This window comes from Eubalaena glacialis, chromosome X, assembly GCF_028564815.1.
Source record: "Eubalaena glacialis isolate mEubGla1 chromosome X, mEubGla1.1.hap2.+ XY, whole genome shotgun sequence".
NCBI lineage: Eukaryota > Metazoa > Chordata > Mammalia > Artiodactyla > Balaenidae > Eubalaena > Eubalaena glacialis.
Genome location: NC_083736.1, coordinates 109397741 through 109541465, shown reverse-complemented (window position 1 = coordinate 109541465; position 143725 = coordinate 109397741). Strand labels below are relative to the sequence as shown.

Below are 143725 nucleotides of genomic sequence, written 5' to 3'. Positions count from 1 at the left end.
ATATTTGCAAATGATGCTACTGACAAGGGATTAATTTCCAAAATATACTAACAACTCATACAGCTCAATATAAAAAAAAAAAAACCCAATTAAAAAATGGGCAGAAGACCTAAATAGACATTTCTCCAAAGAAGACATACAGATGGCCAAGAAGCACATGAAAAGATGCTCAACATCACTAATTATTAGAGAAACGCAAATCAAAACTACAGTGAGGTATCACCTCACACCAGTCAGAATGGCCATTATTAAAAAGTCTACAGGGGGGCTTCCCTGGTGGCGCAGTGGTTAAGAATCTGCCTGCCAATGCAAGGGACACAGGTTCGAGCCCTGGCCGGGGAAGATCCCACATGCCGCGGAGCAACTAAGCCCGTGCTCCACAACAACTGAGCCTGCACTCTAGAGTCCGCAAGCCACAACTACTGAGCCCACATGCCACAGCTACTGAAGCCCGCATGCCTAGAGCCTGTGCTCCGCAACAAGAGAAGCCACGACAGTGAGAAGCCTGCACACTGCAACGAAGAGTAGCCCCTGCTCACCGCAACTAGAGAAAGCCCACGCACAGCAACAAGGACCCAACACAGCCAAAAATCAATAAATAAATTTATTTTAAAAAAAAAGTCTACAGGGGCTTCCCTGGTGGTGCAGTGGTTAAGAATCCACCTGCCAATGCCGGGGACACGTGTTTGAGCCCTGGTCCGGGAAGATCCCACATGCCGCGGAGCAACTAAGCCCATGCGCCACAACTACTGAGCCTGCGCTCTAGAGCCCGCGAGCCACAACTACTGAAGCCTGTGCGCCTAGAGCCTGTGCTCCGCAACAAGAGAAGCCACCACAATGAGAAGCCCGTGCACCGCAATGAAGAGCAGCTCTGCTCGCCACAACTAGAGAAAGCCCGCGCACAGCAACGAAGACCCAACACAGTCAAAAATAAATAAATAAATTTATTTTAAAAAAGGAAACTAAAAATAGAGCTACCATATGATCCTGCAATCCCACTCCTGGGCATATATCTGGAGAAAACTCTAATTCGAAAAGATACATGCACCCCAATGTTCATTGCAGCACTATTTACAATAGCCAAGACATGGAAGCAACCTAAATGTCCATTAACAGAGGAATGGATAAAGAAGATGTGGTACATATATACAATGGAATATTAGCCATAAAAAGGAACGAAATAATGCCATTTGCATCAACATGGATGGACCTAGAGATTATCATATTAAGTGAAGTATGTCAGACAAAGACAAGTATCATATGATAACACTTATATGTGGAATCTAAAAAAAGATACAAATGAACTTATTTACAAAACAGAAATAGACTCACAGACATAGAAAACAACCAAAGAGGATGGGGGAGGGGAGAGAAATTAAGAGCTTGGGATTAACACATACACAACAATTATATATAAAATAGATAACAAGGACCTACTGTATAGCACAGGGTATTGGATATTACATTGGATATTGTAATATATTGGATATTACAAGATATCCAATATCTTGTAATCACCTATAATGGAAAAGAATCTGAAAAAGAATATATGTATCTGAATTACTTTGCTGTATACCTGAAACTAACACGACATTGTAAATTAACTATACTTCAATTTTTTAAAATGATTTTTTTTTTGGCCGTGCCCCGCTGCATGCAGGATCTTAGTTCCCCAATCAGGGATTGAACCCATGCCCCCTGCAGTGGAAGCGCAGAGTCTTAACCACTTGGACCGCCCGGGAAGTCCCAATAAAAAAATTATTTAAAAAAAAGAAATTTCCTACCCTTTAGCTATCACCCCCCCACCCCCATCCCCCATCCTCTTCAGCCCTAAGCAACCATTAATCTCCTTTCTGTCTCTTATGGATTTGCCTATTCTGGACATTTCATATAAATGGAATCATATAATATGTGGTCTTTTGTGACTGGCTTATTTCACTTAGCACATGTTTTCAAGGATCATCCATGTTGTATCATGAATCAGTACTTCATTCCTTTTCATGGCTGGATAAGATTCCATTGTATGGCTACATCACATTTTGTTTATCTATTCCTCTGTTGATAGACAATGGGGTTGTTTCCATCTTTTGGTTATTATGAGTAACACTGCTATGAACATTCACATATAAGCTTATGTTTTCATTTCTCTTGGGTAAATACCTAGATACCTTAGGAGTGGAATGGCTCAGTCATATGGTAAATAGGTTCTGGTACCAATTCCAGTGGGGGGAAGTTCCCTCACACTGACAAGGAGCGATTTTCCAACACCAGCTGAGTGGCCTACAATTCAACTCAATTCTGACACTACACGGAGACAGCATCAGATTCCAAAGGTTCAGGGTTCAGTCCCACAAGACTGTCCCTCGCCCCCTCCCCCTTCAGATGCTTGTCGCAAGCCCAGGCTGTCACCTGTGCTTCTGACTGATGGGCTACAGATCGGAGGTTCCAACTACCACACCCCCCGGGTTTCACATGCCAGTTGCAAGTCCAGGTTGTTACCTGTACTTCTGACCGACTGGCTGTAAATCAGAGGATCCTAAGACCCCCTCCTTGGGTTCAATTCATTTGCTAGAGTGGCTCACAGAACTCAGAGAAACATCCTACGTACTAGATCACCAGTTTATTATAAAATGATGTAATCCAGGAAGAGCCAGATGGAAGAGATGCATAGGGCAAGGTATGAAGAAAGGGTTAAGAGCTTCCATGCCCTCTCTGAAGGTGCCACACTCCCCAAATCTCCATGTGTTTACCAACCTGGAAGCTCTGAACCCTGAGCCCTGTCCTTTGGGTTTTGATGGAAGCTTCATTACATAGGCATGACTGATTAAAACACTGGCCAATGACTGATTCAACCTCCAGCCCCTCTCTCCTCGCAGAGGGTGGAGGGGGGGTATACTGAAAGTTCCACCCCTCTCCTCTCACCTTTGGTTCCCCTGGCAACCAGTTCCTAACCTTAGGTTACCTAAGGGCTTTCCCCAAAGTCACCTTATTAACATACAAGAGACACCTTTATCACTCTTATCATAGGAAATTCCAAGGGCTTTAGGAGCTCTGTGCCAGGAATGGGGTTGAAGACCAAATATATGTTTTTTATTATAAATCACAATATTACGTATGGTAACTCTGTGTTTAACTTTTGAGGAACTGCCAGACTAGTTTCCAAAGTGACTGTATCATTTTACATTCCTACCAGCAGAATATGAGTGTTCCAATTTCTCTATATCCTCACCAATGCTTGTTATCATCTGACTTTTTGATGATAGTCATCCTAGTGGGTGTGAAGTGGTATCTCATTCTGGATTTGACTCGCATTTCCCTAACAGCTCATGGTGTTGAGCACCTTTTCCTGTGCTTGTTGGCTATTTGCATATCTTCTGAGAAGTGTCTATTCAAGTCCTTTGCTTGTTTTTAAATCAGGTTTTTTATACTTTTGCTGTTGAGTTGTAGGAGTTCTTTATATATTCTGGATACTAGACCCTTATGAGATATATGTTTGCAAATATTTTCTCCCATTTTGTGGGTTGTCTTTTTACTTTTTTACTAGTTTCCTTTCAGGCCCCAAAGTTTTTAATTTTGATGAAGTCCAATTTATCTATTTCTTCTTTTGTTTCTTGTGCTTTTGAGGTCAAATCTGTGATTCCATTGCCAATTTACTGAGCGCCTTCCATCTACCAGGAACTAGGGATAACGTGGTGAATAAGACAGACTTGGTTCCTGCCCTCATGGAATTTACGTCTAGTGGGGCAGGGGAGATATTAATCTAATAACTGCATGAATAACTTCTCAAGTGTGATAAGGATTAGAAAAGGTGCAGTTCTAACCTAGCCTGAGGGTCAGAGAAGACTTCCCCAAGGAGGTGACATTTAAACTGACATTTGAAGGATGAGTGGGAGTAGGCCAGGTGAAAGGGGGCAAGGAATAGAGGGAAGAGTGTTTCTGGACAGGGAACAGCATGTAGGAATCCCAGAGTTCAGGAGAACAAGGCTCTTTTGAGGAACAGCAAGGACTGTGTGGCTGGAGCAGAGTTGGGGGCGGGAGTGAGTGGGGAAGGGACGAAATGACTTAGGGAGAGAATGTAGAGTGAACTTTCCAGGACTTCAACCTGGTAAGTGCCAGCAACTAAAGCCAGAGGAGGTCATGGAAGACTAGAGAAGAGAGTTTCAAGGAGGAGGAAGTAGCCCACATTGGCCAGTGCTGCCAAGAAGTGAACAAAGGTAAGGACTTGCATTTGGCAGACAGGAGGTCATCATGGGAGACCTTTGTGGAAGCAATTGTGCTGGGATGATAGAGGCAGAAACCAGAATGCATAGGAGTGATTAAGAGCTGAGGAAATGGAGATGTTAAGGGAGGAGACCTCCCTGTGGAAAAGCTTGGCTGGGAAGTGTTTGTCACCCAAAGAGCCTGGCTCCTAGTAGGTGCTCAACAAACGTTTATTGCACTGAACTAAACTGAGGGTGAGCTCCAAGATACAGGAGAGGGACAACTGATGGAATTAGGCTGTGGGAGGAGGTGGGCTTGAGAGCATGAGTTACATCTTGAAAGGAGACAGGCATGCTCCTTCCCTTCACTAAAATGAACGGGAAAGAGGGAAAACAGGGAGGCTGGGTGTGGAATGCAGGGTATGTTGGCTGGGATGGGAGGGGGCATTTCTATAGATAACAGGGTCAAGAGACGAGTCGACTTGTGTGCTTTTATTCTCTTCAGAGGATTTCAGGTTTAGCCCTGACTCCAGTTTATGACTTTATCTGGAAATAATATCTAACCTATTTAATAGTTGGTGGGCAATTACTTACTAAGTTACTGCTTTTACTTCTTCTGTGGGCTGAGAACAAGGTAAGTTGGCTTGTTTCGATTTTGTCTAAAGTAAAAGTTTGTAGGTTGTGAAGAACATCAGCAGAGGAACCAATATCTCCTTTGAGGAGCAGCCACTCATCTGGTACAGAGGGAAAATAATTTGCAATCAATGTGGACACATTTTAGAGGTGGGATAATTCAGGTAACCACAAGATCCCTCCTGGACTACCCTAGCAGATAAAGTAGTTTCACCACAAGAGCCTGCTGAGTACCTTTCAATTTTTCCAAAGAATTTATTTTTTAATAAATTTGTTTATAAATACATTCTCTGTTATTTTCTATTTCCTATGTGTCCTGCAGCGTTGCTAGGCGTTGCATATGTATTTTCTCGAATCATCAGAACAACCTTGCAAGGGAGCTTGTGTTGTTCCCATTTTACTGATGAGGAAACTGCAGCTCAGAGAGGTGAGTGATTTGCTCAAGGTCACTAATCAGTAGCAGGTTTTGGAACCCAGGTTAGGCTGAGCACTTTTCACCACGCCAGCAGTTTTGGCAATTTTGCTCCCGGGGCCACTGTGCGACCCCCGCCGGCCTGTCTAAGACAGGGGCACGGGATGGGGAGGAGAGGTCCCAACCCAGCTTCACCTGAGCGGCTCCGCACTTTGTTTTACACCTGGGGCTCTGAGGTAAGCTCCATTTGAGCAAAAGAGAGAAGAAAAAAACAAGTTTGAAGGCCACTGCCTTCCACAGGGGTCTTTGAACTTCCCAGCAGAAGCACGGCTTTCCTTGAAGCGTTTCTCCTGAAATGCTTTGCTTGTATGATGCATTTTCCCCCACTTGGCTCTATCCTCCACGTGACTGGAAGAGTGATTTTTCTAAAATCTCATCATGTTACTCCCCTGCTTAGAAACCTTCTATGGCTCCCAGCTACCTCTAGGTTAAAATCTGTATTCCTCTTTTAGCATGACCTATGAGACCCTTAGTGATCTGGACCCCCATCCACTTCTCCAGAGTTGCCGTTAATTACTCCCCAGCTCCCACCTTCCTTCCAAACCGGCTGACTCACATCTCCTGGTACTTGCTATGTGCATCCGTGCATACTCCAGTGGCCCTGCCAGGAGGCTGCTCCCCCGTCTCCACTGAGCGACTCCCACTCACCCCTCCAGCCTCAGATCAGGTGTACTCTTCCTCCCTGGAAAGCCTTTCCTGCACCTTTGGCCTGGGTTAGGCCCCGCCCTCTTTGCAGCACCCCCTACTCCAACCCCCATGCTTACCTGTCACAGCCCTGCTTCTGCCTCCTTTTCTTGTCTGCCTGTCCCACTAGAATGCAGATTTGCATCATCTGCTTAACTCTGTTTTGCTCCCCTGAAAAGAAGTTTCTCAGGGAATTTGTTCTTTCTCTTGGGGTGAGCATACCAGTCTTGCCTCGAAAAGCATACCAGAAATGCCAATGGCTTGATGTTAGGCACGGAGAGTTTTCAGCATGGGGGTTTGTCCCCTGCAGCCAAACCTCAATTTTACATGGAGGAGGTAGGCTAGGCAATATCACATGATGAGAAAAATCTGTGGGGAAGAATAGCTGACTACAGGAAAAACTCCAGAAAGCCGCTTTCAAATCTTCCAGCTGACTTGGTTTTCATTTTGGAAAGAGCAGGGCAGATGCTTGTCTTAGGTCCCCAAATCTGCTAATAGTTAAGATGCTTAGGTTCAAACTTTTCCTATGAAGAGGGGACTACTGTTAAAAGTGTCCTTTGAATGTTGGGCGAAGGCACATGCCAATCTTCCCTCCAAGCCAGGAGTCCGCAGACTCAGCCATGTGGCAGGAAGGCCCTGCCCTGACGCCTTCACCAAGCCCAACCCACCTTGGCAGCTGTCAAGGGAGAGGTTGTGGAGCAGAAACCGCAGTCCTGCATCAGTTAGCCAATTTGCATCTATAAAATGGGCATGGGGGTGGAGGAGGGTTATGCTAGATGCGCATGCCAAATGCCACAAGCCAGGAGCTGCTCACCCTCACACTGCAAACATCAAAGAAGTTCATTTTTGTTTCTTTTCTTTTTTTGGCTCTGCCGCGCGGCTTGTGGGATCTTAGTTCCCAACCAGGGATTGAACTCAGGACCCTGCAGTGAAAGCGCCGAGTCCTAACCACTGGATGGCGGGGGAATTCCCAAAGAAGTTCATTTAGAAGAAGAAAAAGGAAATGCTACATTACACTGTGTAAATATGTTTAAGGTATAGTTCCTAGAGACACGGGACAGGCTGAGAATCAATAGGAAAGATCTGGATCATTTCATGGATGGGAAGAATCTAATGGGTTATTAAGGGCAGGTGGGAACGTTTTGAGCACAGAAGGGGCAAACAGGCCCGCCAGGCAGAGATGGAAACCTGGACGGATGGGCTCAGGGTGGTGTCTCTGGGCTGTGTTTTGTTGTGACTCAGTTCCTCCCTGGCCTTAGAGGACTGGGATGGGAGGGCTGGGGACACAGCAGTCCATTGCAAGGGCTACCCAACCCTCCAGGGATACAGTGCTATTTTGAAAATATGCTGTTCTCAAAAGCAGCATGGATTTCCAGCCACCAACTGCTTCTCCCTCGTTTCAGCTCAAATCAACCCACCTGTATTCTACTCAATTCATACTATTTCTGAATGGGAGCAGTTTTCCAAAGTACAACTTATATATTAAATGTAATTAAAAGAAACCCACAATGCTGACGATTAAAGCCCTATCTTGGAAAAAAGTGCCAGGGGGTGTGTCTCATTGGAGGGCAGAAGTCAAGGTAAATTACGTGACTCACCAGGAAATATTAGAAATACATATTTGGAGGCTTTTTCCTTTTACCTCCCCTCTGCTCCCTGCAGACAACTCCTCTGGGATGAGACTTGTGCAAGAGGCCAGACCTAGATGCTAAAGAGCCCAGGAGACAGGTAAACTGTGTGTCTCTACTCAGAGCCAAGGGGAAAGTAGCTCCTTTGGTGCACATCTTGGCCACTTGCTCTGAAAATGAGATCCAGAGACTGTTCTGGATCACTAGCTCGCAGCCGTGGGTTGGTGACCTCTTCCCTGCAAACACAGGGAAGAGGTGGTTAATGAAAAAAAAAAAAAAGTCATTCAAAGGACAGCTTTGTAATGCAAAAGGAAAACATATGCCACTTTAATATGCTTAAGAAGTCAATCGTGATACATTAGAAACCAAACCGTATGCGTAAGGCCTGGTTGTCTCAGGAGCAGGTTGACAGGGGCTGAGCCCGCCCTCACAAAGTGACCCGTTAACAGCCGAGTCAGGCCTGCAGTTAGGCGCTTCCTCTGCATCAGTGGTTTACAATCTTAACTCATTCTTCTAGCAAATGTTTCCTAATAAACCCAGAGCTTCCACCTGCCCAGAAATGGCTACTGGAAGCTAACTTTCCCTCTCCCAAGCAGGACCACGCTTCTGCTCCTAACTGCTTAATCCTGTAGTTTGGGGATTCGGCGCCAGGAAGGCTTGGTCTTTGCTCTCCCTCGGTTAGGCGTGCCCTGGTCCCCGCGTCTCCTGGCCGGTGTCTGTACTCCTGAGACAGGTGCCTGAGACGGACCCCGAGGTGGTCTGTTCCCTGCAGGACCAGCGCCCACGGCTGCGGCCCGAGCTGCGTCCGAGGCGCCGCCCCTTCGGTGGGACCCGGGACCGCCAGGGACCACCCGGGACCGAGGCCTCGCCGCAGCGTCTTGGTCCCTCCACGCTCTCCAGTCTCCGTCTCCTTCAACGGTCCTGGAAGAAGGGGAACATATGGCGGAAAAGGCCTTGAATTTGCGCCACCCGTCTGCCCACGGAGTCCTTCCCCTTGGCGGGCGCCGCCGCCGCTCTGGCCGTTGTCTCCACGACCGGCGCGCCCACTGCGCTGGGGGCGCGTCTCGGCGTACACGCGGCGCCGCCGCCGCTGCTGTTATTGTTGGCGTTGTTACGCTCGCTGCCGCCCGCCGTCTCCCAGTCCTCGGCCCCCGACAGCTCCCGCAAGCTCCAGGGCGCGTCGGGCCGCAGGTAGTGACAGGCCCGGTGGCCGCTGTGGTCGCGGCGCGTGGGGTCTGCCCCCAAGGCGCCCACCAGCACCTTGACGACCATATCGTGGCCCTGCAGGGCCGCCAGGTGGAGGGGCGTGAGGCCGCCGCTACCCGGGGCGCTCACGTCGAGCGGCAGCCCCCTGCGCTGGGCGAAGTCGTGCACCAGGATGAGTTCCTCGTGGCGCCCGTGCTTGGCCAGCCAGTGTAGCACCGTGTAGCCCGTGATCGGGTCGCCCCGCAGGAGCAGCCCCGGCTCGACCTCCAGCAGCTCCTGCAGCACCTCAAAGCGGCCCTCAGCTGCCGCCAGTATCCACGCGTGCTCCCGGGGCTCCAGGCATAGCCCGCTACCGCTCGGTCCGTTCGGCCCGCCCGGGGACTGCTCCACGGGGCGCTCCTCCGACAGCCACCCGGCGGGAGCCGCCCCCTGCAGCCCCAGCAGCTCCCGCAGCGCTCCCCGCCGGCGCCCCGAGCCTGTTCCCGAGGGCATCAACGAGCCGTGGAAGGGGGGCTCCCGGGAGGCGGTGGCGTTGCCCCGGTACCTGCCCAGGCTGACGGTGTCCACTCTCAAGGGGCGGGGCTGCGGGGCGCTCCGCAGGCTCAGCTCGGTCAGTGCGAAGGAGGCCTTGGGTGCCGGCTTCGCGGCCCCTCGGGGCTCGGCCATGGTCCTGCCGCCGCGGCGGTTCCAGTGTCTAGCGTTCGCTGCCCTTCCCGGGCCCCACCAAGAGAGGAACTGGCGCTGGCGTTGGGGAAGGAAGCGGCTTGAGCAATTGGGCTCGGAGGGAGGGAGCAAAGGAGGGGAGAAGAGGGAGGGAGAGCGCGAGCGAGCCGAGGGAGGGCCCCGGCACGGGCGGTGGGGGGGCGTGGAGGGGTGGGAGCTCCGGCCATGCCCCCGCAGCGAGCCCCTTTCCTGCACCCCGGGTACCGCCGCCACCTCCGCTCCCCCGGGTCGCGGGCGGCCCCGCCCCAAACGGCCAGGTGAGCTGGGCGGCCCCGCCTCCCGCACGGCGTGGGCAACTGTGGGGCGGACGCGGGGGCGGGCTGCGCGCTGGCCCCGAGCGCCGCCGGGAGCAGCCCAGCTGCCCCAGCAGCCGGGTTCTCAGCATCCCCGCAGTTGCTGGGTGAAGAGGCTCTAGAGAGTCCCCTCCGCGGCGGGCTGAGTTCGGCTTCCAGCCAAGGCCTCCGGGAGCGCAGTCCTTAGAGCTACGGGGCGCTCGCTCTCCGCCCCTTCCTTCGCCCTTCCCTCTTATCTCCTCAGGAGTCTCCCTGCACTTTGTCCCCGAGCCGCCTTTGTCCCGCGCCTTGCATTCACGGAGGCGGCTTGGCTGCCCCATGTGACTCGGGTTCGCTTGCACTGCCCTTTGTGTGGCCTTGACCCTTCCCGCAGCGCCGGAGCTGCCCGGGATTCCTACAGAGAAATTCGAGAAAGTGTCTAGGCGGAAGCCCTTCCAGGGAACTGAGAAGGGCTATTCCCCTGCTTCCCCGAGGCTCCCTACTCCTCTCTCCGCCCTCTTCTCTTTAACCTTTCCCAGCTTGGCTTGAAGAAGCAGGTACTGGTGAATCTGAGTCATCGGCCACGAACGCCTTACCCTCTTCAGAGATGCAGCCCGCTCTCTCCCTGAGGGACCTGCTGATTTCCGCGAATTCAGAGTTTCAGGGCTTTTAAAAGAGGAGGATATTTTACCTTTTTAGTCCTAACATTAGCATCCTCTTTGCTCTTTTCTACTCTCAATAAATGGTAGTTCTTGCCTCCCCCCTCCCCTGCCATGTTAGGGAGTTCAGTCATGAGCAGTGGGGAGCCACAGAAGGTTCTTGAGCCAGAGAGGGATACAGCCATGATTAAGGTGGTCTTTAGGAAGATGATTATGGGAGAGGCAGAGGCAGAAAGCCAGGAGACTGTTCCAACAGTCTAGGCTGGAGGGAATGAGGACTCAGGCCAAGCCAGCCCACTCTACTGGGTCCCACAGTGATGGAAGTTATCAGAGGCTTTTCCACCTTTGCCCTCAAATATTTGGGATCAGCCCTAAAGACCTGGAGCTTTCCTTCATGGCAGCCTATGCATTTGTAATCCATTTTTTGAATATTTTTTATGTGCCACTCTGCTAAATGCTTTGTATATGTTCATTCTATCACCCTCCCAAGGATCTCAAGAGCTAAGTATTGTTACTATCCTCACTTTGCAAAGAGATTAGGCCATTTGCCCAAGGTCACCCCGAAGGAAGTAACAGAGCAAGTCTGTGTGACACCATGGCCTTTGTTCTGGCACAGAGGATCTGGCATTCAAACCAAGCTTATCAACAGCAAGTCACTCACACAAATCCCAAATTCCAGCCAAACGGATGGACTTGTCCTAACCTGAGCATATCTCGAACTTGTCCTCCTCTACCTAGAATGTCCTCCCTCGTAGCTTCTATTTGGTGAAGTTCTTCCCCCTGTCCTTCAAGGTTGGCCTCAGTTGCCACCTTCTCCAGTAAGCCTCCTCCGATTACCCCAGCCCAGAGTGATCCCTCTCGCTCCCCCAACCATCTGTTTGTATTACTCCTTCGGCATCCAGAACAGACAGCCTTGTGTTGTATTTCTCTCCCTTTACTCTGACATGCCAATTAAACTAAACTCTTTGATGACTAGTCATACTGCCCTTGTGTACCTAGTAGGTGTGTGAGAAATATGTTACCTCGTTCTGGTTTGGCAGCCTGGGGAAATGTAACTGTGTGTGTACGTGTTGGGGGAGGTGTCTTCGGCCAGAATCTCGATGCCCACTCCCACATCCCTGCCTCAGACTGAATCTGCAGGACACCAAAAGCAGCTCATAGACTTGGTCAATTCGTAAAAGAAAAAGGCAAAAGGTGATCAAGTGGTTGCTTCACTGAGCTGACTAACCAAACCCACCTCCTGGCCTTCGCCGGCTCCTCAGAGACCAGGCCCAGGCCCAGAGTGGGCCCCAAGCTTTCAGGCTTTCATTTTCGAAATGAACCCTGACTGACAAGCAGCTACTTCCGTTGCTCTGGAAACTCCCCTCCGCAACCCCAAATCTGTAAACACTAAACCGCACACATGCACACACACTTCTACAATATGCAAACAGCTGCAGCAGTATTTCTTTTCATCAAAATGCCAGCATGGAGAATGCAGGATGGGAGAACGCTTGGACTATTAATTTTCCTCGCCACTAAGCAGGCAGTTCCCTTCGCTATCAGCACTAATAATATCTCTGGTTCCGGTTCAAAGACTGCAAGGGCAGTCGCCTGACCAGCATCACAGACCCAGGGTGCACGTGCCCTTGCTTAACTGTTGCCAGAGACCAAAGCCAAGGTGCTTCCCTAGCAACTCTTTACTTACCAAGTGCTTTGTCTAGGTCACCAGTTGCATACATGGTTCCCCGGGACCACAGCACCCATCTCCATTTCAGGAGAGAGGGTCTGTGGACAAAGAGTATCACCTGCCGTTCCAGTAAACAAAGAATGCTGCCTGCTAGTCCAGTGAACAATGAATGTCAACTGCCATCAAGCCACGAGCCGCTGCAGCCACCGTCCCCCACCGCCCCACAGTGCGCCCTGAGGGGAACTCAGGATGGAGAAAAACAGGATACTGGCCCTAGATAGTTAAGATGCTTATCTAAGGAATAATTTCAATGAGCCCAGACTCTTGCATCTTGCCATACGGAGAAAAGGGCTAGGGAATTCCCTGGTGGTCCAGTGGTTAGGACTCTATGCTCTCACTGCTGAGGGCTCTGGGTTCAATCCCTGATCGGGGAACTAAGATCCCACAAGCTGCATGGCATGGCCAAAAAAAAAGGGGGGGGGCTAAAATCACTACTTTGAGATGTCTGCTTTCTGTGATTAGCTGTAGTCTTTGATGTTTGAACGCGTTTTTATTTTTTCTTGCAAAAACTCCCGTATATCTTGGCTCCTCCTTTACTTCTTTGGCACAGTTCCTTAGAGCTCTCTGAGAGGCTGCCTCCTAGGCTATAGTCCTCAGTAAGTCCGCTGAATAAAACGTAACTTGCAACTTTTGGGTTGTGTGTTTCTCTTCAGTCAACGGGTCTCTGGAATCTGATACCTGGGAGTGGGGTGAAGAGAGCAGAAAGCAGAAGGGGTAGTAAAGATCCTCCTAAACTGAAAATGTCCATCCCCTGAGGCAGCTGCTCCCCCTCCAAGGGAGTGGGGCAAAACCCCTCAAGCCCTTGGAAATAGCCTCTCCAAAAGTTGGCTGTAGGGCGAGGGTTTGCATTTTGAATGGTGGTACCTGGTGTCTTTTCCAAATGGCAGCCTCTCTAGTGTATTTTTTATAGGTCCTGGACTATTCGAACCAGGTCCTGGACTATTCGAGAGTTCTTAATGTTTCCTTGGTCAGGTTCTTCATTTTCCAGATGAGGTTTAACTGTCGGGGAGGATGGCAAGAGGCAGAGAAACTTCAAGCTGAAATGTTGAAAATCAATCTTGAGGAGGAGAGAGCGCAGCTCAAAAGTCTCATTGGAAACCGGTGGGGAATCATAACTGACCTGCAAAAATTTAATTTGCCCGCAACTTTTCAGGAACATGCTCCTGGGGTGAAGCCAAAAGCACATGTATCTTTGGCTCACAGTGGAGTTTGCCAATGGGGCTCATGGATTCAGAAAAATCCATGGATGCAGAGCAGGCATGAGGGGAATGTGTGGAATATGGGAAGTAAAGTCCCTCAGGCTTCTATAATGGTAGCTGATGGAGGGAGCAGGGAACATTCTTTTTTTTTTTTTTGCCATGCCGCGTGGCATGTGGGATCTTACTTCCCCGACCAGGGACTGAACCCACGCCCCCTGCCATGGAAGTGCGCAGTCTTAACCACTGGACCGCCAGGGAAGTCCCTGCAGGGAACATTCTTGAGGTTCCAGATATAAAATATAAGTTTTCTTTCCTCCAAAGACCTGAGCTGATATCATCACATGATTCTCAGTGAGAGAGAAAGCCACGAGAGAGAAAGCTCCCTGAGCAGAAGAGCGTGTGACTGTGAGAGTGTGTAAACATGTGTTCGTGTGTGCACGCACGCACGCACGCACTGCCAGACATCACTGTCTCTGATTGTCATTTACCCCTTCCCAAGTGTCAGGGCTTTCCATGAGGAGACCCCTGTGAAAGGTTTAACATTCTCGATACCTTCTCCTTAGACTATAGAACAAATCATATTTAGTAAACACTTAAAACATCCTTTTCTATTATTTTGGATTTACTTTTTTCCCTTTTTAGAAAAACGTATGATCTTACTTTGGGAGCTGGGTAACCTTGGAATAATAGAAGGTGGTAAGACCAAGTTGACATCTGTGAACGGTGAGACCAGGGTTTTTCAAAATGACTGAGGAGAAAGGTGTGGGCAGGGAGCAGGAAGAAATCTTTAGGCCTGAGTGCAAGAAGGAAACCTGCCTAAGACTCGGGCTGCAATGGCTTAACTGGAGTCCAAATGTCAAGCATGGGCCATGAAGTGTGACGAGAAAAAAATTTCCATTACACCTTTTACTGATGCTGCGATGAAAAAGTCACCTCTCAGGAAAGACCTCAGGTATTACCACGTGGAGACACACGAGGGCGCTCTAACCAGCTAGCTATTGAGAAAACCAGAAACGTCGCACAGATTTCTACCTGGGAATAAGAGACACTGCAGGCCTTTTCTTGATGTGAATTCAGGTTTTTACCCAGGATCAGGCTGCTCACCCTTGGCCCTTAAGTAGATGCAAGGAAGGAGGTACTAGCATCAGGGGCTGTGGTGAGAAGGCCAGGGTGTCATGTTGAAGAGAATGTGAACATTCTGGAGAGAGAGGGAGAATGGTGAGCAGAACAAAGAGCTTCCTTACTCTATTCGAGAGCTGTTAGTTTCTGTAATATGTAAGGTTTGGAATAATAATGCTTTATGGTTTTCAAAGTGCTTTCATATTTTTAACTTATCTCTTTGACCCAAGCAGCAAGCCTGTGAGGTATGTAGGGAAGACTATTTATATCCAACTTACACACAAGGTTGAGAGATTAAGTGACTTGCCCGGCATCACACAGCTCAAAAGTGGTGGAGCTGGGTCTGTGCTCATGCCTCTGTGCCACACTGCCTTACTCATTTGGGTGGGGCGGGCAGGGACAGCTCTCAGTGACATTGTGCAGTAAGTGAATGCTGGCCTTGGTGACTTCCACCTACCCTTTTTGACATCCAGGCACCCTGGGTCCCAAATCGCCCAATGTAGCACCCCCTAATAATGAGAGCAGCCACCTACTGGTATTGAGCACTTAGGTGCCTGGCAGGCCCCGTGCTGAGCATTAAACATGCCTCATCATGCACGAGTATTCAGAGCAGCACTATTCACAGTAGCCAAAAGGTAGAAACAGCCCCAATGTCCATCAGCTGATGAGTGGATAAACAAAATGTGGTATATCCATGCAATGGAATATTATCCAGTAATAAAAAGGAATTAAGTAATGATGCTTTACTAAGACACCCCATGCCTTATTGAATCATGCCTTGTTTATTTTAAATTTTTTGACAGTTGATCGAGCAGGTAACACAGCTTTTGAACGTCTAATGGCCACTTCCACAGCTCAAGGAGCTTCGGCACAGGTGCTGTGGAAGGACCCTCTGACAAATATATGGAATGGACCTGATCCAGTTTTAATCTGGGGTCGAGATCATGTTTTTCCTAGAAGTGCTGACTCCCCTCGGTGGCTTCCTGAACGTCTTGTTAAACAGATAGATGGCAAGAAAGACCCCGCAGCTGATTCGGAGGATGCGGCGCCTCTCGCTGAATGTGAAGACTGCCCCAGGGATGGATCCCAAGAGAAGAGGTCGGAAAAGGAGGCGTCCAGCACGAAGGACTCGACAAAGTGATCCTCCGACTTGGGGTCAATTGAAGAAATTGGTGGCTCAAGCTCAGGAATTAGTGGCTGCTCAAAGGACTCCTTTTACCCCTATGACAATGTTTTTGGCTATGTTGGCTGTTCTTTCTACTTCTTCTGTTCAAGCTGATGATTTATACTGGGCTTATGTTCCTGACCCCCCTTTGCTACAACCTGTTTCCTGGATTAATGCTGAATTCCCTGTATTTTATAATGATACTGTTTTTGGAGATTTTATTGGAAATATTAAGATGGCAAATATGTCTGTGAATCATTCCAATTGGTTTAATTATTTTCCTGTATGTTTAAGTCCGCTAAATTTGGAATCAGGCTGTATTAAAGCTATAGCTTTTGAACATACTGTGCTATATACTGGAAAGGTAGAATCACAATATGCAACTAATAATAGAGTTATATATCGCTTTACTGGTTCTTCTCTTACTTTATATTGTAGGCAGATAGTAAAACGAGAAGATTTATCTACATTTGTGCATTGGTATAAAGATCATCAATTAATTAACATTCAGGAACGTATTACCCAAGTTAACCCTAAAGATCCTTTTAATCATTCTATACTTATTAAGAATTTACAACCTTCTGATTCTGGACATTATCTGTGTGTAGAAAGTTCTACAGGAGGGCAAGGCACCTTATTGGTGGGCCATCAAGTGACTGTGGTTTCCTGGCATTTGGCGGGTCGTTTGCCTTCTTTTATTCCTACTGCTTTTCCTCAGTCAAGTTTTAAGGTTTGTAATTCTACTTGGACTAATTCTCAAATACGGTGTATGTTAAGTTTTGAGGGTGGCTCTATACTTGTTTCTTCTATACCTGTCCTCAATAATAGTTTGGTGTTTCATAAGAACTGGGAAGTATGGAAATTAGCTTTATCTTATTCTTATCAACCAGTTATTACGTGTGTAGGTCCACCCTATGCTTTGTTAATGGGAAACATATATATAGTACCCCTTCTTACTGGAGGTTATAATATTACTTGTCATAATTGTATTTTTAGTAGCGGTATGTTGCCCTCTCATGGCTCTTATTCTGTTATGGTTATGAAACAACCTACGTATATTATGCTTCCAGTCAAACTGCGTGAGCCTTGGTATCAGAACACTGGAATACAAGCTTGGCTTGAATTGTCTAAAGCCCTAAAGCGTACTAAGAGATTTTGGGGATTGCTTATTTGTAGTATTTTAGCTTTGGCTGCTTTATCTGCTATTGCAGCCACGGCCGGCATTGCTCTATCCAAAAGCGTGAATGAAGCCCATTTTGTCAACCAGTTATCTAAAAATACCAGTGTGGCTTTGGCTCTTCAAAGTCATATGGATTCCCAATTGAAAACTGAACTTGATGAATTAAAAGATGTGGTCTTAAGTCTGGGAGATCAAATGAATGCTCTAAAGATTAAAATGAAATTGAAATGTCATGCTAAATATTCTTGGATCTGTGTAACGGCGCATAAGTACAATGAATCTGACTGGGATTGGGAAAGAATCAAAATGCATTTTCTTAGTGTATGGTCTGATAGCAAAATTAGTTTAGATATACGTAAATTAAATGCAGAAATTCAAGCTATACAAGAATCGCACCTAGATGAAAATGACCCAACAGAAATTATAAAAGGGTTGCTTAGTCAACTACGTTGGCTCAATCCCCAAAACTGGATTCAGGGTGGCTTGTCTCTAGCCATTATGTGTTTTCTTATGTTGGCAATTATCCCATGCTTTGTAAAATTTGTTCTGCAAAGATATGTTCGTCTCAGTACTGAGCTCCATGGTTTGCGTGTACAACAACATGTTTTAAAAAAGAAAAAAGGGGGATCAGTCCCTGTTCGGGCGCCACTTGCGACGGTCCAGCCACAGCAGGGGGTCTTCCAGGTCCCGATGGAGAGGGGTAAGGGACTGAATAGCACCGTGAGTATGGGGTCAGAAGGACCAAGACAACTGATGGTTGCAAGGTACTTTATTTAGAATTTACTGAATCTTATATAGACAGAAGAGGAACTCATTATTAGACAATAAACCCATAGAATTGCTTATCGTCTCAGTTCAGTCACTACCGTGGACGTCAACAAGTTTACAACAACTATCCTTGAACATTATCTTCCCTTAAGCAGGCTCACACACAGCCCCCAGCCATAAGGAACAACCAGGACTCTCAGTTCCCTGAGGTCTCCTGGCTTGAGATAGCTTTGCTAATCTCTTTTACATTCCTCAGGCCTGGGACAAAGAGTGCATTCCAAGTCAAGGGCAAGGGCTTTGCTTTTTGTGAGAGACATACTGTCTCCTCCAGGAGTTACCTCCGGCTAAGACTGCATGCTTCCCACAATGCTTGCTACATATAACATGGAGGAACCCTGAAAGCATTGTGCTAAGTGAAAGAAGCCAGACACAAAAGACTACATATAGTCTGATTCCATTTATATGAAATGTCCAGAAGAGGCAAGTCCACAGAGATAGAAAGTAGGTTAGTGGTTGCCTAGGCTAGGTGGGGGGCGTAGGGGAGGGGAAAGGAGCAAGGAGAGTGACTGCTAATGGGCACAGGTGTCTTTTGGGGGTAATGAAAGTGTCCTGGATTAGATATTGGCAGTGGTTGTACAACCTTGTGAACATACTAAAACCCACTGAATGGTACACTTTAAAATGGTGACGTTTATGGTGTGTGAATTATAGCTCAATGAAGCTGTTACCAAAAGAGTGCATTATCTCTCTTAATCTTTATAACAACTCTAAGAGATGGGGACTAATGAGAAATTGAGGCCCAGCGAAGTTCTTTTTTTTTTTTTTTTTAAGGAAGTGGGAAGGAGAAAGGATTTTTTAATTAATTTATTTATTTATTTGTTTTTGGCTGCATTGGGTCTTTGTTGCTGCACGCAGGCTTTCTCTGGTTGCGGTGCGTGTGCGTCTCATTTCGGTGGCTTCTCTTGTTGCGGAGCACCGGCTCTAGGCGCACGGGCTTCAGTAGTTGTGGCACGCGGGTTCAGTAGTTGTGGCTCGCGGGCTCTAGAGCACAGGCTTAGTAGTTGTGGCGCACGGGCTTAGTTGCTCCGAGGCATGTGGGATCTTCCCAGACCAGGGCTCGAACCCGTGTCCCCTGCATTGGCAGGCAGATTCTTAACCACTGCGCCACCAGGGAAGTCCTGCGAAGTTCATTGATCACATTGTCTCAGCTAGTAAGTGGCAGGGGAACGCATCCAACTTTGCCTGACTGCAAGGCTCTTGCTTTTCAGCATCATTTCACACTGCCTCTAATGCATCACTCATATAGAGGATATCATAAGAGCCAAAGAGCCAATACTCACTGAGGACTTATTATGTGCCGAGCACATTGCATTCATGACCTGGTTGATGCCCTAAAACAAGGTAGGCACTATTCAAGCAGTGGTCTCCCAACTTTTTTTTTTAATTTATTATTTTTGGCTGCGTTGGGTCTTCGTTGCTGCGTGCAGGCTTTCTCTAGTTGCAGTGAGCAGGGGCTACTCATCGTTGCAGTGCCCGGGCTTCTCATTGCAGTGGCTTCTCTTGTTGCGGAGCACAGGCTCTAGGCGTGCGGGCTTCAGTAGTTGTGGCATGTGGGCTCAGTAGTTGTGGCTCGCAGCCTCAGTAGTTGTGGCTCGCGAGCTCTAGAGTGCAGGCTCAGTAGTTGTGGTGCACGGGCTTAGCTGCTCCGCGGCATGTGGGATCTTCCCAGACCAGGGATCGAACCCGTGTCCCCTGCATTGGCAGGCGGATTCTTAACCACTGCACCACCAGGGAAGTCCTCCCAACTTTTTTGATTGCACACCCTTCTGCTAAAAATATTTTGAGAAGTATTCTCAATACTTGAGTGTTTTATAAAATGATGTACATGTGTTACTCTACTAATACATTATGTATGTTCTAAAGCATACACAAAAAGGACATTTTAAAAGGATGAGACAAGGATGAAATAAACAGTATTTTCAAACAGTTCAAAGTTTTTATAATATTTGTAGTACAAAAAACTATTTTGACTCTTACTAAAATGTTATGAGGGCTTCCCTGGTGGCGCAGTGGTTAGGAGTCCGCCTGCCAATGCAGGGGACACGGGTTCGAGCCCTGGTCAGGGAGGATCCCGTGGGCTACGGAGCGGCTAAGCCCCTGAACCACAGCTGCTGAGCCTGCGCTCTGGAGCCCGTGAGTCACAACTGCTGAAGCCTGTGCACCTACAGCCTGAACTCCACAACAGGAGAAGCCGCCGCAATGAGAAGCCTGTGCACTGCAATGAAGAGCAGCTCCCGCTTGCTGCAACTAGGCCCGCACGCAGCAACAAAGACCCAATGCAGCCAAAAATAAATAAATATAATGTTATGAATACATTTTTTCCCACAGAGAATGTGATCGCATATGCTTCATTAAAAAAAACTTGGGTTAATATAGTAATACGGTAATACAGTAATACAGCTATAATTATATGCTATAATACAGCTATGTAAAGGTGTGGTTCTAAGTTTAGTTTATTTCAGCACTTGGTTTCAGCGGCTGTCATAGATGAGGAACATGTCTGAAAGAGATACACAGCTCTCAATGGAAGACGGATTCCATGGGCTGAGTTTACCACATCGTCATGATTCTCCTTTTCCTATTCCACCCACCAATTATGCAGTGGCTTTTGATGAAATTCAGCTGGTAAACAATCACCTTTCCTGATGCCAATCATTTGTTCTTGCCAACCAATCAGCACTTGTTGCACTTTTGTGTTTTTAACAAATGTGTTCAAAATCCATCAAAACTCTACATTTGAAAGACATTTTCAGGGTAGATATTTTCAGTCCCAGGTTTTAAGTGTGTAGATATGGGAGGTTTTCTAGGTATGCAACTTACATCATTTTTGGCAATAAAATTACATAACAATGAAAACACAAATATCTGTTCTCCAAATGTTCTCTCCATGAACTGAGTTTCCATCCAAAGCAGTTATTTTCTCACTCATTGTTAAAATATCAACTTAACCTTGAAGAGCTATATTGAGTGTGTTTATTATAATGGTTTTAAAAAAACAGCCACTGACTGTTAAAGGACACCACAGAAAATGTCGGTATATTTGAAACATGTACCTTTGTGTGAAAGGAAACTATCTTTTAGTTTGAAAACTCTTTTAAGGACTTTGTCAGAAAATAACCAGCTAACCTCTGTGTGGTAGGAAAGTGACAAAGGGAGTGTCACTCCCTACCTTGTTACAAAGTAGAGTACTATGAACATTTCAAAAGTCTAGTTTCTGTAGGATATTGGTGAATCCTATAGCAGTTTGTACATTTCAGGCTTCAATATCTTTGCTGTGAAAGGTTGCCAACTTTTTCAGTAAACTTACCTTGAAATTCACCCCCACCTTTTGAAAAAAATTCCTGTCAAAACAGCACTTCATTAGATTAAAAAACTGCATTTCCAGTTTTTTTGTAAGGCATTTAAAAAAGATTAAATCATCTCAATACTCTGTAATGACCTATATGGAAATAGAATCTATAAAAAGAGTGGGTACATGTATATGTATAACTGATTCACTTTGCTGTACAGCAGAAACTAACACAACATTGTAAATCAACTATACTCCAATAGAAATTTTAAAAAATTAAACCAATCATTTTTTGTTCATACTATATCTTGTTCTTTATATCTTTCCTTTAGTAGCCCACAAAAAAGTAGTTCTTTGTGGATTTCATTACTGAAACAGAATCTAGCAAATACAAAGCTGAAAATGTTAGAAAGATTTTATCCAGCTGTACAGCAAACCTCCCAAACTCTATCATTTATTCTAATACTGTTTGTCCAAATATTCAGCAGTGTTTTCCAGATGCCTTCCAACAGTATTTGCTGACAAAAGACTGGAGTTTAGTTTGTCATCATGTTGTTTCACATGGATTTATTTTGCCCATTTTTACCACGATGGGAAAAACAAGTGTTTCCCTAAAGGGATCTGTGAACTTTCTTTTTTACTTTATTTAGTATGAAACTTCAAACAAAGCTTCTAAGCATGTATCTTTACGTTTAGTGAGATTTAATAAAGTACTATATTGAAAATCACTTGATGTTAAACATTGATAAAAAAATAGTAGAGATTTATTTTTATGTCCTGGATGCCCAGTTTTTTCATGTAAACTTAAAGAAACTATGACATACATATAGAAAAGTGCACAAATCACAAGTGTACAGCTTGACAAATTTTTACAAACTGAACACACTTGTATAACCAGCAGCCAGGTCAAGAAATAGAATATCGGGAATTCCCGGGCGGTTCAGTGGTTAAGACTCGGCCTTTTCACTGCCGTGGCCCAGGTTCAATCTCTGGTCGGGGAACTAAGATCCTGCAAGACGGGTGGCGCGGCCAAAAAAAAAAAAAAGAATATCATAGCACTCAGAAGTCTCCTTTGTGCCCCCTCCCTTTCATTACCCCTTTAGTTCTTATTGCTGTGTAATGAATCACCCCAAAATGTAGGTGGTAGTGAAAAATGACCATTTTTTATGCTCATGGATTCTGTAGGTCAAGAATTCAGACAGGGCACATGGGGACGGCTTGTCTCTGCTCCATGACCTCTGGGGATTGTCTGGGAAGACATGATGGCTGGGGGTGTCTGGACACCTGGAGGCTGAAATCTTCTGGAGACGTCTTTCCTCATGTCCATCATTTTATGATGGCTGTTGGCTGGAACTTCAGCTGGAGCTGCTGGCCAGAACACGTATAGATGGCCTCTCTATGTGGTCTATGATCTAGCATCACTTCCACCATACTATGTTGGTCACTCAGATTCAAGTGAAGGAAACACAGACCCCTCCCCTCAAAAGGAGAATTTCCAGACATGTTTCAAAACTGCCACAAAAAGTAATCACCATCTTAATGTCTACCGCCATTGATCAGTTAAATGGATGCTTAGTTTTTTTTAAAATTATTATTTGTTTATTTATTTTTGGCTGCATTGGGTCTTTGTTGCTGTGCACGGCTTTCTCTAGTTGCAGCGAGCGGGGCTACTCTTCGTTGCGGTGCGCGGGCTCTAGGCATGCGGGCTTCAGTAGTTGTGGCACACGGGCTCAGTAGTTGTGGCTCGCAGGCTCTAGAGCTCAGGCTCAGTAGTTGTGGCACACAGGTTCAGTAGTTGTGGCACACGGGCTTAGTTGCTCCGTGGCATGTGGGATCTTCCCGGACCAGGGCTCAAACCCGTGTCTCCTGCATTGGCAGGCGGATTTTTAACCACTGCGCCACCAGGGAAGCCCAGATGCTTAGATTTTAAAGATCTTGCTAATCGTTATAGCTTCACATCATTATTAACTAATATATCAAGGCAAATTACACACTTAAAGTGAGTTTATTAACAAAGTGGACGTGAACCATACTTTAATTAGCTTTCTATTTTTTCAAGTTGAACTTCTTTTTTGCTTTTCATTCCTTTTTTTTTTTTTTTTTTAATTTTTTTTTGGCTGTGCCGCACAGCTTGCAGGATCTCAGTTCCCCGACCAGGGATTGAACCTGGCCCCGGCAGTGAAAGCACCGAGTCCTAACCACTGGACCGTCAGGGAATTCCCTAAGTAGCTTTCTTGATGTTTTCTTTTTCTTTCTTTCTTTCTTTTTTTTTTTGGCTGATTTCTTATCAGAACCAATTTGTTCATTGTTTTTATTTTGGAATGGGCTGATGGAAAACTTATACTAGGAATGGGAGATGAATCAGTTCTGCCATTTTCCTGTTGCCCACTTGTACTTGTATTCTTCATAGTATCTTCATTCAGGCTGTGGTTTATTTGTCGGAATCTTTTCAAGCCACTTTTCCATTTGGAGAGGACTGGTTTAGTTAAAACCAGATGATATAATCTGCAAATTCACAACCCAACACAGACATTGCAAAACTTTTCAATAGGCTGAAAAATAAAACGAAAGAGTGTGGACACCACCATCAAACACTTCTGTGTTGTGAAATTCCCATTCCTCCTTCAGGATACCCATCAGCAGCCATGTTACAAATAGACCAAATGAGGGTGCCAGTGTCACCGCATGTCTTGGGTACATTACAGTTTAATTTCTTTTATCCTTTTTTTTTTAAAATTAGTTAATTTATTTATTTTTGGCTGTGTTGGGTCTTCGTTTCTGTGAGGGCTTTCTCTAGTTACGGCAAGCGGGGGCCACTCTTCATCGCGGTGCGCGGGCCTCTCACTATCGCGGCCTCTCTTGTTGCGGTGCACAGGCTCCAGACGCGCAGGCTCAGTAATTGTGGCTCACGGGCCCAGTTGCTCTGCGGCATGTGGGATCTTCCCAGACCAGGGTTCGAACCCGTGTCCCCTGCATTAGCAGGCAGATTCTCAACCACTGCGCCACCAGGGAAGCCCTTTTATCCTTTTGTTACAAAATAACTTTAAATAAAAGTTGTAATATTTTCTTCCCACACCTCAATGAATCATCTTGTACACCTCACTGTAGAGACAACTGGTTTATTGCATTTGTTGCATTTTACAAATGAGACAACCGAGGTCCCAACAGGTGAAGAAACTAATTCAAGGATACACAGCTGATACGTGATGGAGCCAGTATTCAAACAGGTCTGTTTGGCTCCAGTGCCCACGCTCCCTCTATTACAACCAAAAGATTCTGGCTGGTTCAGTGACACATAGTTTCTGGTTTCTGACACCAGAAGGAGGGAAGACTGCTGACCTTATTCTCCCAGCTAGGGGCACGTTTCCCTCTGCGCGGTCTACGGCAGAGTAGGGGTCAGGCTTAGAAGGAGGATACTGGCAAAACTGGAATCTAACCACCAGTCATCGGGCACTTACTGTGTGCAAGACCCAGAGCCGAGCACTGAATCCTCCTCCCGGCCCTGTGAGGGAGCTCCAAGTGGCGTGTCCATTTTTCAGGTGACAAAATGGAGTAGATGGCCGTGCTGGCACTCCAAGCCAAAAATGGAATGACTCCCAAACCTGGGCTCTTAACCAATACACAGCGTAGCCTCTAGTCCAACAGCCTCATAGACAGTATTGTTTCAGTAAGTGAGTGAGCAGCGTGCCAGGCACTGTGCCAACTGCTTTCCATGTATTATATCTCATTTAACTCTCTCAACAGCCTCATGAGAAAGGTACTGTTAGACATTATCTTCATTTTACAGATGCAGAAACTAAGGCTCAGAGAGGTTAGGTAACTTGTCCAAGGTCACCGGGGGCTGCTAGCAAGTGGCAGATCTTCTACCAGTCTGGCCTCCCTTCCGTCATTGCTTTGGTCAGGGACTGGGCAGGATCTCCCGGAGCCAGCCTTTCTTGGGGAGTCCACATCCATCTGCCAGCATCTCCTCATTGAGCAGACGCAGTCCAGAGAGGCCGAGAATGGTGTGGTCTGTGGACAGATGCCAGTCCAACAAGATAAGAAAGGACATTGAGAGCTTGGAAACGTTTACGCAACTTTGATACTGCTGCAGCATCCAAGTGCATGATTCATTTTTTAATAACTTTTACAATAGTATCTGTTCATGACAGATTGGAAATTAAAAAACCAAATAACCTATCTTTCGCCACAGATAGTTTGAGAAGCACTGGTATAGACAAATCCTGTCCACTATCCATGCCCATGATCTGTCCCTGTGAGAGCAAGAGTGGTCAGTTCCGAGCCAGAGGAGGGGGTGAGTTGCCTGCAAATGGTTCCCAAAGGATTGTGGGAAAGACTTGGTTCACCCCAAGTTGAACCTGATGCTGAGGGTTTGTGAAAGACAGTAAAGGCCTGATCTTGTTCCTTTTGGGAAGCCTCCAAGAAGAATGAGGCTGTCGGCTTTAAATGATAATGATGCTGGCTTGGAAGATTCAGACTCATTTTTATTTCAAGGGATCCCTCAGTAGTTCTCCAATGACTATCCATCAACAAAGGGCATCACTGTGACATCCTCCGATCCAGAGATGCCACTGCTGTCCTCAGTTTCAGTAGGCATTGCCATCTCTCCAGATATAGGACATGACCCAGTTAACTGCTGTGGGACAGGACAGGCAGTGAGGCACTGGGAACCAGAACAAGATTGTAAAGTGAGCTTTAGGGGCCTAAGCTAAAGGTCTAGGCAGGTGACCAGACTTGTTTTTCCCTTCCACCTTCTGCCAGCACAGATGCTACCTATCACAGCTCTGCTTCCTCCAGGCAGCTCTAATCCTAATCACTTCCCTCTTCACAGCATCCTTGTTGCCTGTCACACCCAACATTTCATCATATAGTATCCTGAGTGGTTCTCATATGACTTACATCTCAATTTCTCATCTAGGTTAAAGGTCCCCAAAGCAATCACAGGGGAAAAGACAAGGATTTAGCAACCAGAACTGAGGCATGATGGGATGTGGGGCTGGGCCTCAGGAGTAAGGGGGCTGCCCAGTTGTCAGAACTGAGGTCTGAAGTCAGGGCTGGTCCAGTAGTAAGGATGACCCCAGGCAGAATCCCAGAATGCTGGGCTGGAACTGCTGACATCCTTCTGAGCTAGAGCCTGGGGCTGGGCTGAGTCTGTAGCTAGAGGGTTGGTTGATCCTCAGAAAGTGGCTCCAGTCATGGAGGGGGAGGAGGAGAGTCTGGGAACCAGGCAGGACCTGAGCCTGCATTGTTCCTTGGCCTCCCATTCAAAGCCCTTTACAATGTGACCCCATCATAATGATAACAGTTAACATCTGGTGAGCACTTCCTATGTGCCAGCCACTGCTCCAAGTTTACATGTATTAGCTCATTGAATCCTCAAACTAACCTTGTGAGCAGGTTCCATTATCACCCCCATTTTACAGATGAGGAAGCTAAGGCACAGAGAAGTTAAGAGGTTAAGTGACTTGCCCAAGTTTGCACAGCTAGCATATGGTGGAGCTGGGATTCAAACCCAGGCAGTCTGGCTCAAGGGGCAGATGTTCAGCCAAAAGCCTATGCTCTGAAATATTTGCCTCGTGATAGGGGGCTTCAATGCCTTAACCTGAAGGATTGGCTCTAATGGTGGAGATCTCAGACATGCAGGAGCCTGATAGGGGAGAAAACTCTGATCTTGGAGACTTTAAATTAGAGGCACACTCAACTCTGCCATCTGAACCCTAAGTTTCATGGCGGCTCCTCTGTGAGACCGTATCTGTCTCTTACATGAGATAAATGAGGGAAGAGAATCCCCTGCCTGGGTTTGTGGTATCTTTCTTTTCTTTTTTTTTTTTTTTTGGCCACGCCACGCTGCGTGCGGGATCGTAGTTCCCCAACCAGGGATCAAACCCATGCCCCCTGCAGTGGAAACGCGGAGTCCTAACCACTGGACTGTCGGGGAAGTCCCTGTGGCATCTTTCTAAATGACCCAAGGCCTCCAAGCCATGGCCTTAATGTTTCAATGGCCCTTGTACGGGCTGAGGCTGAGTTCACCTGAACATTGTTTCCACTCAGATGGGCAGAGCCTGGTGAGATCTCAACTTGAAGCATTTTTGGTAGTATTTTGTATTGTGCCTCTTTGTCATTCATTCTATTTCTGGAGATCAAGAAATAGGGCCTGTGCCTTTACTGGCACTGAGTCTGTCATCATCTGTGTATTCTGTGGCTTTGGGGAAACCATACTCTGTTTTCTTTCTTTCTTTTTTTTAAATTGAGGTATAGTTGATGTATAATATTATATAAGTTTCAGGTTTACAACCTAGCGATTCACAGTTTTTAAAGGTTATACTCCAAAGATAGTTACTATAAAAGATATTGGCTATATTCCCTGTGCTGTACAATATATCCTTGTAGCTTATTTATTTTATACATAGTAGTTTGTACCTATTAATCCACTACCCCTATCTTGTCCCTCTCCCCTCCGTCTCCCCACTGATAACCACTAGTTTGTTCTCTATATCTGTGAGTCTGTTTCTTTTTGTTAAATTCACTAGTCTGTTGTATTTTTTAGATTCCACATATAAGTGAGATCATACAGTATCTGTCTTTCTCTGTCTGACTTATTTCACTAAGCATGATACCCTCTCTGTCTACTTTCACCTATCGTTAGGGCAGGTGTGAGCAGTCCCTCACGACTGGTCTGCTTAGAGCATGATCCCTTTGTTCGATGTGCTGGGGGTCTGGTCAAGGTTGGTAGAGGGGCAAGGAGGACCTCAAGCTGGGCACAGGCTTTCAAGAGAAGACACTGTCCCTGGGTCAGCTCTTCCAGTGGGTGGCTAGGGAAGAGCAGGGAAAGGGAGAAGGAGAGAGCATCGCGGCTGGTCGCAGTGCCACTGATAATGGATTTGCGTGCCATCTTTGGCATGCATGCCACAGGTTGCCAATCCCTGGAAGAAAAACAACCCTGCCTGGCCCTGCCAGGACAGTTGAGGGATCGAGGTCAACTGCCTTTTGGGTGCACTAAGACCCTGGAGCCGCCAGTTCCGTAATACCTATCCCGGGGTGGTTCCCATTCTTTTGGAAGTTTAGCTGCTCCGTGAAGGCACAAGGAAGAACCCGCCCCAGTTTGGCCACCCTTTCCAGTTGGCCAGCTGGCATCATCAGGAGTTCTGTTCCTAGGGTCCCCTGGCAGCCAGTTTGGCAAGAGCGGGCTGGGAAGAATAGTCAGTTGATTTGCTTCCTGTCTACCAGACGCTCAGAGCTGCTGGAAATCCAGGCGGATGCAATAACCCGACATGGTTTCATTCATCAAGATCCAGAGGGAGGACACGCTCCTTCCGAAGACAGTTAGGGTCCACATGCCTAATCTAGCAAGTCAGGTAGGGTTCACATTTCTCCACACATTTCAAATTATAATTAAATGTCAGGGCTGCCTCATGCACCTCCTTCTGTGCTCATAGAACACTTGTTTCTCAGGGATCCTGGGGACAGAAGATTTTGTAAAGGAACAAAACAGACCAAAAACACATATACAAGTTATTCATATTTATGAGTGAAAAACGAGTAAGACAACAGATTGATGAGGCTTCTTTTCCAAGGCAGGAATTGGATTCCAGGCTGCAGGAGTGGCAGGACAGCGCCCAGAGCAAAGCGGGTGGGGACACAAGAAGAATATTGTGCTCAGTTTTTGGAACCCATCTACAGGGGTGACCAGGAGTGAAGGGACTTCAGGTGAGAAGTGATCGAAAGTTGGGAATGTTTAGCTGTTGGAGGAGAAGGCTCACAGGGGACGTGACAGCTGCCTTTAAAAAACCAGAGGGCTGGCCTGTGGGAGAGAGGGAGGGGACTTAAGGCAGAGTGGAGGAGTGGAAAGTGTGGGCTATGGATTCAGGAACCCTCAGCTGAGTTCATTGCTCTGCAATTTACTAGGCCTGCTCTCTTTGGTCACTTAATCGCCTTGAGCCTCAGTTTTTTCATCGGTGCAGTGGCTTGGAAGATAATACCTTCCTCCCTGTGCTGTAAGGATCCAGTGAGAGGGGGTCTAGAAAAGAGTGCTTGAAATCTGCAAAATGCTTAGCAGTTGATATTACTGTCAGTCTCTGTGGTCCTGGAGCACAGAGCCTGGTCCAGTGGGTGAAACTGACAGAGAGGCAGACTGTGGTACAGTACAGTTATGAAGAGGTACCTAACCACTATAAGGGTCATAAATGAAAATAACTGCTTTGGGTAGTAGTCAGTTCATCATCACTGGAGATGTTCAAGCAAAGGCTGGACCAGCATTTTCTGGGAGGCTGTGTGGGGGAATTACTGCATATGGAAGAAAGTTGGAGTAATCACCTCTAAGGGCTTTTCCAACCCTTAGGGTTGAAGATTCTCTACTGAGTTTCTGCCAAGACCTGTTGGCACTCGATGCCATTCCCTCTCACTTACCTCAGGACCTTGCTCCAGCAGTTGCCCTCTCTCTCCTGTGTCATTTTTTCCCTCTCTACTGGATCTTTTCTATCACCACACAAATATGCTGTTTAAGCTCCAATCGAAGAAAAAGAAAAATGGTTTCCTCTAGCTATTGCCCCATTTCTCTCCTTCCCCTTTTCTAACGCTTTCAAAATCATGATCTGCATTTGCTTCCGCCCACCCAGTCTTTGTCCTTCAACTCTCTCTTTTACATACTCTCTAAACTGGCTTTTGTCCCCTCCACTCCACCAAAGTTGTTAAGATCACTGTGAGGTAATAGAGAATATATATATTGCTCTCTGTCCTGGTTCCTGGCACAGAGCTCCTAAAAACCTCACAATTTCCTAAGTGATAAGAATACTAGGAGCATCTCTTGTTCTAACATCTGTCTTTGACCCCATCCCTGACACAGGGCTCTTAAAACCGTTATAAATTCCTAAGTGATAAGAGCAACGAGGAACATCTTTTGTTCTACTGAGGTGATTCTGGGTGGGCTCTTGGATGGCTCCTGGATGGGGGCTGATCACCAGAAAGACCAAGCCATGATTAAAATCTTGGGATTTTCAGCTCCTCCCACATTCTCCAGAGAGGAGAGAGGGCCTGGAAATGGAGTTAATCATGGATCATGCCCATAAAATTTATGAAAGCCTCCATGAAATCCCAGTAGTAGGGGGTTCGGGGAGCTTCCAGATTGGTGAACACATCCATACAGGGAGGATGACGCATCCCAGCTCCACAGGGACAGAAGCTCCTGCACTTGGCATACTCCCAGACCTCAGCCTATGTATCTCTTCATCTGGCTGTTCTGTAGCCTTTATCATATCCTTTGATAGACTGGTAAATGTGTTTCCCTGAGTTCTGTGAGCCGCTCTAGAAAATTAATCAAACCAGAGAAGGGGGTCATTGGAACCTCTGATCTATAGCTGGTTGGTCAGAAGCACAGGTGATAACCTTGGCTTGTGACTGGCATCTGAAGTTGGGTGTGTGTGTGGCAGTCTTGTGGAACTGAGCCCTTAACCTGTGGAATCTAATGCTATCTCCGGGTAAATAGTGTCAGAATTGAGTTGAATTGGACACCCCACTGGTGTCCGAGAATTGCTTGTTGGTGTGGGGAACACCTCCCAACACACACACATTTGGTGATCAGAAGTGTCAGAAGTGAAATGTTCTCTTTGTAGGTAAAGGAGACATACAGGGAAGAGACATACAGGGAAGAAACACACAGTGGGGAAGAACTGGGTTTTTCCCTACATATGAAGGAAAAAGACTGAGGTTTTCCCTATATGATCATCAACAGCTTACATGCTGTCAAATCCAAGGATCAGTTTTCTCCATCTTCCTGTGACTGGTCCCATCTGCATAACTGACGAAGTTGACCTCTCCTTCTTCCTCCTCCTCCAGGACACCACACTCTCTGGCTTTTCTCCTGCCTCCCCAGTTCTCAGACTCCTTGGCAGTTTCCTCCTCATCCCCTGACTTGTAAATCGTGGAGTGCCCCAGGGCTGTGTCTTCAGATCTCTGTTCTTTCTTAGTGTTTCCTAGTGGTCTCATCTAGACCATGGCTTTAAATATGTACTGGCTATGGTTCTTGCCTCTGTATACTGGACAACTCCCACAGTCATAGTTCCAGCAGGGACCTCTATCTTTTTTTTTTTTAATTATTTTATTGGAGTATAGTTGATTTACAATGTTGTGTTAATTTCCCCTGTACTTCAAAGAGATTCAGTTATACATATATATACATTGTTTTTCATATTCTTTTCCATTATGGTTTATCACAGGATATTGACTATAGTTCCCTGTGCTATACAGTAGGGCCTTTTTAAAAAAATTTATTTTATTTTTATTTATTTTTGGCTGTGTTGGGTCATCGTTACTGCGCGCAGGCTTTCTCTAGTTGTGGCGAGCGAGGGCTACTCTTCGTTGCTGCGTGCGGGCTTCTCACTGCGGTGGCTTCTCTTGTTGCAGAGCACGGGATCTAGGTGCCCAGGCTTCAGTAGTTGTGGCTCACGGGCTTAGTTGCTCCGCGGCATGTGGGATCTTCCCAGACCAGGGATCAAACCCGTGTCCCCTGCATTGGCAGGCGGATTCTCAACCACTGCGCCACCAGGGAAGCCCTACAGTAGGACCTTGTTGTTTATCCATTCCGTATGTAATAGTTTGCTAATCCCAAGCTCCCAATCCATTCCTGCCCCACACCCCTCTCCCTTGGCAACTACAAGTCTGATCTTCATGTCTGCGAGTCTGTTTCTGTTTCATAGGTAAGTTCATTTGTGAGGGGCCTCTATCTTGAACTCCACACCTGTGTAATCAAAGGCCTCCTTGGCATCGCCGCCTGCATGTCTTGTTGCCACATCACATTTAGCAGGCTTAGCACCACATCCTCGATGCCTCCCCCCAGACCTGCTCCTCCCACAATCTTCTTCATTTCCAAAATGGAGACTCCATGCTTTCAATCACTCAGACCAAAAACCTTGGGGTCATGACGGGGTTCAGGGCAGGCCACCCCCAAATATACCACTTTGGCATATTAATTATTTTGAATTAAAGTTATCTGAGAAACAGCCAGTGCAGAAAGGACACTATGACCCTCCTCTCTGTCCTCCGGAAAACAGGAAATACATCTCCCACAGGAAAGGTCCTCTCCCTGCACCAGGAGGTAGAGAGACATCCTTATTGCCAGAGATAAGGAGGTTTCTTCAGCTCTTAGAACAGTGCCTGGCACAGGGTAAGTGTTATGTAAGCAAACTCTGCTTAGTTTCTTCACCAATTAGTACCCAAGCCTAAGTTTCTTTGTCTTGTTAGTTCTTCACACATTTATTGTTTCTTTGTCTAAAAGGTATAAAATCTGCCTGCTTTGGTCATTTCTTTGAGTCTCATATTTCTATGAATTTCTGTAAGTACCAAATTAAAATTTGATTTTCTCCTGTTAATCTGTCTCACTTCAATTTAATGACTAGACCAGCCAGAAGAACCTAGAAGGATAGAGGAAAGTTTTTTCCTCCCCAACAGTCATTACGCATCCCACAACCAATTCCTCAGCAAATCCCGTCAGCTCTATCTGCAACGGGTACCCAGAACCCAGCCACTTCTCACTTCTCGGTAAGACATAAATCAGATCACATAACTTCTCTGCTCAGAACTGCCCAATGGCTACATCTTACTCCAAAGCCAAAGCCAAAGTCCTCATCTCCAACTGTTCTCCCCATCACTCACCCTGCTCTGGGAATCACTTGACCTTTCTGTTATTCATTTAACATGCCAGCCAAGCTCCTGGCCTGGAATGCTCTTTCCCCAGATGTCTGGTTGGCCTGCTCACTCATCTCCTGCAGATCTTCTTGGTGAGGCCTTCCCTGACCATTCTGTTTAAAATTGCAGCCCCTCCTGCCATCCCCTCTCTTTTACTTTCCCTTCTCTGCTTCCCTGCTTTACTTTTCTCCTCAGGACTCATTATCACCTAGCGTACTATATGTTTTACTCACTTATTTTATTCGCCCCCTTAGAATGTAAGCTCCATGAGGGCAGGGATTTTTGTGTTGTACACTGAAGTCTCTCCAGCTCTTGGAACAGTGCCTGGCACAGGGTAAGTGCTCAATAGATGTTTGTTAATCTCCCAGACGGACTGGTAAGTGACAAATGCAAGTTGCAGAACAACAAGAATCAGTGTGATCTAATTTATGTAAAAGAATACCCACAAAGCACCACTCTGTACCTGTGTATATTCATGCATATGGATGTCAATGCATGGAATAGGCTCTGGAAGGATCACACCAAAGCACTAACAGTGGTTATAACTAGGGCTCTTCTCAATGGGCCCGGGAATGGGAGAGGGGTATCCAAGGAGATTTTAGTCATATCTGTAATGTTTTCTCTTTTTTTCCAAGGAAAATGTATCCCTGTATTACTTTTGTGGGATTCAAAAGAAATAAAAATGAATCAATTAAAAGTTATATTTTGCAATAGTTTCTGGAAAGTGAACAGAAGAGTTTAAAGGACTCAGTAGTACTAAAAGCCATTCTCAGGGCTGGGGCATCTAGGAGGCACCCCTCCCCCACTCCCTTCCTAACCCCCCCACCCCATAAGACACATGATTTTTGTTTGTTTGTTTGTTTGTTCTGGCCACACCGTGCAGCTTGTGGGATCTTAGTTCCCCCACCAGGGATTGAACCCGGGCCTTCACAGAGTCCTAACCACTGGACCGCCAGGGAATTCCTTTTTTTAAACAATTTATTTATATTTTATTTATTTTATTTTGGCTGCGTTGGGTCTTCTTTGCTGCGCGCGGGCTTTCTCTAGTTGTGGAGAGCGGGGACTAGTCTTTGTTGCGGTGCACGGGCTTCTCATTGCGGTGGCTTCTCTTGTTGCGGAACACGGGCTCTAGGCGCGCGGGCTTCAGTATTTGTGGCATGCGGGCTCAGTGGTTGTGGCTTGCGGGCTCTAGAGCGCAGGCTCAGTAGTTGTGGTGCACGGGCTTAGTTGCTCCATGGCATGTGGGATCTTCCCAAACCTGCCAATGCAGGGGACACGGGTTCGATCCCTGGTCCGGGAAGATCCCACATGCCACGGAGCAACTAAGCTCGTGCACCACAACTACTGAGCCCTCTTGCTGCAACTACTGAAGCCCACGCGCCTAGAGCCCGTGTTCCACAGCAAGAGAAGCCACCGCAATGAGAAGCCTGTGCACCGCAAAGAAGAGTAGCCCCCGCTCGCCACAAGTAGAGAAAGCCCGCACGCAGCAACGAAGACCCAACACAGCCAAAAATAAATAAATAAATTTATATTAAAAAAAATATATATATATATACCACCCCAGAATACGCCTCTTTGGCATATTGATTATCTTTACCTGGTTATTTTTAAGAAACAGCAGACACAGGTGAAGCTCTGAAAACTGAGTGGAAGTTACCCTTTTGTAAGAGACTTTTACATTTGTAGGGGACATCTCCACATGTAAGGGTGTCTCCCCCTCTGTACTAGGAAGAGAAGCATGACTCTAAATCTCTAGAAACTCTTATCAATGCAGAAGGCAATGACTTGAATCTGCATAACACCCTTAATCTGGTTTACCGTTTACTGTGCTTTTCCTGGTAACCTCCCCAAACTGTTTCCCACACTCCCATCCCCCCAACATCTTTTGTCTTTAGCTGGAGATGGTATTTAAGATGGCAGCTTGGGCCATTTCAGGGAGTTACTCAGTTTTCCTGGTTATCTCTCATGTGTACAGGAGGCATACATATTATTAAACTTCTGTTTGGTTTTCTCCTGATAATCTGTCTTTTATTGCAGGGTGTCTCAGCCAAGAACCTAGAAGGGTAAAGGGAAAATAATTTTTCTTCCCCTACACTCTGTAGGGAAAAACCCAGTTCTTCCCCACTGTATGTTTCTTCCCTGTGAGTCTCCTTTACTACTCACGCCAAACACTTCACTTCTGGTCACAAAATGTGTGGATTTTTTTTTCTTTTTTATAAATTTATTTATTTTATTTATTTTTGGCTGCGTTGGGTCTTCGTTGCTGTGCATGGGCTTTCTTCAGTTGCGGCGAGTGGGGGCTACTCTTCATTGCGGTGCGTGGGCTTCTCATTGCGGTGGCTTCTCTTGTTGCGGAGCACGGGCTCTAGGCGCACGGGCTTCAGTAGTTGTGGCACGAGGGCTCAGTAGTTGTGGCTCACGGGCTCTAGAGTGCAGGCTCAGTAGTTGCGGCGCATGGGCTTAGTTGCTCCGCGGCATGTGGGATCTTCCTGGATCAGGGTTCGAACCCGTGTCCCCTGCATTGGCAGGCGGATTCTTAACCACTGCGCCACCAGGGGAGTCCCAAATGTGTGGTTTTTTCCCCACATCAAACAATTCTCTGTGACACCAGCTGGGTGTTCTACAATTTAATTCAGTTCTGATATTGTGTACCAGTGATAGCCTCAGACCCCACAGGTTAAGGGCTCAGTCTCACAGGACTGCCCCCCAGCACTTCAGCTGACAGTGGCAAGCCCAGGGTATCACCTCTGCTGCTAGCCAACAGGCTAAAGGGCTATAGGTCTGGGAGGTTCCAATGACCCCCTCCTTTGGTTCAATTAATTTGCCAGAGTGGCTCACAAAACTCAGGGAAACACTTACCTACGTTTACCGGTTTATCAAAGGATACGATAAAGGATACAGATCAACAGCCAGATGAAGAGATAGACTGAGGTCTGGGAGGGTCCTGAGTGCAGGAGCTTCTGTCCCTGTGGAGCTGGGATGTGTCATCATCCCGGTGTGGATGTGTTCACCGACCTGGAGGCTACCTGAACCCCCTACTATTGGGATTTTATGGAGGCTTCCTCACGCGGGCATGATCCATGATTAACTCCATTTCCAGCCCCTCTCCACTCTCTGGAGGATGGGGGTGAGGTTAAAAATACCAAGCTTCTCATCGTGACTTGGTCTTTCTGGTGACCGGGCCCCCATCCAGGAGCCCTTGGGCAATTTGCAAAAACTGGGCCCTCTGCCTCACTCTACACAAAGGAGTTTCCTGTTTGTAGAAGGAAGGTGGTAACGATGATAATACCTACTTCTGAGGTTGTGGTGGCAATTAAATGAGTTTTTTACTGCCTGTAAAAGCTCTTAGAACAACGTCTGGCATATAGTAGGTGCTCAGTACAAGGAGGCAGTTATTTTTACTTTTATTGAAATCACCTTTGATTTAATTTACTGGTTATAGGGATTTCCCTGGCGGTCCAGTGGTTAGGACTCCCTCCGCACTTCCACTGCAGGGGGCATGTGTTTGATCCCTGGTCGGGGAACTAAGATCCTGCAAACAGCCCAAAAAAAAAAAAAAATTTACTGGTTATAACAGCCCTGCAGGAAAGAATGAACAAAGTGGGCTCTGAAGTCAGACAGACCTGGTTTGAATCCCAGCTTGGGGACTTAACTAGGTGACCTTTGTAAGGCACTGCACGGTTCTGTGCCTCAGCCTCCTTCGCTAGATAGGTCATAATAATTACGTCTGCCTTCTAGCAGTGTCCTAAAAATTGAAGTTGCTCTTCCAAAGACAGCAAATGATGCTGGCGTGTGGCAAGCCTTAGTTAATGGGAGCTGGGTTTGGTTTTGGTTTATGATCTTGATTTGGCTGTGAGCTTCCTGTCTGGCCTTGGGCTCCTCCGTCCTCTCCCCGGAGCTTGTCTGCTTCAGCTGTCATTCAGAGGGTAGTGTCTGGCCCTCCCCTCCTGCAAACCGGGCTGCTCAGCCTGATGGGCTGTGACAGGGCCCTGCAGGAAAGCTGCTGGCCCCGCCCACCCTCTGGCCCCCTTTCCAGCATCTGGGCCACTCAGCTCCTCCAGGGAGGGGACTTCAGCGCTCCTGGTCTTGACTTTGGTGACTAGACATTGAGTGCTAAATCTATTTGTCACCGAGATGTCGAGATGGCACAAGTGCGGCCACCTTGCCCTGCAGCCCCAGCTCCTAGCTGAGGAGGAGGCTGCAGCAGGAGTCATTGTTGTGCCCCCCGCCATTCCCAGGCCTGCAAGTGACATTTCTCTGCTCAGTTCACTGTCACACAGGAGGGTTCATGTGCGGTTTTCTCCAGAGCCTAGACTGCCCTCCCACCCACTCCTGCCACTCAGCTCAGCTTGTCACTTCCATCCCTCAAGCAGCGCCTCACACTGCCATCCCGACACAGCCCCAAAGCGACAGCCACTGCCCCGGGCTCTGTTTCATGTGCCCCTTTGCCCGCCCCTGCTCAGCAGCTGCACAGAGGAGGAGTCTTCTCCGGGGCAGAAGCACACAGTCTGAGCTTGCTGGACCCCGTGTCCCTGCAGGTCCTTCACAGGGCTCTCGGCTCCAAGTGGGTCCTCCTCATGAGCCTCGCTGGCTGCCAACTGGCCCGCTCTGAAGCCCACTCCAGGGAGGGAGTCCTGCCAAGGGCTGCCCCGATCGTTGTTGTGAGAGAAGCAGCTTGTCCCCCGTAGACACATTGGCTTCCATACACGGAAGTGGATATGCCTCAGGAATTTGCTTCCTCCACTCCTCGAGTTTTGAAAACTGGCTAAAATGGGCAGCCGAGGAGAGAGGGAAAGACCTTACTGTGATTGGAGCCCTAGGTCTGCCGGTGACCGGCTGTGTGATCTTGAGCCATCACTTATCCTCTCCGAGCCTCTATTTTTCCATCTGAAAAATGGACATGAAAGGAATGACTTTATTACCTCCCAGGCCTTTTGTGAGAATCAAACGAGATCGTGGATGTGAATGTTCTTGGCCAGCTTACAGGTGACGAGGGCTGCTGCTGTGTGTGTGTGGTATAGGTGCAGCATTTCAGCTATGACGCAAAATGCTGATTTTGTGTGTGTGTGTGTGTGTGTGTATGTGAGAACAAGTAAAATTTGCCATTGATTCTCCTCTGAAGTACTCAAAGACTTTGCTCAAGCAAGTGTCCCCTCCTGTTCTTGCATCATTAACTCCCCCCAATGGAGCATTGCCATCCATATTCAAGCATACTGTGCTGTTCCCTCTCTTTAAGAAAACCACAACCTTCTTGATCCAATATCCCCATCTACCCACCACTCCATTTCTTTCTTTTCTTTTTTTATTGAAGTACAGTTGATTTACAAAGTAGTGTTAGTTTCTGCTGTACAGCAAAGTGATTCAGTTTATATATATACTTTTCCGTATTCTCTTCCATTATGGTTTATCACAGGATATTGAATATAGTTGCCTGTGCTATACAGTAGGACCTCATTGTTTATCCATTCTCTATATAATAGTTTGCATCTGCTAACCCCAAACTCCCACTCCATCCCTCCCCCACCCCCCTCCCCCTTGGCAACCACAAGTCTGTTCTCTATGTCTGTGAGTCTCTTTCTGTTTTATAGATATGTTCATTTGTATCATATTTTAGATTTAGTTTGTTTGTTTGTTTTGGCCAAGCCTCGAGGCTTGTGGGATCCCAGTTCCCTGACCAGGGATTGAACCCAGGCCCCGGCAGTGAAAGCGCCAAGTCCTAACCACTGGACTGCCAGGGAATTCCCATTTGTGTCATATTTTAGATTCGACATATAAGTGATATCATATGATATTTATCTTTCTCTGTCTGACTTACTTCACTTAGTATGATAATCTCTAGGTCCATCCATGTTGCTGCAAATGACATTATTTCATTCTTTTTATGGCTAACATTCCACTGTGTGTGTGTATATATATGTTTCCATGTCTTGGCTATTGTAAATAGTGCTGTTATGAACATAGGGGTGCATGTATCTTTTCGAATTAGAGTTTTGTCTGGATATATGTCCATGAGCCCACCACTCCATTTCTGTGCCCTCTTTTGCAGCAGGACTGCCTGGAATTCAAATTGTCTTCTCTGGCAGTCTCTACGTCCTCACCTCCCATTGTCTCTTGAACACATTCCAATAACGTTCATACCCCACCAAGCCTCAGAACCCACACTTGCCAAGGCAGGACTGGCTACATCATTTGCAAGGCCCAAGGCAAAGTGAATATGTGGGGCTCTCTGTTCAAAAGTGTATTTTTTTCCTACAGTTATCGTAACAAATTACCGCACACCGGGTGGCTTAAAAGAACAGAAATTGATTCTCTCACAGTTCTGGAAGCCGCGAGTCCAAAGTCAAGGTGTCAGCAGGGTAGGTTCCTTCTGGAGGTTCTGAAAGAGAATGCATTCCTTGTGTCTCTTCTAGCTCCCAATGGCTACAGACAGTGCTTGGCGTTCCTTGGCTTATAGATGCATCACTCCAATCTCTGCCTCTATCTTCACCTTCTCTGTGTGTCTTTCCCCGCTCTTCTCCCATTAGGACATCTGTTGCTAGGTTTAGGGCCCACCCTAATCCAATCTGATCTCACCTCAAGATCTTTACCTTAAGTACATCTGCAAAAACCCTTTCTCCTAATAAAGTCATATTCGGGTGGACATATCTTTTGGGAGAGGGGTCATCATACAACCCACTGGAAAAAGTTGCTTAAGAATTTCCAGATGGCGACAGAAGAGCATTAGACCAGCGCAAGACCCCGCTGAGAGCGGACTGTCCAACTGCACAGGTTGCGTGCCCGTGAGGCGGGAGTGTGCCAAGGTCATTCACGGCCTCCATCCCTGCTGTCAAGTCCAATGGTGAGTTCTGAGTCTTCATCTTACTGGAGCTCTCAGGGCATTTGATGCAGTCCATCATTCTGTCCTCCCTTCGACCCTTGCTTCCCTTGGCTTCTGGGACAGCAAGCTCTCCTGCTTTTCCTTTGATCTCACTAGCCAGTCAGTCAATCCTCAATGCCTTCTGCTGGCTGCTTCTCCCACCATCCTCTAGCGTCTGGAGGTTGGAGAGCCACAGGGCTCTGGCTTTGGACTGCCTCTCTCTGTGCATTCCCTCCTTTGAGGGTCTCATCTGGTGTCAGGTTTTTAAATGTCCCCCTGCTGCTCTGAACCCTCCTCTGGGTGCTAGACAGACAGATCCAGTTGCCTGCTCAACAGCTCCCCTTCGAGGTCTAATAGGCCTCTCAAACTCAGCACGTCTAAACTGGAGTCCTCCCCAGCTTCCCCCAAGTCTCCTCCGCGTCACTTAATGGCATCTCCAGCCTTCCAGTTGCTTGGGTGAAGACCTTCGCATCATTGTAATGCCGCACTTTCCTCTCATAACCCAACAAGTAGTCTCAGCAAAAGCTCCCCATCCCACTCAGAGGGAGGTCTCCACTTCTTGCTGTGCGTGGCTCACAAGGCCCTGTGTGATCGGGTCCTCCTCTACCTCACCCACCCCATCTCCTGCTAACTTCACCCCGACCTTCACTCTCTCATGCTGTTCTAGTCCTCCCCCACCCCACCGGCTTGTTCCTTGATTATGCCAAGCACACTCCCACCTCAGGGCCTTTGCACCTGCAGTTCCCTCTGCCTGGCGTGATCTTTCTCCATTCATTCAGGATCCTTTTGCTCCCTCACTTCATCCAGTCCTGTTCAAATGTCCCTTGGTCAGGGAAGGCCTCCCTGACCACCCTGTCTAAAATGGCACCCTCTGGTCTCTCTCTCGTCCCATCCCCTGCTTTATTTTTATCCCTTTTTCTCTGTGTCAATCTTTCCGACTAGAATGTGAGCTCCATAGGTTTAGGGACTTGGTTTTTTCACTGCCATCACCCCCACTACTAGCGCAGCGTGTGACATATATATATATATATATATATACACACACAAACACACACACATATATATTTGGCCGTGCTGCACGACATGCAGGATCTTAGTTTCCCGACCAGGGATCGAACCAGTGTCCCCTGCAGTGGAAGCACAGAGCCCTAACCACTGGACCGCCGGAGTTGTTCCCGTGGCACACATATATTGAGTCAAAGAGTGACTCAATCTGACCGTGTTGCCCTCCCAGCTTAAAATCCGACAACGCTCCCTCACACCTAGGTGCCTTTGCGCATGTTGCACTCTCTACTCGGAAGGTGCTTCCTGCTCCTAGTCTGCCTGGAAAACTCTTATTCATCCCTTAAAACCCAACCCAGCTGTCACCAGCTTTGTGAAGCTCCCATGTCTCCAGGCAGTTAGCCAGTCGTTCCTCGGTGACCCCACAGCATCCTGTACAGGCCTCAGTTAATGTCTGAGTCTCATGCGATTTGTCTGTCTGTCTTCTCCAGTAAGCGGTGAGCTTCCTGAGGGCAGGCGCTGGGTCTTCTCATCCCTGTATCCCCAGAGTCTAGTCCGGTGCCTGCACAGCTATCAGTAAGTATTTGGTAAAGGTTTGCTGTCTGAATGAATAAATGAACCAACAGATGAGGGAAGAAGGGAATAGAAAGGAGGGAAAGAGGGAACTATTTCTTTCTCAGTAGGTGCCCTCAGGGTGCCTGGGAGCCCTGTTCTCCAGACTAATCCTGACACCCTGCCCCTCATCCAAACTTTCTAGAAACAGGTGCTAACCTCTCTGCCACAGTGACTTAGTTTCCACCACCCCCAAATTAGGACCCACGATCTGACAAGTTTAAGCATGGGTTTCAGAGACAGCAAGACTGAATTCTTGAAATCTGTCACATGCAGGACCTGTGGCTATTCAGGTTTATTTTCTGGTGAATGTAACCAAGAATCAGGGCTCGTGGATCTAATATATATTTGCTAGAGATTATTTGAAAATACAAGTAAGTGCAGAGAAAACCCATCCACAATCCTACATCCTAGATGCTAAACATTGTTACTATTTTGACATAACTTCCTCTGGTATGTATGTAGGCATCAACATATGTGCATGTGTGTATATGAAACATAATATATACCTGTAAGTGCATATGTAAAATACATGAATGGAATCTCCCTGCACCTTCCATTTCATACCAATGGATCATATTGTAGCAGATGCCTGCCCACTGTCTTCATTCCATGAGTAGCTGACAGTTGGGTGCCCACACCAGACACCCCAGGAGTCCTGGCTCTGCCTAGACTCCCCATGCTGCCCCCACCTACAAGCAGGACCTCTAGATGTGCCAATGTGCCCGGAGGGCCAGGGCCAGCTGTGGGTAAATAAAGCAGCGGGGGGCAGAACCAGGAGCTGGGGTGACCCTCCCACCTATTCCCCAGATCCTTCCTGTGAGGTCCAGGAGCAGATGGGGGACCAGCACCAGCTTTCCCGGGAGCTGAGGCAGGGGATGGAGGGAGAAGACATTTCCACAGAGATGGAAACTGGGACCCTGCTTGGAGAAATCCAGCAGTGGGGGGCTCTGCAGCCTGAACTGTCAGAACACTGTGTTGCTGTGTTGCTTTTTTCCAGACATTTCTGGCACATCATGCTGGATGGTGTAAGAGACACTCAGATTTTCTCCTCTGTATTAAAAAACAGGCAAAAAACCAATAACAAAAGTCTCCCTGAATCACTTTTTTTCCTTGCCTCTCCCAAGGTAACACCTTTCCTAGAGGGAAATTATGGGAATAAAAAAGATGGTTAAAGAAGATGTGGTACAGGGACTTCCCTGGTGGTGCAGTGGTTGAGAATCCACCTGCCAATGCAGGGGACACGGGTTCGAGCCCTGGTCTGGGAAGATCCCACATGCCACGGAGCAACTAAGCCTGTGAAGCTACCACAATGAGAAGCCTGGGCACTGCAACAAAGGGTAGCCCCCGCTCTCCGCAGCTAGAGAAAGCCTGCACACAGCAACGAAGACTCAAAGCAGCCAAAAATAAATAAACAAACAAATAAATAAAAAGATGTTGTATATATATACAATTGAATATTACTCAGCCATGAAAAGGAACGAAATTGGGTCATTTGTAGAGGCGTGGATGGACCTAGAGAGTGTCATACAGAGTGAAGTAAGTCAGAAAGAGAAAAACAAATATCGTATATTAACACATATATGTGGAATCTAGAAAAAAGGTACAGATGATCTTATTTGCAAAGCAGAAATAGAGACACAGACGTAGAGAACAAATGTATGGATACCAAGGGGGGAAGGGGGGATAGGAGGAATTGGGAGATTGGAATTGACACATATACACTATTGATACTATGCATAAAATAGACAACTAATAAGAACATACTGTAGAGCACAGGGAACTCTACTTAAGACACTGTGGTGACCTAAATGGGAAGGAAATCCAAAAGAAGAGGGGATATATGTACATGTGTAGCTGATTTATTTTGCTGTACAGTAGAAACTAACATAACATTGTTAAGCAACTATACTCCAATAAAAATTAATAATAATTAAAAAAGATGGTTAGTTGTTTTTTTTAATAAAGTGGAACCTGGGGGTAAGAACTTGGTTGGCCACTAGGGGGCAGCAAAGTGCTCCTATTCTTAGAGGAAGACAAGAAAGCCTTTCACATCCAGCCGTAAGGGGAATCAATCTTTAGCCATACAGCAATAAAGGCTCAGGCACTGAATTTACAAATGACTGGCCATCACCCACTCCAGCGTCAATATTTGGAAAAGAAATAAGAGTTTAAATCTCAGCTGAGCCACTTAGAATATGCCCTTGGGCCAGTCGCAATCTATTTCAAGTTACTCATTCTTTTATTTATTTATTTATTTTTGGCTGCGTTGGGTCTTCGTTGCTGGGCGCGGTCTTTCTCTAGTTGCGGTGAGCAGGGGCTACTCTTCGTTGTGGTGCACGGGCTTCTCAGTGCGGTAGCTTCTCTTGTTGCAGAGCACGGGCTCTAGGCGCGCGGGCTTCAGTAGTTGTGGCACATGGGCTCTAGAGCACAGGCTCAGTAGTTGTGGCGCACGGGCTTAGTTGCTCGGCGGCACGTGGGATCTTCCCGGACCAGGGCTCAAACCCGTGTCCCCTTCACTGGCAGGCAGATTCTTAGCCACTGCGCCACCAGGGATGTCCCAAGTTACTCATTCTTAAACTAGGGATACCTGCTTCCCAATATCACACCTTCTTCATATAGTTTTCTTGATAATTAAGTGCATTAACTAAGGCAATAGGTAAAATGCTTGGCATAAAGCAAGTGTTCGTATGTTAAATATTATTATTACCATATAAAGAACCAAGGGAATAGTTATTTGAATACCTATTGTGTGTCAAGCACTTTGAATCCTTAGAGCAATCAAGTGAGGAATGATGACAAATTAAATGAGAGATTGAATGACAGATTAGAGGTTAAAGAACATGGCCAAGGCCAAGTAGCTAGCAACAGTAATAGCAGCTAATGCGAAGCAGGCACTAATTATGCGCCAGGCACTCACTGTTCCAAGTTGCATGAATTATCTCACTTCTTACAGAAGTCCTCTGGAGTGGGTACTATGATTATGCCCATTTGTCAGAAAGGGAAACTGAGGCACAACAAGTAACTGACCCAATGTCACTGCTTTTCCCTAAGGTTGGCTCTGTCTTCTTGATCTCCAATTCCCAAGTAAACCCTTATCAAATAATCATCAACGGATATTTATTGTATGCCAACTATTTACAAGACATCGTGTTGAGCACAGTGAAGACTTGCACTGTTATTGAGGGACATAAAGGAAGACCTGAATGTTTGGAGGGATGCACCATGTTCAGGAATGGAAAGACTCAATATCATAAAGATGTCAGTTCTGGCATACAGAATTCATAGTTGTGAGATAATAAAAAATATGAGTATTGGGCTCTGGCCCGGTTTCTGACAGAGCTCCTGAAACCCTTGTAATTACCTGGGTGGTAGGAGTGTCTTTTGTTTTCATGAGGCGACTCTGGGTGGGCTCCTGGATGGCTCCTAGATGGGGGCTGGTCACCAGAAAGACCAAGCCATGATTAGAAGCTTGGAATTTTCAGCCCTTGTCCCCCCATCCTCTTGAAGAGGGAGAAAGGCTGAAAATGGAATTAATGTTCAGTCATGACTATGTGATGGAGCCTCCACGAAATCCCAATAGTATGGGCTTCGGAGAGCATCCAGATTGGTGAAGAGTTGGAGATGCCAGGAGAGTAGTGCAGCTGAAGAGGGTGTGGAAGCTCCACCCCCTTCCCACATAACTCGCCCTGTGCATCTCTTGCATCTGGATGTTCATCTGTATCCTTATCATATCCTTTAATAAAACTGGCAAATGTAAGGAAGCGTCTCTCTGAGTTGTATGATGACCTGTTCTAGCAGATTAATTGAACCTGAGGAGGGGTCATGGGAACCTCTGATTTATAGCCGATTGGTCAGAAGCATAGGTAACCTGAACTTGCAATTAGCATCTGAAGTCGGGGTGGGGGGAATCTTGTGATACTGAACCCTTAACCTGTGGGATCTGACACGATCAAATTGTATCAGAACTGATGTGAGGGAGTTCCCTGGTGGCCTAGTGGGTCAGAATTCTCTGGGCTTTCACTGCCATGGCCTGGTCGGGGAACTGAGATCCCACAAGCCACCTGGCACGGCCAAAAAAAAAAAAATTGATTTGAATTCTCAGTCACCCTGCTGGTGTCCAAGAATAGCTTGTTGGTGTGGGGAAGCACCACCCCACACACACATTGGATTTGTGTCCAGAACTGAAATAATAGCTAATGAGGGTTTAAAAAAAATGTTGTGCCAGACTGTAAATACTGTTTTGCAATATTTTTTCATTTAACATTATATCTCTGAGTTCACTCCCTTTCAGTGCACATATAGATACACATACAGAGTCAGTGCTTTAGAAGGATGTATGTCAAACACTGGTTACCTCTAGGGATGAGATTAGGTTTGGAGATGACTGATGAAAGGGAACTTTTACTTTATTCTTTGTTTTTGTTTTCTTTTTAAAATAAGAATGGATTCATGGGGGGACTTCCCTGGTGGCGCAGTGGTTAAAAATCTGCCTGCCAATGCAGGGAACATGGGTTCGAGCCCTGGTCCAGGAAGATCCCACATGCCGCGGAGCAACTAAGCCCGTGCGCCACAACTACTGAGCCTGTGCTCTAGAGCCTGTGAGCCACAACTACTGAAGCCTGCATGCCTAGAGCCTGTGCTCCGCAACTAGAGAAGCCACCGCGATGAGAAGCCTGTGCACCGCAACAAAGACCCAGAGCAGCCAAAAAAATAAAAATAAAAATAAATAGAAGACATTTTAAAAAAAAAGAATGGATTCATGTAGGATGGACCTAGAGATTATCATACTGAGTGAAGTAAATCAGACAAAGACAAATATCATATGATATCGCTTATATGTGGAATCTTTAAAAAAGGCTACTAATGAACCTATCTACAAAACAGAAACAGGGTCACAGATGTAGAGAACACACTTATGGTTACCAAGGGGGAAGGGGGAGGAGGGATAAATTGGGAGATTGGGATTGACATATACACACTACTGTATATAAAATAGATCACTAATAAGGACCTACTGTATAGCACAAGGAAATCTACTCAATACTCTGTAATGACCTATATGGGAAAAGAATCTAAAAGAGAGTGGGTATATGTATATGTATAACTGATTCACTTTGCTGTACAGCAGAAACTAACACAACAGTGTAAATCAACTATACTCCAATAAAAATTAATTTAAAAGAAAAAAAAGAATGGATTCATGTATTACTTGTGCCATTAATAATAAATTTACATTTTAAGACGAACTCAAAAAGACTGATTTCTTCAATGTTTCCACTCTGTTGTCCATATATCTTTTGCATCTGCTTTCATTCAATTCATTCTTTCACTCAGTTATCATTGAGTAACTACTGCATGCATGGCAGTGTGTTAGACACTGAGAGTATATGAGAAATTTAAAATATGATTTGGTTTCTCTAGATTGACAGCTTTAAATCTGTGTAGGAGAATTGCAGGGCAATCCCTCCCTCAAAGAAATAAAACCAGCATCTGATGGATAAGATCAGACATTAAAAAAATAAGTTAGGGGCAACATATTTCCCAGGCCCAAAGCAGGAAGAGTGAGAAATTGATTATAACTTAACAGAGAGTTATAAGCTAAAGAAAGGCTGTGTCCACCGGAAGGAGAGCGGTCAACATTAGACACAGAGAAACAGGAATTGGAGAGAAAAACATTTGGCAGGGCCCACCCCGTGCTATCAAGTCTGAGGTCCCTACTCAGCTTCTTGAAATGTCTGGGCCCCTTGTCAGGTGTAGGTCTGAATCCCCACACGCTGCCCGCAGCCCAGGAGTGGGACAGGGAGAGGCAGGGCCCCGACTGGGGTTCTGCAGCTAGAGAAGCTTAGCAGGAAGAGTGAAGGAGCAAGTCCAAACTGAAATCCATGAGAAAGGGGCTGTAGACTAAGCCTCCATGAGCAAATGCTGAAACAGAGGATCAGACACCAGACTTCAGATGGATGTAAAGCTGGGTCGTGGAGCTGAGAGTTTACTGTCAGCCGGGGTCATGGTCAGGTGAGACTAAGTCGTACACAAGCAGGGAAGGTCCAGCGCAATGGGATCAACAGTGTTGGGGTGGATTCTTGGGGCACTAGGTGTGTCAGGCCGTTTTAAGGCAGCGTATTCTGGGCAGGCAGTATATCACTGCAGTGGAGATGAAAGCGTCGGTGCTTGCTGTCTTTGGACATTAAAGTCATCCAGCTAAGCCCTTTGCTCTGGCTCTATGGTCACTAAGCAACCTTCTGATTAAAATGTGAGCCCTCACGTAGATCTGCCTCCCGGGAGATAATGGGCTGGCAAGCCAGCATGAATGGGCCTTCTCTCTTGGTCTCTATTTCTCATTGTAATGTTTTTTTCTAACTAAAATATATTTTATGATGTTCTCTTATTACAGAAGTAATAGATACTAACTGCAGAAGATATAGACAAGCAAAAAGAGAGCATAAAGGTCACCCATAGTCCCACAATCTGGAACAACTATGGTTAATACTTTTGTGATTATTAGTTCAGATCCTCTTTATTATGTATATTTATCTACAGTACATATGCATATGGTCATATATGCATATTTACCTTTGGTATTCTATCTTTAGTTTTCTTTTTTTGGTTTGAAATTTCTTCGATTATGCAAGTGATAACATGAGTACATTTTTATAATAGATTTTAACACAATATAGAACTACATAGGGTAAGATGGGAAAGACCCGAGAAAGCAACTCAGAATAAATAGCTTCATATTTATCATTGCAGTTCTTTTTCTATGAATTTAGATATCTATACTCCATACTATTAAAATAGAAAACCCAGGATCCTTCCATCACGCTTTTTTTTTAATTATATTTTTTTAAAGTTTTTTTTGATGTGGACCATTTTTAAAGTCTTTATTGAATTTGTTACAATATTGCTTCTGCTCTAGGTTTTGGTTTTTTGGCTGTGAGGCATGTGGGATCTTACCTCCCCAACCAGGGATCGAACCTGCACCCCCTGCATTGGAAGGTGAAGTCTTAACCACTGGACCGCCAGGGAAGTCCCCATGATGCTTTTTAGTAAGTGCTTTTTTTTTTTTAACTGCTTATTTTTACTAAAGATTCTACCATGAACTTCTCATCATGTTGATAAACACAATTTACATGATCTTTTTTTTTTTTTTTTTTTTTGGCCAAGCCACTTGGCTTGTGGGATACTAGCTCCCTGACCAGGGATCGAACCGGGTCCCACAGCAGTGAAAGCACCGAGTCTTAACTACTGGACCACTAGGGAATTCCCAATTTACATGATCATTTTTAATCACCACACAGTATTCCATGGTATGAATGCACTGTGGTTTGTTTAACTAATATTCTGTGTTTGAACATTTCGGTTGTTCTTCATCCTTCTCCTGTTATAAACAGTGTTTCAATAGCTATCCTCCTGTGTACACCATTATGCACACGAGTGATCATTTTCTTGGAATAAGTTTTCATGAACAGAATTGTGGAGTCCAACAGTGTAAACATTTGAAGCTCCAATTGCCATCCACAAAGGACACAGCAATCTACACACCCAGCACCAGGATATGAGAGTGCTCATTTTCCTCAACCCTTGCCCACACCGGGTATTTTAACCTTTGCCAATCTATGAACACAGTAGGGTAGGTCATTGTTGCTTTAATTAGCATTTAAAATTGTTCCTGAGGTTTATTCATTTATTTAACAAATATAATTCAGCACCTACTATGTGCCCAACACTGTATTTGGCACCAGAGATACAATGGTGAACAAAAATAGCCACAGCTGTTGATCTTATGGAGCTTACAAGCTAATGAAAGAGACAGACATTAATCAAACGATTCCATAAATAGAAAAAAACTGCAACTGTGATAAGCGTCATGGAAAAGTACAAAGAGCTCTAAGAGCATAAAATAGGACACTCGGGCCATCAGGGAAGGCTTCCCTGAGGAAATGATGATAAAGTTGGTAACTGAAGGGAGAGTTGGGGTCACCAGGTGAAGCATGGAAGAAAGCATCCATAGAGGGAACAGCACGTGCAAAGATCCTGTGGTAGGAGGGAACATGGTGAGGCACTTGAAAGCAGTCCAGTGGACTTGGAGCACAAAAGGAGAGGTCAGAGAGATAGGCAGAGGCTAGGATATTTGGGCTGGTCAAGTGGGTTAAGGATTTTGGTCTTTATCCTAAGTGCAGAGGGAACGCATTGAAGAGCTTAAAGCAGGAGGATGACATGATAGATTTGCAGTATGAAAAGATCACTGTGGCTCCAATGTAGGGAATAGATTGGCAGGGAACCTGAGTGCATACAGATAGACCATCCAAGAGGGCAGTAGTTGAGATGAGTGCTGATGAGAGTGGCTTGGAACAGCGGGTTTTGTAGATGCAGAGCAACTCACGGATACAAACTGGTAGTATCAGGACAGATACTATGTAGGGAGCTAAGAATCAAGCCGAAAACGAATCGTCACCAAGTCCTGGCCTATCTCCGCCTGGAATCTCTCTTGCTTCTATTCCATAAACCCTGTTCCAGCTCAGGCCCATTCCTCTCCTGCCCAGACCATGCACCAGTCACTTCCGTGGCCTGAGTCTCACCTCCAGTTTCTTTTCTGTACCTGTCATCACAGAGATTTTTCTTAATAACAGCTTTACTGAGATATAATTCACATACCATACAATTCACCTTTTTAAAAGGTAGAGTTCAATGGCTTTTAGTATTTCACAGATATGTGCAACCATCACCACTTATCTAATTTTAGAACATTTTCACCACCTCAAAAAGAAACCCCAATAGCCATTAGCAGTCACTCCCCATTCTCTTCCAACCTTCCCAGCTCTTGGCACATACTAATATACTCTCTGTCTCTGTAGATTTCCCTATTCTGGACACTTCATAACATTAGAATCATACAATACATGATCTTTGGTGACTGGCTTCTCTCACTTAGCATCATGTTTTCAAAGTTAATTAATTCATGTTGTAGCACGTATCAGTACTTTACTCCTTTTTTTTTTTTTTTTTTTTATTTGCACGGCATGCGGGATCTTCTTTCCCCGACCAGGGATTGAACCCGTGCCCCCTGCAGTGGAAGCACGGAGTCTTAACTACTGGACTGCCAGGGAAGTCCCAGTACTTTATTCCTTTTTACTGCAGAATAATATTCCATTGCCTAGATATACCACATTTTAGTTATCTATTCATCAATTGATGGACATTTGGGTTGTTTCAACTTTTTGGCTATTATGATTCATGCTGCTATGAACATTCATGTACTAGTTTTTGAGTGGACATATGTTTTCATTTCTCTTGGGTTTATATCTAGGAATGGAATTGCTGGGTCATATGGTAATTCTGTGCTTAACATTTGGGCAACTGCCAGACTGCTTTCCAAAGCGGCTGCACCCTTATACATCACCACCAGCTGTGAATAAGGGTTTCAATTTCTCCACTTTCTTGCCAACACTTGTTATTATATGTCTTTTTGATTGTAGCCATCCTAGCAGGTGTGAAGTAGGTGTATCTCGGGATTTGAAGTGCATTTCACTGAAGGCTAATGATGTTGAGCATCTTTTCATAAAATTATTGGCCACTTGTCTATCTTCTTTGGAGAAATGTCTATTCAGATCCTTTGCCTATTTTTTTTACCTTTTTTTTGAGATATAATTTTTATTAAAGTATAAGTGACATATAACATTATATTAGTTTAGGTATACAACATAATGACTTGATGTTTGTATGTATTGTGAAATGATCACCATTATAAGTCCATCACCACACATAGTTACAAATTCTTTGCCCATTTTTAAACTGAGTTATTTTTCTTTTTGTTTTTGAGTTGTAAGAGTTCTTTACATATTTTAGTTTTGTCTCTTATCGGATACATGATTTGCAAATATTTTCTCCCATTCTGTGGGATGTCTTTTCCCTTTCTTGTTGGTGTCCTTTAAGGCACAAAAGTTTTTAATTTTGATGAAGTCCAATTTATCTGTTTTTTCTTTTCTTGCCTGTAGTTTTGACGTCATATCGAAAGAATCCATTACCTCATACATGGTCACAAAGATTTACTCTTATGTTTTCTTCTAAGACTTTTATAGTTTTAGCTCTTACATTTAGGTCTTTGATTCATTTTCAGTTGACTTTTATATATGGTATGTGGTAAGGGTCCAACTTCATTCTTTTGCATGTGATATCCTGTTGTCCCAGCATCATTTGTTTATTTATTTATTTTCCCAGTTTTATTGAGATATAATTGACATACATCACTGTGTAAGTTTAAAGTGTACAGCATAATGGTTGACTAATATATTGTGAAATGGAATTGTTTTCTTAATTTCATTTTTGAATGTTCACTTCAAGTAGATAGAAACACAACTGATTCTTGTGTGTTCATCTTGTATTCTGCAACTTTGCTTAAGTCATTTATTAGTTCTAATAGTTTATAGTGGATTCCTTAGGGTTTTCTGTATATAAGATCATGTCATCTGCAAATAGAGATAGTGTTACTTTTTCCTTTCTAATCTGGTCATCTTTTATTTTATTTTCTTGCTTAATTGCCCTGGCTAGAACTTCCAGTACAATGTTGGATAGAAGTGGTGAGAGTAGACAGTTTTGTCTTGTTCTCGATCTTGTGGGGAAAGCAGGCATTCTTTCACCATTAACCATGATGTTAGCTGTGCATTTTTCATAGATGCCCTTTATCAGCATGAGGAAGTTCCCTTCTATTTCTAGTTTATTTTATCATAAAGGAGTATTGAATTTTTCAAATGCTTTTCCTGCATCTATTGAAGTGATCTTTTTGGTTTTTATTCTATTGATATGGTGTATTACATTATTAATTTTCAGATGTTAAACCAACCTTGCATCCCTGGGATAAATTCCACTTTATCATGGAGTATAATCTTTTTTAAATGTCGATGCATTTGGCTCTCTAGTGTTTTGTTGATGATTTTTACATCTATATTCATAAGAGATATTGGTTTTTTTTCTTGTGATATCTTTGTCTGGCTTTGGTATCGAATACCACTTTATTCATGTTTCCCTCTAAGCACTGCTTTAACTTTATCCCACAAATTTTAGTATATTGTGCCATCATTTTTATTCATCACAAAGCATTTTCTAATTTCCCTTGTTATTTCTTTGACCCATGGTTATATATGAGTGGTTCAATTTCTACATATTTGTGAATTTCCCTAATTTTTTTCTGTTATTTATTTCTAATGTTACTCTATTGTGGTCAGAGAACATACTTTGTAAGATTTCAATCTTTTAAAATTTACTGAGGCTTGTTTTATGGCCTAGTATATGGCTTTATCTTGTAAAATGTTCCATGGTCACTTGAGAAGGAGGTGCATTCTGCTATTGTTGGGTGGAGTGTTCTATAGATATCTGTTAGGTCTAGTTAGTTTACAATGTTGTTCAAGCCTTATATTTCCTTTGAAAAATCTTTTCCCCATTTCTTTTATCCATTTGGGGGGTTTGTTATTGGATACACACAGAGATCTTTTTAATATCCAGATCTGATTTTGTCCCTCCTCTGTTTGGATACTTTGGCTTCTTAGCTACTACAGGATAGAGAAAACTCCTCAACAGGGCACTCAAAGCAATGATCTGGCTACTGGTAATTCCCAGGCTTCTCAAATTCTGACTTCCAGACACAATGAATACCTTAGAGTTCCTTGAACCCACAGTGATATTTCTTCTTTCTGTTCTTTGCATGCACTATTATTTTTGCCTAGACTATCTCCAATCTCAACTGTCCCTTTCCCAGCTAACTCTTACTCATGGTTCAAGGCCTAGGAAATCTTTCCAAACCCCCATCTGATTAACTTGTTGCTCTTCTGTCATCTCTCAGTACCCTGTGCTTACTGACCTCTGCTTACTGCACAGCACATCTCTTCTAAAAAACAATTGAAATTTATCTGTCTCCCTCATCAGACTGGAAGCTCCCTGAAGGCAGGAAGCTTCAGGGAGCTTCCAGTCTGGTAGGTCATCTCTATTTCTCCAGCACCCATCAAAGATTGGGCTGAGCAAAGAGGGGAGTGTCAAGTTTTATTGAATAAACAAAAAAGTGTCCAGTCTGCACTCTTGCACAAGCCAGTGGGTTTATGACACTATTAAATGAAGAGGCAAGAGAAGAGTTTGTATATACTGGTCATAGCTCTATAAAAACAGATGCGGGCTTTGAACATTTAAGAGATATTTAGGAGATGAAATAGATTGGTTTTGGTAACAGATTGATATGGGGGTTGAGGAACAAGGACACATCAAGGATGTCTCCTGGGCTTCAGCGTGAGGCTACTGAGGCCATTTTTCAGCCTACCATGCTTGCACTCGATAAAGCAGTCTTCTGACTCAAGTCCTGAGCTACCGCCTCACTTCAAAAAGGCATTGGTGGAGGTATGTTGTCCTTTTTGTTATCACAAGCCATGTGGCTGACAGGGTCTTGGTGTTCTGGTCTGGTGTCAGGCCTGAGCCTCTGAGGTAGGAGAGCTGAGTCCAGGACATTGGACCACCAGAGACCTCCTAGCCCCATGTAATATCAGTCGGCGAGAGCTCTCCCGGAGATCTCCGTCTCAGTGCTAAGACCCAGCTCCACCCAACGGCCAGCAAGCTCCAGTGCTGGACACCCCATGCCAAACAACTAGCAAGACAGAAACACAACCCCACCCGTTAGCAGAGAGGCTGCCTAAAATCAAAATAAGGTCACAGACACCCCAAAACACACCACCGGATGCAGCCCTGCCCACCAGAAAGACAAGATCCATCCTCACCCACCAGAACACAGGCACTAGTCCCCTCCACCAGGAAACCTACACAAGCCACTGAACCAACCTCACCCACTGGGGACAGACACCAAAAACAATGGGAACTACGAACCTGCAGCCTGTGAAAAGGAGACCCCAAACACAGTAAGTTAAGCGAAATGAGAAGACAGAGAAATATGCAGCAGATGAAGGAGCAAGGCAAAAACCCCCCAGACCAAACAAATGAAGAGGAAATAGGAAGTCTACCTGAAAAAGAATTCAGAGTAATGATAGTAAAGATGATCCAAAATCTTGGAAAGACAATGGAGAAAATACAAGAAACGTTTAACAAGGACCTAGAAAAACTAAAGAGCAAACAAACAATGATGAACAACACAATAAATGTAATTTAAAATTCTCTGGAAGGAATCAATCAATAGCAAATAACTGAGGCAGAAGAACGGATAAGTGACCTGGAAGACAAAATAGTGGAAATAACTACTGCAGAGCAGAATAAAGGAAAAAGAATGAAAAGAACTGAGGACAGTCTCAGAGACCACTGGGACAACATTAAACGCACCAACATTTGAATTATAGGGGTCCCAGAAGAAGAAGAGAAAAAGAAAGGACTGAGAAAATATTTGAAGAGATTATAGTTGAAAAATTCCCTAATATGGGAAAGGAAATAGTTAATCAAGTCCAGGAAGCACAGAGAGTCCCATACAGGATAAATCCAAGGAGAAACACTCCAAGGCACATATTAATCAAACTATCAAAAATTAAATACAAAGAAAACATATTAAAAGCAGCAAGGGAAAAACAACAAATAACACACAAGGGAATCCCCATAAGGTTAACAGCTGATCTTTCAGCAGAAACTCTGCAAGCCAGAAGGGAGTGGCAGGACATATTTAAAGTGATGAAAGGGAAAAACCTACAACTAAGATTACTCTACCCAGCAAGGATCTCATTCAGATTCCACGGAGAAATTAAAATCTTTACAGACAAGCAAAAGTTAAGAGAAGTGTAGAGAATATAACAAAAGTGCTATGACTAGCCAATGTGAATTTTCACCAAATACTAGAACATACCACTTGAAGCCAGAAAGAAATAACTGAAGAACAAGTGAAAGACAGTACTACACGAAGATACAGTTTTTCTAACCCAAAGCAGTAAGAGGTGGTAGAAAGTGGGAACAGGTCTAAGGAAGGTTTGGGCAGAGTGAAGACTCAGTCCAGAGCTGCCGTTGAGGTGGAGTGCCACCCACGTTCTGTGGATGCTCTCATAGAGACCAGCCGTCTCCTCAGAGTGGCCCCAGGAGCAGCCTGAGCCCACCCAGAAGTGTGTGTCTCCTGTGGGGAAGAAAACTGTCTTTCGTGGAATGACCCAAATCAGCATGTCTTACTCTGGGCATTTTCACTCTTCGAGGTACGTGCATTAAAATTGATCAGCCATGAGTATGGGAAGATGTTTGTGTATCTGTTTACATCCACAGTTCTCTGACACGTGCCCCTGCCCTCCCCCTCCCCCAGACTGTGGCAGAGGAACTGATTGCACTTGATTAAGCTTTTCTCTATATATGAAAGAACACATTGAGGTTGGGGCCTGGCCCCTGGGCTGCTGCTGTGACCCTTGTCCCCACGTGGCTCATTTCCCTGTCCATGACTCTGATGTGCCCGGGGGAGCGGTGTTTCCGTCTTCTCCACGCTGTCCTGCAGTCTGTATGTGCCGACCTGAGAGAAGAGTGGCTGTAACTACAAGGGGAACCTGCCTGGGATAGTCAAGCACCTGTGCCCACGATGGCTTCTGGCCTTGAAATGAGTTAACAAAGGCAGAGGAGCTTTCTCTCCCCCTTCCTGTCCCAGTGCCACAAAACTGTCCATCCTCGGGGATAAGTAGACTAGTTGAACCACTGGAGTAGATCTTTTAGGGGAGACCCCTCCCCCACAGACCAACCCCTCCTCCTTTTCCCCACCTCCATACCGTGTTTGGACAGGAGGGTACCGCGCTGCTCTCGGCAGCAGATACTTCGGCTTATTGAAGAGGCAGCCAGGCGTTTTGCACTAGGAAGAATCAGTGATCACTTTTCAGAAGACTTCTGTGGACCATAAATATATTACAGAGGAACAGATTTTGCTAAGAAGTAATCTAGTTTTGTAACTCAATCATGGATCAACCATATGTGGCTAACTTGCAGTTTAAAGGGGTCCCATCAGTGAAAAACAGATTTTTTTTGGCTGACTGCTTTTAGCTAAATTTAAGAAAGTCATATCTTGTCAAAATGTTTACACCTTCCCGTCTTGATCTTAAAAGCATGTCAAACAATCCACATCAAATGCCATAAGTGTGAACTGCAGGAGGAAATGGTACAATCTTAGTGAATGGGAATTGGAATCAAAAGGATTTGCTGTCCTTCTTAGAATGTTCTAAAATGTCAAGGCAGTTGCTTGTGTTTAATTGTGAACAAATAAAAATTTATTGTTTTGTACTAAAAAAAAAAAAGGATGACTCCTATGATTCTGATCTGTGTGACAGGCTACATGGTGGTGCCATTCTCTGAGAGGTGGAACACTGATGAAGATCAGGTTGAGGGTCAAGAGCAGGGTGGAGATGATGTATTTGTTCTTGAATTTGTTGAGTCTGTTTCTTTTGAAATATCTAAGTGGCAATGCCAGATGGGCAGCTGCATACGTGAGGCTGGAGCTGGATAGTTTGGGCTGGAGGTGCAAATATGTACTATATTGCACATTGTCCTCAACAATATTTTTTAATAGTCAGCAGAAAAGCATTTTACATGACTCTTTATTGTAATGATCAAAAGTGGAAGGTAGAGCATTAGAAGTAAAACTCAGGGAAGGTGATCCTGCAAAGGTGACCAAATACACAGGTTTCAAGTGCTCTAATTTGACTGAAGAAGAGAACTTAGAGTACCCAGGAGAGTGAATGGACATCCAAGGTGTCTGACATGAAGCTTGCAGACCCAAACATGGCCTGGGAAAGGGGGAGTTGTCGTTTGTGCCTGCCTGAGATTTTTAGCTAAATTAACTAATCTAATTTACTTAATAACTAATACTTAGCTTTTATTATATGTCAGTACTGTTCTAAGCATTTTACAAATTTTAACATATTTCATCCTCATAATAACCCCCTAACATAGGTGATCTTATTATCATTACCTGAATTTTACAGGGAAAGAAGAAATTGGGGCACAAAGAGGTTAAGCATTTTGCCTAAGACACATAGCTAGCAAGAAACATACTGAGATTTAAACCTAAAGGGTCTGGCGCCAAAGTCCATGCTTTTTTTTTTTTAATTTATTTATTTTGGCTGTGCCGGGTCTTCGTTGCAGCATGCGGACTTCTTAGTTGCGGCATGTGGTATCTAATTCCCCGACCAGGAGTCGAACCCACGCCCCCAGCATTGGAAGCGCAGCGTCTTAACCACTGGACTGCCAGGGAAGTCCCCATGGTTTTTTTTTAAGGCCAACGCACATGAATTAGGAGGTCCCAACCAGGTTTTTTAAAGGACTTTAAAAAGTTCTAAACATGGAAAAGTTCACTTGTTATACATGGAGCACCTGCTTTGAAAGGCAAATAAGATTTAAACAATGTATTCAAGCCAAGAGAAATTTGGTGGGCCCAGCTGTCATTGCCTCATACCTCATGCCATGAATTTTGCAAGTCCAGTTTACCACATGATGGGATGGAGAAAGCAATGAAGATTATGAATTTCCTCTGCGCTCACGCCTTTAATCATGAGCAGTTTATGAGCTATTTAGAAGAGATTGATCCCAAGTATGGAGATTTACTGAGCTGCCATCTCCAATCAAGGACTTTTTGGAATAAGAGTCCCCAAATCCAATTTGTTAGACCTCCAGTGATTCACAAGATTATATTTTCTTATGGATGTGACAAGACATCTGAGCACATTGAACTTGAAACTGCAGGGGACAAACAAAAGCTCTGTTGATCTGTTCAAGGAAATGCAGACTCCAACTGAACATGTGGATTGGACAGATGGTGACTGGAAATCCCTCATTTTCCATTGCTGAGCCGTCTTGAGTTCAATGCATTCATAGATTTTGAAGAGTTCTGCACTGTATTGGTGGAAAATAAGTCACAATTGTGAGAAGATCCCTTCCTTGGGTGCAAGGGGAGGGGTGCAGAGGAGAGTTTAGACCACAGGATCCTGAGAGCCCAGGACTGGAGGAAGGAGTCTCTTACCTTAGGCCAGATACGCAGAGTCAGGAATCTGTGAGCCAAAACAACCAGAGCAATAACAGCAGGGTCAGAGCCAGCTTCCAGGCCTGGGCCATGCTTGGCCGGTGCCAGGAATTTTGATTGTCCTGTATTTCGTGTAGCCCGGTAGGGTGCAGAGGGCCCAGGGGAGTTTAAGGCACAGTGGTGGGGTGGTCAGAAGAGGTTGATAGGTTTTATTTTTCTCTAGTATAATAGTTTTTTTCCTGGCCATGCCACGCAGCATGAGGGATCCCAGTTCCCTGATCAGGGATCAAACCCGCGCCCCCTGCAGTGGAAGCACGGAGTCTTAACCACTGGACCGCCAGGGAAGTCCCTCTAGTATAATAGTTTTAATGAGATATAATTCACACACCACACAATCCATCAGGTTCATAGGTTTTGGTGAGCACACACAGTCCTTTATTTTCATAAACAAACAAAATATACTTTATTTTTTTAAAATAAATAAATTTATTTATTTATTTATTTATGGCTGCATTGGGTCTTCGTTGCTGCGCGCGGGCTCTCTCTAGTTGCAGCAAGCGGGGGCTACCCTTTGTTGCGGTGCGCAGGCTTCTCATTGCAGTGGCTTCTCTTGTTGCGGAGCACGGGGTCTAGGCGCACGAGCTTCAGTAGTTGTGGTGCACGGGCTCTAGAGTGCAGGCCTAGTAGTTGTGGTGCATGGGCTTAGTTGCTCCGCAGCATGTGGAATCTTCCTTGACCAGGGCTCAAACCCGTGTCCCCTGCATTGGCAGGTGGATGCTTAACCACTGCGCCACCCTGGAAGCCCCAAAATATACTTTAAAAGACATTTTTATGACTGTCTTGGGAGTACAGGCAGTATTAGGTTGTCATTTATTCATTTATGCTTTGCTTACAACTAAATTATCAAACCCACTACTAGTGTGTGTCAATGTTCAGCTCAGTGAACTGGATTCACCCAGAATTTTGCAGGTGAACATTATCCCAACCCCTTAGGTTGGATGGCCAAGCTCTAGACAAGGTTAAGCAAGGTCCTCCTGATGCAGCTGAGCGTGTGTTCTCTTTCTTAAAACTGCCAAAATTGAAGCCCCCATCGGGAGTCTGTCTCTGAAGTCAGCATAAGACAGCCCCAGACTGAATTAGGTCTCACTGTTCCAGGTCATTTTGTTAAGTGTCAGTGTTTTACTCTTATTATTGAATCAATCAAAACTGACCAATGACCAACAACAGACTTACAAATGTGCGCTTTTGAATGAATACAGTTGGTTAAACTTTTGGGGGATGCTTTTGTATTACTGTCTCTACAGTCCATATTGTGACCAGCCAACAAGCCATATTTCACTATGACTATCAATGTATGCAGCCTGTACATATCTCCATCTTTTATTATGTGACCTACAATGGAAAAAATGTGGATGCCACACCCCAAGCAAACTTTCCTAAAATTTCAGTTCTCTTATCTAGATTTGTGATCAGAACTACATGGCAGGGGACTTCCCTGGCGGGCCAGTGGTTAAGAATCCACCTTCCAGGGCTTCCCTGGTGGCGCAGTGGTTGAGAGTCTGCCTGCCGATGCAGGGGACACGGGTTCGAGCCCTGGTCCGGGAAGATCCCACATGCCGCGGAGCAACTAAGCCCGTGTGCCACAACTACTGAGCCTGCACGTCTGGAGCCTGTGCTCCGCAACGAGAGGCCGCGACAGTGAGAGGCCCGCGCACCGCGATGAAGAGTGGCCCCCACTCTCCACAACTGGAGAAAGCCCTCACACAGAAACGAAGACCCAACACAGCCAAAAGTAAATTAATTAATTAATTAATTAAAACCTTTAAAAAAAAAAAGAATCCACCTTCCAATGCAGAGGATGTGGGTTTGATCCCTGGTTGGGGAACTAAGATCCCACATGCCGAGGGGCAACTAAGCCTGTGAGCCACAACTAGTGAGCCTGTGTGCCGCAATGAAGAGCCCATGCACGGCAACTAAGACCCGACGCAGCTAAATAAATAAATAAATAAATAATTTTTAAAAGAGAACCACATGGTAGGCCACTTAAACCTGTCATCTCTGATAATGGCTTAGCTAGAATTTTCTCTCTGTTGTTTATGGAGGGCTGATCCATTTATTTTGGAAACCAATAGAGGAGGTGGTTGGTAGATATTCTGCTATGAAAATTGAGAAGCTTGACCTCTGGTCTCACCTAAATGGAAGGTCATATGTCTTCTGGAGGTGGGCCATGAAGCTACTTATAGTGAAGCCCAGATCTTCCTCAGGAAGCTGCTTTGACTATTTGCCAACAGGTCAAAAAACACTCCGTTTTGTCCCTGAGTTCTACAATATGGAGCATGACATTAACCAATAACCTGCCATAATCCTAGCAGAACCTCAGTACTATTCCAGCTCCGCAAAGGTCACATATGTCCCCTCCAAGGAGTGGGAATGGGGCATTCCATATAAAAGCAAGCTTCCGGAAAGGGTGTTTGTCCTTTCTGCTAAGATCTTACCTGCACTTGAGGCATGCTTATTTTTGCCTTCCTTACTTTTTTTTAAAAATTTTATTGAAGTATAGTTGATTTACAATGTTGTGTTAATTTCTTCTGTACAGCAAAGTGACTCAGTTATACATATATATATTCTTTTTCATATTCTTTTCCATTATGGTTTGTCACAGGATACTGAATATAGTTCCCTGTGCTATACAGTAGGACCTTGTTGTTTGCTTACTTTAAAAAGTACTTGCTGGGACTTCCCTGGTGGCACAGTGGTTCAGATTCCAAGCGCTCAGTGCAGGGGGCCTGGGTTCAATCCCTGGTCAGGGAACTAGATCCCACATGCATGCCGCAGCTAAGAGTTCGCATGCCACAGCTAAAGAGCCCGCGTGCCGCAACTAAGACCCAGTGCAACCAAATAACTAAATATAAAAAAAAAAAGTACTTGCTCTTCAAAGTCCCCACGCCCCATGTCTCTGCAGGAGAATGAAAGGTTCTTAATTCTGGAACCTACTCCCCCACCTGCAATATACACATCCATGCTCACCCTTGGTTTTTTTTTTTTTAATTGATTTATTTTATTTATTTATTTTTGGCTGCATTGGGTCCTTGTTGCTGCGCGCGGGCTTTCTCTACTTGTGTTGAGCAGGGGCTACTCTTCGTTGTGGTGCGCGGGCTTCTCATTGCGGTGTCTTCCCTTGTTGCAGAGCACGGGCTCTAGGCACGCGGGCTTCAGTAATTGTGGCTCGTGGGCTCTAGAGCACAGGCTCCGTAGTTGTGGTGCATGGGCTTAGTTGCTCCGTGGCATGTGGGATCTTCCCGGACCAGGGCTCAAACCCGTGTCCCCTGCATTGGCAGGCAGATTCTTTTTTTAAAAAATCCATCCCTTCATTTTTTTTTTTTAAACTTTGGGTTTATTTATTTATTTATTTATTTATTTATTTATTTATTTATTTATCTATGGCTGTGTTGGGTCTTCGTTTCTGTGCGAGGGCTTTCTCTAGTTGCGGCAAGTGGGGGCCACTCTTCATCGCGGTGCGCGGGCCTCTCACTATCGCGGCCTCTCTCGTTGCGGAGCGCAGGCTCCAGACGCGCAGGCTCAGTAGTTGTGGCTCACGGGCTTAGTTGCTCCACGGCATGTGGGATCCTCCCAGACCAGGGCTCGAACCCGTGTTCCCTGCATTGGCAGGCAGATTCTCAACCACTGCGCCACCAGGGAAGCCCCAACAGGCAGGCAGATTCTTAACGACTGTACCACCAGGGAAGCCCCACCCTTGGTTTTTGACTCTAGCTCAAGATAATGGACTCACACCACTGGAACCCACCTCTGAACCTTTGCTGACCATCTGGCATTTCTCCACCCATTTCTGGTTACTAGTGTTTTCTTCTTAGACGTCAGCCTGATGAGATGATCATTGCCTTTGTCTTGTTCGCCCAACTCCTACTGCCATTCAGGCCTCAACTTAGTTATCACTACTTCTGGAAAGCCTTACTTAATTACAAGAATTAGGTACCCATCCCCTGAGGGCCCCAGAGCATCCAGTGGTTCTCTTTATCACGTTGTATTATAATAGCCTGTATGTCTTCCCCTCCACGCCCACCTAGACTGTAAGTTCCATAATAGCACTGGTTCACTGCTGTATCCCCAGTGTTATGTACAGTGCTCAGCAGTGCTCTGTAAACCTTTATTGAATAAACGAATAAGTGAATTCATTCCACTGGCTTACCCACCCCTTGAAACCCTGGCCATATCCTTGACTTGATCCTGCAGCTGGTGATTGACACTATGGGATGTCTGATTTTAAGTAACATGAATTACCCATGAGCAGGCTTGGTTGAATTAGCTGCAAGTCAATATGGCCTGAGGTGAATGAATCTACTTTATAAAGTTATTTAACATTGACCAGTTGAGTATGGAAAATATGTGCTAAAGTCAATGGTTACAATTTTACTTTACTTACTTCTATTAGGAGCAAAATACTAGGTCTGATTATCTTTTGAGGTCCTTCTTGGCAGGTGATGATAGAATCATGTCACTAGCTTACTAAAAGTCCCTGAATGTCTTATTTGCCGTGGTAGGGAGAATATCTGTGCAGGTGATTGAAACGCAGATTCAAATTATTGGAGTAGAAATTTTAAAAGAGAGGGCAGGCTCTTGGCAAGTGCCTTCTGTCTTAGTATGATATCTGAAATAATTAACTGAAAAGATGAGGTTAGAGGTGTTACCTGGCCACCAGGAGAACTCACAGGATGGTTAGTACCTTGGTGAGTTCACTAACAGCCACAGTCTGTTCATCACCTTTGAGATTTAAAACACCTCAGCCTCAGGAAAGCTAATTCACAATAGCCAATTTCACATAAATCAAAGCAGAGGGCCAACTTACTAATTCACAAAGAAATGCAGAACACCAAGGGAAAAAATCATAAAGGGAAATATTGATAGATTTTGACTGTACAAATATTTTAAACTTCTTTACACAAAAGTCCGCTATAAATAAACTCAATGACAAAGTGTTAATATCCATATATATAAAGAGCTCATATGAATTAACAAGGAAAAAAAGTGTTTCAGTATAAAAGCAGGCAAAGGACATGTACGAGAAATTCACAAAAGAAAAAGATAACTGATAACTGAACATTTCAATCCTTTCTGCCGTCGGTGGTATGCTGGAGCCTACTTGCAGGGCTTGAGAACTCACTCACATTGAGAGCTTGAAATCAGTTGTGGTGAGAATATTTACACCACGGAAATAAGCAAATGCTGCATATCAGGGTTGCTTTTTTTGTTTTTTTTTTCTTCTCAGAGAACCAGCTGTTAAACATTTAGCAGCACATTACTGCACATCTTCTATCACTCTCTCTCACCTGGATCCTTTCCAACAACATTCAAACCTTCGCAGGTCTTTTCTGCCATCTTTAAAGAAACCCCAACCCCCCCACATCCTTCTCCAGCTGCCATCTCTGTTTTCCTTCACAGACAAACTTCCCCAAAGAACTGACTATATTTCCTGAATCCATTTAGTCATTTCCCAGTCGTTCTTCCACATGCTCAAGCCATTTTTTGCCACCACGTCTCCCCTGAAACAGCTCTTGTTGAGCTCAATGACCTCCATGGACCCTAAAGTCTATGAACAGTTTTCCCTTACTTCCTTTGACCTCTTGGCAGTATTCAATTCTGTTGACCTTTACCTTCTTGAAATCCTCTTGTCCTTGGACTTCGGCGGCCCATGATCCTGGTTTTCCTCCAACCTCTCTAGCTTCTCCTTTGCAGTTCCCTTCTCAGGTTCTTCTTCTCGAAATGCTGGTGTTTTCCAGGGATCAGTCTTGGGTCCTCTTCTTTACTTTCTCCCTAGGTCATTTCATTTATTCCCATGGCTTTACACGCTACCTATACACCAATGACTTCTAGATTTATAGCTCCGGTCCTGGCCTCTTCTGGGAGCTCCTGTTGCCTACTTGACATCTTCCCCTTCAATGTCTCAAAAGCATCTCAAACTCAAGCTAATCCCAAACTGGAGCCAAAGACTTTCTCTCTCTTCCTCAAACCTGAGGTTCTCCAGTGTTCCCCATTTCAGTAAATTGCAGGACCATATAAGCCAGAAACTTAAGAGTCAACTTTGGCATCCCTGTCTTCCTCATCTCCCACATCACCAAGTCTGGGTTGTCTTTATCTTCTAAATAGCTCCCCAATAAGTTCTCTTCTCTCCATCTCTACTTCTACTGCCCTAGTACAAGCCTCCATGATCTTTCAGCTGGAAGACTAAAAGAGCCTCCTAACGGTTTTTTCTTTTTTTTTTTCTTTCTTTTTTTGGCCGTGCCGTGCAGCATGCGGGATCTTAATTCCCGGACCAGGGATCGAACCCGTGCCCCTGCAGTGGAAGCGCCAAGTCCTAACCAGGACCGCCAGGGAATTCCCCTAACTGGTTTTCTGCCTCCATTTTCTTCTCTTCAATATGCTCTCCACACTGAAGCCAAGGAACTTTTCAAAACACGAGTCTGATCATGCCACACTCCTGTCTCAAACTCCTCAGTGGCTCCCCATTGCTTAGGGTAAAAAAGTCCAAACAGCTCTGTACAACGGCCGAGGGCCCTGAATTATCTGGCTCTGTGCCTATGTCTGCAGCCTCATTTCATTCCCCTCCGGTCCGTCTGTACTCCAGGAACACCAGCTTCCTTTCCGCTTCTTGAACAGAGCCTTCAAACATGCTCTTTCCTTTGCCTGGAAAGCTCTTCCCACTCCCGTCCTCCCTTCACTTAGCTGACTCTTATTTAACCTGCAGATCTCAATTCAAACATCACTTCCTCCACGAAGCCTCCTACACTGACAGGCTAGACTAAGTCAAATCTGCACCCCCCCCAATAAATATCTCCTTAATTGTTCTTATTGTGTGATTATTTGATTATTGTCTGTCCTCCCTACTAGACCGTAAGCTCCATGAAGGCCAGGACCAAGTTTGTTTTTACTCACCAATGATCTCCAGTACCTAGTCTAAGACTTGGCACATAGTAGGTTATCTATTCATATTTGTGACATTAATGAATCAGTGATCCCTGTGTACAGAAAACACATAAAACTAAGCCAGCTAGTATTTCTCCTTTTGTTATATCTTCCAAGAAGCTAAGAATCCTATTTAAAGCTTAATCATGGCAATTATATCAACCCACTAGATTCAGCATATCTGAATTCTCCTTTGTGATACTGATGTTCTATTCCCAGTTTATTGACCCATAAAATCTGTTTTGGAATAAGACGCTGTGTGTGTGTGTGCACATGTACGTGAGCACACGCCTACATGTGCACATGTGTATGAATACAAAACTAAATCAGTACCTAAACGCAAAGCATTGACAGATTGATAAAAAAAGACTTCACCTTAACCGATGACTAATGGTGGTGATGGTGAAGCCAGTATCTCACTGAGGTGTCATTACCATCTTGATTCCATCTATGTGGCTTATTTCAATCCTTTCACAGTGCTGGTGGCTCATCTGTGGAAGACTGCAAGGTCACTGGGTAGAGACCTTCTTTCTCTAGATTCTGTACCATGTCTAGGGGCTGTGGGTGAATGTCATTCAACTCACAGAACTTATTGTCTTTTTAAACTTTCTTTTATCTCGTGAAATGTAACACATATCCCAAAGAGTTCCTAAAGCAGAAAGATGAAGCAAAAATCAATATTTATAAAGCAAACACCCATGTGATCACCACTAGGTTAAGAGATAGAGCATTGGGGGAATTCCCTGGAAGTCCAATGGTTAGGACTCGGCGCTTTCACTGTCGTGGCCCGGGTTCGATCCCCGGTCGGGGAACTGAGATCCTGCAAGCTGCGCGGCGCAGCAAAAAAAAAAAAGAAAAGAAAAAGAAAACAGAAATAGAGCATTGACATTTATTGTCTATGCTTCATATTGGATACTGCCTTATGACACATTTGGTATTTACTATTTGACTTTTAGTGCACATATATCTCGTCTCCCCAGTTAGACAGGAACTTCCTTCAGAACAGAAGCCATACCTCATATTTCTTTCTACCTCTCCCAGTGCCTAGTGCAGTGCCCTGGTAGGTACACAATGCATTTGACATGATTACACATCTTAGACTAACTCTGTGATTCTGGGAAGACCACTGAGGACTAATTGTGGCGAACAAGAATTGTTTGAGGGGGACTTCCCTGGTGGCCCAGTGGCTAAGACCTGGCACAGCCAAAAAGAAAAAAAAAGAATTGTTTGAGGAAACACAAGATGGTATCATTTGTTTAAATCTATGTGTACAAATCAGGGTCTAAGGACAATTAGTATCCCTGATATGGGCAGTGTGCCCAGCCTTCTCTTGAGTTCTGGCTCTTGCCCACCGCAGAAAGCCAGCCTAGGACTATGGCAGTAGCCTCCTAACTGGTCTCCCTGTCTCTGGTCTTGCCCTCATTCAATCAGTTCTTCTTGTGGTGACTCAAGTGTGCTGTGTAAACATAGATCTCACTGCCATGTCACTGCTCTAACCTTTACATGGTGGTTCTCCAGCTGCGATGCACCTCACAACCACCTGGAAATCTTCTTACACACCCATACTTCTACCAAACAAAGATTCTGTTTCGGCAGGTCTGTGGTGGGGTCTAGGCCTCTGCCTCTATAAGAAGCAGTAAGGGTGATTCTGATGCAGCCGGCTCAGGTACCATCCACCAAGAAACACTGCTTCAAAGGCTCTTTATTCCCTACAGGGTGAAACCTCAGCATCCTTAGCACGGCACACAAGGCCCTTAATGGGTGGCCCCTTTTAAAGCGGACTCTGTTCCCTCCATGCCACTCCAGTCCCATGTCACTGTCACCATCATTTCTTGCCTGAACTGCTACAACAGTGTTCTGGTTCCTGAGTCCTAACTGCTTCAATCGCTCTCTGCTCCAATCTTCTCCCCAACCTGGAGCCACAGTGACCTTTCAAAATCGCAAATGTATTCATATCGCCCCCCTGCTCAAAACCCTTCGGTGGCTCCTCACCATCTAATGGACAGTTTCTCCAACTGGTTCAGGTGGCACGGCAGCTGGAAGTCATGATGTTCTTTCTAGAATGCCAGGAAATAATTGATATAGGATATCTCATCATATGAAATAAAACACTTTTCAGAAGAACACTTCTGCTAGCAGAAAATACATCTACATTATGTGTGTGCAATACAAAATCATAGCCACAAGCACAGATGTCCATGAAAAAAAAATAAACTGTTGAATTAAGCATAATCAGTCCTGGGATTGTCTTTAACATTCTTTTGCTATATGTTCATTCATTTTGTTGCTTGCTAGCAGATAAGAAGGAGCATCTATCAAAGACTGAACAAAACTTTATGGTTAAAAAAAGTTAAAATAGAGAAGTTTCTACCCATTAACTGATTTGTTTTTCACTGTGAGCATCCATCTCATTTGCACCGGGCGTGGTTCCAGAATAAGCAGGCGTTGTCCCTGGAGAGCATAGCTCGAGAAGCCCTACTCTGGAGCATAAAGGCTAAGCTCTTTGGCATGACCAATGTGCCCCTTCCAGCTCTGGCCCCAGCTTCTCTTCCAGCCACATTTACAACCACTCTCCTCTCCTCCACCATTCCCTCTGGCCAAGAGTTGGAATTCCCTAAATGTTCTGTCCTTTTTTTCTGTGATTTTACATATAGTGTTCTTCTACTGTTCCCCCCACCCCTTGATGGCCAGATAAGCTACTACTCTTTCTTCAAGATTCAATCCAAATGGGTCTTTTTTTTTTTTTTTGGCCACGCCGCACGGCATGTGGGCGCTTACTTCCCCGACCAGGGATTGAACCCACGCCCCCTGCAGTGGAAGCGTGGAGCCCTAACCACTGGACCACCAGGGAAGTCCCCAAATGTGTCTTGAGGTGCCTTCCCTCACCTCTCTGGGTCTCTACCTCCGCAAGGTCTTGCTCCTGACTGATTATATCACTTATCACGTTACTGGTTGTTTGTGGAACTATCTGGCACCTGGCCTGGGTGCTCCCTCAGGTCATGGCAAAGGTTCTTGTCACCCATTTTTCTTGAGTCCTCTGGCACTGAGCACAGTGGCTGATATGCAGTTCATATTTGTGGAATGAAGAGTAAAATTTCAAAGGAAGCAAAGTTTATCTTTAGAAACTTCCAGCTCCCTACAGGGGTCCCCTCTCCATCTTTTTTGGCACCTCTTCTCCAACCCTAGGCACTCTGTACTCTCATGCTGCCCACTGGTAGAAATCCACCAGGATCTGCCATTATTGCTACAGCCCAGGCTTCAGAATTTTCCCTCAATATCCTGCCAAACTTTACCCAGTCCTGTGTCCCATCCCTCCATGGCTAGATTTCAGATAAACCAGTGGTTCTCAAACCTTAGCATAAATTAGAATCCCCTGGAGGACTTATTCAAAGGTTGCTGGGTCCCAGTCCTCAAGGTTCTGATTCAGTAGGTCTGTCTCGCCTGGGGCCTGAGAATTTGCATTTCTAACTTCCCAGGTGATGCTGAGACTGCTAGACAAACACCACATTTTGAGAACCACTGGAATAAAATAATGTAAAGCCAGGGGCAACAGGTAATAATGCACAAAGGAATCCTTACTTCATCTTGACTCAGCCCCTTCACTGAGTTTCTGGTTCTATCAGCACTGGATTTGGTTAATCTCAGATCATTTTCCCTCTGCTTCACCTTGTCCTCTTCCTCCAGCTTTCTGATCTTACTTTTCAGATGGTTCTCAGAGCGTCTCCACTTTAGACCAACTCTAGTATCCTCTTTCTCCTTTCATAAAGCCACAGTTTCAGGACAAAGCCCTTTGCTGAGCTCTTAGCTCCACTTCACTGCCCTCTTCCCCTTCCCTGTCCCCTTCCCCCATCCAGTCTGAGCACCCCCTGCCCCAGCCATCAGGGTGACTTTTCTAAAGCTTGACTATAATTAGGGCCCCCTCCTATCTAGCAGGGAGGGCCATTTCCCCTCCCCGGGGAGTCCGGTTCCACAAACAACATTAGCAAATTAATGACAGTCACCTGCTGGCCTGGGGAAGTCGCTGCTTGCTCCAGCTTCCTTAAGGACAGTGGAAACACTGAAAACACCACATTTACAGGCTTCCGTTTATTCATTCACTCAACAAACATGGAGCACCTGCCAGATAACTGCGCTGGGCCCAAGGGACCCCACCAGGACACATCGAACATGAAGACATGTTCGTGGCAGGGCCTGAGGGTCCACAATGCCTCTTCAGGAAGGGGATCTTATGGCCCCACTCATCAACAGGGACAGACATTCAAGGAAGCAACTGACCACTTGTCAGTTGGTCGAAGCAACTGACTCTTGCCTCGGCCCTCCCGTATCTGCCCCTGCCCCGTGCCTGGGCAAGCGACCCAGCACTAAAGACAAACCCAGCGAATTTCCAAATTTCTTTGTTTTCATTTTATTTTTTCCCCTCCCTCCCTCCAAGCTTCTTTGTTGAAATAAGTATTATAATCCACAGCATTCAGTTACTGGCCCCCTGCATTGAGTCAGGTAAGGTATGTAAAGCCGAGAACGTAGTGAGCTAAAACCTCTCTACACATACGCACACCGCCACTGGCACACACATTGACATGTACATACTGACACACACACAATACCGGCATGCACACCTTTTCATACATACCAACACACACCAAAAATGCACACTGACACACACACATCGACACAGACACACTCACTGAAACACACACGCTGGCAGGTACACAAAAACAAATACAAACATAGGAGTAAGCACATGCCAGTATACACACACATTGACACGCACTGAAACACACAGACACAGCTGACGCACACTGACACAGACAAATGCACACCTACTCACACGTCAACACCAAGCCGCACCCCACGGAAACCGGGAAGCACAAGCCCCAGGAGGCGCTTGCAGACGCAGGTGACAGGTCTTGGAGGGACCAAGGGGTTGAGGGAGACTTGAGTTACACACTTGGTTCCAGTCTACGACGAGGTCCAGCGTTTTGGAGGCGGAGGCCTCCGCGAGGTTCTGAGGGTCCCTAGGGACAGGCGGGCAGAGTGGGGGCACACTGGCGGGGCACCAAGTGTTCCCCGCTAAGGTAGCCCCAGCGCTGGGCCGAAATGCACGGAGCTTTGGGGAGCGCTAAGGCGGGAGGGCGGTGCTACTGGGGGCAAGCAGGATTCCCTGGAAGCCCCGCAGTCAGCCAGCCCAGCTCCGCTGGGCCCTCCGCCGGCTCGCCGAGGCTCCGGGTATCAGCTCTCAGCTCTGCTTGCCAAATGTGCGGCCATCACCCAGATCCCACGTCCGGGTCAGAGCTAATGACCTCCAGCCCCTCCCCGTCCTCCACGCCCAAGTCTGCAGGGAAGACCTGTCTCCCTGCCAGACACCCAGTCTGGAAGCGGCCAGTCCCCTCTGACTCCCCGCCCCCATCCGGTCCCGGCCCAGCCTTACAGCGGTTCCTCATATACAGCCCTGCTCCCGCACGTGGCTGCCACCCCAATCCAGGGCCTGGCGCCTCGCCCAGGCCCTGCCCCAGCGCCCGGGCGGGCCTCGGAGACAACAGCCGCCCCTCTTCTCTGCCACCACCATCTGCCCTGCGGGCCTGCGCTGTTTGTCTACAGAACTCCCCTGTACTGTCCCAGATTGTGCCAGGCTCTTCTCTTTCGGCCCCTCCTAGGTCTCCAGCACAGTTGGCACCTCCAGTACTTGGCTCTTCTGTCTTGTGTCTCTTCTTTCTTCTGTACCCCTCCCCCCAATCCAAATCCTCTGCCCGCTTGTTCAGGAAATGCTTAATTGGGCGCTTGGTGGATGCCAGGCCCCGAACTAGGCACTGGGGGACGCATTTTGCGGAGTCCTTGCTCTCAAGGTTCACACGCACGTAAAGAGCTCCCTGAGACAGTGTGAGAAGCACTGTCCCGGCAGGGGGAATCAACTGCCAGGGGAGCGCTTCATATGGCCACCCCAATTTCTCTGCCTTCCCTCCTCCCCGCGCGCACGGGCCTCTGGGTTGGGTCCCTTCTCCTTCTCTCTCGTTGGTTCCCGTTTTTCTTCTTTCCTCCCTCCTGCCTCCCCCTCAGCCGCTCCCGCCTTGGGCCATTTCCCACGCTGCATCCCAGCCCCCTCGCGGGCCCAGCTTTCGCCCGTGGATCTGTCTCCCCCCGCGGTCCCGGGTTCCACGCGAGGGTCTGAGTCCTTCTCCGAGACCAGGGCACCTGCCCTTTTAAGGAGTGGAGTGGAGTGGATTGTCCCGCCCGCTCGGGCCTCGGGCGCGCCAAGCCTGCCGGGGTTCGCCAGCCACTAGAAGCTAACAAGGGGCCACTCCCGGGAGAGGGGGTGCGGAGCGACAGGCCGGAGAGGGGGAGAGGTGCCGAGGGCAAGGGAGGGGACGCGCGGTGGCGGTGGGCCGGGAGGAAAAGAAAAGCAGGCGGGCAGAGCCTCTGCCTTCGGAGGGTCTCCTTTTGCACGCCGCGGCCGCCTAGTCTCGGGCTGACCCAAGGTTAAGGGGAAATCAGCGGGCGGGACAGAGCCACCGGAGGCAGCTCCGCGCCCCTCCTCAATATCCCCTTCAGTTGAGCTGGGAGCCTTCAGCCCCAAGCCGCTCCTCTGAGACTCCCCGGCGGTCCAGGCACTACGAGGGAGTGAGTCGTCTGAGCCTCCGCTCACACGCTGAGCGTCTAGGGCTCGGTGGGGAGAGGAGGCGTGGGGCCCGTTTGTATTAAGTACCCAAAGGTGGCGAGCTCGGAAATGACAGCCCACAGCACCCGCCGCGTGGAAACCCCAGGGCAGAAGGGGCGTCTCGTCTCAGGACCGCTGGCCTCGGACTCCGCAGGTCACAGCTCAGCTGCTGGGCCCGCAGTGCGGCTCCCCCCAACCGCCTCCTTTCTAAGCTCCACCGTGGGGCGGCAGGTGCCGCTACTCGCCCCCCCCCCCGCCCCCTACCCGCCCCCTACCCGCCCCAGCAGCACTCCCGGGCCGGGATGGGGGAGGTGGGGGGAGGTGTGGTGGAGCAGCGAGACTCCAGCGGCGGGCGCTCCCATCCAAGCACCCAGAGATCTCGGTGAGGAGGAAGAGGGGGTACAGGGGGCGGGGAGGAAGGAGAGGAGGACCGCAGGGCTCAGTCGCCGAGTTGTGCGCGGCGGGGGGGAAGGGCGGGGGCTCCCTTCCAGCCTCCGGGGTCTGGGGACTCAGGGATGTAAGGCGAGAGCAGGGGGGTGTGTGACAATTCAGCAGAGGTCGGGACGTACCACGGAGCCCAGTGGCGAGGGGGGGGCAGAGGACGTGGTCACCGAGGGGAGCCCCCGCCCCCCTTCGCAAAGGCCTACAACTGAGGTTGCAGGGAGAGCCGGAACTAGGCTCGCGGGAGAGGGAAGCGGCGCGTTAAATCCGCCCCCTCCCCGCACCCCACTTCCGAGGGGGTGGGCGATAGAGGAGAGGTTGGAGCCGCGGCGAGGGGGCCCCTCCCTTGCACCTCCCCCCACCGGACTTGGTCGCGCCCGAAGTGTAACACTTTCTCTTTGTCGGAGGAGCTCCGCTGTTTCCTGTGCTGTAGCTCCCGTTGCGGCGGCGCCGGTGGCAGCCCTGGCGGAGGCAGGAGCGATGGCAGCGACCGATATAGCTCGCCAGGTGGTGAGTGCGGGGCTTGGGTGCCAGCGCCGGGGCCGGGGGCCTCGGAAGGGCCGAGGGGACCTGGACGCCGCCACCTCCACCGCGAGGAGGGCAGTGGGCAGCATCCAGGAGCCAAGGCGCGGCGGGACTTCTGCTCCCGGGGTCAGCGACTCAGTCCCCTAGCCTCCCGTCCCCGAGAACCGTGGTGGCGTGCGGGTGGGGGACCTGGTCCGGGTTGCGGGCCGGCGACTGAACTTGCATTGCCTAAGAGCTGCAGTCGGCGCCGCCGCCTCCCTCGCTGCAGCTGCGGCCCCGCCGCTGGGGCGTTGCCGAATGAATGGCCGCACTGGCCGCCAAGCCCTCCGGGTCCCCGGCACCCTGGCCTCGCTCCCTCCGGCTGCCGGGCCGCGCCCCTGCGCCCCACAGCCCGCCGGGACCCGGACCTCCTCAGCCAGAGGGACTCGGGGCTGGGGTGAGCCTGGGGCAGGAGGCGGCGAGTGGTGAGGGGGACGGGGAGGTGACTGGCTGGGGTAGGGTTTCTCCATATGCATTACATATGTGACTGCGTCTGTGTGTGTATCACTGTGTGCGTATGAGTGCACGCGCGCGCGCTCGCTCGTGCCTCCCCGGGCGGGCGGCGGTGCCCGGCTTGTCTGTGACCCTAGATGAGTCCGCCAGTTTCTTGGAGTGTGCTCGCCTCCCTGGTGCTTGTGTCTGTGTCCGGACGCTTCTCTCGGCGTCTGCTTGTGCTGTGTGCCTCTGGGTCCCATTTGTGCGTTTGTGTGGGGTGCAGTCCGCTGGCTTGTAGGTGGCTGGCTGCGTACTTTGGCGTGTTTCTGAGCACCTGACCAGGGTTTTGCGGGCCTCTGGGCGGGGGGATCTGTCTCCGGTGCGTGTTCAGTGTAACTGGGCTTGTGTGCCAAAACCTGTGGAGCTGACTTCTTGTTATGGGGACTAAGGAAAATCAGTGCGACGCTTGCAAAAGCGGTGCCGTCTCTCTCTTTTTGTTGGCAGCCGACTCTGGGAAAAAAAAAATCTTCATTTAACGAACTGAAGTTTTCCAGCCTGGGATGTGCAGAGAAATTATACTGAAGTGACCCGAGGCTCCATGTTTGTTTTTTTAGACCAGAAGTTTCGTTGCCAAGGGAGGGGATGATTCCATTTGAGGGAACAACCTAGCCTTTCTATTCATCCATGGGTATCTGGGATTTTAAGAAGCCCACAATTACCAGCACCCTGAGGTGAGGAAGGAGAGTGAAGTAGAGGTAGGTCAGATCCCATGACACTAAATACTACTTGATGCAAATCTCTGAAACACACACACACACACACACACACACACACACACACGGTTTTTAAACCTTGTGGCTTACTTATTTAAGGAAATACTCCATGCAATGCAATTTCAGTGCAAAAAATATACATAGCCTCTAGGTATTTGGTGTAATTGAAACTGATTTGTTTTCAAAATCTGAATCCAGGGTCTGGTAGCATTTCCTCTACAGGAAATGGATACATTTATTCCATCCTCTTGTTCTTGTTTGGAAGGGCAAGGTGATTTCTTTGGAACCTCCCCCACCCCCTGAAAGACCCCAGCATGGAGCTCCTTATGCAGTCATGATGTGGAAGAACCAGCAGAAGATGGGAGACAGTGCCCTGTGACAATGGAATTTGAGAGAATTCTCTTCTCCCCAAGATTGGCACTGTAATATGTATTGCTTTAGTGTTTTGAGGGTTCCCAGAGTGCCTTTCTGCTCCTCCATTACCTGCATTTTAGAGATGGCATGCCTTAAGTAGAGGAATTAGTCTCCTGGATTACACTTGCTCCATCCTTAGTGACCAAGAAGGACACTAGTGATTTTTCTTGTCAGCTAATTAATTTGCATCGACCTGCCCATACTCTCTCACCAGTCCCCCTAACCTGAATTAAGATTGAAGGGCCGATGTAGCAAAGGGGAACATTCCAGAAGGTTGTGTTTCACCTCCGGCAACCCAGAGATCCCCTTTGTTCTGCAAATGGAGGTGGGGGTGATTTAGGGCCACTTGGCTTGCTTTGCTTGTTTCCAGTTTGCTCTGGCTGGCCTTGCCCTACTGTATGATGAAGAACATAATTATATGCCAGATTCTGAAGCTGAAAGAGCAGCCCGAGCACTTGAGACCTTGTTATCGTGATAAATGGGTTTCTGGGAAAACTGACGTCACTCTCCATGCCCCCCTCCCCCAGCCAGTGAAGCTCTTGTTTATGTGTCATTTGTCTCTCTGCCTGCCTTTGTGTCTGCAAGAAGTTGTAATTCACCAGGGGAAGATGGAATTAACTCCGGAGGCCTTTGGACATCTGGCTGCTGATTGTTTCTTCCTGGGAATGAGTATCCAGGGTTTGGGTAAAGAAGACTGGAGACTAAACCTAAGTGTGCCTGGCTTAGGAGTTCTTTTTAATGAGCTCTGAGACATGGTGCCCTGCAAGTAGTGCTCCGGTGTGTGTGTGAGGGATGGGCTGTCCTTTCCAGAGTCAGTTGAGGGTCACTCTGGCTTGTAAGGTAACATCATTAGTGACAAAAACAGACCTTAGAGTTGCTGGATAGGATCCTTATTTGGGCATGCATGCAACTTGGAAGTTCAGCTTTTGTGTACATAATACAATCCCATCCCATCTGAATGAACACCACAAAGATTCTGTATGACAAAACTGTTTCTTAATCATGTCCACAAGTGTTTATTTGATTGACTGCTAAGTGTCCAGCACTATGGCTAGCTCTGGTCAACTATACCAGAAAAAAGTAGTAGACATAGTTCCTGGCTTTTACGCTTATTGCAGTCTAGTTGGAGAGACAAATTGTGGACACGGTGAAATAATTAGAGAACTATAGAAGATTCTTGGGATGTTTCCATCCCCAACCCCTGCCTGTGAGGTGGCTTGGGCTGCTATTAATATATACTCTGAGAGGTTCCATGACTTGTCCAAGGTAACCTGGCAAGGCACGGTGCAGCCAGGTAATGGTCTTTCTCCCTAAAGAAAGAGCTTGCAGGGCCTAACACTGCCCTAGCTGTGGTGGGCCTGGGGCAACTGTCCCAGGGCAACCGCCTACAGGTGGCTGTACTCTGGTCTTGCTATCAAATGACACTTAACCTTGATTCCCATTGAAGTGCCCTGCCTCAGCCATCTCCACCACCTCGCACTAAAAGTCATATTATACCCCAAGCAGGGAGAGGAAAACCCCAATATTCACCCATACCTCTACTGCGAATACAGCACTGAAGAAAATTTGCATGGCCCCAAATATTAAAAATTCTTGAATCTAGGTCGAGGGTATATGAATGATCATTGTACTATTTTCCAACTTTTCTGTGTGTTTGAGACTTTTCAAAATTAAAAGTTGGAGGGAAATTACAGTGTCCGCCCTCCTCCCCACAAATGCACATGGCCCCTGCCCTCAGGGAGTTTACAGTCTAGTAGTGGAGGCAGACACAAATAACTATAATTATCTTTGTGATGTGCTGCAGAGGAGAGCTACTGCCCGCTAGGATAATTCATTACAAGGGGACCTGATCCAGCAGTGGGCGGGGGCGGTGGGTGACAGGAAAGGCTTGCTGAGGGCTTTAACTAGGAAAAGGGTAGGTGTGAAGATGGGTGAGATCTCACTTCCGCTCCCAGGCTGGGAACATTTCATTTGTTAATTCACGCACTTTTATTTTCATTCATTCCTTCAACATGTGTTTATTGGGCACCGACTCTGCCAGGCCCTGTGCCAGGTGCTGGGGATATAGTGGTGGCCACGGCACACACGACAGCCCTCTCAGAGCTTCCACATGAGAGGCCGGTATAATCCCCGTTTCCTCTTCACATCCTAAAACCTGGAAATGTGAGTGTTTACGGCATTCTTATTACAAAACTGCATTACAGCCGAGCGATTTGTCTGTATAGTATAATGAGATTTTGATCTGCAGTCATGTGCACAGCATTTACTTTGTAGAGTCTCTGCTGTAAATTTTCTATTAATTGCTGGCTTTGTTACCCAGCACGGCCCCTCCCTTTTTGTGCTGTAAGGGAGCGAACCCGTTGCATTAGCCTGAGCAAAACTAATTAGAAAGATAAGTCCCCTGGATAAAGGTATTCCAGAACTAAATAGGACTGATTTCTGGACTTGCCTGGGTTTCTGGATTATCGGAGCCTTGGTTTCATATTAGCATGAACAATTGAGGAGCGCTTTCAGTTGCGTTTACGTTAAAACCACATTCCAGAAAGAAAGAGACAGAGAAAAGAAAAGAAAGAAAAAGAATACCGTAGATAAGTGTAACATGTCTCTTTCAACGATCTCAAAACTCTTCCATCTGTATTATTTCATTTTCCCCAGCAGCTTCCTGGATGAGTATTACTGTTCTTTTCATTTTATGGGTTCAGGGAGACCAAATGACTTAGTCCAAAGTGTTATTGCTGGTCAGTGGATGAAGCAATGAAAAACACCTTCCAGATGACACAGATTCGTTTTTATAAAAAAAACTCTGGCCTTTTCATCATGTTTCCAAGAAATAAAAATCCTGCCATGTCCCCTCTTCCCCCTCTTTTCACTGCCACACCCCCACCCCCACCTCAGTATACTCATGGAGGTCGAGAAGAGTATACTTGGGTGCCTTGAAGACTCTCTGATGTTAAAAAAGATTCTCAGCTTAAACCCCAGATAGCACAGTCATGGCTATGTGTGGGCTTTCTTCCTTCCTTCCTTCCCTCCCCTCCCCTCCCCTCCCCTCCCTCCCCTCCCCTCCCCTCCCCTCCCCTCCCTCCCCTCCTCTCCCTCCCCTCCCCTCCCTCCCCTCCCCCTCCCTCCCTTCCTTCTTTCCTTCCTCCCTCCCTCCCTCCCTCCCCTCCTCTCCTTCCCCTCCCCTCCCTCCCTCCCTCCCTCCCTTTCTCCCCTCCCCTCCCTCCCTCCTTTCCTTCCTTCCTTCCTTCCCTCCCCTCCCCTCCCTCCCCTCCCCTCCCTCCCCTCCCTCCCTCCCTCCCTCCCTCCTTTCCTTCCTTCCTTCCTTCCTTCCTTCCTTCCTTCCTTTCTTTCTTTCCCATACCGCTTTAAATAAAAATCTTGGAGCCACCAGCCACGTAATGATGGATTATTTTAAGTAACAACTGGAGGAGGCGCGCAGAATAAATTTGAAAGACAGACCCTTCCTCCTCGGTTTGGCAGGAGGAGGCTTCTGCCTGCACAGAGGAAGGACCACATGCTCGGGAGGGGGAGATAACGTTCCCGCTTCTGCAGTGTCTTCTCATTAGAGGCAGCCATCTGCTGAATTATGCAGCACGCTCTCCGCTGGCCCTGCAGTGGGGTCATCCCTTCCACTCACTTAAAGGTGACTGGCCAAAAGATTCGCGGGCCTTCTCGGGGACAGGACCCAGGGCTCAGGTTTCTCCCGCCAGGGCCCTCTCTGGGTCGCGGGAGCAGAGCTCTGCCTTCACGGCCCTGATGAGGTGTGAGGTCGTGTTCAGTTTCCTTTCGCAGCAGAGGCCCCCAGCTCTGAGCACTGGCGCTGAGGCAGGAACTGGGTTTTTTCAGATCCCCTTTAAATGAGACCAGATGGAGGCAGAGGCAAATTCAGGCTCCCCAGAGGACAGCTGGGCATTCATCCAGAGGCCTGTGAGTAAACCTTTTTTTTTCCTCTTTTTAACAGATTGGAGACAACAATGGCCAGAACACCTAGGAAACTCTAAATGGCCTGATTTGAAGGGAATCTGTCAGGCTTTTGTGGGAAAGTTGACCCACCCTGGGCAAGAGTCACCCCTGGCTGAGGTGGAGATATTTTACCTAGAATCTGGCTGGTTGGGTTCGGGAGCCCTGGGGCTCTTGAGCAGAGGCCAGGCTGAGGCTCAGGCTTGAGTCAGCAGTGAGGGAAATGGGAGCTAGAGGTGGGAGAGAAGATGCAGAAGAGGGGCACCAGCGTCTCCTGGCCTCCACCGCCTCAGTTGCCTTCTGTGGGCCAGAGGCGCCTTGGCGAGCCCACGGGCTTCTGGGTCATTTTCCATGACCCTTCTCCTCCCGACTGGCATCAGCCACAAGCCCAATGTCCCAGAATTCTAGCAGCAGAAAGAAATCTATGTGCCACTTGAGTCAGCTTTTCCATTTGAGAGCGGCGGTCTGCTTGACGGCCCTGGGTCCCAGCACCACTCTCTGCCACTAAATCACTCTGTGACTCGGGACAAGTCACTTCCCGCCTCTGAGTCTCTGTTTCCCTTTTTGTCAAATGCACGGGTTGGATTAAGTGATCTTTAAGGGTGTTTCCAGCTCTGACATTGTACGCTTCTTGTGTTTCCTCCAGCCTCATTTCTTTTAGGTCCTTGCCTGCTTCTGCTTCCGAACGAGGTGGCGGAATTTAACTCCACCCCTTCCCTGCTTTGACTCCTTGAGCTGGGTGGGGAGACAGCTGTAGAGAAAGCAAGTCTGTGCTTTTAGCTCAGCAGGGTCTCTGGAACTGGAATAGAAACAAACAACCCTTCACATATTGTCTGTCCGTCCGTGTAGGTGTATATAGCTATTGACTTCCTATAAAGGTACATGACAGCTGAATTTTTGTCTATTGAATCCCCTTTTACATGCACTAGGAGAGCTGGCTATTTAATAGAATCCTGCTGTGAATCCTTTTATAGAATGAAAAGCCACTCTGGAATTGATCTGGTGTATTAAAATCCAGAGTTCCATCTATTGGATTTGCCAAAACTGGGCCTTCTCCCTGTATGGTGAGGATGGTCTCCTTTGTGCTTTGTCAGGATCCCCTAAGCTGCTCCCCCACTGAAAGGCACTGGGGCCCCTAAGGGGTGCTGCTAGCTTTGGCAGGTTTTATTTCTCCTCGGAAAGGCCCCCAGATTTCTCTCTCCCAGTTCAGGGCATCGCTACTACTGTCAGTTTCCTCTCAGCTCAGCTTAATCGGAGCCAGGGAAATCCTGACGTTTGATGTGTTAGGCATATTGGAGTTGTTGTTGTTTTAACCTCTGGGAACTTAGCAGTGCTTTTGTGGTTCTTATAGCCGATGATACGGGATAATAAGTGGCATTCACTCCCTTGGTAACACTGGAGGTAGCAGATAGGGCTATCATCCACCTGATTGTTTCAGCAAGACTTTTTGCTATATGTTTCAGGGTATGTGATTTGACTTTGACTCCTGGTTCACATGAATCTTTATAAGAATAAGGCATACTGTATAATAATGTTGCATTGTATATAAATATGTTATAATAAGAAGAATAATAAGGTTTTATGGTATTATTGGTAAAATAAATGTTTTATATACAATAAAACTGCCGGAAAGCTGAATACTTCACCAAATTTTCTGGTTATCTGTACATAAAGCAACTTTTTGGCTGTAACTAAAGATTTTGCTAAAATATCTGAGGCCACTTTCCTGCCTAGGAGAGTATCATCATAGAATCTTAAAAAAATAATATTTTAATTCTGATTATAAAAGTAAAATATGCCTACTGTAGAAAATTTGGAAAACAGAAAAGCAGCAGCTCCTACAGCCCCTCCAAGCCAAAAGCAACCATTCTCACCATTTTGGTATATATTCTTCCAAGCTTTTAAAAATGCATACATACTTTTTTTCCTCATGATTGGGATGATCCTGTATACACAGGGTATTGTTTTTGTTTTTGTTTTTTATCTAACAGTATTTGGTGATCATTTTCCTATGCCATTAAATATTCTTAGAACATATTTTTATCAGCCATTTAATATTCCATCATGCATCATTGAACTATTCATTGAGTTTGAGCGTCCTGAAGATTTGCAGGGTCTCTCAGAGATTGATATTCAGAGCTGGGGAGGGAGATAGAGGAAGGGAAGGTGTGAGAGATCAGGCCCACCAGTAAGTGACACATGAGGCTGCCGGAGAGAATCCTATTTCAGTGTTTCTGTCCTTTCCTAGCATCTTTGTGCCAAGGCCAGAGGAGAAAGTTGGGGACAAGCCCGGTCTTTGGCCATGAGTTCCAGACTTTTTGTTTTGGTCTTGTCCTTCAGAATGACAGCTACTAACTTGACCACCCCAGTTTTTTTTTCCACCCCAGTTTTAAACGGAGGCCAGAAATTCTCCATCGACACAGATGCGCCCTCAGTTTCCGGAGGCTTCTTACATGGCTTGCGTCCTATGCCATAAAGGTTGGAAGGTGGGGAGGGGGGCAGGGGTTGCCCACTTGGGTGCTTATGGGACCCTTTATTTTCAGAATCACAGCAAGGGGAGAACGATGCACAGCTGGAACTCTCCTCACTCGTTCTTCATAACACGAACCTCCGACTATTCAATTAAAACGCGCAATCGGTGTGTCCTCGGGGGAGGAGGCGGAAGAGAAAGAGAGCGTTGTTTCTGCCTGTGATATGAAATGTGGTATAACGTATTTCAAGACCGCAGGTGACTGCAGATGAGGAGAAAACAGGAAATGTAATTGGGGAGGGGAGTGGGGCCTCTCCCAGTTCTCAGGAGCACGCTTTCATTTTTGCCTTCCTTTTAGCTTCTCTCAGACTCTGCAGCCTAATTACCCCTGCTGCAAAGCTGAGCCAGAACTCTCTTTTTGTGTATTAAAAATGTTTTTTAAATTACACAGGTAATGTGTGAATACATTCATGCTGTAAAAGAATCAAACAATGCAGAAGCACACTGACTACCCCCCTGGGTAAGCCCCTAGTTCCAGTCCCCTCCCCTGAGGCACCCTGAGTTCTAGGTGTGGTGGGTGGCTTTTTAGTCCCCTTTCTCTCACACACATTTAAGTGCAAATACACACGGAGGGTTTTTTTGCATATATGGCCTCATACTGTGCTTATTGTTCTACAGCTTCTTTTTTTCTATATTATAATATGTCTTGGAGATATTCCGATTAGTACCTATAGACCTACTGCATTCTTTTTTTATTATTATTGGAGTATAGTTGATTTACAATGTTGCGTTAGTTTCAGGTGTACAGCAAAGTGAATCAGTTATACATACACATATATCCACTCTCTTTTAGATTCTTTTCCTATATAGGCCATTACAGAGTATTGAGTAGAGTTCCGTGTGCTATACAGTAGGGCCTTATTAGTTAACTGTTTTATATATAGTAGTGTGTATATGTCCATCCCAGTCTCCCAATATATCCCTCCCCGCCCTTACCCCCTGGTAACCATAAGTTTGTTTTCTACATCTGTGACTCTGTTTCTAGACCTACTGCATTCTTCTTAATGGCTGTGGAATATTCCAGAATATGCACGTACCATAATTTAGTTAACTGTTTGGTTTTTCTGTCACAACCTATGAAACAGCTGAACGAACTTTTTGGCCAACCCAATATTTTTCCCATTGTCGGAAAAATATTTAGTTTTTTTTTTTCTAGGTTTTCAGTATTATAAATAATTCTGTAATGAGTTTCCTTGTACTGTACATGGACCTTTGTACAGGCATGTGAGTCTCTCTAGAGTAGATCCCGAGGGGAGGTTGCAGGTCACGGGAGATGGGCCATTTAACATTTTGGTGGCTGTGGCCTTTCTAGCCTCTCAGTTCAAAGCGTCAAACGTGGCACCACCTGCTACTCAAGATGGTAACTTAAGATTTTAGTGTCAGACGTCCTGGGCCAAGTTGCCAGTTCCATCTCCTTTTGTGCACTTTGTAATCCAGGGAACATTCAATTAACTGCAATCAAAGCAGTCAGGTCCTCAATTAATCAGGCCACGTTAAGGAGAAAGAGGAAAGAGCTAAGCTATCAGAGGTTTAGAGAGGGAAGAGGGAAGAAACTTCCAGGGGCTGTCCTGGGGTCAGTGTCCATTCAGCCCGATGTCCTGTCCTTTTCACCGTTACGTATTTACCTCTGAACAATGAGGACTGATATTCATAACGCTGACCTTGACATCTAAGATTCATCAAAGCAGGAGTGAATGGTGCTCACTAGGCAGGATTTCCTAAAGCAGGAACTGCATATACAAATTCATTTTCGAAGCTTTCTCAACTACAAGGATTGAGACATACAGTTTGCTGCTTAAATCTTGATTGGCAAGAAAGACACATTACCCAGATTCCATGTTCCCTAGTCCCCAAACCTGCCAGTTAACTTAGGTGTATTGGACACCGGGTAAAAAGATACAGAAGAAAAAAGGATTCTAAAAGTTACCAGTGGACTTTACCAAATCCAGACCAATGGTCGTTTCTCTGTAATCCTTCCTGACTTCAATCTTGGCCTCTGGTGATAGAAAACTATTGGGTCATCTCTTACTTTTCTGATCATCCCCCTTCCCCTTGGAAGAATTCTCTTCATCTTCCCATTCCTTACTTGTGGGCATTGCTTATATTCAGTCCTTAGTTCTTTTCTCCCTGTACTGTCTCTTGAAGAACACATCCAGTTTCATACCTCTCACTGCTAAATTTATATCTCAGTCCTGAATTCTCCCTGAGCCTACAATCCCATATTCCTAAGTACTTAGTGGGTAGATGTGTCACCATAAAATCAAAACTATCTTGTTTTCTTTAATATAGAAAATGCTTTTACAAATCCAGAAGAGAAAGACAAGCACCCATTTTAAGAAAATGGACAAAGACGTGAATAGGCAACTCACATATACATAGACACAATACACATATGTAGTTGAACAATAAAAAAAGTTCACTCTCACTAATAAAATGCAAATGAAGTTACATGATGCCATTTTGCAATGATTCAATTCACAATGGTTAAAAAGCCTCAAACTCAGTGCTGGTCTAAGTATGTGTAAACAGTCTCGCATACTGGCGTTAGAAATAGACATTTGTAATCTTCTCTGTTGAATGATTTCTCAGTGTGTACCAAAGTCTTTCCAATGTGTGTGGCCTTGGACCCAGCAGGCTTTAATTCTAGGAATTTAGCTTAAGGAAATAATCAGAGACTATGCAAACCTGTAAGAACAAGAATTATTACTTATAATGTTGAAAACTTGGAAACACGCTAAATGTCTAGTAGTGGAAGACATTTCACTGGTTGAGCAAATGTGGTAAATTCCTACAATGGAATGCTGTGTGGCCAAAAAAGTAATGTTTTAGAAGTATACTTAATTACTCAAGAGAACATCCATACTATGTTAAGTGTCAGGTTATTAAGCCAGGTGATGAAAAGGAATATGCAGGATTATCCCTATTTTGTAAAAGAAAAAAGAAAAAAAAGTATTATATATAGACTGTAGGGAAATACATGTAAATACTAATAGTGATTATCTCTGGAGAGTGATATTATGGGTGATTTTTATTTTCTTCTTTATAATTTTCCATATGTTTTAAAATTTCTACAGCGAACATGGATTACTCTTATAAAAAACCTGATAAATGTAATTTTAAAATAATGGCTATTTAAAACTAGAATCTTCGACTTTTCCACTAAAGCACCCTTTCCTGGCTTCCCTCTTTCTGCCCTTGGTGCCATCAATCCAATCTCCCAGGCGTAGGACCTTGCAGCCTTATAGCTTTGATTGCTCCCGCACTCTCTCTGCCCCATCATTCACCGAGTCTCATCCTTTCTTTAGGACGGCTCTCAAATTTGTTCCTCCCTCCTGAGTCCCAAGTCAGATCAGTTCACTTCAAGCAGCATTTATCGTCACAGTGCCTGGCTGTCACTCTGCCAGTTCAGCGTTATTGGAGTCCTCTCCTAATATGTCTTCCTGCCCCTGCTCCCTCTCTCCTCCCATCGATCAAGCGCCCTGCAGCCCTGCAGCTGGAATGATCTTTTGAAAAGACTACTTGTGTCATGGCCCTCCCTGCTCAAAACACTCAAAATGCCCCTTTCAAACCCCATTGCCTAGGGAATAAAGGCCATACTCTTTCTTCTGCTATTTAGGGCTCTCACAGCACTGGGCTAGGTGGGAGATGACTGTGGGCACGTGGGAGGTGCTTGGGTGAGGCTTGACAATGAAATAAATCTTTAAGAATAAGATGTGGAGTTCTCCCCGCTGCCCTTCACTGTCTTCAGTTTGAAAATTCCCTTTCCTCATCTTTTGGCACTTGGACCAGACGCCCTGGAGCACTTGAAGTTTCATGGTGCTGAATTTGGACATAGGAAGAGGCAGCCGGGGGTGATAATATATGGCTCAGGAAACCTCAACTCTGAGTCCCTCCCAATTTCCGATGCCTGCTAAGTAGGAGGCTCCATCAATAAAGCATACTGGCTCTTAGGTTTCTGTCTCCCCTGCAGTCTCGAGGACCAAGAATGAACAGTGGGAAACTTACATCTTTTTTTTAAAATAATTAATTAATTAATTAATTTTTGGCTGTGTTGGGTCTTTGTTGCTGCGCGCGGGCTTTCTCTAGTTGCGGCGAGCGGGGGCTACTCTTCGTTGTGGTGCGCGGGCTTCTCGTTGCGGTGGCTTCTCTTGTTGCGGAGCAAGGGCTCTAGGCGCGCAAGCTTCAGTAGTTGTGGCACGTGGGCTCAGTAGTTGTGGTGCACGGGCTTAGTTGCTCCGCGGCATGTGGGATCTTTCCCGGACCAGGGATCGAACCCGTGTCCCCTGCATTGGCAGGCGGATTCTTAACCACTGCGCCACCAGGGAAGCCCCTTAGATCTTTTTTTGATTGCTTTGATAAAAAGGTGGAGAAAAGGGTGAGGAAAAGCAAAAGGGGGTGAATGTAGCCCTGAGTGATGCAGGCCACTCATGAAACCCAGCTGTCTTCAGGAACCCCTCTGGGGCCCAGAATATACAAACCAGGACTGAATGATGGCATATGGTTGTCTGTTGAGAATACTCCACTGGAGGGTGTGGGGTGAGATGTGTGAGGGTAACAATCTTGCCAGATGACAGTCACGGGCATGAGGGATCTTTAGTTGCGGCATGCGTGCGGGATCTAGTTCCCTGACCAGGGATCGAACCTGGGCCCCCTGCACTGGGAGCGAGGAGTCTTACCCACTGGACCACCAGGGAAGTCCCGAGAAGAGAAATTGCTTTTTGAAGTCCCTTTGTCATATTTACTGAATACTTATACGTATTCCAGGCATTGTACTAAGCTCGTTACATGTGTTGGCATATTTGAGTCTCCCAATCATCTGTAAGGTAATATTATCTCATTTGACAGACGTGAAAGGAAACTGAGTCTCTGTGAGGAGAATTAACCCAAGGCTGGGAACCTTCTCACCCCCTGACCCCCCGGCCTCCCACCCCTTACAAGCCCCCTCTGTAGTTTGCTCTGTCTGGAACTATGTGACGTTCATTATGGAGCCTCAAGGGTGACTGTACCCAAGAATCCATGATTTCTAAGCGAATGGGTCATTTTGCTTTGGATCAGAGACTAGCTAAGGGGAGATGGGCCCCAGTGGGTGTTAATTCCTAGCACAGAGAGCATTTGGATGGGGAAGTGAGACCCAGGTTGCTTTTAAGCACATTTTCATTTTCTCCCCTCCCTCCCCTTCCAAATTAGGGTGAAGGTTGCCGAACTGTCCCCCTGGCTGGACATGTGGGGTTTGACAGCTTGCCCGACCAGCTGGTGAATAAGTCAGTCAGCCAGGGCTTCTGCTTCAACATCCTGTGCGTGGGTGAGTATTTCCATAGCAGGAAATTCTATTACAGAATATGGATCCTTAATGGCTGGGTGTGGCTCTGCAGGTCATTAGGTTCAATAGTGTGTCATTCTGATCTATTTGCAGGAGTGTTTCTGCCCCTCTTCTTCTTTTATCCGTCTGCTTGTTTTGGTGAGCTGCTGGCTGTAGTTACATTTTTCCCTGCCTAGACCAGAATGCGGGGCCATACCTTGGGGGGAGCTGAGCTGTGTGACACCCAGTGGAAACTCTGTAAGGGAGCTGTCTGGCTCAGCTACTCTTATCAGGTTTGTTCTGACTGCAGAAAATAGGAGCCAGGGCAGAATTGGGAGGGAGGTAATGGCTGTGAAAAGATGCCTGCTTACCAGCTGTGGGCAGTGGGTTGGGTCTGTCTGTTTCCTCTGCAGCCCTGCTGTGCTTGGTACAGTTTGAGCTCTGTGCAGGGACCACACAGCTGTGTGCCAAGTTCTTTTTATTCCCTTTAAGTGTATCTGTGCCTGGACCTTTAGTCTCAAGTGTGGTAACCATGTCTTAGTCACCTCTACTGTGCTAATTACAGCACAAAGAGAGTTCAATAATGTATGTGAAATGAATGCATGAATTATCCCCGCAGGAACCACTCACTACATTTCTCAAACCCTTTCCCGTGTTAACAATTTGGGTCCTTACTAGGACTCTGGGAAGTGAACAGACCAAGTGGCATTCATATCCTCATGGAACAGGCAGAGACCAAGAAACTCGGGGGGATAAGGGACTTAGCTGAGGCAACACAGAATAAGTGGCAGAGCCATGACAAGGACCCAGGTCTGCCTGACCCTTTGTCCCTCCCACTGCTTCGGTAACCGCTGCCAGAGACATCTCTTGAGAATGCAGAAGCACTTTGGAAACTGTCAAGCACCAACCAAACAAATCTCAGGAACAGCAAGCAGTTGACATTCTTTGAGAATCTGTCCTTAGACCTTAAATAATCCCAAATTTGCAAACACGATCACAGTGTATAATTTTCACTATACAGTGCGGTAAGGCATACCTGCATGTTTTTAGTGACGTACCTCCAAACCTTAATGATTCTATAAATACCATAATAATGGCAGTTTTCATGCTAGTCGGAACACTCAAACACTTTTGCTAATTGCCTTTTCCTATTTTTGTATAGAGCATACGGGGAATTCATTCATACTGAGGGTGTGAACCACTACTGAATTGGATATTCTACTCTCTAATGTAGTCTAAAGTTCTGTTTTGTAACTAAGGTCATTCATTTTCTTGGACTCTTTGTTTTTTCTTCTCCCTCCCTGGCACTCCTCAGATCATTTTCTGTCGGAGAATTAGCTACACGCTCACGGACAAGTAGAGAAAACAAAGCCACTTCTAAGTATGGTTGACAGGCAGTCAGCTAGGCTCACTCACTAGTGAAATGACTCACTCTCACGCACCAGCTTTGGAACCTATGAGATGAAAATATGTGCTTCACAGATTTACATATCATGGGCCTGAGAGTCCAGATCTAGGCTGTTAATTCTTCAAATGCCAAAAGTCTACCCATGGTTACGATGAGGTGCTATTAGGAGAGGGATACAAAATAAACAGCAGTCATGGTGATCGACATCAAGATCAAATGCCATCACATCCAATATTAGCACTGCCTGATCTCTCCCATCTTTGGCTGATGGCCAGCTTATTTCACATAACATTTGATTACTGAAAAACTTCCACACAAACATATTGGAGTCCCTTGGCATTCCTCCCAGAGCTCCGGGTGACCTGCACTGAAGTTGAGGGGATGAGAAGTGAAGTGACAGGCCCACCCTCATCAGCCTCTCAAACCAAGTGCAATTGGGTGGGCTAGTAAAGCTTTAGGAGGGAGGCCGCATAGGTCAGAATGGCTCTCTGAGGGCGGCAGTGTAGGGTAATTGGACATGTGGACCACAGGCTCCTCTAGGGCCCGGAGGAAGAGGCAGCCAAGCTCAAGGCAAAGTGAGCAGGAGAAATATTTATTTATTTATTTATTATTTATTTTTATTTTTGGCCGCGTTGGGTCTTCGCTGCTGCGCGCGGGCTTTCTCTAGTTGCAGTGAGTGGGAGCTACTCTTCATCGCGGTGCGCAGGCTTCTCATTGCGATGGCTTCTCTTGTTGTGCGGAGCACGGGCTCTAGGCGTGCAGGCTTCAGTAGTTGGCGGCTCGCAGGCTCAGTAGCTGTGGCTCGCGGGCTCTGTAGCTGTGGCGCACGGGCTTAGTTGCTCCGTGGCATGTGGGATCTTCCCGGACCAGGGGTGGATCCCGTGTCCCCTGCACTGGCAGGCGGATTCTTAACCACTGTACCACCAGGGAAGTCCCAAGTGGGAGAAATAGTAAACCCCTACCCACCCAGGCATCGTACATATGCAACTGCTTCACTGTGCACCTGCGGGCATGGAATCACTCAACTGCCCAGGACAGACCCTCCAAGAGAGGCAGGGTAGAAAGGAGACCCTCACACCCAAGGAGTCACCTCCTCTCTCTCTCTCTCTACTTACGAAGTTTCAGGAAATGGCTGCCCTAATAGCTCCCCTCTTAGCCGTGCAGGTGCACCCCTTGGATGCACCCACCCAGACTGGGTTAACTGCATTCCCCATCCCTGATCCAAAAAAGCCTGCAACTCATGCATCCCCCTCTCTGGCTGGGCTCACAAGCCTGTCATTGCTCTGAGAACCCACAATTTGGGCCAAAGTCACAGACGGCTTACGGTGGCTCTAAGGCTGCAATCTCAGCCCAGCCGTGGGGCTGGGTAGTGTCACCGACGTGGCGAAGGATCCATAGCTTGGCTGCTGAAGGTGATCGTTTCTCTCGCAGGACCTTCAGTGACCATACTTTCATGCCTACTGCCTGTGCATAACGGTCAGCTTTACTCCCTTAATGATGATTATAAAACGGTTCTGTTTGGGCATAGAATATGTTTCCCCAAAGAATTTTCTTTTCTTTTCTGATAGGGCATTTTAAGTGTAAAATTATGGTAACACTGGCTTTGGTTATTAACAGAGATCTAGAATATTTTTATCACAGTATTGTTTATTGTGGTGCTGGGCTGCTGATCAGAGGCCCCAGCCTAGTGGAGTGAGTACCCTCCGTGCATAAGTGTGCATGTGCATGCTGGGATTGAGAGGGAGAATTTTTATGAATCAAGAGCATAATTTATACATAAGGGCACTGATGATGACACCTACGATCATTATTTTTAGAGGGCCAGGCACATGGGTGTGAGCATATTATGGCTCCTCTCCAACAGACGCTGTGGTTGACAGTAATTACCGAGTGGGCTGAGGTCCCCCTCCCGTTCTAAAAAATCTACTAGCCCACTCCCAGTCTACTAGCTTAGCTTTGGAAATCACTAGGATCCCAGGATTCTAGATATAGTACAGGAGGCGTTGGAGGAACCACTAGAGTCAGCAGTGCAAACGTTCTGCTGGGAAAGAGCCCCAAAGAGACTCAGCCCTCCGAATGTGCCAGCAACAGAGAATGCCTGTGACGAGCACGAAGGGTCATAATGATAATATTTACTTTGAAACTGCTCAGGATTCCAGGCTCAACTGGGCTCTGTTGAACTTGGAAAAAAAAACATACAAGAGAAGCAGGATTGAGGCTCAGTGCAAGAGGAGGGGAAGGGCAGCTAGCATTCTCTCAGGGTCAGGGAGCGATGGTTTCATCTCTCCGTCTCTGGGAGAGGCAGCCATCCACCTGTCTAAGACAGGCTGCCAGCGGTGGTGTGCTGGTCAGCGTCAAACAACCCACTCTCAGGAGAAAAGTTGCCGTGGTTTGTAGCATTTACCAGTTTTTGTGCTGTCATTATTCCCACCATAGCTGGTTTTAAGCTGCCAACATGACATCACTGCACATGGGCTTGGGAAGAGCTGCAGGAAGCCGGGCGAGCCGGCTCCAGCACACCACTGTTTGCCAGGTCTCTGCAAGATCAGGAGGAAGTAGAGGACAAGGTCACAGAGCCAGGCAGGACCTCGTCCCCATCCATAGGCTCCCTTGGCCAACAGGAGTTCCTGGAGAGTTCCCTTTTGGACACCTTCCGGTTGAACTCAAAGACGTTTCTCTTGGTTTATTCCAACATTCGGAGCCGGAAGAGACTAGCTCCTGATCATTGCTGTATCCCCGGCTCCTAAACCTGTGCCTGGCTCCTATTAAAGGTTCTAAATATTTGTTGAATGACTGAATGAAACAACATATCACACCTATGGGACGCACTAGAACATGCATGGGCTCCCGTGTCAGACTGCCTGCAGTCAAATGCTGGCATTGCCGCATACTACTTTTGTGACCCTGGGCCAGTTTCTTCCTCCACATTTTATAGATGAGGAATGTGACGTGCAGAGAGATGGAAGAGCAGGGGCACATTCACATAGCTAGGAAGTGGCTTGGTTACTCCATCTGTAAATTAAGGACAAATAGTAGTATTATCTAATACACAGCCTTATTTTAGGGAATAAATAAGGAAATATATGTAAGGTATTTACAGTGGTGCCCACATAGTAAGTGCTCCAGAAGCAATAGCTGTTATTACTACTCAAACCTGCTCATTTTATGGAAAAAGAGACTGGAGTCCAGAGAAGGGGAAGGGCTAGGCTTAGGTCGCAGTCATTTAGTGATAACCTGCCTGGGACTCTGCATTTCATCACTTGCAAGGACTTAATTGCACAAGGTACCAGAGGATGCAAATGTTAACAGCAGATGAGGAAAAGGGCTAAGCTTTTCTTTGTCACAGTGGTTTTGAACTCAGGGTAGAGAGGTCAACATCAGACTAGCCCAGGGAGTATAGTTTGAAAAAGCAGATTTCATATTCCATGTTTTAAATTGAATTCTTTTTTAAAAACCTGGTGTTTCCAGGATCCTATCTACATTAAGTCAAGTGAGGGGAAATCCTCTGGGCTGGTGGAGATGATTTAAAAAGGGTTAAGAAACCCCGCTGTACACTCTGAGGAGGGAGGAGGAGAGAGAAATTGACCCCTCGGGACTCCTCAGGTTTCCTGCTGGAATCTAATTGCCAAGTCCCCACCTTCCTGCAGGGGTGTGGAATCTGCTGACCTGATCTGAGTTGAACCGAGAGTGGCTCCCCTCCCCGCCTCAGTACTGGGCCCAGGACAACATCCCAGGCTCAGGCTGGGTCTGTGCCAGCCATCGAGAGAGAGCTCCCACCCCTCCCCTCCCCCAGGCTCCACATTGATGGAAAACTGGAACGGGAGCACTCGATAGCAATGGGACAAGCACACTTGATTTTCTGCCCTCTTCTCATGTTGCATTTATCACAATTCCCTAGACACCCGCCGGGTCTTTTCTTCCAGGCACTCATCATTGAGCATCTAATTTCCACAGCCCTTTTGCACTGGCAGGCATCCGGGTGGTCATTTTCCCCGTTGCCCTGCCCTGCCCGGCCCACCCGGCCTCCCTTTCTACAGCTGCGCAAACAGGGCGGGCCCTTCCCTCTGTGGTACTGCTCCTGAGGCCTCTGTGTGAGCCTCTTGCTAGGCGCTCCCGGGGAGTACCAGAAGTTGCCCATCCCCTGCTCTCTGAGAAGTCTTAGGATCAGGGAGTCAGGGAGCCAGCTCTGGGTGCTGGGGAGTCAGGGCCCGCCACGATCTAGGAGCTGCGGGGCATTCAGCAGAGAGCTCACAGAACAGGAGAGAGGGTCTCAAAGTGGGGATGTACACGGACAATTTATTAGGCACATACAAAGACCGGCGAAAATGTAGCTTAAGCTTCAACGCCCAGAGGGAAGGCGAGTTAGGGAGAGGCAGCCACCCTGTGTTCCCGTCTCAGAGGTGCTGGCCCCTTTGCAGTGGAGCGGCACCCGCACCTTGGGCGGGGAGGGGGGCGATTTATTCCGTTGCTTAGCCAAGTCTGCCACCTCCCATGGCAAAGGCCCCCACCTCACCAAATTTTTCTGGGGACCCAAATACTTCCTGTTCCTTTAGGGAGGGAAAAAAGGGCCTCTTCTGGGAGAGTCTTTGCTGCTAATAGGTATAGCAGACCCTGGCTGGAAGCACGATCTGTGTGAGGAACCATTTCCCTGCACCCTGGCAATCAACCACATTAGTCAGACCTGGCTATGAAATTGGGCTGGGGGGCCGGGTAGCCAGGCTGAGTTGAATGTTCTCCTTGTTTTCTCTCTCTCTCTCACTGATCTCTCCGCATACAGAAAGCTCTCAGTATAGACAGATATTTTTAAAAGCACCTCCTGCCTTCATAGCTCATTATTGGGGATAAAAGAGGTTTGCAAGATGCAAAGCTAGACACACCCAGAGGTGGGAGGGGAGATGGACCATTTACGGTTATTGGTTGTGCAGCTCTAACCCTAGCCCTGGACTGCCCTGCAGATATGTGCTGTCGGTCACAAGAGGGGACTTGCCAGGCCAGGATTTGCCCAGGGCAAACCCACTCCCCCCATTCCCAACTGGGAATATGTGTCAATTCTCACATCTCAAGGGTTGGGAGCGGGGAAAGGGAGAAGAGGGGTGATGATAGCAGAACAGCAGGGTAGCCCGGGTCTTCAAAGCGCAGTCCTTGGTTCCTGGCCGTGACTTGACATCCTCTGCGTCTCTCAGGAATAACCTCCACAAACGTTCACCAGTTCCCGCAGCCCTTCCCCCACTCGTCGCCCTGGTGCGAAAGCCAGTGGTTTTGAAATTCCAGGGGTTCAATTTATTAGTATCCCGCAGCCTGTTAGTTAAACAAACAATTGACTGGCTTGTTTGAAATTTAAAGGGAAGAGTAATTTGTGGCCTGCTAAATTCCCTCTCCATTAGCTAAAAATGGTCTCCCCACTGGGATACATATCCGGGTGCTGTCTGGGTCTGGCAGGGAGAGGTGGGGACTGAGAGGAGAGGATATTTATTTGATGAGGGACTGCTGTCCCTTTCTTTTAAACTTGAAAATAGCCCTTAAATTTTTATTATGAAAGCTATACATGTTCCTTGTAGAAAACTTGGAAAATAGAGAAAAGCATAAAGAAAGAAGTGAAAAGCGCACATAACCCCACCACCCAGACATGACTGTTGGTAAGAGTACATTGTATGCCCTTCCAGTCTCTTTCTAGGCATAACTCTACCTCGCCATCACTGCCTTTAACACGGTTTCTTTTTCTGATTATAAAAACGATGCATACTCAATTTTCAAATAACACAAAAATATGAAGACTAAGAAAAATTACCCCAGTTCCACTGTCCCGAGATGACCACTGCTAATATGTTGGTGCAGTTCCTTATACTCTTCTTCACTTAACTGAGATCAAATAGTCCATGTAGTTCTATGTGCACTTCACTTAGTGTCTTACCGTGTACATTTTCCCATATCAGTGAATATGCATCCAAAACATGATGTGTAATGGCTGCGTGGTCATTGTGTGAATGCATCATAATTCATTCTTTTGTTTTTCAGGAGAGACAGGTTTGGGCAAGTCCACCCTCATGGACACCCTGTTCAACACCAAGTTCGAGGGGGAGCCAGCCACCCACACACAGCCGGGTGTCCAGCTCCGGTCCAATACATATGACCTTCAAGAAAGCAACGTGGGGCTAAAGCTCACCATTGTTAGCACAGTGGGCTTCGGGGACCAGATCAACAAGGAGGACAGGTAAGGGAGGCGGTGGGGTGGGGAGGCTAGTGGGAGGCCACGGGGAGGAGCTCACCACTGGGGTCCCGCTGGACCTCTCAGATGATGCAGGCAGGCAGCAGAGAGCTCACTAGCGCCGCCTCCGCCCAGGGTCCCTGTCTATTTCAGTGTTCTACTCCACACGCTTTGCCCAAAGCAGGATGTCTTTCTATTCCATTCGTCAGACATTTATTGAGCCAGGTCCTGCCGTGCTCTGACAATCTAAAAAGGAATGACCTTGTCTCTGCCCTTGAAGCAAAGACTCACGGGGAAACCTGGTCTTAAACAAACAAGTTCCTTTGAGTGTGACCTGCTCTGTAAAGGACAGGGTACACAGAGGTAAAGGACAAGCTACAATGAGAACATGAAGGAGAGAACAGTCAGCTCCATGCAGGGAGGTCAGGGAGGCCTGCACAGAGGAGGTGCCCCTGAGCTGGCCTTTGAAGGGTGAACGATTTTGCTGGACAGACAAGGGAAGGTTGGGAACAGCATCCCGGGCAGGGACAGCTGCTTGTACAAAGGCAAAGGGATGTGGAAGACTGTGGCATGTTCTAGGGGGCTGAGCTTGCTCTGTTTGGCTAGACCAGGGGTAGAGTTACTGTGAAGCTAGTGAAGCTTGTTTCAGGGTCCTCAGTTGCACACGTGCCTCCAGAGCCCTGGAACTAATTTCCAGTCATTGTGTTGTTTGATCTTTCTTGGAGGGCCCTTCAAATCGTGTAAACCTAGGGCCCCGCGATACCTGCTGTGCCCCTGGGCCGGTGCTTGGCGTGAGCTGGGGGAAAAGTGAGGGGAGATGAGCCTGAAGAGGTAAGCAGGGACCAGATCACGGAGGGGTTTGTAGAATGTATAGATAAGGAGCCACTGAAAAGCTTTATGAAGTAGAATGATGTAGTCGAATTGGCCTTTGAAGAGGGGGCTTTGGGATAGTGTGGAGATGGGCTGGAGAGCAGGAAGACCAATTAGGAGACTGTTGGACCAATTTGATTGAGGCCAGCAGTGAAACAGGTGCTGAGACAGGGAAGAGGAGACAGATTTGATAACTACTGAGTAGGTAGACTCAACAGGACTTGGGGGTTGGGAAGGCAAAAGAAGAATCTAGAATGAGGCTTGGATTTCTGGCTTTGGAGAGTTGACAGATGGTGGCGGCATTCAGTAAGAGTTACCATAAGAGAACCAGGTTTAAGAAGAATCAGCTCTGTTTAGGACGTGTTGAGTTTGAGCTGCCTGCGGACCATCGAGAGAGGAGATGACCTTTATCGGTAGGCAGCTGCATATGCAGGGTTAGAGCTGGAAACAGACTTGGGTTATCAAGGTACAGGTGATATGTTCCAGCCACAGACACACGTAAGATCATCCAGGGATTGGAGCCGAGTGAGATGAACGCTGGGCTAAAGATAAAAACCTGAGGATGTTAAGTCAGCAGATGGAGGGAAAGACATCCTGGAAAGAGACCGATCTGGAATAAGCAGAGAGGTAGGAGGAGAGACTGTGGGTGGTTGAGAACGGTGTGCCAGTGAGGGCTGGAGTGAGAGGCTCAGATGAGGACGAGATGAGGGCTGGGTTGAGGGAGGGGGAGAGCGTCAGGCACCATCTGCGTTTAACTAAAAGTCACATGGTTATCACAGGTGCTCTTCGCAGAAAAGGTCATTCATCATTTTGAGCAAAGTGCTCATCCTTTGAGGATTCCCTTGCTTCTCAGATGAACTATATCCCAAATTCTTCTATTTCTCCCTTAAAATAACAACAGCCATACTCATTTCCTTATAATGAATAAATATATTTAGCTCCTTAATAATTGAACTGAATTCTGTTTTCCATTTGAAATTCTAGACGAAGGACACCTCTGCTTTGTATAGGCCTGCATATTGTGTTAATCTTGTTTGGTGGAGAATAAATTAAACCCTGGGGAAAGGGGATATTTGGGTCACAGTATGAGTGATTAATCTCAGCTGCAGATTGCTCGGCATCTCCTCCATTAAGTTTTTCACAGTAACATATAGTCGACGTATCTAACATTGGAAAACGCCTGCATGATGATGGTTTGGGAGGACCAAACTGATAGAGGCCCTTAGAGGCTAATCTACTTCTCTTATAGTTTTAATATCCTTACTGTTTTTCCTGATTATAAATGTGATACATGCTTATATCAAATAATACAAACTCGCATAAGTAAAACTGAGAAGCCTCCGGGAAATGGGCTGGGGAACAGGAGTAGAGTAAGCTCCAGGGATTTGTAATAAAAAGCCGTGGTTTCTCCATTCTGACAGGGCCATGAGGACATAGATAGGTCAGTGCAGCTGCACTGAAAGAGAGCATCAGAAGGCCCTGCTTTACCCAGGGTGCAGGGGCAGACAGAGAAGAGCGGTGACGAAGGCCATGTCCTGGAGAAGGGCACCATTTGAAAGCTGCTGAAGCAAAAGGAACTCGAGAGGGAGACAGAGGACAGGCTGGAAAGGGATGTGCTTAGGAACTCAGGCTTTGGTCTCAGACAGACCTAGGTTCAAATCCCACCTTGCTACTTATTAGCTCAGAGATCTTGGACAAGCGTTTTGTACTGGTCTCAGCCTATCCATAACCAATGTTGCGGCTGGACCGGCCCTTGTGGCTCTTATTATGATTGCAAGACGCCCTCAGTAATAACCGGCAGGAAACTTGAAGGGGAAAAAAGGGTTTATTACTCACAGGTTCTGGAAAGGACAAGGCACATCTGGGGCTACACAGCGAGGTTGAGGGTAGAGAAAGAGAGAGAGAGCACCTGGGCCTGGGGTTCTGCTTTCATAGGGATCGAGGGTAGGCGGCCTGTGGTTTTGCGGGCTTACTCTTTATTGGTGAATGTAAAACATAAGAGAGGGAATTTAACACGTGGGGAGAGAAAAAAACAAATGGCCTAAATGGTCAGTTATAGAAATCCACCAATATCTTTAAAACAAGGAAGCTTGGGGTGGGGGGGAGGTGGACGGGGCTGGTTCCTTATCTTTCTGTGGCTGGCAGTGTGTTTATTCGAGATAGCTGTCCTTGAAGTAGGTGCCTTTTTGAAGTGGATGCCTCCGAAATCAAAGCTTAAATCAGACACTCGCGTTACAAAAATGCAAGTTACAACTGTCAGGGCTTACACTACAACTAGGCACTTAAATTCTCTATGCCTCAGTTTTCTGTCAAGTAGGGATGATGATAATACTGATATCTACCCAGAGGGTTATGGGTGAGGCATACTCCACGTGTATGGCACAGGAAACGCTTAAACAGTGCCTGGCACGGGGTAACTAACGAACAGAAGATATTGTTATGATCGTGACTTTTATTGGTAGAAGAATCAAGGGAGAGTTGTATTATATAGCATATGGGAGGGAATGATAGTGTCCAGGAAGATAAAAACTGAAAAATATCCATTGGGTTTGGCAACATGAAGGTCATTAATACACTTAAGAATAATAATTCCAGGGAAATCGTGGGTAGAAACAAGATTGCCATGAGTGAATGGGAGGTAAGGAAGTAAAGGCATCAGAATAGCAAAAGGAGGGACTTCCCTGGTGGCGCAGTGGTTAAGAATCCACCTGCCAGTGCGGGGGACAGGGATTCGAGCCCTGGTCCGGGAAGATACCACATGGCACGGAGCAACTAAGCCTGTGTGCGACAACTACTGGGCCTGCGCTCTAGAGCCCTTGAGCCACAACTACTGAGCCCTCGTGCCACAACTATTGAAGCCTGTGCACCTAGAGCCCGTGCTCCGCAACAAGAGAAGCCATGGCAATGAGAAGCCTGTGCACCACAACGAAGAGTAGCCCCCGCTCGCCACAACTAGAGAAAGCCTGTGCACAGCAACCAAGACCCAATGCAGCCAAAAATAAATAAATAAATAAATTTATTTGAAAAAAAAAAAGAATAGCAAAAGGAGCAATTGAACAGAAAAATGAGTCCAAGATCAAGTCCATGTTTATATGGGAATTTAGCATTTGTAAGTTAGCAAGGAAAGAATGGACTATTCAAGAAAACGTGCTGGGAAAATAGGCCATCCGTTAGGAAAAAATAAGATGAGACCGTCCCACACAAACACCATTCACAAAAATAGATTCCAGTTGGATTAAAAACAACTTCTAAAAATATAAGGAAAATATATAGGAGAATATTCTTATAACTTTGGGGGTAGAGAAGGCTTTTCTCTTTTTTTTAACATCTTTACTGGAGTATAATTGCTTTACAATGGTGTGTTAGTTTCTGCTTTATAACCAAGTGAATCAGTTATACGTATACACATGTTCCCATATCTCTTCCCTCTTGCGTCTCCCTCCCTCCCACCCTCCCTATCCCACGCCTCTAGGAGATCACAAAGCACCGAGCTGATCTCCCTGTGCTATACGGCTGCTTCCCACTAGCTATCTATTTTACGCTTGGTAGTGTATATATGTCCATGCCACTCTCTCACTTTGTCACAGCTTACCCTTCCCCCTCCCCCTATCCTCAAGTCCATTCTCTAGTAGGTCTGTGACTTTATTCCCATCTTGCCCCTAGGCTCTTCTTGACCTTTTTTTTTTTCTTAGATTCCATATATACGTGTTAGCATATGGTATTTGTTTTTCTCTTTCTGACTTACTTCACTCTGTATGACAGACTCTGGGTCCATCCACCTCACTACAAATAACTCAGTTTCGTTTCTCTTTATGGCTGAGTAATATTCCATGTATATATGTGCCACATCTTCCTTATCCATTCATCTGTTGATGGACACTTAGGTTGTTTCCATGTCCTGGCTATTGTAAATAGAGCTGCAATGAATATTTTGGTACATGACTCCTTTTGAATTATGGTTTTCTCAGGGTATATGCCCAGTAGTGGGATTGCTGGGTCGTATGGTAGTTCTATTTTTAGTTTTTTAAGGAACGTCCATAGTGTTCTCCATAGTGGCTGTATCAATTTACATTCCCACCAACAGTGCAAAAGGGTTCCCTTTTCTCCACACCCTCTCCAGCATTTATTGTTTGTAGATTTTTTGATGATGGCCATTCTGACCAGTGTGAGATGATACCTCATTGTAGTTTTGATTTGCATTTCTCTAATGACTAATGATGTTGAGCATTCTTTCATGTGTTTGTTGGCAATCTGTATATCTTCTTTGGAGAAATGTCTATTTAAGTCTTCTGCCCATTTTTGGATTGGGTTGTTTGTTTTTTTGATATTGAGCTGCATGAGATGCTTGTAAATTTTGGAGATTAATCCTTTGTCAGTTGCTTCATTTGCAAATATTTTCTCCTATTCTGAGAGTTGTCTTTTTGTCTTGTTTATGGTTTCCTTTGCTGTGCAAAAGCTTTTAAGCTTCATTAGGTGCCATTTGTTTATTTTTGTTTTTATTTCCATTTCTCTAGGAGGTGGGTCAAAAAGGATCTTGCTGTGATTTATGTCATAGAGTGTTTTGCCTATGTTTTCCTCTAAGAGTTTGATAGTGTCTGGCCTTACACTTAGGTCTTTAATCCATTTTGAGTTTATTTTTGTGTATGGTGTTAGGGAGTGTTCTAATTTCATACTTTTACATGTAGCTGTCCAGTTTTCCCAGCACCACTTATTGAAGAGGCTGTCTTTTCTCCACTGTATATTCTTGCCTCCTTTATCAAAGATAAGATGACCAGATGTGCGTGGGTTTATCTCTAGGCTTTCTATCCTGTTCCATTGATCTATATTTCTGTTTTTGTGCCAGTACCATACTGTCTTGATGACTGTAGCTTTGTAGTATAGTCTGAAGTCAGGGAGCCTGATTCCTCCAGCTCCGTTTTTCTTTCTCAAGATTGCTTTGGCTATTCGGGGTCTTTTGTGTTTCCATACAAATTGTGAAATTTTTTGTTCTAGTTCTGTGAAAAATTCCAGTGGTAGTTTGATAGGGATTGCATTGAATCTGTAGATTGCTTTGGGTTGTAGAGTCATTTTCACAATGTTGATTCTTCCAATCCAAGAACATGGTATATCTCTCCATCTATTTGTATCATCTTTAATTTCTTTCCTCAGTGTCTTATAATTTTCTGCATACAGGTCTTTTGTCTCCTTAGGTAGGTTTATTCCTAGATATTTTATTCTTTTTGTTGCAGTGGTAAATGGGAGTGTTTTCTTAATTTCACTTTCAGATTTTTCATCATTAGTGTATAGGAATGCTAGAGATTTCTGTGCATTAATTTTGTATCCTGCTACTTTACCAAATTCATTGATTAGCTCTAGCAGTTTTCTGGTAGCATCTTTAGGATTCTCTATGTATAGTATCACGTCATCTGCAAACAGTGACAGCTTTACTTCTTCTTTTCCGATTTGCATTCCTTTTATTTCTTTTTCTTCTCTGATTGCTGTGGCTAAAACTTCCAAAACTATGTTGAATAATAGTGGTGAGAGTGGGCAACCTTGTCTTGTTCCTGATCTTAGTGGAAATGGTTTCAGTTTTTCACCATTGAGGACAATGTTGGCTGTGGGTTTGTCATATATGGCCTTTATTATGTTGAGAAAAGTTCCCTATATGCCTACTTTCTGCAGGGTTTTTATCATAAATGGGTGTTGAATTTTGTCAAAAGCTTTCTCTGCATCTATTGAGATGATCATATGGGTTTTCTCCTTCAGTTTGTTAATATGGTGTATCACATTGATTGATTTGCGTATATTGAAGAATCCTTGCATTCCTGGGATAAACCCCACTTGATCATGGTGTATGATCCTTTTAATGTGCTGTTGGATTCTGTTTGCTAGTATTTTGTTGAGGATTTTTGCATCTATGTTCATCAGTGATATTGGCCTGTAGTTTTCTTTCTTTGTGACATCTTTGTCTGGTTTTGGTATCAGGGTGATCGTGGCCTTGTAGAATGAGTTGGGGAGTGTTCCTCCCTCTGCTGTATTTTGGAAGAGTTTGAGAAGGATAGGTGTTAGCTCTTCTCTAAATGTTTGATAGAATACACCTGTGAAGCCATCTGGTCCTGGGCTTTTGTTTGTTGGAAGATTTTTTTTTAATTTATCATTTATTTTTGGCTGCGTTGGGTCTTCATTGCTGCGCACGGGCTTTCTCTAGTTGCAGTGAGCGGGGGCTACTCTTCGTTGTGGTGCGTGGGGGCTACTCTTCGTTGCGGTGTGTGAGCTTCAGTAGTTGTGGCTCACAGGCTCCAGAGCGCAGGCTCAGTAGTTGTTGCGCACGGGCTTAGTTGCTCCATGGCACGTGCAATCTCCCGGACCAGAGCTCGAACCTGTGTCCCCTGCATTGGCAGGCGGATTCTTAACCACTGTGCCACCAGGGAAGTCCTGTTGGAAGATTTTTAATCACAGTTTCAACTTCAGTGCTTGTGATTGGTCTGTTCATACTTTCTATTTCCTTCTGGTTCAGTCTCGGAAGGTTGTGCATTTCTAACAATTTGTCCATTTCTTCCAGGTTGTCCATTTTATTGGCATAGAGTTGCTTGTAGTAATCTCTCATGATCCTTTGTATTTCTGCAGTGTCAGTTGTTACCTCTCCTTTTTCATTTCTAATTCTATTGATTTGAGTCTTCTCCCTTTTTTTCTTGATGAGTCTGGCTAATGGTTTATCAATTTTGTTTATCTTCTCAAAGCACCAGCTTTTAGTTTTATTGATCTTTGCTATCGTTTCCTTCATTTCTTTTTCATTTATTTCTATTCTGATCTTTATGATTTCTTTCCTTCTGCTAACTTTGGGGGTTTTTTGTTCTTCTTTCTCTAACTGCTTTATGTGTAAGGTTAGGTTGTTTATTTGAGATGTTTCTTGTTTCTTAAGGTAGGATTGTATTGCTATACACTTCCCTCTTAGAACTGCTTTTGCTGCATCCCATAGGTTTTGGGTCATCGTGTTTTCGTTGTCATTTGTTTCTAGGTATTTTTTGATTTCCCCTTTGATTTCTTCAGTGATCACTTGGTTACTAAGTAGTGTATTGTTTAGCCTCCATGTGTTTGTATTTTTTACAGAATTTTTCCTGTAATTGATATCTAGTCTTATAACGTTGTGGTCGGAAAAGATACTTGATATGATTTCAATTTTCTTAAACTTACCAAGGCTTGGTTTGTGACCCAAGATATGATCTATCCTGGAGAATGTTTCATGAGCACTTGAGAAGAATGTGTATTCTGTGGTTTTTGGATGGAATGTCCTATAAATAGCAATTAAGTCCAATCTTGTTTAATGTATCATTTAAAGCTTGTTTCCTTATTTATTTTCATTTTGGATGATCTGTCCATTGGTGAAAGTGGGGTGTTACAGTCCCCTACTATGATTGTGTTACTGTCGATTTCCCCTTTTATGGCTGTTAGTATTTGCCTTATGTATTGAGGTGCTCCTATGTTGGGTGCATAAATCTTTACAGTTGTTATATCTTCTTCTTGGATCGATCCCTTGATCATTATGTAGTGTCCTTCTTTGTCTCTTGTAATAGTCTTTATTTTAAAGTCTATTTTGTCTGATATGAGAATTGCTACTCCAGCTTTCTTTTGATTTCCATTTGCATGGAATATCTTTTTCCATCCCCTCACTTTCAGTCTCTGTGTGTCCCTAGGTCTGAAGTGGGTCTCTTGTAGACAGCATATATACGGGTCTTGTTTTTGTATCCATTCAGCCAGTCTGTGTCTTTTGGTTGGAGCATTTAATCCATTTACATTTAAGGTAATTATTGATATGTATGTTCCTATTACCATTTTCTTTTTTTTTAAAATTATTTATTTATTTATGGCTGTGTTGGATCTTCGTTTCTGTGCAAGGGCTTTCTCTAGTTGCCACAAGTGGGGGCCACTCTTCATCGCGGTGCATGGGCCTCTCACTATCGCGGCCTCTCTTGTTGCGGAGCACAAGCTCCAGACGCGCAGGCTCAGTAGTTGTGGCTCACGGGCCTAGTTGCTCCGCGGCATGTGGGATCTTCCCAGAACAGGGCTCGAACCTGTGTCCTCTGCATTGGCATGCAGATTCTCAACCATTGCGCCACCAGGGAAGCCCACCATTTTCTTAATTGTTTTGGGTTTGTTATTGTAGGTCTTTTCCTTCTCTTGTGTTTCCTGCCTAGAGAAGTTCCTTTAGCATTTGTTGTAAAGCTGGTTTGGTGGTGCTGAATTCTCTTAGCTTTTGCTTGTCTGTAAAGGTTTTAATTTCTCCATCAAATCTGAATGAGATTCTTGCTGGGTAGAGTAATCTTGGTTGTAGGGTTTTCTTCTTCATCAGTTTAAATATGTCCTGCCACTCCCTTCTGGCTTGCAGAGTTTCTGCTGAAAGATCAGCTGTTAACCTTATGGGGATTCCCTTGTGTGTTACTTGTTGTTTTTCCCTTGCTGCTTTTAATATTTTTTCTTTGTATTTAATTTTTGATAGTTTGATTAATATGTGTCTTGGCGTGTTTCTCCTTGGATTTATCCTGTATGGGACTCTCTGTGCTTCCTGGACTTGATTAACTATTTCCTTTCCCATATTAGGGAAGTTTTTAACTATAATCTCTTCAAATATTTTCTCAGTCCCTTTCTTTTTCTCTTCTTCTTCTGGGACCCCTATAATTCAAATGTTGGTGTGTTTAATGTTGTCCCAGAGGTCTCTGAGACTGTCCTCAGTTCTTTTCATTCTTTTTTCTTTATTCTGCTCTGCAGTAGTTATTTCCACTATTTTATCTTCCAGGTCACTTATCTGTTCTTCTGCCTCAGTTATTCTGCTATTGATCCCTTAGAGAAGGCTTTTCTAATCATGACACAAAATCCAAAAGTCATAGAAGACTGACAGATTTAAATTTGTTAAAAACAAAACAAAAACCTTTTTCTTGTGGATGAAAAATGTCGCCTGCTTTTTCAGTAAACAAAGGATGTTGAGGCCATCAAGCCAGCATGGCCACCTGCAACAGTGCACCCTGAGGGGACTCAGAATGGATGGAGAAAAGCAGGATATTGGCCCTAGATAGTTAAGATGCCTGTCAAAGGCATGATTTCAATGAGCCCAGCCAGACTCTTGCCTCTTCCCATACATAGAAAAGTGCTACAGTCCTTAACTTGAGATGTCTGGTCTTCTTTAATTAACAGTAATCTTTTGATGTTCTGACTACCTGGTTTTTGTTGCAAAAAACCCTGTATATCCTGGCTCCTCCCTTACCTCTTTGGAGCAGTCCCTCAGAGCTCTCTGAGAAGCTGTCTTCTGGGCTAAGTCCTCAGTTTTGTCCACCAAATAAAACATAATTCTCAACTTTTAGGTTGTGCATTTTTTCAGTCAATAGTCTACTGAAAGATACTATAAACAAAAGTAAAAACAAACTATAGATGAGGAAAAAATATTTGCAACCTCTATTGCAAAGGATTTTTCTAAAATGTAAAAAGAGCTTGTACAATTCAATGAGAAATAAAGAAGTAATTGACAGAAGGGGAAATGTAAATGGCCCATCAACATATGAAATGATTGTCATTCAACTTCATCAGTGAGTAGGGAAATGTAAAATGAAACAATGAAGTATTTTTTTCATCTATCAGATTTGCAAAAATAAAACATAAAAATATAATATCCATTAATACCAGGTAATTTTATTCATGTTGCTGGGAGTGTAAATTGATACAGATTTTGTAAAGGGCAGATTTGATGGTATCTATTAAAATTTTAAATGTGAATATCTTATGATCCAGCAGGTCCACCTTTAGGAATATAGCCTAGAGAAACAACTGTACTTGTTCATAAAAAGCATACAAAAAGGATGTTCAGTGCAGCATTGGTTATGGAACGAAAAAATATTTTTAAACAGTCTAAATTTCCACCAATAGGGCAACTAAATGAGCTACAGTACAACCATACCATGGAACTGTATTTGGCACTGTAAAAGAATGAGTTAGATCTATATATACATGCTGTTAAGTGAAAAAAAGAAGTTGAAGAATGATACACAGATCATGATGCCATTTGTATAGATCTGCCCCTTCCCAGTAAAACAAACATTTCTCTCTCTCTCTCTCTCTCTGTTTATAGAAGCAGAGAAAAAAGTCTGCAAGAATAATCAACCAACTAAAAATAGTAACTACTATTAGTAGTTACCTCTGAGGAAGGTAGATTAAGTACATGTATTGCTTGCATAATTAAAAATAAATTTTTGGGACTTCCCTGGTGGCGCAGTGGTTAAGAATCCGCCTGCCAATGTAGGGGACACGGGTTCGAGCCCTGGTCCGGGAAGATCCCACGTGCCGCGGAGCGACTAAGCCCGTGTGCCACAACTACTGAGCCTGCGCTCTAGAGCCCGTGCTCTGCAACAAGAGAAGCCACCACAATGAGAAGCCCGCTCACCGCAACGAAGAGTAGCCCCCGCTCGCTGCAACTAGAGAAAGCCCGTGTGCAGCAATGAAGACCCAACGCAGCCAAAAATTTTTTAATTAATTAATTTTAAAAAATAAAAAATAAAAAGAGTTGAAAAAATTTAAAAAGAAGCAGATAAAGTGGATATACACTGCTCCTTTAAAAAACTTTTCTGAGCTGGGAAAAAGATAAAGCAGTGTCTAGAGGGAAGCAAGAAGGTCACAGGTGAGTTTTATGAGGATGGGAGAGATGACAAGGGCTTGAACAGGAGCAGAAGCTTCCAGGATGGAGAGGAGGGGGCAGATGTGAGAGAAATAGACAATAGTAACCAATTGATGCGGGGGATCTAGTTCAGTTTATAAAATACTAAATGCCTACTGTGTGCCAGGTACAGTGTGAGGTGCCAGGGCTACTGAGAAATAAGACACAGTCTGTAGTTAAGGAGCTTGTAGTTTAGTAGAGGGGGCAAATATGTATACAATCTCTACATAATGTGGTAAGTACAGTAACAGAGGTATGTGGAGGGGGCCTGTCAGAACAGGAAGAGCAGCAATCAAGCCTGGCGGTGGGAGTATAGGGTGCAGGTTGCTGAAAGGGGAGAGGAGGTGATCAGGAATGATTGGGCTAAGTCTTGAAGTCTTGCAGGATGAGTACAAGGTAGTGACCTGGCTTAGAGTGGGTATTCAGTACACATTTGTTGAATGAATTAATGATATATACATTGATGGGAAAAAGAAAATAAACACCTCTAACTTCTCGTCATTTAAAACCAAAAGTATCCAACTCACAGACATAGAAAACAAACTTATGGTTACCAAAGGGGGAAGCGGGGGAGGGATAAATTAGGAGGTTGGGATTAACAGATACACACTACTATAGACAAAATAAACAACAAGGACCTACTGTATAGCACAGGGAACTATGTTCAATATCTTGTAATAACCTATAATGGAAAAGAATCTGAAAAAGAAGATATACAGTATAACTGAATCACTTTGCTATACACCTGAAACTAACACAACATTGTAGATCAACTATACTTCAAACAGCAACAAAAGAAACCCAAAGTATCCATTGAAGGTTTCAGCTAGGATGCTGGTGAGGGTGGAAAACAGTCTACAGTGTGTTGAGCAATGAACGAGAAGTAAAAATAAATAAATGAGTAGATTATTCTTTCAAAAAAAATCTCCATCCATGCATTAAATATTTATTGGGCACCTATAATATGCCAGACCCTGTGGTAGGTACAGAAAAGAAACTTGACTGCTAAGGGAAGAAAGGACACAGGGCAGTAGTTGGGGAGAAATGTGTGGTTGAGGAGGACTGGGCTGTGGAAGGATCTTTTTTTAAATTTTGAGATGAGGGAAGACTTAAGCCTGTTTATAGGTTGCGGGAGGGAGTAGTCAGTAGTAGGTGAGGAGCTGATAGATGAAGCCAGGTTCTCAAAGAGCCTGAAAGGAATAAGATCAAGTACACAAGGGGCGGTGGACCTTGAACAGGATGAGGGACCCTTCATCCTCAGAGACCAGAGGGGAACGGGGAAGGGGAGGGAGTGAGGTGGGTTGGGGTAGTGTGAGCCTGGTGACCTTGATTTTGTTGATAAAGTAGAAGATAATACCGTCTTGTGAGAGGGAAGGGGTCATGAATAAGTTCTGGAGCTTGAGGAAAGTGTTGAAAGTTTGGCATGGTCAATGAAAGCAGTAGGAAGGGAGCCAATCAAGGCCGAGCAAAAGGATCGTCATGTTGTTTTAAAGGCCTTTGTGAGGTTGGAGGCCAGGAATTTGGGTGCCAAGACCCAAAGTTTTTGTTTGTTTGTTTGTTTGTTTAATATTTATTGATTTATTTATTTTGGCAGCGTCGGGTTTTAGTTCGTGGCATGCAGGATCTTTAGTTGTGGCATGCACGTGGGATCTAGTTCCCTGACCAGGGATCGAACCCGGGCCCCCTGCATTGGGAGCGCAGAGTCTTACCCACTGGACCACCAGGGAAGTCCCCAAGACCCAAAGTTTTGTGATTGCTTCGAGTCAACTTCAGCAGCAGTGGTGTAGGAGCAGAGAGCAGATCCTGAAATTTATTCAGCCCAGCAGTTTCGCTAGGCAAGGAGGGTAGAAAGCAGGGGTGTGGTGGGAGATGAATTGATAAAAGAGTGTTTTGGACAATCAGTTATGGGGGTCAGCCTGGGCCGAGAAGGAGATGAGGCCAAGAGGGGGTTGATATCCTGTGAGATAATGGAGAGGTCAAGGTACCAGAGGATTCTATGAGGTGAAAGATCAGGTTTAGGCAGACTGAAGGCATAGGAGAGCTGAGAAGTTGTGCGGTGGTCGTCAGATAGTGGGGTGTTAGAAGCTGTCTTGGGTGAAGCTGGCCTGGCAAACGGTATGATGTGTAGGTGGCTGAAGTAGAGGGAGCTGGAGGTTGGTGAAGTTGAGGCGATCAAGGAATAAAGTGGCTGAAGGTTGATGGCCTGTCCGCAAGCACATTGCAGTCACCCAGAACAGGGAGAAAGACGGGGTCAGGCACCCCCAGAAGAGGATAGAACAGGCCTCAAATGGAGAAAGTTGTTTTACACTGAGGTAGAGGAGTAACGCCCTAGAAGTGGGGCTGAGGGGCTACCTGAATGCCCACACACTGAGCCCAACGTACACAGGTTGTGGGAGAATAAGAAGCCTACACAGGGGACTTCCCTGGTGGCGCAGTGGTTAAGAATCCGCCTGCCAATGCAGGGGACACGGGTTCGATCCCTGGTCTGGGAAGATCCCACATGCTGCGGAGCAACTAAGCCCGTGCATCACCAACTACTGAGCCTGTGCTCTAGAGCCCGCGAGCCACAACTACTGAGCCTGTGTGCCACAACTACTGAGCCCGCCGAGCCACAACTACTGAGCCTGTGTGCCACAACTACTGAGCCCGCACGCCACAACTACTGAAGCCCGCGCGCCTAGAGCCCGTGCTCCACAACAAGAGAAACCACTGCAATGAGAAGCCCGTGCACTGCAACGAAGAGTAGCCCCCGCTCGTCACAACTAGAGAAAGCCCGCACGCAGCCAAAAAAAAAAAAGAAGCCTATGTAGGAGGGGGCTGCCAGGCAATGGGGTCCTCAGGGTTGCAGGGTCCTCAGAGGAGAATTAGGTTACCAGTAGCGTGAAGAGGTAAGGCAAGTTCTGTGAAGAGGAAGATGATATAGGCCAGCACTTCTCAAACTTTAAAGTTGCATACAAGCCACTGAGGCTCTTAATAAGATGTAGATTCTGATCCTGTAGGTCTGGGTTGGGAACTGGAGAGTCTGGATTTCTAACAAGTTTTCAGGTGACCACAGTGCTGCCGGTTCAAGGACCACAGTCTGAGTGGCAAAGATGTAGGCAATTTTGTTTACCATGGTTCAGGGGTTTCAGAGGGCACAGTGGACGGTTTTGAGGGATGATGAGTCCATGAGGAGAGAGTGGAATAGCAATGAGCATAGAGGGAAGAGGTGACTGGAAGGATGGAGTAGATTAGCTGTTGTCACCCTGGGCGCTGTTCCAGTAGACCTGACCTTATGGTATCTTGGCTTTGATGCCTGCGATGGTGCTGTTCAAGTATAATGTCTGTGACCAGGCCTTCTGGGTTTCCAGCAGGGGAGCTTCTGACAGCTGCGTTTGCACTGAGGACTGGCACGTGGGAGAAGGAGACTGGGATGACTTGCAGGTGTCTAGGAAACGGATAGGAGACAGTGATAACTGAGGCCATGGGAGTGACCAGGACCACGCAGGGCTAACGGGCATGTGATGTGTAGAATGACAACAAAAGATGGTCCAGGATGGAACTTCAGAGATGAGCCAACAATTTAAGCTAAGGCAAGTGAGAAAGAAGAGTTATTATAGAGGTAGGAGCTAATGGTGGCAGTGAAGCCAGGGGACAGTGTTTCAAGAAAGGACTGGTCAACATTATCAAGAAAGATGACAATTGAAAAGTATTCATTGAAAGGTAAAATTACTATTTTTCCATAATATCTCTGTCTAGGAAACCCAAAATAATCAACTGAAAGACAATTCTAATGGATAGTAGTTCTGCAAGGTAGCCAATTTCAAAATAAACATGCATAAAGCCATAGACTTCTTATCACCTGACAATAACCAAATAGAAAACATTATGGAACAGAAGACCCTCTTCACGGTTAAAAAAAAAAAACCTTACTATATCCTACCCACAAGACCCTATGTGATCTGTCCCCTGCTACCTTGCTTGCTTCATCTCTTATTATTCTTGTATTTCTTGAGGTGAAATTCACATAACATAAAATTAAGTCTTTTAAAGTGAGCAATTCAGTGGCATTTAATAAATTCACAATGTTGTGCAACCACCACCTCTGTTTAGTCCCCAGACATTCTCATCACCCCAAAAGGAAACACATTAAACAATAACTTCCCATTCCCCTCTCCCCTCAGCCCACAGTAAGTAACCATTATTCTGTTTTCTGTTTCTGTGAATTTGACTATTCTAGGTACCTCACAGAAGTGGAACCATATACTATTTGTCCTTTTGTGTCTGGCTTCTTTCATTTAGCATGATGTTTTCAAGGTTCATCCATGTGGCAGCATGTGTCCGAATTTTCTTCCTTTTCATGGCTGAGTAATATTCCATTGTATGATATTCCACACTTTATCAGTTGATGGACGTTTGAGTTGTTTCCACCTTTGGGCAATTGTGAATAGTTTATTGTTCTTCCTTCGTTCACTAATTCTACTGCTCAAACTTGTCAAGCTTGTTTCTGCCTTAGGACAATTACATTTGTTATTCCCTCTGCCTGGAATGCTCTTCTCCCAGATTCTCCATGACTGTTCATTCTCATCCTTGCAGCTCAAATGCCACATCCTCAGAGAAGCCTTCCCTGATCACTGTATTTAAAGTAGCTGAACCCTCAGCCACTTTTTATCCCATTATCCTATTTTATTGTCTTCATAGTATATATCATTGTCTGAAATGAATAAGAAATAGTGTCTAGACCAGGGCTTGTTTTGTGCCTTTGGCCCCTTAACCAAACAGTGAGGCGTATGGGCTCAGAATAACATTTTTAAATGCCTAAAATACATCAATTATACCAAAAAATAGTTACCAAAATACTTTAAAATTGTGATATAGTAATCTGTGCGCTTCTCTTTTAATCCCTGAAATAACAATATCTATATGCAGGTCTAATAACTATTATACTTTAGAAGTTGTGATGATTATAAATGCTATTTTGAGATATTTGCAACAACTGTAATAGGAAACAAAAAATATTGGTGATTTCTATTGGTTATGAAATCACAGGCTGAAGTGACTGCAGATTGTTACCTACTTTTATACCTGAAGAAACTCTAAACTTCAGTTAGAGCTTAGTGAAAAAGATGTGGTTTTTTCCTATCCAAGTTCATGGATCCTATGAATTCTATGCATAGACCCCTTGGAGGTCTGTGGACCCCGGTTAAGAATTCCTACCCTGAAAAGTAAAAGATAAACAGTAGTGAGGAGGAGGGGTAGAGTATATTGGAGCTGGGTTTTGTAGGAGATGGAAGAGATCATAGTAAGCCAGGGAAAATGGGCTGGAAAAAAGCTGCCTTTGGGTGTGAGGGGTGTAGAAATTTCCAGGTGAGAAGGATATGAGGGAAGCAGCATCTCTGAAGGGGAGTCAGGTGTCATTTAGAGGAAGGGAGCATTTTGTGAGGAGGTTGCCTATAGGAGTAAGGGATTTTTGTTTACCATGGGCTGGAGTCCAGTGAGCATGACAGAGTGGGATGGGGGAGACGGCCACTGAGGGAAGATGAGCCGTTGGGAGCAGGGCTGGGACCCTTACTATATTCCAGATACCATGCCGGACACTGAGAATATAAAGATGAATAATACTCTAGTTATGGGACTTCTCTGGTGGTGCAGTGGTTAAGAATCTGCCTGCCAGTGCAGGGGACACAGGTTTGATCCCTGGTCCGGGAAGATCCCACACGCTGCGGAGCAACTGAGCCCCTGCGCCACAACTACTGAGCCTGCGCTCTAGAGCCTGCGAGCCACAACTACTGAAGCCCACGCGCCTAGAGCCCGTGTCCCGCAACAAGAGAAGCCACTGCAATGAGAAGCCCACGTACTGCAACGAAGAGTAGCCGCCACTCACCGCAACTAGAGAAAAACCCGCACACAGCAACGAAGACCCAATGCAGCCAAAAAATAAATTTAAAAAAAAAGACTCTAGTTATAAGATAAATACGAGGGATGTAATGTACAACATAATAAATACAATTAACAGGGCTGTATGTTATATATGAAAGTTAAGAGACTTAATCCTGAATTCTCATCAAAAGGGAAAATTTTTTTGTATTTCTTTAATTTTGTACCTGTATGAGATAATGGATATTCACTAAAGTTATTGTGATAATCGCTTGATGATGTAAATCACTATGCTGTGCACCTTAAAACTTATACAGTGCTCTATGTCACTTATATCTCAATAAAACTGGGAGCAGAAACAAAAGAAAATGCAGGAAGAAGGGGAAAAATGAATAAGACAAAGATGAGTCATCCATTTAGGATTAGTCTAAACCAAATACTGTTGGTTGACTGGCTGCTTTGGCTGGTCTGACGATGCATCTCTTCAGAGACCCTAAGAGCCAGAGGCATTAGCAGAAAGATAGGCTCAGGGTATCACTAGAGATTCAGGGGAAAAAAAGCTAAAAATGCATTGTTTTCTTTCCTCCTTTGATCCCTTTTGTAGAGCAAAAAAAAATGAAGTAAAAAAGTTATGTAATGGAGGGAAAAATGTAGCAGTGCCATAATTAGATCACTCAAATGAGCCTGTCACCTGAAAATTAATTGGATAAACCTAAGGGATGTATCCCCCCGCCCCCACTCCTAATTCTTTAGGAACCTTCTAAGGATCTCTGCAACCAACAGATTCTTTGATGCTCTTACCCTTCAGAACAATGTTTGGCTCATAGGGGTCAAAGGAAGAAAGAAAGGACTATATTTTTAGATTTTTCTCTGCGGCTCCAGAGGTACCCAGCATCTGGCTCTCTCTGTATGTAGCTCTCAGAATCTAGAATTCTGTGATTCTTTTTAAAAAGGCTCTTTTGCCTTCTCTACTAGGGGGATCTTTCAAAAAGGCTCAGGGTGGGAGCTGCTGCTCCTCCTTCAGTCGCGTTCCCTTCCCGCAGTGGTCGCTGCAGACTCCCTCTCCCGGGCCAGATGATAAACCTCTTCCAGCTTGAAGGGAGAAGCCCTGGAGGCAGGGGCAGCGGACAGACAGGGAGATGAGAACAGAGGCAGGGCGGAGGCTAGAGCAGGAAGAGGCTGCAGGGGCGGCAGGAATGGCCTGGGAGAGAACAGAGAAGCTTCCCAGGACAGAGAGAAGCAGAGGACTGACTCTCGGCTAAGACCCCTGGCAAGACTTGGAGCCACACGGGAGCGCCGTGCCTGGAGACTCAGTGAGCTGGGGGGCGGGGCGTGCTGTGTGTGTGTGTGTGCGCGCACGTGTGTTAAGGTTGTGCAGACGGGACTATCTTTACCAAATTTTGTCCGAATACGTAGATTTTCAAGTCACAACCTTAGAGGAAATGAGAACTGGAAAAATATCTGGACCTTAGGGGAGCCAAGTGGGGAGTGCCTCGAACCCAGGAAGATTGAGCAGAACCCAGTGTGTTCTGGAAGATTCCCCAGCAATGGGTCAAGGAGAGGTCCTGACCGCCACTGGGTACCAGCTTGAGTATTAGGCACTGCGGGAGAGACACAGGAAGCGGAGACATGAGCCCAGCCTGGCGCGCAATCAGCCCATCCACAGATACTGCCAGTGGGCTCCACACTGCTCGGGGCCCCGTGGGGGCAGAGAAGGGCCCTTCACTGTCCCTGCCCTTCACAAGGACACAGTCTATTTGAGGGAACACTAATCCTTGTGAAGCAACAGTAAGCGATCCAATAGCATAATTCTTTTTTACACTCCTGGGTCACAGAAGGGATTTCTGGCATAACTGGGGAATTGTGGAGGAGATGGGCATTCATCCGAGCCCTGAGGCCTGGGAGGGCAGGATTGGGATGAGAAGAGAGAAATGCACATTCTAGAGAGAAAGCGCACTGATGGGCATATGGTTGGCTCATGTGGGGACCAAAGAGGTGGCCAGTCTGACGGAGTTGGAGGCCCACTGAGAGGAGATGGAGAAATCCAGCTGGATGGGGAGAGTCAGATTACCGAGGACATTTTCAACTTCTAAAAGAGTTTCGAAGCCTATCAAAATCCAGGTTTTTGAAGTGGTCTGGCCATTTCCCTACTCTCTCCTTTAGCTACAAGCCCATTGTGGAATTCATCGACGCCCAATTTGAGGCCTACCTGCAGGAGGAGCTGAAGATCCGCAGGGTACTGCACACCTACCATGATTCCCGCATCCACGCCTGCTTGTACTTCATCGCCCCCACGGGTCATTCCTTGAAGTCTCTGGACCTAGTGACGATGAAGAAGCTGGACAGTAAGGTACCAAGGCCTGGGAGGCAGGGACGAGGGCGGGCGGGAGACAGGGCAAGCTGGGCTCCCTCCTGCTGGTCTCTTGTGCAGTGCAGATGCCAGAGCTCAGGAGAGGTTTTGTGGCGTCCTCATCCTCCCCTTCATTCCCTGTCCCTCCATAAAGATGGTGTTAATTGATCCAGCACCTGAGTTGTATGCTTTGTGATGTTTTCCCAGCACTGGGCATGAGTCTTCCCTGAGCTGTCTTTCTGCCCTGATCCCTCTTGGGAATAAAGGTGGATGCAAGCAAGACGGCTGTCTGGGTCTAGGGCCTTAGGCTTTGGCGATGCAAAGGTGTTTTTCCTTTGTCCTGATGTTAACTGACCTTTACTAGAATCAAACATGCAAACGACTTCAAAAGTTACTATTCTTATTATCAATAATAATTTTATCATAGCAGCTAACATTTGTTAAACCCTTATTATATGTCACCACTGTAAAAGTACCTCATGGAGTATCTCATTGAATCCTCACAACAACTCGGTAAGGCAAACACTTATCATTACCTCCCATTTTATAGAAGAGAAAACTGAGGCTCTAAGAGGTTAAGTGACATGCCCATTGTCATATAGCCAGCTCCTGGCAGAGCCTAGATTTGAACTCAGATCTGTGGCACCAGGTTATATTGCCTCCATACCCAAGGAAGATGGCTGTGGGAATCAGGCACATCCTGCTTTAAGATAAACAAAAATGCAAGTCCCACATCGGATATAAATTAGACAGTGATTCTTCATGTTAAAGGATTATTGGCTGTGCAAAAGAGTCGACCACAGGAGTCTTTAAAAAGCCTAATTACTAGTACGTTTCCTCCCCTAACATTTCATATGTGTCTGGCACTGTGATGAGTACTTTATAGGCATTGTTTTTATTTCATCCTTCCAATAATCCAGTGTGGTGGGTACTATTATTATCCCCATTTTACACAGGAGGAAACTGAGGCACAGTCAAGTAGCTTGCTCCAGGTCAGAAAACTTGTAATGGGTCTGGGATTCAGACCGAGCTCTCTCTGACTCCAGGGAATTTATTTTACAAAAAAAATCTACTTTATATGCAGTTGTTTAGTAGCACATTCACTATAAAAACGGAGTTTCAGCTAGCATCAAAATAGGAGCAGTTTTTCGTTTTTCACAGCAGTGAGTTCACTGCCCGCGAGTAACGGGCCGCTTGGGAAATGTCGCCCCATCCTGCATGTCTTGAAGAAGGCAGCAGAGTGATGCGGCTGGCGGCCTGGTGGAGGAGCTGAGTTAGGTAGGCCTGTGTTTACAGCGTGCCAATGGGGGACGTGGCGAAAAGTGTTGCCACCTTGCCAAGGGCTTCGATCCCCACGCCCCAAGACTTTAAGGGAGGTGCCTCCAACGTCCAGTCTTTCTTTGACCAGCACCTGAAGCTGCAGTGTCAGCCTTGAGAGGCGCTCCTAAGGCAAAGAGCAAAGGAGGTGGGATTTGTCTTAAGTCTAGAGCTCTTTTCAGGGCCCAAGTACCATCCATGCCAGCCCATTGGAGTCTGCTGGCAGGACCAACTGTGCTTTGTGTGTGAACTTGAGCTTAGCTGTGCTCTGTCTCACTCAGGCATGTAAGTTTCTTTACCCTCCGGCAGTAAAAGCCTTGTCACTTCTTGGAGGTATTTCAAGGATTGAGGTTCAGGTGGATTGAACTTTGGGGTAGCATTAGTCCTTTCTCTTGCTGTCCAAAATTGGACATTTGTACCTGCTTTCTTTATGCAGAAATTAATCATGAGACTCCGGCAGTATAACTCTTTTTGGCTAAGTCTCAGATCAAATTGGTAACACAGGGTTGTCTTCACGTAAGTGGGTTGGTTCATCAGTGTTTGCTGCCAGAAAGAGGGCCAGGTGTGCATCTTCACAGAGCCCTGCCCTTCTTCCCTTCGCATGTGGGTTCCTTTCATACTGGCTGGGGCTAGCCTGCACCGATGGGTTGGGACAATTTACTGTTAGCAAGGAGTTGCCACCTCTCCCCTTGTCCACTGTCGATTCCCAACTGTCATCTTCCTGCTTCAAATCACCCAAGCAGTGACCTTGATATTAAGATATCACATAGCTCATCAATTTGGATCTGAGCTGGCAGGTTAAGACTGTGGACTTAGGAATAAGGCTAAACTTGGATCTGGATCCCAGTTCTGTTACTTACCTGCTCTGTGGCCTTGGACAAGCTACTTAGCCTCTCTGTGCCTCAGTTTCTCATTGTGGTACTAATACCTCCTGGGAGGGTTTTTTGTCAGGGTTAATTGTGTTAATCCTTGTAAAGCACTTAGTTCAGTGCCCAGCAAACAGTAAGCACTCATTGTCATATATTACACTGCTGTTTGGCCATGGAGGTGGCCAGTCCTGGACTATTGCGTTGAGCTGCTCCCTCTGGCAGCTGGTAGAAGTCCTAGGTCATGCTGCTATCAGCTGCGGATTACCAACAATGATGCCACTTTGCTCCTCCCTTCCCTAGGTAAACATCATCCCCATCATTGCCAAATCAGATGCCATTTCTAAGAGTGAGCTAACAAAGTTCAAAATCAAAATCACCAGCGAGCTTGTCAGCAATGGAGTCCAGATCTACCAGTTCCCTACAGATGATGAGTCGGTGGCAGAGATCAATGGAACCATGAACGTGAGTGGGAGCACAGGGCTTCAACTTTCTGGCCATTTGCTCTTTTTTTTTTTTTTTTTAAGTACATTGCTCTTTTTTTAAAATTTATTTAATTTATTTATTTTTAGCTGTGTTGGGTCTTTGTTGCTGCGCGCAGGCTTTCTCTAGGTGCGGCGAGCGGGGGCTACTCTTCATTGCGGTGCGCGGGCTTCTCGTTGCGGTGGCTTCTCTTTGTTGTGGTGCACGGGCTCTACGTGCGCAGGCTTCAGTAGTTGTGGCACACGGGCTCAGTAGTTGTGGCTCGCAAGCTCTAGAGCACAGGCTCAGTAGTTGTGGCACACGGGCTTAGTTGCTCTGCAGCGTGTGGGATCTTCCCGGACAAGGGCTCGAACCCATGTCCTCTGCATTGATAGGCGGATTCTTAACCACTGCGCCACCAGGGAAGCCCTGGCCATTTGCTCTTAATTATTATTATTTTACCAAATAGCAGTCAAACATCACCATCCATCTTAGTGTAGTCAACTTTCATTATCCGAGTCTCAGGTATTTGTGAGAAAGAATCCAGAAGCAAATAGCTCCTCTCTCCTCAAGAGATTCAGAGATTGATAGCCAGAGACTGAGGGAGGGAAAGACTGACTCCAGGGGATTCAGACCTCTCCTTCTACCCTCCTCTCTGATGCCACACTGGCCTAGGCCAGGCAGCCCCCATGGGACTGCCGGAAAGGCAAACGGTCTTTGTCTCTGACCAATGGATGCGGCGAAAGAAGGCAAGGCTGAAAAAGTTGGCTGGCTTCGGAGACTCGAGGCTAATCTGTACTCAGATAATCAAGCCCTTTGCCCCTGGGAGGAAAAATGACATGTAGCCTCCAATTTTTCTGGTGACTAGAGAAATGTTATTTTTAAATTTCAGGGTTATGCTTTGCTTTATTAAGTGTGAATGAATTGAAAAAAAAACCCACAACCAACCGCTTGCCATCTTTCCTCTCACTCCCCCTACTAGAGGAGTGAGTAATGAAGAAGGCAGGGAGTCAAATAGCTCTTCGTGCTTCTTTACAATGTGTTGATGCTGTTGCTGCGAAATCTTCAATGTTGTGATTTCAAGGAGACAGATAATAGCTTGCAGAAAGCCTCTGCTTTGGGAACAGATTTCTTTTTCTCTGTTGAGAGGCATCAGTTTTTCCTAATGACATAATGCCTGGGTATGGCCAAACTCAGGAAAGCCTTGTAATAAAAGCCATTTTTAGAAAACTTTCCTGCTGCTGCCACCCCCTAAGTTATCATTAGAGCATCAGCTGCCACCTCCTGTGAATCGGCCAACAAATTAGCATAGCGGGGCAGCAAGTCACTGTCTCGCCTGACTTCCTGCCCATCAATACACCCAAGATATGTTTGTGATGAGAGGTCCCTCATCATCTTTGACACAAATCTGGCCCGAGGGTAGAGCTGTGTGGATTGTGGGAGGTGGAGTTGTAGCCTCTCTGACCGGTCATGAGCATTAAAAAACTAAAAAAAAAGATTAGTGCTTATCCTCTCCAGCAGTCAGGGCGTTCTGATGGAAACTAGCTTCTGTCATGATGAGAAAACCTGAAAGGGTGCCTAGTCTGCAAGAAAATTGGAGCCTAGAGAGAAGCGTCATCAGGCACTGATGTCTGGAAGCGCCTAGTCACCTTAGAACATCAAGCCCCATAGATACCTTCTGAACGTGGATTCCGTAAGTCACGAGGCAGCTTTCAGTCCTGTGGTTTGCTTTGCTAAGGACAGAAAGGGGCGAAGAGTCCTCAGCAATCTCAGGGCATCACACAAAACGACCTCTGGCTGCATTGTGGGTCAGGAGTGGCAATCACGTTGGCCTCTGCTCTCGACTTAGCTCTGGGCCCTTGCTTGAAGCTCGGGCAGCCTTGGCCTCAAGGTCAGAAACTTCCCGTGCTACGAAGCAGCAGTCCTCAACCATGCTGTTTTGGCTGTGGAGGGGTTCTGAGTCCTTTCTTACATTAGTCCAGTGTTTTACTTTGAAAAACTAAATTTGAGTGTATTCCGGGTTATCCCTATAACAGCATCACTCAGCACTCACTCCCTTGCGTTCCCCCAGGCTTTTTTGAGTGAGAAAGACGGGTGGCTCACAGCTAGCGTGCCTGAACTGGGCATGTGCACAGGAGGGGGCGTGCATGTGAACGCTGTGTGTTGCATGTGTTGTGATGGGGAAAGGGTGGGGAGTTGCTGCTATAAAATATATACACAGGATTGCTGAGCCTGCCTGCCACTGGAGCAACTGTGTCAAACTGGGTCTTCGGACAAGCCATGCATATGAAGCTGCATCATCAGAGAGCCGGGCTTGGCTGGTAGGAGGAATGGGTGCTGGCCTTTCAATTCTGAATTTGACTCCAGCCTCACAGCCTCGGCCACCCCAGCCAATTGTCATGGGAACTGGATTGGAAGAGTGGAAGAAGCCTCTTGCCCAAGTGCAGAAGAGCCGCCCGTCATCCTGCAGCTCCCCACTAGGGATTTTCATGGCAGGAAATGAGAGTCGTGAGGTCTAGCCTCCCCCTGGGCTTCTGGGTGGCTCTGAAAACCCTTATCTCAGCTTGAGGGGAAAGAGAAGGGAGGGAGAGGTCTTGTTGCGTGCTCCTTTCCACCTGTGCTCTGAGAGCTCTCAAGGTTGTAGACTTTAATGCTTAAAATTGCTATGTGGTTCCAATTGAATGTTGTTCTTTGAATGGTTCAAACCATGGCCAGGGACCAGGGACTAGGCCCAGTTACTCGACTCGGCTCAGTTAGTTGGCTGCCTGTGAGGTCTTGGGTTTGGCCCCCGCAAAGGCATTTGGGCCCAGTGAGAGCGCATTGGTGACCGGAGGGTCACAGGGAGACCCATAGGCACAAGCCTGTCTCTCCTCCTGAGGCAGCAGTGCCGTTTCCATTGTTGGCACATACTTTTGTGGGAATCACCACCAAGGGTTGACTTGAGAGAATCAGACAATTCTCGGTCACTGGTAGGAGCCTAGAATGGAGGCCAGCATAGCCGGCAGCACGACTGGGAAATACTGTCCCCCTGGGAGGAAGCCACACCCACTCGGGATATTATCAGGTGAGAGATAAACGGTGGTCCTGACACTCTATTTCGTGAGGCTTAGGGGGATGGTCATCTAACCTCCCTAGTAGAATGGGTGTCGTGGAACCAGAATAGAATAATCATGCCAGTTGGATCATCAAACACTTTAAAATGTCCCGAGAGGAATTTAAGGTACATATGAGGCTGCAAAGGTAGTGAGTCTGGGAACAGACTCCCAGGAGGAGGCTTGGGACTATCTCCTGGTGGAGTTTTCTGAGACTGGGGCATCCGAGGTCTCTTGGGCGAGAGAGGGTAACACGGAGTCCCCTTAGGAACCTGTCCAGGTTTCAGCAGCTGTGCCGTCTTGCATCTACCCTCTCCTCCCTGGGCCCACACATACAAAGTATCAGCCCTGGAGGTGGGGTTGGTTGGAGGGTTTACCTTCTCCCTGCTCTGCTCGACTCTATTCTGGTTTTCAGAGCCATCAGTCTCTCAAGAGCAGCAGAAAGAGGGCCAGAGCTGGCCCCATGATTTCCTGTCCTTCATGGTTAAAGCTGAGCTGACTTCCAGCCCTGGGTGGTTGGGAGAGGCTGGCAGCTACAGCGTGGTGTCCTCACTGCTCCCTGGGAAGATCTGGGCACGGGACTTAGGGACCTGGGCAACTCGGTTAACTCTTCTGTGCACCAGTTTTCCAAATCACGAATGGGGTTTATACTAACCGCTCTGTAAGCCTGTTGTAGAATCAAATGAAATCTGCCTGGGAGCACTCGGAAATGATATCCTTGCATATACTTATCAGAACAGACTTTGATGCCAGTTGCAAAGGAGTGTGTGTGGGAGGCCTCGGGAGCCCTCTGAAGCTGCCGTGGCAGGGGTTGTGTGTTTTAGAGCGGGGAAGGATAAAATGACAGCAGTTTAAGGAGGAGGGAAAGCAAGTGACCCTGGCATTCTAACTAACAGTGTCTTTTGGAGATAAAAATAACAGACCCAAGGGAATACTGACATTTTTTAATGCCTTTATTCGCTTCTTGGATTTTTTTTTTTCTTTTTTTGCTCTTAAGCTCAGAGAAGTACTTCCCACTTCACATGCCCTCCTCCTCCATCACTTTCAGCCGAGAGCCCAGGATGCGTGAGAATGATGCAACATTTCCTCCCTCGGTCTAGCCCTCTGCCATGACTGCCCCTTCGTGTGACTGAAGCTTTGGGCTCTCTGCAGGAGGGGCAGCCTTTTCCTTGAAAGTGTTTGGGGGTGGATTTGAGGCTCCCGACGTGTCTTGGGTCTCTGAGGGGGAATGAATTGTGTCCAGATGACCCCCCTGCAAAGCCAGCTGGCAGAGGTTACAGACGCTCTGGCACTTAGGCAGAGTTTTCAGGATTTCATTGCCCCCCACCCCATGCTCCATATGTTGCACACCCAGTGACCCTCGTGATCGGTCCCCTGCTAGGACTGATGAAACATTTCCCACCTCCACCCCTCACCCACCTTCCATATCCATAACCTCATCTTTCCCTCTGTCCTCTGTCCCCATTTCAGGGACAGTCATTGAAGTGGGAAGGGGTGTAGGAACACCTGAGATGATCATTGGAGAGCAGCTGAGAGGGGGTGAAGGGGGAGCTGCTTCAGCTGGATGGCCAAGCACCTCGGGGGGTTAGCAGATGTCCTGGGTCTGAGCTCCTGACTAACGCCTGTGTTCTTCCACTCTGAAGAACATTCTTGGGGTGCAGAGTTAGAGGAGAATGGAAAGGAAGGACTGGCTGTGAGATCAGATTTCAACTGCCTCTTACAATCTGGCCTTGCATGGCCAGTTCACCCCCGGGGTTTAGAGTGCTCCCCTCATCTGCTGCTCGAATCCCCCAAAAGGGAGTGGTAGACCAGCAGGGGTGGGCCTTGAAGTCAGAGAGACCTGGATTCCACCCCTAGCTCTGCCTCTTACTACGGTGTGGCTGCTGGCAAGTCATTTAGCCCTTCTGGACTTCAGTTTCCTCTTCTATAAAATGGGGATAATAAGAATACCTACCTCCTAGTGTTGTAAAGATTCAATGAGATAATGCAACGTAGAGCACCTGGTACGTGGGAAACAGAGCTGCAGCTAGTATCAGGTCCATAGCTCCCAATCCTGTTAGTACGATTGCTACTACCTACTCCGTGAAGCCTGCTTTGACTTCCCACGGAATTAGCTTCTCCTTCCTCTGAGTTCCTCCAGCTCTCAAGCCTCTGTTCATAGTCTGGACCTTTACTGTATTATCATTGTTGGTGCGTCTTTCCCCTACCACACTGTGCACTCGCCAGGGGCAGGCTCTGAGCTTTTTCGGTGTTGCATTCTTCCTCTTCTTTTTTTTTTTTTAAATAGTAATCTTTTATTTATTTATTTATTTTTATATTTATTTTTGGCTGTGTTGGGTCTTCATTTCCGTGCGAGGGCTTCCTCTAGTTGCGGCAAGCGGGGGCCACTCTTCATCGCGGTGCGCGGGCCTCTTCACTATCGCGGTCTCTCTTGTTGCAGAGCACAGGCTCCAGATGCCCAGGCTCAGTAGTTGTGGCTCACGGGCCCAGCTGCTCCGCGGCATGTGGGATCTTCCCAGACCAGGGCTCGAACCCGTGTCCCCTGCGTTAGCAGGCAGATTCTCAACCACTGCGCCACCAGGGAAGCCCCGTTGTATTCTTCTTAATGCCTGGCACATAGTAGGAGCTCGGTAAATATTTGTAGACTGGATGAGTGAACAAGTGGGTCAGAATATCTGAGATCGAAGCCTGTTTCTCCAAGCAGGCTAAGAAAGCTTGTTCCAGTGGACTTTTTCCTTCTCTGTGTAAAGCCCTTTTGGCTAAAACTCCACCCAGGATCACCTGGTTTGTAAACAGTATTTATTCAGTGCTTCCATTTGGCCAGTGGTGACTCAGACTTATAACCTGGCCAGCTCCCTGTGGAATGGGGCGCAGTGCCGGTGTCCCAGGTCCCACGCTACCAGCTGGGGGCGGCTGCCTCTTCTCCGGGCCTCGCTCCTCATTACCCCCCTCCCCTGCAAGCATTTGTACTTTTCTTTCCTCTGCTATTCCTGTGGTCGTGCCACTGCCATTCAAGGAGTATTTATTAAGCACCTACTGTGTGCAGGGCACCAGACCATACACTTGAGCCCTTGGGCATATTCTGTCTTACGTGATTTTGGGTATGTAATTCAGTCTTCCCCAGCCAGAGTGTAAGCTCCCAGAGGGCGAGAGAGTGTGTCTTCTACTCCTTTTGTTTCCCTTACAGCCCCTGACACAGAACCCCGCACAGGGATGGGCACGTGGGTAAATACTTGGGGACTTGACTTCTAGGCTCAAGAGTTCAGCGTGAGCTCTTGCTCTAGGGAAGGATGAGAACCAGGAGCGTCCACCTCAGTCAGCAAGCAGTGTGGTCTCCGTATGTGCCTATTCCCGGCGCTGTCACACTCCGGGAATGGGGGGCAGTGATCCCAGCCCCTTGGTTCTCCTTCAGTCTCTCTCCACACATAGCCCTCCTCATCCCACTCACCTGCGCTCCAAAGGCTCTTCCCCTCGGCAACTGTGAAGACTGACTAGCTGGCTAATCTGTGTATCTGCTTATTATTCAGCTTATTTACTGTCTTTGTTCCCTACGCACTCGGCCATGTCCTTGTTACCTTCGATTGTGAATTTCTGAACAGCAGAAGCTTGGACTAGGCCTATTCTCCCTACACAGCTCGGGAGCTTAAGAAAGGCCTCTTGAAGTGTAAGGCCAGACACTATCAAACTCTTAGAGGAAAACATAGGCAGAACACTGTATGACATAAGTCACAGCAAGATCCTTTTTGACCCAGGTCCTAGAGAAATGGAAATAAAAACACAAATAAACAAATGGGACCTAATGAAACTTAAAAGCTTTTGCACAGCAAAGGAAACCATAAACAAGACCAAAAGACAACCCTCAGAATGCGAGAAAATATTTGCAAATGAAGCAACGGACAAAGGATTAATCTCCAAGATTTACAAGCAGCTCATGCAGCTCAATAACAAAAAAACAAACAACCCAATCCAAAAATGGGCAGAAGACCTAAATAGACATTTCTCCAAAGAAGAGATACAGATTGCCAACAGACACATGAAAGAATGCTCAACATCATTAATCATTAGAGAAATGCAAATCAAAACTACAATGAGGTATCATCTCACACCGGTCAGAATGGCCATCATCAAAAATCTAGAAACAATAAATGCTGGAGAGGGTGTGGAGAAAAGGGAACACTCTTGCACTGTTGGTGGGAATGTAAATTGATACAGCCACTATGGAGAACAGTATGGAGGTTCCTTAAAAAACTAAAAATAGAACTACCATATGACCCAGCAATCCCACTACTGGGCATATACCCTGACAAAAAAATAATTCAGAAAGAGTCATGTACCAAAATATTCATTGCAGCTCTGTTTACAATAGCCAGGACATGGAAGCAACCTAGGTGTCCATCATCGGATGAATGGATAAAGAAGATGTGGCACATATATACAATGGAATATTACTCAGCCATAAAAAGAAATGAAATGGAGGTGTTTGTAATGAGGTGGATGGAGTTAGAGTCTGTCATACAGAGTGAAGTAAGTCAGAAAGAGAAAAACAAATACAGTATGCTAACGCATATATATGGAATCTAAGGGAAAAAAAAAAAGAGGTCATGAAGAACCTAGTGGCAAGATGGGAATAAAGACACAGACCTACTAGAGAATGGACTTGAGGATATGGGGAGGGGGAGGGGTGAGATGTGACAGGGTGAGAGAGTGTCATGGACATATATACACTACCAAATGTAAAATAGATAACTAGTGGGAAGCAGCCGCATAGCACAGGGAGATCAGCTCGGTGCTTTGTGACCAGCTAGAGGGGTGGGATAGGGAGGGTGGGAGGGAGGGAGATGCAAGAGGGAAGAGATATGGCAACATATGTATATGTGTAACTGATTCACTTTGTTGTAAAGCAGAAGCTAGCACACCATTGTAAAGCAATTATACTTCAATAAAGATGTTTAAAAAAAAAAAAAAGATGTTTAAAAATAAATAAATAAATAAATAAATTAAAAAAAAAAAAAAAGAAAAGAAATAAATGTTTGTTGTTTGAGCCACCCAAAAAAAAAAAAAAAAAAAAAAAAAAAGAAAGGCCTCTTGATGATGGCGACAGTGAGGGACACTGCGGCTGGAGCACGGAGGCCCCGGCGATGACCAGCAGCTGAACTGGGGGTCGCTCAGTGCCTTTCCCTGGAGTTCAGAGCTTTTGTCTGCCTCCTGTTCCAGGCCCACCTGCCGTTTGCTGTCATTGGCAGCACAGAAGAACTGAAGATAGGGAACAAGATGATGAAGGCACGGCAGTATCCCTGGGGCACGGTGCAGGGTGAGTGAATCTCCAGGAGAGGGGCTGCGCTCAGGGAGCCTCCCCTTCTGTCTGTCTCTTTGCTTGTCCCCAGCCCCTGTGTGACCAGTCCCTAGCTTGTCCCCAGTCTCTACTCATTCAGCTTGGGCCTCAAACATAAGTAGGCGTTGCCAGCAGGCAAACTCTGGCTCCATACCTGGATTCTCTGCGGTGAGCAGGCTCTCTTTGTCTGTAATGGAGAAGGCATTCTTAAAACAAAAATAAATGTACTTGGAGTAAGGTAGGAAGGAGTGTGTGAGAAAGCGTGTGTACTCTCCTGAGTGTACCAGGAGACAGACAACAATGTCCACAGCAGCATTGTTCATAATAGCAAATAATTAGAAACAAGCCAGATAGCCATTAAAAATAGATTGGGTGAATTGTGGAATGTTCAAATAATGCAATATTATTCAGCAACGAAAATGGATGGACTATAGTTACATCTACAGCAATGCATCTCAGAAATGTAATGTTGAGCTAAGTAAATCATAGAAGAAGACAGGCTGTATGATTCCATTTACATGGATTCCAAAAGTAGATAAAACTAAACTTTAGGAATTCATGCATAAGTGGTAAAACTATAAAGAAAAACAAAGGAAGGATAAATCCCCAACTCAGGCTAGTGGTTAAGTCTTGTTGCAGGGAAGGAGAGGCATGAGATCAGGGACACAAAGGGACTTCTAGGGCACTGGTAATGTTTCACCTCGGCCGTGGATACATCGGTGTTCTTTTTTTTTTTTTTTAAACCTTTAAATTGTACATTTCAAGCACTCTTTTGTATGTATGATTATTTTGCAAATTAAAAACAGATGTATTGCCTACGGGCTCAGGAAATTTCCTTTTGTGGTCTGCCTGACACATACTAAGTAAGTTACCTTTGGTACTAGTCAGTTCAGTGGATAAGGCCCAGGACATTGCCATGGGTGTAAGAGGTGTCTGGTCCTCCGACTTTCCAGCCACATGCTGGGCGGCAGACGGCAGGGGCACCGTGTGTGAGAGGGTGGCTGGTTTACTGTAAACTCATTCCGGCCATTGAGCAAACAACCAGAAGCTGGTGGGAAGTTGTCCACATCACATCAAAGGCTGGCAGGCTCTGGGGCACGCCAGACACCCTCCGGCGATAGCTGGCTTTTCCGCGGGTAAGGACAACGCTGGTCATCAGAACCATGCTAGGTTTTGGTCTTCTCTACCATTTGGGGCTGGGGATGCTCCTCCCAGAACATTTGCAAATGCTTTCTGGACCAACAGTCCCACCCTGGGAGTGAATTTTGGAGTCTGAGAGACAGGAACCTGAGGTGAAATGAGGAGAAGCTAGCAGACGTGGTCCCAATGACATACTCTGATTCAGACCACCCCATACCCAACCAACAAAGGGGGTTTTCCAAGTGTTTCTTGCAAGTCGGAGTTCGTGGTTCTGTTTGAGTGAGAGAAGCCATGCGTTGTCTGGGCCTTGCAGGGGCCTTGGAGTCACTCCTTGTGACTGGCCATCAGGGACCACTCTCCAGGGATGGAGGAGGAGATTGTCCTGAGGAGTTGCCTGACTTAACGCTGATATGTTCTATGACAGCGAGGGGCTTTCTCCCAGAGGCAGTGTGTCTTAAGCGAAGGGGTTATGTGAGCTGATTTGGGCTTTAGAAAGATTGCTCTGATGACCGCAATGCAATCTGCTGCAACCCTGCCCCACCCTGTCATCCCCGTCTCCCTCCCTGTCTCCACGACCTTCTCCCAGACCCGTGAGACAGAATCCAGGGTGACTGTGCCTGTTCATCATCTCAGATGCTACTGTCCCAACGTGGTCAGGCCACATCTCCCCATTCCAGCAAGGTGGAGCCATGCCCGGAGACACGTGCCAGAGCACTGCTCATGACCCGAAATTCCTTTGCTGGGATCGGGTCCACACCTCTGTCCTTCTTGGCCACTGCCCCAAATGCAGACCTTTGCCACACTCTTTTGAGGAGGGGGCTTGTTCACTCAGGCTGGAAAGTGGGGCCCACTCTATCCTGGTCATCATTGCTGCCATCAGGCCATTATCCACCCTCTAAAAACACCTCCTTTGAAGCTTCTACCATCCAGGTGGGCCACACCTGTGGTCCACATCCCTCCTTGTCACTGTCATCTCTTGATGTCCTAGTTCTTCCCCCTTATTCTTTGGACTTTGGCACCTGGTCATAGCCTTTGTCTCTCCTTTAGAGGACCTGGATTGCAGTCCTAACCCTGCGACTTCTAGCTGTGTAACCTTGCCTAACCTCATTGAGATCTTGCAAGGATGAGTCCCTTATCTGCCTGATTAATTCCTAGCCTTCCTTCAAGAGTCATCTTAGGGGTCTGTCAGCTCTTTGTTGAAGCCTTCACTCTCCCTGGAGTTCTCAGGCCCCCGGGCTTTTCTGGGCTTTTGTTGCACCTTGGCTATATACCTCCGTGTTGGTAATTTTTGCATTGTATTATGTTCTTCCACTAAACTGGAAGCTGCTACAGGCAAGACTCCATGTTTCTAAATTTCCAGTGCCTCACACAATCCTGGGAACAGAGATTCTGCAAGTATTTATCAGATGGATGGTTGAATGTGCATTTGCCATCGTCCTAAAAGTGGTGCGGAGCAAACATTCCTGTGAATGTCTGATGGGTGAATTTGGGTTGAGGTGCTAATGAATGTCTTCTTAGATATTTTTATGGTATTGCAGTTTTCCATTACTGTCATTCTTGTAACTTTTCATTTGCCTTTTTAGTAGAAAAGCCAATTAGGAGGCAAAATTGCGAGCTCTATATACACAGATTGAAAGGCGATGTCACTGTTAGACATTTCCCGTCTCGTTTTGTCCATTTCTGCTTCTTGTGACCTTCCTTTCCAATACCCCAACCGCTGCTATGCAGTTGAAAATGAAGCCCACTGCGACTTTGTGAAGCTGCGGGAGATGCTGATCCGGATCAACATGGAGGACCTCCGGGAGCAGACCCACAGCCGGCACTATGAGCTGTACCGCCGCTGTAAGCTGGAGGAGATGGGCTTTAAGGACACCGACCCCGACAGCAAACCCTTCAGGTACCTCTCCCACCAGCCCGGCCCAGCTCAGCTCAGCGCACACGATGGGGGGGGGGGGCGGCGGTGGGGAAGCCTCGCCCTGGAGAATTCACAGGGGAGGTGAGACACGGGTGCCCAGACCTGGAGCCACAGGGCTAAGTCGCTCGCCACTTCCACTTGCCCGTCCCTTGTCTGCCTCGGCACACCTGCCAGGGGAGCTGTGGCAGGACGGGCTTGGTAAGCATTGCTGTCCTGCTTATAAGGGTGGGGGCAGGGAGGAGGCCAGGGGACGGCAAGGCCGATTGTCTTGCTGCCACAAGCATTCACACGGCAGCTGCGAGCCCTGAGTCCGGGCCTTGTTCTTCCATGTGGCAGTTTGTGTCTGGTTTCCAGTCTGTTCTTTAGCCCCCTCCCCGGTATCAAAACCAGATGGGACCAGGCAGCGGTCATCGCACAAGTGTTGATGAACTTCCGGCTCTTCATTCGCTGTCCTTAGTGTTTGTATTCAAGGGCAAGTTTTGTTTTGACCACAGGATGTTAATAATCATTGACATTTCAAATCAGAATCTAAGATGCTTTCAGAGAAGAGGAATGTTTTTGAAAACATTGCTTCAAATGCTTTCAAATAACTATGCTGATGGGAGCTATATGTTTAAGTGTTTGATCTGGACGCGTGATGTGTGACGTAAGCCCCACATTGTAAATTACCGTGTGGTGTCCTTTATTGGAGCTCAGGTCCCCTTTCAGGAACTGTCAGGCCTCGATAAGCAAGTTAAGGGGGCTGCTTGTGGGATAAGATGGCCTTCAAATGGCCTCTGAGATCCCACAGTACCTGTTCACAGCAGAAAGCCAACCTGGGGGCAAAGCATAGCCATTCCTTTGGGGATGCCTGGTTCTGGAGGGGCGAGTGAACGCCCCTTTCATGGGCAGGGGCTGCCAGAGCCCCTGGAGTTGGAGGAAAACATGCTGGTCTCTCTGGTGGGCGTTGCCTTTGCTTTCTCCCTCCTTCCCTTCCGACAGCTTTAATCTGCACCTGCGGGGAAGAGGTGTCATCTAGTCCCCTCCCCTCCTAGGTCGGCTCCATCCTGACTACCTCTGTTTCCCACGTCTTTGCCCTCTGCACGTTTTCTCTGCTGGCTCCTTTCCATGTTGCAGGCAGACATTCTCATCCTAAAGAAACTCTCCCTCACCCTGCTCCTTGTCACCAGCCTCCGCCCTGTCAAGGAGTTCGGCTCTGATGGGAAAGGGAAAGAACTGTTCTGTATTTACTGGCTTCTGCCTCCACTGCACCACTGAATGCAGACGCCTCTCTCCAAGGTCAGCAGTCACATACTCACGGCCAATTCCACTGTGGCCTCTGAGTCCCATCTTTTTTTTAATCTCAACATAGCATTTGATACTCGTCCCCTCTGCCTCCTTCCTGAAATTCTCTCTGCCGTTGGCTTTTCTAGCACTGGTCCGGCTGGTTTCAGCCCTCTCGCGCGCGCTACTACTCCTTCGAAGCCTCATCGGCAGGTTCATTTTGTTCAGCTTCTTCCTTTCCCTGTTCTTTCTGATGGCCTCTGCTCCTTTCACTCTCTATGTTCTTTGCAGCTGGTTCTTTCTACTCTCACAGCCCTAATTACCACCTAGAAATAGATTACTCGCAAGCTAACATCTTACTTTTGAGCTCCAAACCCAGTGATCTCACTGCTTACTGGATATTTTCACTTGGCTGTCCCATAGAGGATGTACCCGAAACTCAAGCTGTCTCAAATTTAATTCATCTCCTTCCCTCTTAAACGTACTCCTTCTCCAGTGTTCCCTGTCATAGTACATGGCACCACCATTCACCTGGTTGCCCAAGTCGAAAAACCAGAATCATCTTTGACTCCTCCCAAGTCCTGGGAGTTCTGCTTCCCTCGCTTGTCTCCCATTCCCACATTCCTTCCCAGCCCTTGACGTTAAGATCCTGTCATTTCTTACTTGGCTTGTTGGAAAGTCCGTCCTTCATGCAATGCCCAGAGTGGTCTTTCCCATTTTCAAAATGGATCAAGTCAGCCCTGCTTAAAACATCTAAGTCTTAACATGGCATCCAATGCCTGCTCTCTCCTGCCACACTCAGGAATCTCATCTCCCACTTCTCCAGCCAGGTGTGCCATTCCTTCTCCACATGTGCCCTTCCACAGGCTGCCCTCTTCGGAGCACACATCCTCTTCCTCTTCACCAGGCTAACTCCTACTTCTTTAAAACTAAGTCCAGGCTGGGGGCAGGGAGACTTAACCGAGGCATCTCCCACTAGTCTGTGAGTTTCTTGGCAGGCACAGTGGCTGTTGGCTCTAGATATTGAGTGACTAGCACAGTATCACTTATTTCTGTGTCCAGCACATGGTGGAGTCTCATCAAGTGTTTGTTGAAATCATTCATCAATGTGATCAGTTTCAGAGCCAGGACCTGGCAGCATAGTGCAGGTGGAAGGACCTAGATTATGAGACAAAACCCAACTTCCGGTCTCAGCTCTGCCTCTAACTAGCTGTGTGATCTTGAGTGAGTCACCTCACTTCTCTGGGCCTCTTTCTTTATCTGTAAATCAGGGTATAGAAGCAGATGTTCTAAGTCACTCCCAGTTCCAGATATCTCTCGGGTTCACCAGGGTGGCCCCATAACCCCGCAGCACCCTGTGACCCTGCTGGCACGTGCCAATCCAGGTGCCCACAGCTTTGTGCTTCTGCTTTTGCACGTCCCACAGAACTGAGGAAGAGAGGGTGGGAGAACCCAGGGAGGATCCCTGGGGCCAGTTTTCAGTGAACAGGAGCCATTCCAAAGGCAGGGGAATTAACCCGACCATGTTCGCAGTTTACAGGAGACGTATGAGGCCAAAAGGAATGAGTTCCTAGGGGAGCTCCAGAAAAAAGAAGAGGAGATGAGACAGATGTTCGTCCAGAGAGTCAAAGAGAAAGAAGCTGAACTTAAAGAGGCAGAAAAAGAGGTAAATGTGAGCCTGCGTGCCAGGTGGGAAGGAAAAGGAGGCTGAACTTGGGCAAGACAGGGGTTTCTGCCCCAAGAGAGCAGCTGGGGGAGTCTTGCAGCCTCCGGGCAGGAATGGGGCACAACATCCGTAGCCGTGCCTTGGCTGGCACAGAGGAGGCTGTGAGATCTGTGTCTTCTCCATCCCTCATTCCCCACGGCCGGGATGTTTTCTCATTCTCTGTTATTTAGTTCACTAGAGCCACACTGTCCCATATGGTAGCTGCTAGCCCATGTAGCTATTTAAATTTAAATGAATTGAAATTAAGTACAGTTTAAAACTCAGTTCATCAGTTGCATTAGCCACATTTCAAATGCTCAACCCTCATGCCACAGAAAGTTCTATTGGGCAGCGCCACTCAAGAGTCAAGACCTGACCTAGCCCCTCGAGGTCAGGGGCGGGCTGATATTTTCCCCCCCTTTCTGGGAGTTTGGAGCCCAGTAGGGACAGTTGATCACTTTCTTCGCAGTCCTGCTCCCACCTGCCTGCCCTGAGGGCCTTGAGGAAAGATGGTCCCAGGGAGTCCTGGGTACCTTGCTGAATCCTAAACCAGTGATAGCTGGTGCATTTCCCCATCCACTTGAATATTCTGTTCCATTTCATGCTGGCGTTAAAGAAACATTTGTGCGGCTCTAGCGAGTTTTTAAACTAAGGCTTGATGGTCTATCTGGAGTTTTCATTACTTAAGCCGTGACTAATAGAGTGCATTTAGCCCTCTAACCATTTCCTTGCCTCCAAGGTCCCACTACCGATTCCCGTACTGCTGCCAGATTAATTGGCCTCAGCCACAGTTTTGGTCATGTCAGCAACTGCTTCAGCTCTCTGGGCCTCGAAACCCATAAAGAAAGGAAGCACTTAATTACTTCCCAAGTCTCTTCCTCTTTTAATCTGCTGTCCGGTGTTATTGCCAAAGCCCATGGCAAGAGACTTGACTTCATTTCAGTTTCACTTTTCAAAAGAAAAATATCACCCAGTACTTTTAGGAAGACAGGTGAGGGGATCTCAACGATAAAGAAAATGAATGAAAGGCCAGTGAACAAAAGCCAGGTGAAAGCAACTGATCAGCAGAGCTTCCACCACCAGCCTACCCCAAGTGACTAGCAAAAGCTGGTTTGCACAGCAGGTCTGTCATCCACCACCCCTTACTCAGTGACAGTCCCAGATACCTGTAGGACACCTGACCTCCTTCACGGTGTACTGTGAGTGCTGCAGAACCCTCCATTTCCTCCTGAATCCTCAAAAGAAAGTGCAATGATGCTTGGGCTGCTCTTACTATTCAGGGTAGTTTATCACATTCTAGTTTGTTACCACCTACACCCCTAGCTCTCTGATCCACTTATCACAGTGGCATGCCAGAATATTCTTGCTCTTCTCCTTTGGGTCTCTGGCTCTATTCAGGGCTAGTTAAACCTCCCCTTGATCAAAGCTGAGGTTTCCGCACTCATCCCATTTTCTAAAATTCTTTTATCTCCTGCCGTGTCCAAGGACAAGTGTTTTCTTTGACCAGCTTTGGCATTGCTGAAGTTTTCTCTGCAACTCCCCATGATCCTCCCTGATTGGAGGGAATAAGAAAAGGCAGGGGCCCCTTGCATATTGAGAGAGATGTCATTATATAATCATCTAAAGAATGAGTTGAAGGACTTCCCTGGTGGCGCAGTGGTTAAGAATCTGCCTGCCGATGCAGGGCAGGGGACACAGGTTCAATCCCTGGTCCGGGAAGATCCCACATGCCACAGAGTAACTAAGCCCGTGCGCCACAACTACTGAGCCTGCGCTCTACAGCCCGCGAGCCACAACTACTGAGCCCATGCACCTAGAGCCCATGCTCCGCAGCAAGAGAAGCCACCGCAGTGAGAAGCCCGCATACCGCAGCGAAGAATAGCCCCCGCTCGCCACAACTAGAGAAAGCCTGCGCGCAGCAAGGAAGACCCAACGCAGCCAAAAATAAATAAATAAATAAACAAACAAACAAATAAATAAATAAATAAAAAGAATGAGTTGACCTCGGGCAAATTCCTTAACTTCTCATACCTTCTGTTTCCTTATAAAATGCAGACAATAACAGAATCTACCTCATAGGGTTGTTGTGATGATTAAATGAGTTAATACATATAAAGTGCTTATAAAAGTCAGTGCCTGGCCTATAATAAGCACTCAGTAAATGTTCTGATGTTATTTTTATCCATATGTAGTAACTATGGGGACTCTATTAAATCAAATGCTTGATTAAGCAGAATGCACGGTTCCCTGACCATATTCCGGAGCAGAAACACAGGTAAAATGGCAGAAGAGAACTCTCCAGAACATGGTGCCCTTTGGTGCCGACATAGCCGTCCCTGGCAGAAATGTCTCGTCAGGTCCCAGGGTCCTGAGGGTCGCAAGCCTGCCCGTCCCCACCCCACCCCCGGGCTCAGCTGGGATCTCCTCGCGGGGGGTCTCCCCAAACTCCCTGTGCTTCCCCGCCAGCTGCACGAGAAGTTTGACCGTCTGAAGAAGCTACACCAGGACGAGAAGAAGAAGCTGGAGGATAAGAAGAAATCCCTGGACGATGAAGTGAACGCTTTCAAGCAGAGAAAGACGGCAGCCGAGCTGCTCCAGTCCCAGGGCTCCCAGGCTGGAGGCGCACAGACTCTGAAAAGAGACAAAGAGAAGAAGAAGTAAGTAGTGGGCTGCTCTGGGGCGAGGGCCTCTCTCCCCTCCTGCTCGTCCCCTCAGGGCGGTGACAGAGGCCAGCTGTGGGCTGATAGGCTCCTTTGGGCCCCTGTAACTGGTCTCGGTGTCCCCACTGGACCTTCGGATTCCCTGAGTTTGGGGAGCTGAGGGTAGGGGAGGGCGGTGTGTGGCCCCAGAGGCCCAGCCCCTCTGCTCGGCCCGCTTGGGAAAACCCTGCAAACTCAAGGTAGGAGGAGAGGGAGGGAAAGGGGGAGGAAAAGCAAAAGGAATGTGAGACAGGAGAAAGAAGAAGGGAGGAAACAACGAGAAGCTGCAAAGTTACAAGAAAGAGCTGAACAGAAAGAAGGGCAGAGAGAGGGTAGCAGGAGCCTCTGGGCACCCTCTTTCCCCCGGGAGGTTGGAGCCGATCCAGCTCACAGGCCTGCTTGCTTGTCCTAGGTCTGAGGTGGTTCACCTCTCCACGCCTGGAGCCCCCCTCGCCCCCCCTCAGTTCTCACGGCTGTGGCCAACCGCTGAAGGCTGCAACCTGGTCCTGATTTCTTACCCCTTCCCGTCCCTCCCTCTTGGCTGCTTGGTTGTTCCCAGCCTGGGGTACCGGGCACTTGGTGGGGAACCCTCAGATGCTAGTATCCTCCGCGGGCACCACCCTCAACCCCGGGGATGACTGTACAATCCATCTGTCTCCCCTGGCGTTTGGTGAGGCAAGATAGCATGAGCTCTTGGTTACCATATGGGTTAATATCCCTGACCCAAGCCCAGGCCTTGCTTGCTGAAGTTATCCATCCCTTATCCCAGAACCAGAGAAGAGAAAAGCATTTCCGACGGGACCTGTACAACACCAGGAGAACATCCAGTGGTCCCTTGCGCTCTAGTTGTTTGTGCAGTGTGACTGTAGGAGCCCTCATTTGCAGTGTCAAGCAGTGTCCTTACTAAAGCGGCCCGAGGATCTGAAACATGTCCCTGGTCATTGCCTTCTGTTCTTAGCCACTTGTTGCTGGACTCAACTATTAGATATTTGCCAGAAGGCGGAAACATCCTTTCCTCTGTGCCTGGCTTATCACTTAAGGATAAAACAGTATAACATTTCACCAACGATAAAATACAACAGTAAAATATCTTATATTTAAAGGCACTCAGTTTTGCCATCTGAATATTCTTTTTTCAAAAGTGTAATTTGGGTATTTTCACCAATTAGTCCAGAGATTTTTTTGTTACTGAATCACACTATATGTCAAAGTCACAGACTAACTTTTTGTGGTATTACCTGATAGATAAAGTTCAACTAGCCCGAAAAAAGCCTCTTTGGACGCACTGTATATTAACTGACTTGTGTTAGTTGCACCAGCAGGAATGGATTCCTATTTTTAAGATCAGAAAAGTCTAAATTTGTCTTCCGGCTCTAACCTGCTGCCTTCATAATCCTGTGGTGTTTGTTAACTCAGTCCCTGGGGCAGTTTCACAGCCTGCTGGCAGGAATTAGGAGATGCATTTGTTGGGACCCCACTGACACTCAACTATAAATAGTCCCAATTGAGCTGTTCAGCGGAAGTTCCTCCCAGACCAGGCTTTCTCCTCGTTGCTCCCAATTAACTGACTGCCACCCCACGCCCAGGCAGAGGACCCCATATAGGGAGACATGTCTCTCCAGTCTCCAGGAATATTTGGAGTTGGTGATGGCACCCTTTTCCAATTTTGAGATGAGTGAAAACCTCACGGGCATGAGGCATCTCCTATTAACAAGAGAGCCTGACAAAACAGCCTGTCCTCTTCCATATTTCCAGATATATAAGTGGCCCCAGGTGTGGGCTTTTTATGTAATTCCCTGAACAGTTGGCTAACCTTCGGAAGACCCATCATTAGACCTGTGTCACTCTTGTCCCGTGGTGATGATGGGGGGCGGGGGTTGAGGGTGGAAGTAGGGGTAGAAGCATTTCTTGAGAGATGGTGATTGGATCTAATAGAGTCACATACTGAGAACTTCCTTTGGCTGCCCTTAAAGAGGTTAAGAAAGAGTACCGGTGTTTCGGGGGTCCCTACCAGCACACCCTCCCTTCTTCCCCTCCCCACTCCTCCTAATCTCCTTTGACCTCTAACTCTTCATTGTTTGTGTCAACTCATAATGTTTGATTTCTCCCCAAGCTCACTCCATCTTCATCAGCTTTTACTGTTTTACAGTTAACTCTGCTGTTTGCTGCATGCTGCATGAGACCCAGGGTCCCGGTAAGCTTTATTAACTCTAAATAGAACTGGCAGTGGCTTCTAGAACACATCTCCCCAAATCCCACCCCCTGCCCAACACACATATCTAATATCAAAGAAGCTGCTTCATTGTTCTAGCTGGTATTCTCTTGTGACTTATAATATGAAGAAATAGGCTGGTGTGATTTCAAGTATACATGTGGGAATGTTTGCCTTCCTGATTAAAAGTGGGGTGTTTTCAGACTTTTGCTACTAGAACAGCTAGGTAGCATAGGTGGATCCTGTGATCAATATTTGAAGTTTCAATTTTGGCCATTTTTTTTCTAAAGGCGCCTTCACCATCACTTTCAAAATTAACTAAACTGCTGTGACGAGGGGAACTGTTGAGTTCACAAGCCCTGTCCTGCAACGTCACGGTCAGCCTTGGCGCCCAGGTTTGGGAATGTTTTGAGCCAGCGGAAACTTGCTTCTCTGTTTCCCTCTGGTGGCTGTTTCTTACCTGAGGGGTTCAAGTTCTCTAATTTCGTTTGGCCCCCAAAACCATAATAAAAGTGGAAGAAAATGAAGGTTCTCAGATATTATAGAATATTTAATTCTAAAAGTACCGGCTTCATGAACACCTTTGATAAGTAGGTAAGCAGGTAACCGTTGGTAAGATGGATTCCTCAGGGCTAGGTGTTGTGTCTGCAGGAGTGAATAAAGCAGCCCCTGGCATCACATAGTTTATAGGTTGGTTATAGCAATGATTAAGCTGCTTCTATCTTTTTAACTAGACTCAGGTAGTGAGTGGGGAGGAACATAAATATTTTAAATCTAACATAATTAGGCTTATTACCATTGTTAAACTTTACCATAGAAACTTTCAAACAGGAACGAAAGAAGAGAGAGGACAGTACAATGCAGCCCCATGTACCCACAACACAGCCCCCAAACAACTGTCAACATATGCCAATCCTGTCTTATCTGCTGCCCCAAACCGGCTGGATTACTGCAAAGCAAAACCCATATCATTTCATCTGTAAATACTTCAGCATGTATCTCTAAGAGCTCATGACTCTTAAAAAAAAATAAATAAATAACGACAACGCCACCATTATCACACCCCCAAAATTAACAATTCGTTCACATAAAATTTCTAGTCAGCGTTCAGAATACCCCGGTTGTCTCATAAATGCCTTTTACATTTGGTTTGTTTGGATCAGGGACTATAAAATATTGAGAAGACTTCTCCCCACTCACCCATGGAGTTTATGATTTAAATGGAGAGCCTGCTGTTAGTCACCAAACTAATTGCTGCAGCTACTGCACTGGGGACTTTGGGCAGCTGGCAAAACATCCTACTTTCAAGCAAATCCCGAAGAGGAAGTCCATAGAGGCTTCTGAAACATAAGGCCCGTGAAATTGGGCCAAAGGAAACAACCCGAAAAGAACAATGAAATGACTTATTGTCTGGCTTAAAGGCAAGCCTTGGAGCCCTGTTAGCTGACTTGAATGAAACAGCAGGTTTCCACCTAGGAAGACTCTCAATTCCGAGAGCGTCTGTCCATGGCTGCAGTCCCAATGCCCAGCACAGAGGCCAACACTCAGTTCACGTGTATTTTCTTTGGCCCCCCCATTTCCAATGAGGACAACAGGAAAGATGCATCCTGTTCAGTTAGATTTCGGTTAATGAAACCCAAATTCACGCTCTTTGACACAATTTGGTTCAGCTTTCCCTGAGTAAATCATTGGTAATGGCCATTACTAAAATGAATCCTGGCAAAACTATAATTAAAGCCATACTTTACAAGTGAGAGGCAATTGGCAAACAGTGGGAACAGCCAACCCCGACCCTGAGTAGGTTGGCTTTTTCTGGCATGCTTCTCACCAGCACACCACAAAAGCAGTTCCAAACCAAATAGGGGAAGGAGGCCTTGGCTCCCTGGGGTCTGAAAGCAGCAAAGGCAACCCATCCATTCCCCACAGCCCTCATTTCAGGGGTGGATCACAAAGGCCACCCCTCATTAACTAGAGTGCAGGCAGAGTGAGGTTTACTGTTCCTTGCTGGTTTTGAAATGGCTTGAGGCACTATTGGCAGCTGTCTGCAATTGCAAGAGAAATCCTTCCTCTGTGACCCTCACACAGTTGCAGGTGCTATGTCTCAGTGGTTGCTGGCCCCTTGACCCTTGGTTGGGGGTGCCCAGTGCATGGACGGTACACACATATCAAAATATTTCAGCCTTCCCATGCAGCCCAGGACATAGGCCGTTGCAGTGTTCTATAGGTTTCTCTTCCCCTAGGAAGTAGACAAAGAAGAAAAATAGAGCTGAGCATTTGTATTACATTTTCATACTATTCAAAGTGTTTTTCTGAATGGTACCTCATTTTCACATTACAACAGTCCCGTGAGGTAGAGGAGGAAGGGCTGATCTTCAGTTGACAAGATGAACAAATGGAGGAGTGGGGAATTTAAGAGACTTACCAAGGCTCACATAGCGAGTTAGTGGCAGAACTGGAACAAGAATGCAAAACTCCTAGTTCCTGGTATAAACTGCCATTCACATGCGTGTGTGTGTGTGTGAGTGTGTGTGTGTGGATGTATTCACTCTGAGGAAGTGACTGTACAAACATACCCAGCATATGCTTTTAACTGTCCCTCCCCAATATCTTTATTTAATGAGATAAATGTGTTCAGGTAAAAAATAACCAGGGGCTTAGATCCACAGGCAAGGAGTTCTCAGGGACACTGTGGCGTGACGGAAAGAGTCTTGATCAAGCAGCCAAGGGATTCGGGCTCTGCTCCTCTTGGTTGTGACTCTTTCTCTGTGACCTCAGGCAAGTCAGTTGGCCTCACCGGTGTTTCTCAGCCTCCTCATGTGTCAAACTTGCGTCACAAGGATGAAGTTTAAATGGGAGAAAGTTCAAAGTGCAGTGTGAACACAAACCAATAATGGATTTCCATAGTTCAGGTTTTCAGGTGACTGTGGTCGGACCCTAGTGCAGAGCCCAGTTACTGCCCGCAGACACTTCTCGAACAGATCTTGCCCAAGGGGTACCAGGTAGTGGACTGGGTATCTCCGAAGGTGAAACCTCTACCTCCTCTGCTTTCCCTATGGGGCGAGGCACTCAGTGGTTGAGAGCCTGGCGCGCTGTGCCGTGGCCTGAGGCCACCTGGAGATTTGCTAAAGGTATTCCTCTACAAGGTGTCTGGGTGGGGGGCACTAGTCAGGACCTAGTAATTAAGAAGAGAGAAGTATTCTTGTGGCTGTTGATAATTGTTTTGCTAGCTAATGCCACTGTGGTTGCCACTCAGAGGTGTGTGGGTGAATGAGAGAGAAAGCATGTTCCCAGAAGCCAGTGCAATAAGGCCTTAAGACCATCTAACACAGCTATATTCTAATTTATCCATTAGTCATCATGACATTTTCTTCTAACCTTTTTTTTTTTGACATTAATCCGTCCATTCATTAACCCAACTTCTGTTTTCATTTTCAGTTTGGGCTTCCTGTAGACGCTCTTTTCCTGCGCAACAGAGCTGGGCTTCCCTGTCTCTAATTCCCCCTTAACACATCTGGGGGCACAGAACCCGTGCCCTCCCCTCTCTTCCTGCCAAGGTTTATAGAAGCCCGAGAGTCTGAGGACGGCGTCTGGCCTCTGGTCAAGAAGCCATCAGTCACGTGGTTTAAAGATGCATCCTGCATCCCAGTGCCCCTCCCAGCGCCCCCAGCCGGCCACTCCCCACTCCATCTTTGCCGGCCTGTAACATGTTCAGGGGTCCCACCTGCTCTTCTATACCACCAGCTTCCCTGTTCCAACTCTGGCTGCTGCTTGTTCCCCTGAGGTATTTGCATCCACCATGGCTGGGTGAGCACTAGTCAGCACGGCTTTCCCCATTAGTCCGCAGTCACTTGGCTTCCCCAACCATCCCTCAGCCCCCCAACAGAAGAGCCGCAGCCTCTTCTCAGAGGGTTCCAGAAGGCGAATCCTTTGGTGCCTTTTCCTTCTGGCCTGTCAGCCCAGCCCTTTCCAGTTTTGATTCACTCAAAATAATTGCACTCAAGCTGTGTTAAAAATCTGGAATGAGTTTACTTACAGCCAGCCCTTCTCAGACAACACGACTGCTGAAGAAAGTAGCATAAATTTCCCCTCTCTGTAATTCTGAGTACCCCGCAGATGCAGAAGGCAGAATAAACCTGAATATTAGTACCAACCTAGTGTCTTACGGAATTGTTATGAGGTGTCTCAGCATCTCCTCTGTAATTTCCCTTAGGACGCCACACCATCCCAATAAGGCAGGGCCAGTAGCAGGTATAACCATCCCCTGTCACAAACTGCCGAACTGAGTGGTCAAAGAATCAGTGTTTTCAGTTTTGCTCTGATGAATCTTCCAGTCTATTTGGTGAATGTGATGATGAGTTTCAATCTGTATTTTGTGCGTGCCCCACAATAAGAAGAGGTGAGACTATCAGTTGGAGAGGAGAAAAGAGGTGTTGTGCCTTGGAAGGTCCCTAACTTTGTCTCCAGTCTAAGGATTTGGTATTTTAAAAATCTTCCAGCCCTGATTTGTATGATGGGGCCCATCCGATAGTGGCTTTGGGAGCCCCTTTGAAGTTGAGAGCCCTCCATTGTCAAGGCCATGAGGCACAGTGGCCTTTGGTGTTTGGCCAGTGAGAGAGTGAGAGCTGGAGTGACCTGGCAACGATCTGTGGCTAACACGCCGTTTCTCTGCCCTTCCTTTGCAGTAATCCATGGCTGTGTACTGAATAGTATTCCCCGCTACAGCTGGACTGGACTCCATTTAGCCTTTTAAGCCAAGGTTCCTATTGTAACTGACAGCTTTCCTTTGGAGCGCCAGGCAGCTGGGTCCCCTGCCCCTGCCATGTACTTCCACTTCAAGCCCCACCTCTTCTTTTCATTTCTGCCTCACAGTCCCACTGGCACTGACCATGACCTTCTTCTTTTTTATTTTGGAGGTTTTTTTTTTTTTTTGGTCACTTTCTTTCAAAACACACAAACAAGGCTATGCGAAATATTCAGGTCTTTTTGAAGTATTGAGAATGAGGAGGGGGGTTCTCGCTTCAATAATAGATAATGACAGGAAGCAAAAAGTAGAAAAAACGAAAAGCAAGCAAATGCACACACTTCATCTTTTCTTGTTGGCAAAGCAAGAGTGCAGTTTTGATATGTATTGTTTGGTGAGTCACTGATTGGTGAGTGGCCAGAAGCAAGTATGAAGGTGGTGCTGCGAAAGCATAAGCTAGTTTCTTGAGAAAATCCAAGTCACACAGTGGAGCATTTTAGGAGACCCTGTGCTCGGAGATTTAAAAAACAAAAAAGCTTGGGTACTCAGCCAGTAGCTCAGGGAGATGCTAAGCTAGGGCTGTCAGGTCTCCTTGGGAAAGGCTACTTATTTGCAGCTTTGATGTTTCTGTGACCAGTTTCGCGGCTGCTTCCCAAGAATCCCAAACTTAAACAACTAATCGGTCTCCATCCGCCGTAATTATTTGCATTACAAATAGGCCCCCTCATTTGCATTTGTTTACAGATTAACTGCTTGAGGCTTGAGGAGCTCTGAAAACTTCAAAAGGTATTAGAGCCACCCAGCCTTTGAGAGACCTTCAGAGACTAGGCAGGAATTTTGTATGAAGGGAGACATTTTGGTCCAGAAGACAGATAGGACCCACTTTTTTGTAAGAGGAAATTGAGGCCCCGAGAAATGAAGGGACTTGCCAGACACCCCAGTCCTGTTTCATGGCAGAAGCCAGGCTAAATTCAGTGTCTCCTGAGTCCCGAGCCATTTTACAAATGGACTCAATGTGTTCATGTATGTTCCTGGAGACAAGTCTCTTGATGTTCCGGAGAAAATGAATAGTTAGTATTAGAGGGCCTTTGAGGTTTTTATTCCGTAGGAAAATATTCGAGGATGGGGTGGGTAGGGACAGGCAAAGCAGAGGACTCTAGGCCAGCTCCTGAACTGAGCACTTCCGCGGACGATAAGAGTCACAGGCACCTGTTAGCTGCTCAGCTTTCCTGGGAGTCTGGAATGGGGCGTGCGGATGCGGATGTTTAACAGGTGCCCTAGATGATCCTTGTCATCAAGGAAGTTTGGTAAACAAAAATCTACCCTGTGAGTGAACATGAGACCTTTAGAAAGTCAACCAAGGCTATTAAAAGAATTAAAATGCTTATTTTATTGGGTAGCTTGTCTCACTGTAGACAGAAAGGTTTTCTTCCTTCTTCAGTGAAAAGACTTTTTAAGTGGTACAGTTATTACTATTTTAAAAAATACCCTAAGTACTCTGTTTACTTCTGGTGAAACAAAACCAGTCGTTAGAAATGGTCTGTGTCCGGCTCCACGCCCACCCCAACCGAGACTGGAATAGAATGGTTTTCTTGAAAAATCCCCACGTGTACACACACACACCCCTCATGTCTCTTAAGCCAAGAAGTTTGCTTTTCCTAGCTGCAGTCCAGATCACTTTTTTGTTTATGTTTTTTGTTTTAATTATTTGGCATTCACATGTGGCTGTTAATATGTGCTCTCTCTCTCTCTCTTTTTTTTTTAATTAAAACAAGAAGCTTTTAACTGGTGTGTGGTGTTCTTAAAACCTTCTCAGCAGATTTCCCAGGGGTGATGGTCCATCAGTGACCCCATTTCTCACCTGTCTTCTCCAAGTATACTCTGTGCTACCTCACACTGCCCACTTCCCTCACCCTGTCTTACTTTGAATGTCCTTTTTCTTTAGCTAATTTCATGTTTTCTTTCTTTCTCTCTCCCTCTCCAGCTTTTTTTAATCTTGTCTTCAGCAGCTGCACTAAGTCTAAAGGAGAAGACTGCCATTATAGAAGAGTTAGGGTTCCATATTGTCTCAAATCAGAAACCAACCAATTCCCTCTCCCTCCAAAGTGCGTGCGCGCACACACACACACACACACACACACACCACACAACAAGTGTTCATTGTGTCCCTGTGTCCAGGCAAGACGCTCTCTCCCGACTTACATGGTATTTTAAATGGAAGTGTCTTGTCCTAACCTAACAAGGCAGGAAAAGAACCATCCGAGCTGGAGAATGGACCAAATGTAACCTCAGAGAGACAACTGCAGGACGACTCACCCAAGTGTAAGTGACTGAGGCAGGAGACCTCAGCTGTGGGTGTGGAAGTACTGTTCACAAGTTTTCGTTTGAGTTTTCTGTTTTTAAACACCCAATTCTCCGGTTCAATGGGTTGACTGTCTACGGCCACTATTAAACATTTCTGAATATGGACGAGAAAGTCAAGCAACATTCATATCTTCTTCAGCATTCACAGACCTTCTGCAGACCCCCCAGCAAGTGGGGGAAGTGGATCTACTAACTCTCAGGTGGATAAGGGAGAGTCGGGGGAGTTTAAGCTTAGTGAGGGCAAGATGACTCCAACCTTCCAAGGCCAGTTGGGGTTTTGAGAGAAGTTTCTGCTCAACTTGGGATCTGGAGGGAGAGTTTTGATGTTGATAAATCTGCCTTGAATTCATTGGTTTAACTTGCATCAAAATACCATGTGAGTGTGCTCATTCCCATATATCCCTACAACCATTGCCATTCCACTGTCCTGTGTCTCTTGAGAGAGCCTCTTTGCATGTTTTCCAGAGTCTGTGTTTTTCCTTTCTTCTCCTTTGTTCTTTTTGCTCAGAGATGTGACCAGTCATTGGCCCTCTGGGGCTTTCATTCGCCAGGAGAAACATCCCGAAACCAGCACTGTTTAGCTTGATACCTTTCTAATGTCCATGTCAATTTTCAATAAAATTCAAAGAAATGCTCAATGGCTGTGTGATCATTAGGTGATGGGCCCACCGTGGTTTGCCTTAGGAGGAGTGGGTGGCTTCCTTTCAAGGGGGTGACTGAGGGGCTCAGGGAGGCACCATCAGCCAGTTTGCAACCTTCCTGGGTAGGCTGCCGGGCCTACTCCCCCCACCTGGGCTTGAAATTTCCATGGGGTGGGGTGGGGGTGAGCAGGAAGTCCTTTACTTTTCCTTCATTAGCATGGACTTAACTGATCCGTTGAGCTCATTATCTTCCAGGATAATAAATAGATGGAGAAAGTGGAGTGCCAGACCCTACAGAGTAAGATTCGGGTGAGTTTTAATTCCAGAAGGAAAAGAACTCTGCGCTGCATGTCTTCTCTTATTTAATACTGTGATGTGAGCATCCCTAAAATCCATGGATATGACTTGAAAAGCCTTCTATAGATAGGGTCTACTAGGGAGGGAATCCTCCTTGTCTCTGCCAGCATTAAAGTGGGCA

At 46.4% G+C, this 143725-nt stretch overlaps 2 protein-coding genes across 9 annotated transcripts; one reads left to right on the top strand and one right to left on the bottom strand.

Annotated features, from left to right (window-relative positions):
• Positions 1–7943: 7943 nt before the first annotated feature.
• On the bottom strand, positions 7944–9946 carry SOWAHD (sosondowah ankyrin repeat domain family member D). Its single transcript, XM_061178811.1, has one exon. It carries the CDS (start codon positions 9486–9488, stop codon positions 8529–8531), a length of 960 nt encoding a protein of 319 aa, XP_061034794.1. The 5' UTR covers positions 9489–9946; the 3' UTR covers positions 7944–8528.
• A 62118-nt stretch (positions 9947–72064) lies between these two features.
• SEPTIN6 (septin 6) lies at positions 72065–143235 on the top strand. 8 transcript variants are annotated; one of them, XM_061179444.1, is made up of 12 exons: positions 72065–72097; positions 72564–72666; positions 86020–86134; positions 93555–93750; positions 113312–113498; positions 115985–116146; positions 124450–124546; positions 127436–127604; positions 130419–130551; positions 133057–133247; positions 135422–135483; positions 138937–139669. In XM_061179444.1, exons 2-12 carry the CDS (start codon positions 72637–72639, stop codon positions 139005–139007), a joined length of 1413 nt encoding a protein of 470 aa, XP_061035427.1. In that variant the 5' UTR covers positions 72065–72097; positions 72564–72636; the 3' UTR covers positions 139008–139669. The 8 variants fall into 8 exon arrangements, with proteins under 8 accessions (XP_061035427.1, XP_061035428.1, XP_061035434.1 ...); XM_061179445.1 differs by lacking the exons at positions 72065–72097; positions 138937–139669 and adding an exon at positions 140184–142220 and having other exon boundaries at positions 72371–72666; XM_061179451.1 differs by lacking the exons at positions 72065–72097; positions 138937–139669 and adding an exon at positions 140184–140201 and having other exon boundaries at positions 72371–72666; positions 135439–135483.
• Positions 143236–143725: the final 490 nt, after the last annotated feature.

Excerpts from the sequence above, each read along its gene's own strand:
- SEPTIN6 (XM_061179444.1), top strand. The coding sequence starts at position 72,637 with ATGGCAGCGACCGATATAGCTCGCCAGGTG. Across the intron at positions 93,751-113,311 it reads CAGATCAACAAGGAGGACAG|CTACAAGCCCATTGTGGAAT; the intron begins GTAAGGGAGGCG and ends TCTCTCCTTTAG. Across the intron at positions 113,499-115,984 it reads TGAAGAAGCTGGACAGTAAG|GTAAACATCATCCCCATCAT; the intron begins GTACCAAGGCCT and ends TCCCTTCCCTAG.
- SOWAHD (XM_061178811.1), bottom strand. The coding sequence starts at position 9,488 with ATGGCCGAGCCCCGAGGGGCCGCGAAGCCGGCACCCAAGGCCTCCTTC.